The sequence below is a fragment of the Arvicanthis niloticus genome, chromosome 4, assembly GCF_011762505.2.
Source record: "Arvicanthis niloticus isolate mArvNil1 chromosome 4, mArvNil1.pat.X, whole genome shotgun sequence".
In the NCBI taxonomy this organism is placed as follows: domain Eukaryota; kingdom Metazoa; phylum Chordata; class Mammalia; order Rodentia; family Muridae; genus Arvicanthis; species Arvicanthis niloticus.
The window spans coordinates 36476665-36620843 of NC_047661.1; the positions used below are offsets into that span (position 1 = coordinate 36476665).

General features: G+C 41.8%; 2 protein-coding genes and 1 non-coding gene across 3 annotated transcripts in view; 1 reads left to right on the plus strand and 2 right to left on the minus strand.

The window, feature by feature from the left end:
• Positions 1-9812: 9812 nt before the first annotated feature.
• On the minus strand, positions 9813-9955 carry LOC117707982 (small nucleolar RNA SNORA48). Its single transcript, XR_004606719.1, has one exon. It is a non-coding gene; the product is annotated as a small nucleolar RNA SNORA48 (small nucleolar RNA).
• Positions 9956-30366: 20411 nt separating this feature from the next.
• Positions 30367-68057, minus strand: Cog6 (component of oligomeric golgi complex 6). The gene is made up of 19 exons (XM_034500658.2): positions 67857-68057; positions 66222-66365; positions 64468-64539; positions 63562-63620; positions 61235-61346; positions 60064-60146; positions 59622-59692; positions 57810-57903; positions 53718-53846; positions 53551-53642; positions 51629-51693; positions 48738-48829; positions 46393-46510; positions 42789-42920; positions 42306-42473; positions 39329-39436; positions 38492-38545; positions 35842-35921; positions 30367-31481 (listed from the first exon to the last, which is right to left on the minus strand). The coding sequence occupies exons 1-19, from the start codon at positions 68007-68009 to the stop codon at positions 31334-31336; spliced, it is 1974 nt and encodes a 657-aa protein (XP_034356549.1). The 5' UTR covers positions 68010-68057; the 3' UTR covers positions 30367-31333.
• A 26668-nt stretch (positions 68058-94725) lies between these two features.
• The window catches only part of Lhfpl6 (LHFPL tetraspan subfamily member 6), a 163266-nt gene continuing 113812 nt past the window's right edge, over positions 94726-144179 (plus strand). Inside the window, exons 1-2 of the mRNA XM_076932120.1 lie at positions 94726-94828; positions 95775-96101. Of these exons, the coding sequence (XP_076788235.1) occupies positions 94726-94828; positions 95775-96101 (430 nt within the window). The remainder of the gene's footprint in view (positions 94829-95774; positions 96102-144179) is intronic.

Sequence of the window (144179 nt, forward strand, 5' to 3'; positions counted from 1 at the left end):
TAAGCCAGATCACAAAGAAGGTTTCAGAGGACTCTGCTGACTTAGTGACAAGATGCCTGTACTGTCTGTCTAACACAGCAGCGAAGGGCCTGCTTTAGAAGACAGAGGGTTTCAGATGATGGGAGGGGCCGACTGACAAAGGCTCTCTCTGCCTTTCCCCAGCTCGATTTTTGTAGAGCTTTCTATTAAACAGAAGGACATAGCTCCTACTGGAGAAAAACAAACAAAGCCAGAAACTCTGCAAACCCTGCTATGGCTCTGGAGCACCGCAGCAAAGATAGCTTACTGCACGATAAATAAAAAGTCTCACATAAAAATAGTCTTGCAACTAACACTGAATTTAATATTCCAAAGTCCCCTTTATGTGTACATTAATACCCATAAAATACTTACTTGCAAACCTAGATCCAAATGACTGAAACTGAATTTTCACTCCAAGGCAAAATGAGCATCTTAAGGTTTATGACATGTGGTTTAGATCACGTGTACAAGAAAGAGAAAGAAGACACAAAGGTGTGCAAAGCCAGGTGAAATGAAAGTGTATATTCAGTAGGGTAGATAGCTATAAAGGAACACAGTGGGCCATCAGGAAAAGCTACAAGTGGATTCGTGTGTTCGAGGCTCGGGGCACCAGATTTTCCCACAGCACAGCTATGTGTAGTGGGATAAGGGAGGAGGCCACTTTGGCATTCTAGGGTTAGAAGCTCTACATTGACAACAGGAGAGATGGTTGTTACTGGATCATAACAAGCCTCTAAATTTAAACCTAACATGCCTGAAGCTCAGGAAACAGAGCTTAGATGGTTACAAGATTACAAAGTCAAAAAAAAAAAAAAAAAAGTATGGGAAAAAAAGCAAGTCACAAAAAAGCATTCAGAGGACCCTGCTAGTCAAGCAACAGACGACTGTGCTGTATGACAAAGCACTGACAGGATCTGTTTTAGAAGACAGAGGGTTTCGTCCATGTGGTAGGATGATGCCTGAGTGCATATTCTAGAGAGATCGCCATCAGATGGTGATCACCATCAGATCTCTGACCCATATCCATCTGGAGCCAACCCTCCTCAGATGGCTTCCTACTTGCATAACATAAACTAAAAAGGCCTGTTTCTATTCCAGAAGGAATCACATCTCTTTCCATCTTCATGTTTCCCCGTACCTTTAGGCCTTTAGAGAGCACTCAAAACCCAGCTCTGCAGTTTCTCACAATCTATGTGTGCACCTGAGGCTCAGTGCAGGCAGATTCACCTATGGACCGGCTTATAGGACTCTCCCGAGTCACGTGAGCAGATGCACTCAGCTGACCGCGATGGCGGTGACAGCTCTGCCAGCACTGAAGTCTCTTCCACTTGCCTTCCTGCTCACGCTTTTTTTTGAGCCCAAAGTTTGTAAGTACAGGTTTTTTTTTGATTGTTTTGTTTTTCTTTCAAAATGGCTTCACCCAAAGTAATAGAAAACCCTCTCAGTAAACCCAGATGTCAAGCGTGTTGGTCAAACTTGTTTTACAGCTGTATATAGCCACTCCCAGGTTACAAATGAAGCGGGCCAACAGACAAGTAATATTCAGATGTCATGGGATTAAAATGCATCAGATTCTACACTCTTGGCTGGGGCAGAGTCACCTGTCTCGGTTGGAGACTGTTTCACAAGGAGGAATGTCTGGCCATGTAAGCTTAGCGTGAACTGGCCTATAGTCTAGGTTTTGCCCTGTTCAGAGTCACACACATGAAAACTGGCAACTTTAGCTTCTTTTAAAAACAGTAGTCACAGGTTGTCAGTCTAAGAATTTAACAGAGAGCAAAGAAGAAAGTGAAAGAATTTTAAAATACTGTTTTCACTTATTACATTTCTAAGTAACGTCATTAAACTGACCTTGTGGTAACCAGGATTTTGTCAAAGACAATATTTACTTCCATTTGAGAAGTAGACATTTCTTAACAAAGGGCCTAGGATTGAATGATACAGCTTTGTCTCCACCTGCAGGAATGAAAAGAATTATTTCTTGGTTGAAAAATACATAAAGCTCCAAAGACTGTCATTAAAAACAAGGTATAATCAGTAATTCCTATGATTTACTTATTCAGTTTCCTATAATAAATCATTGATCAAAAGTGGGTCAGTTAAAAAAATACATATAACTGGTGTCAATCATTGTATTTCTTTTATAACTTAAAAAAGATTTATTTTAAAACATTATTTTATGTGTATGAGTGTTTTCCTGCATGTTATATCTGTGCCCAAATGTGCGTAGTACCTGCAGAGCCCAGAAGAGGGCGCTGGATCTTCTGGAACTGAGTTGTAGATGGCTGTTAACATCTTTGTGGGAGCTGGGAACTGAACCCGGGTCCCTGGCAAAAGTAACAGATACTCTTAGCTGCTGAGCCTTTTCACCAACTCCATATTTTTAACTTAATAATTGAACTATATTATACATATAGAAATGATCAGCTGTCAGTGCACAGCCTGATGAATGACCACGATGGCCACAAACTCTTGGTTCTTTACCAAATAATTATATCAGTAACCAGATGGTTATCAGTCATATTGCAGGAGAAAGTACGGTGAGTGGTAGATCAGAAACACATTGTTTTGTCCTTGCAACACCATGATCCAGGAACTGCCCCTGAAGGATATCACCTGTTTCAGCTTCCGTAGAGGTAAAGTGTCAGACCTTTACCATCTATGGCTCCTTACTCTATGGTTTACTTCCATAGCTTCAGACACTCTCAGCTTGGACTCTTGTTTCAGTCTAGGTTTAGCTTTGTCTTCATTTACACGAGATTATTCTGTAAGACTCATCCACATGGAAACTAAACAGACCGATGTTTTCCTCCGTAGACACATTTCTTAAGAATTTCTCATGGCATCATGGTTCACAGTATTTATGGAGGAGCCTTGTCTGACCAAGATGAGAATGAAGGTTCCCAACTTCTTCTGGATGGGAACCAACATTCTGCACCCACATCAAGTCAGTGGTTGGAGTCCTTTGCATGTGGCCGAGACTAACTTCTAACCAAAATAGTTCGGCATCCATTTTAGGTTACCTGGAGCTTCTGTTGCCCAGGAGCTTGTGACTGTTTTTTTCAGTGACTTTATTAAGGTTTGTTTTCTTTCAGGCAAAATACTGTAGTTAGGCCCTTTTCTATCTAGAAGGAGAAATTGACAGAGTTCTCTAAAGAAGGACAGAGTTTCTAGTCACACAAAGCACTGGCTAGTCCTTACACTTTTCTGTATTGATTGCTGATTTCCCCGCTTTACCTGACATAGGCGGTTGCTAGACCACAAAGTCTATAATCAATTAAAGATCCCACCTGCACTGGTCCATCAGCACAGGACAACTTCACCTGCTGATGCTAGAAACCCAGCAAATCGCCAGAGGCTCTGTTTTGTTTCTATTTGAAAATGTCTTATTAAAAATCACTTGTTAGACATCTCTAATGCCAGACTGTTCTTGTTAAAGTTATCAGAAAAACAAAAACAAAAACAAAAAAAAAACAAGTGGATGCTTTTCAGTCAGAGTTAAGCCCATCTCCATGGGGCACTGGGGAGGCTGCCAGGTGCTTTTGGTAACAGGGACATAATAACTCTAATGCATACATATTGTGGGCACACCCTAGCTATTCAAAACCAGATGGAGGGAACCAAGGAGTGGGGTAGGAGAGGGGCAGGGCTTTGAGAATGAATAAAAGACAAAATGGTCCCCAATTCTTTGCTCTGGCTCTTCGTGGGCTGAAAGCTCACATTGTGTGAAGCAACAATCAAAACAAGGTAATTTAGCTTCGCAGACTGTATCAGAGGTACCAAACTGTCCTCCCTAGCCAGCCAGGTTCTCATCCTACCAAAAAAGCCGGCTTCCTTAACTACTGTGGTTTATAGTCTTACAGCCCACAGTCACTTCATATTTTCAGGAAAACATAATTTTTAAAAAAATTTTTCCTCTAACTTGTCAGCTAATTTTGCACAGTCCAGTGAATAGAGATGGATTCTCAGACCTAATGTGATTTAAAAAAAAATAAAAAAGTCCTCCAGCCAGCCTGCTCTTAAGTATCCATGTATTGTGTGGGAGGGCGCCCCTCTCCCTTCCTCCCCGCTTTAAAGCAGCTCCCCTCTGAGTCCCTGTATTTCCTACCCCCAGCCCTTCACTTCTGTCAATTTTCCTTGGGTTGGAGCCTCACAATGAATAGGCAACATTTTTAAAAAGGAGCAGGATGGGGTGGGGGTGGAGCATTGAGGAAGAGAATTGAAGGCCACATGGGGTCCTCGGAGGAAAAGGAATTCCAGGACTGATGTAACTCAATGGCACTCAAGGCTGCAGTGAGTGTGGACTTTTTACTTAGCTAGCAGCAGTTCACCTTGTGTCCTGGACTCCTTTGAGACCACTTTCCAAGAAGAAAAGAAAGCAATGTGGTTACCAGCATCGTCTCGGCACCGTGAGGACAATCGCCTGCCTGCCTGCTTTTCCTGCCAGACTTTTGTGCTGCAAACATACAAGCTCTTTGCTTTGTCTCCCCGCCTGCTACCTTGGGTGGCATTCTTTTGGACCAACAAATGAGGGGAAGTTGGATGCGTTGCCACCCATTTGGAAAAGGTAAATTTTACCTGAAAAAAAAAAATATGTGCACCATAAGTTCCCAGATTTCCTCAAGTAACAGTGTGTGTATGAAACGCCCAAACGTTTAGCCCAAAGTAAGCTTGAAATTGTGATGTCATACATCTCCTCTTGTCGTCTGTGTTAATACAGATGCCTGACCAGTAATAGTAATTTCCATGTGCTATGTTACTGTCTACGAATGAGTTCATTTCAGACAAAAGGCATATTTCCTTCAGGAAGAGTCAGTTTCAGGACACACGTGCAAGCCGGTGACATTTACGCTCCCTCGTGGTCCTGGTCCTTAGGTTATCTGTCCCAAAGCAAAGTTCTTTTACATTTATTTGGTTAGATAACTGGAGTGGGATGCCTGAAACCCTTGAATGTCTTGTGTTTGGAGGAACGCTTCCTGATGCCAGGTTTCTATCTGGGAGAAACAAGTTCTAATTTGGATTTCTGGTGAGAACTTAATGCATCCTTAAGTCCAAAGTCAGAAGCTCTGATCATTCAACTTTCTGAGATATTCTTGGTATATCATGTGCACTTATACTATAGGAGATTAATCAATATCTCAGAGACCCAATACAGTTATAAACTTGTTTATCAGCTGTCTGAAAGTTTATTACAAATCAAGAAACATTGAGACTTTTCATGGGCCCCGCTGAGTAAATGGTTAATTTGATTTAATGTAGGATGAGCTCTTTATAGACTATTTATTTACTAAATTCTAGAACATTCTTACAGTATTCATTCATGATAGTTCAATAATTAGGGGTGAAATCAAGATGGGGCTTCCTTTTCATGACATCAGATACCCATTTATGAGGTGGGTTCAGGTCAGACTCCCAAAGGAGCTCTGCTTTGATGGAGTCTCAGAAGGAATCTGAACGAGTCTATTCAAAGGCTCCTGGCTGTCTCATGGAGGCATCAGCTGAGATTTATCCCTCTGATTTCCGCTGGACCCCTGGGCTTCATGTGTCTTTTCACCTCCTGGAGGCACCTTGCCAGTCTACTTCCTCCAGTGGGCAAAAATAACAGGATTTACTAAAGAAGAATGTACACTGTCTGAATCCCCAGGCCAGGCAGGAACAGTGCTCTGGTTCATGGGAGTCCAGAAGGACCACATGGAGGTTAGCTTGCTTATATACTGGGAACTATCAATCTACGCCTCCCGTCAAAGATGACAACTAATATTGTTCTGCAGAGTCAGGATGCTTCCTGTACCTCCATCAGAGGTCAAACGGTCCAGCGAAGGATTAATAACCAGCAAAACTGATATTTATTAATCACTTAGCTGTATGTCCTGCATCATGTTAAGTTCCTTACAGTGATTCTTTTTATTCTCACTTTATAAGGCAGATGTTAATGTTACCAGTGGAGAAACAATACCACGGGGATTTGAAATGAATTGCAGTGGTCAAATGCCGTGATGGTTCCTGCGTGTGCAGGTGCTTTGGAACTCCTTCCAAACTTGAATAATCATCCTACTGTCTTGGTTTGAGCTAGTTGTAGAGACCAAATTCTAAAGAACACAGTGTTGTCTCAGTGATGTTGAATGCTTCCTAGGCTGGAGTTCAAGACATTTATTTCTCACATTTTAATTGGGTCTCATATTTCTCCCTCTCAGGGATGCATATAGCTTTGATTTGCTACAGTCAAGTCATCAGTGCACAGGTTGGCTTTTTGTTGTTGTTGTTGTTTGATTTTTTTTTTGTTTTTTTCATTTGTTTGTTTTACTTCTTACCGATCGTAGTGAGTTTCACATCGTGCACCCTAGTCCCCCTCATATCTTCTCCCTTGCAACCTCCCCTGCAAAATAAAACACACACACAAACAACAACAAAAACAAAGCATAGAAAGCATCTCATCATGGAAGCTGCAGTGTGTCCACAGTATGTCCCTCTGGCCACACATCTTCACAAGCAAATGTTCATTGCAATGAGTCATTGGTCTGGTTCCAGATCTTTGACTTCTGTGACACCATCAATATTGGATCCTTGTTGTGCCCCCTCCTGGTTGTCTCATTGCTGCCCTGTGTCATGGAGATCCTGCAGCTCTGCAACAGCAGAACAACCCTTTCATGAGTCTCTGTGTCTCAAATATTCACAGACAGATTTTTGGAGTAAGCCAATTCAGAGTCCTGAATCTGGGCCTGGGTGGTAGCTGAGCTGCTCAGCCTGTTGGCTGGCTCTCTCCTATCTGCCTACCAGGGCAAGTCTCTAGCACTGCTCTAGCTAGGCCACCCAATGCTACCATAGGTGGGTAGCAGGGTCACCTGCACCTACTCCTCTAGAGCCAGGTCTACTGTGCTTCCCAGGCAAGGTACAAGGCCCACTCTCCCAAATGCTACAGCCTCCAAGAGACTGAGGCAGCTCTCCTGCTCTCACAACCTCAGGGCTGGCTCACCCATGCCTTCACCATCATCAATGCCATCTCTACTGTGCTCCTCAAGCAAGGCCCAGTGTTGCAGCCCGAGCTGCCCCACGTTTGGGGCCAGAAATGTTGAGAGCCGCTTTACCCCACATTGGGGGCCAAAATGTTATGGACCACTTTGTCAATGTTGAAACCCACACTGCCAAAAGCCTTGGGGGCTAAACTGTTAGAGCCTGTACTGCCCCAAGCTGCTCAGGTCCACGGGTCGGGGTTCAGCAAGAGAAAGAGTGAGGACGGACGAAGAATGGAGACCAGACAGAGTGTGATTCAATCCTGTTTATTCTTTAGTCTCTCTTCCTAGTCTAAGTCCCAAGTCTTGAGTTCCTAGTCTCTAGTTCCTAGTCTCTAGTTCCTAGTCCCTAGTGCCTCCAAGTTCCAAGTGCCTAATACCTAATAATCTCCTTCCGAGTTCTCTAGTCCAAGTGTCTTCTTCCTCAATGCCTAATTCCTACTCCAAGTTGTACTGAACTCTTCTGTCTGCCTCTCACCTTTTATATGTCTCACTTCTAAGCCACGCCCTTAAGTCACACCCTTAAGTCACACCCTTAGGTCTTGTCTCTAAATCTGATCTCTAAGTCACGCCCTTAAGTCTGGCTCTAAATCACAGCTTTAAGTCTCACACACCCAAGGGAAGATCCTGGGTATCTAAAACAAGATGTTATCAGAGTGTGCTCAGCTGTTGCAGGCTATTGTAATCAAATCTCTTGTCAGGGTATATGGCTCAAGATGGTTGCAAGGATGACAGTCGCCTTCTGTCGGCTCCTCACAGCCCAAGACCCTCTCTTCTGAGTGCTACAGCCAGTGAGAGGGAAGGGCTAGCTCTCCTACTCTCATGACTCCAGCTCTCCCAGCTACTGCAAGGTGAGGAGGTGGAGGTCATCACTCTGGTAGCCACACCACCTCATGTCTAATGAGTGGGAAGGCTGGCTTTCCCATGCTTTCACCAGTGGCTGGCTCACCCCACATCCCTTCAACCAGGGCCAGGACGACTGTGCTGCCAAGGTGCAGTGCAGAGCCCACTTTCCCAAGTGCTGCAGCCAGTGAGGGGCAGAGAAAGCTTGCCCACTCTCATGACCTTTAAGTTAGCTCTCCTGATTGCCTTGGGTGGCAAGGAATGAGGTGGTGGTGTAGAGTAAAAAATTATAAAGGCCATTTTATGAAATATGTGTAGATTTCTTTGGCCTTAGACCTGAGCAGAAAAATGCAGGTCCCAGAACTCAGAACTGAAAATAAGATCTCAGGCCTTCACTACCCCCAGGACACTTGCTGGATAAATTACATTCCTCAAGCCTCAGGCAGTAGGCCCACCTATGGGTGAGAGAGGCCCAAGGCAAGAAGACACATTCCTGACCACTAGCCGAAAGAAGTGAAGATAGTTAATCTGAAATAGTTGGTAAATGACAGGGTGGGACACAGTGACATGGCAAACCATTCAGGGTGGGTTTCTCTGGAATGTTTCACTATTCTTATGTTATATATCCTTGGCAACCCCTCACCCCCTCCTCACTCCCCTGGTTTGTGGGTTTTCCTCTTTAAAAGACCCCTTAGCCCACCACTCGAGGCCAAACCTTGTTCTTGAGAGAGAGCTTGTGGTTTGACTGCTGGCCAACTTCCCTAATAAAGCCTCTGCTTATTGCATCCAGGTATGGTTTCTTGTGATCTTTGGGTGGTCGTGATTTCCTGAGACTTGAGGAAGGGTCTCTCGAGAATGGTGGTCTTCATTGGAGGTCATCTACCACCCCCTCACCTAGGTCACCCCATGGCAGAGGCAGGGCCAGTTCTTCCTGGATTATGCTCACCTGAGCCCCACCCCCAGGCCCAGCTCCATGGTTCAGGCCAGATGGAGAACCTGCTTTCCAGACTGCTGCAGGTAGTGAGGGGCAAAGGAGGGGGAAGGCATTATCCCTGCCGGCAGGGCCATATCTCCTGTGCTTTCACCCTTGGACGTGGCTAACCTGCACAGCTTACCACCAGGTACAGCTCTGCTGTGCTGTTCAGACAAAGTACAGGGCAGGGTCCACTCTCCTGAGTGCTGCAGCTGGTGTGGGGGCAGGACTAGCTCTCCCAAGCTCATGACCCTGTGGGTGGTTTTCCCAGCTGCTGGATGTGTCAAGGGGGGCTGGAGGGGGGGTGGAGTTGGGAGCATCATCACCCCTGCACGCAGGCCACCTAATGGCAGATGAGTGGTGAGGTCAGCTCTCCCACACTCACAGTCTTTGGGCCTGCTCATCCACACCCCTGCCATAGGGCCACCTCCATTGTGCTGCCTGAGCAAAGGCCTGCTCTCCAGTGAGGGGCAGGGCCACTTCTGCACAGCCCCTGTCTCATGTGGACATCCTGATCAGGGACATCTTCATGTTCTCTAGTGGTAATATGAGCCATGGACATTGATACCGACCCCTGTGGTTGTTCAGACATAGCCCTCTGCAGCATCTCAGGCTGAGACCTCATCATGGCCCCAGTGGCAGGGCTAGCCACTCACAACAGGCTATTCCTCTTCACCTTCCAGTGTCCAGTTCCATCTCTTCATAATGCTCAAGCTGTTCACTTCTATTTCTCTCCTGTCTGACCACTCCATACTTCCACATCGTGGTGTCTCCTGCTGCAGGCTGGCCATGCAGCTGGCCTCTGGATGACATTCTCCATCTGTGCTGAGTGGCAGGGCAGCAAGTGGGGGTCTATGGTCTACCTATGCCTTGTGCCGGAGGGCTGGTCTGTAGGTGGCATGGTGGTCTGCAGGTCTCTGTCTGTCTTCCTCCTCCCATGCTGAATTTCCTGGATTTGATTTGATTTTTGAGTCCTAGGCATAAGACAGCTTTGGCCATCAAGCCAGGCATCAAGCTAGGATGAACAAAGAACTGCCATCTGCTCTGCCCTTGACTGATAAAAGAACAACAGTACTAGCAAAAGTCTCTCTGCCCACTGCCAGGGGCAGTGCACGGGTTTTGAAGGCAGGTTATTATAGTCTACCATTTTGCCTTCCCCAATGACAAAGGAGATTATTTGAGAAGCTGCAACTCTGACAACCAATGCACACTTGGATATTTCATCCGAGCTGAAGAAAAATTTGACCTGTTTCCAGAACCTCAGCAGATCAGTGATGGCAATATCTGTATCAGCGAGCTAGGATCACTCTTTCCCTTGGCTATGCTGAATTAATGCTTTTTTTTTTTTTTTTTTTTTTTTTTTTTTTTTTTTTTTTCCAACCCTTCCTTTTTAAAGCTCCAAATAAAGTTACCTGTACCTATCAGCACATTTCTTCAAGCAGGGCTGTAAAATCACTAATCAGATCACAGTTTCTCTTTCAAGTAATTTCTGTTCAGAGAATACAACACAGTTACCTTAGCCAAACTGGATATAATGTTAATCTATAGATCTCAAATATTAACTATCTTTTATCATCTATTACTTTTTGGCTAGAACTAAAATATAAACAATTCGCCTCTTTGACCTCTTTTTAGGAAGTGGTTGTTTTCCTTGAGAATTGTTGGGACTCAGCTTTTTACAATGTTGACTCTGTTTCTATGTTTTCATGACAACACTGGGCTGCATCAATGATAGCTCTTGCCTCTCTCCTACCCATGCAGTTAGGAGTATGTTAGTCTTTCTTAGGAACTGTTGAACAATTTTCAACAAGTAACTATTATTTGACACAATCTCAGGAACTATAGACAATATACTTTCCCCATTCCCTATGTTTTAGTAACAATATAACTAATACATATTCTATTCAGGTGTTCAGAAAGTCCATGGGGAAATACTTCCTAATTACTTAGATCTGAGGGAGAATGGTAGTTTGTTGATATTTTTATCACAGGAATAAATACCTGAGAAAAGAGCTTTAAAGCTGAGGGATTATGTAGTTCATGATTTCAGGGCCGTAGACCATAGTTGGGTGGTTGTGTTGTTTCTGGGTGGTAAAGTAGAACATTATGGCTGAAATGTATTGAGAAATGAAGCTGCCTACTCTGTGGTAGCTAGGAAACAGAGAGCCAGGCTCAGGCCAGGGCAAGGACAGCCCCAAGGACATTCGCAGCTAGGACTGGCACCCTACAGTTTTCAGCACCTCCCCAAACAGTGTCACCAACTGGAAACCTAGCCTTTGTAAAACTCTGGCAAGCCTTAGCTTACCGGGGACCCCCTGAGTGAACCAGTTGGAGCCAGGAATCGATGCAAAAAAGCAAGAAGAATTTATTGTTCCAACATATTGGGGTCGTCTTGTACCCGAAGGAGAGGCGGCAACCCCAAGCAGCCCGTTTGGCCAGTTCTTATACAGTTTTTAGGGCAGTAGCCATTAGGCAAAATGTGATTGACAGAACAGTGTGACTTTTTAAACTGATTGGTCTTTAGGGAATAAGGTGGCAAGGACCTCCCTTGTCTGTAGGTGGCAAGGGTTGGTCAGTCCTGCAGAATGTGTCTATGTGCTCTGGGCCTTCCCTACCAGCAGGTGGGTTCCCTCCCCTGTGGTCTGAGGAATGTTAATCAATCTCTCCCTTGCAGGGGAGCAAGTGTCCCCTGACCAAGGAATGTTAATTACCCTCTCCCATCTGGAGAGACAAGTGTCTCATGACATTTCCAAAGTTCTTGAGCTGACCCCTTTACCTTTAACACTTAATTAAGCCGGTGGGAAATTCCATATCTAAACTGGGACAAATGACCTTAATGGTGTGCAAAGAAGAGTGAAAAAGTGTTAACCTGATGCTGACATATCAACATGTTTCATCTTCTGGACAGACATCAATTCTTTTCTTGCCACCTCTCCATCATAGCCATGTGGATCCTCTGCCTATGTCTTAGGCAGAGTCAGCATCCCCTAAGTAATTTAATGCTTTTCATCCCTGACCCTGGCCTTGATTATCTCTCAGTAACTTCCATGTTTTTCACTCTAATAACATCTGAGAAACATTCATTGTGGAGGATTGTAGGGCTGTAGCTCATGCATGGGTGTGGGTCCTGTTGGGTTGAGTTGTGGATCCCACGTGTCTGCCACCCCAGGCAGCTAGAGCCATTGCTCAGCAGGTCTGAAGCACAGGAATTTGACTGATTTCACTCCATGTGGGACCGGGCAGAGGCCGGGCTATGGAAGCCACAGAGCTCTACTCTGGGTGTGGGGAGATCTCAGTCTGAGGTCCCTTGAGGGCCTTTGGTGGCTTGCAGGGTAGATGAGACTCTTGGTCAAGGCAACTCGCTTGGCTGGGTCACGGCTGCTCTGCTAGCTTGCTTGAGTTGGCGGCCTCTGTGGCTGGAATGTAGAGAAGTCCTCCAGCGGAAGACTGGGCAGCGGCTCATGGTTGAAGGCCCCCTCTACGGTTCTCCATGGCGGGCCCCAAAGACAAGGGAAAGTCCATGGTTTTAAAAGGTTTATTGTCATGGCAGAAAGTGGATGAAGCTGTACCCTGGTTCTCAGAGAGGGCCTGAGGTTAAGTACCTTTTGTAAGTAGGAGGAGGGTCTGGGAAAGAATGCTTAATTGGCTACACCCTCTGGCCTTTAAGTATCTCATTAATATGGAGGTCTGTCTTGAGGCTCTGTGGCCTGTAGTCATGCCCTCTACTTGTGCTACATGACACAAACCTCTCTTTGGGAGGGGCAGTAGGGGCATTGTCCTACGTGCCTGAAAGGCGCAGATCAATGGAGGTCTTCCACCTCGTGTCAGGAGCCTGGGGTCTGGGAGCATGGCAAAATGCATGCCATCCCTTGCAAAAATACCTGTTGGGTCTCTGGCCATCTCTAGCCAGTGCTCAACCAGAAACCATGCTATCATGCTATCCTTTCATGGTCCACTGCCCCACAGAGGATGTGGAAATCAACCCTGTGAAGGAAAAAGTGGAATGGAGAGCCAGGCACCACAGGCTCCTGTGATTCCTCAAAGAGTCCTGATCTGACACACACACACACACACACACACACACACACACACACACACACACACAACACACACACACACAAAGAACATCACAAAGAACATTAGATCTAAGATGGCTCCCAGCACACTACATGCTGATGAGACAGCAAAAAAGGAACTGAGGTCAGGGTAGTGTCCACTTCGTTGTCTTCATGGAAATCATCATAGGTGGCCATACTTCTTCTGAGTTACCTCATCAGGCAGGGCTTTCATTGAAGCATGGTCATGGTGTGGTGAAATATGATTGGCTGAATATTTAGGGACTTGGGATTGGCTCAAACATGGTAGATAAGTGTATGAGCTGGGCAATAAACTCAGATCTTATCCTGATGCTGGTCTCCAGAGTCAGATTTCCCAGGATTAGTCATGTGACTCCACTGCCTCTCACTCCCCATCCTTGGTCCTGTTGCCACAATTCATTCCAGCTTTAAATTCCCTTCTAATTTAGCCAATTTTACTCTTTAAGGATTCAGCTAAGCAGCCATCTGATCTGGTACCCAACCTGACTCTGCTCTTGGAGCTCATCACTGCTGGAGTGGATGTCCCCACACCACCTGCTAGTGTTATCCTGCAGAAAGCACATGCTCTGTCCAGGTTCTGGCAGTCTTGGTTGAATGCTTCCTTACCCTGTAGGCAATGAACTCAGTTCTCATCAGAGAACTTTCTTTGTGCCATGGATGGCAGTTAGTGCAGAAATTCATAACTGGTCAAAGAGGAAAGGTACTTGGCCTCAAACGGAACAACTGTAGACATCTCCTTCCTTCAAGGCTCAGGATCACTGTGGAAGAGAAATAGAACCCTTATAGCCCAGGGCTGGGGAGATCCAGAATGAAATGGTGTCTTCTAGACATGACAGGATTGCTGTGCAGTGAACATTTTTTTGTTTCTTTAAAAACACAGAAGTGCTACGGGAATGTGTTTTGTTTTAATGTTTGTGTGGTATATGAGGCTGTTTTGGATTGTCCACAGCAGCAGACTATGACTTACCTCATGCTCTGGCAGGGCTGTGATTTTGCCAGCTGCAGATAGTTTCTGCAAGTGTATAACGTTTGGAATTCTGAGGAGTCTTGAGAGGGTATAAAAATGCTAGAGCCCTGAGGGGTATGGCCACTGCTGCTCCTCCTCCTGCTGCTGCTGATATGATGATGATGATGATGATGATGATGATGATGATGATGATGATGGTTACTGGTTACTGGTTACTGGTTGGAGATATCCTGACAATGAAGATCAAACTTGCCCCAAGGAACTTGACACTCCTAACCAGCAGGAAATAGTCTAATGATATCAATGCTCTCTTTACCCTTGAACCTTTATTCTCTCCTATCTAGTGCTGAGGGGTTGGAAGGGATAAAGGTGGTAGGAAAAAGTCTGGATATATTGTTGCACCAGTGAACTCACAGCAAATGACACTGGCTGCACAATACTTGCAGAATCCAGTCAACATTCCAGAATGGATGGGGAGAAGCTCATGAACCTCACCTTGCAGATGAGGATCTGTGGTTAGCTGATGGCTTCTGAGGGAAGAAGGCTATGTTTTCTTTAAAGGTGTGGACCCTGGTAGTTTGTTTCAGCAGATGGCCTTGTGCCCACACTTTATCCAAGAAGTACAGAATGGACTCAGTGGGCTATTTAACAAAGGAGGGGGTATGACATTGGGAAGTAGTGTGGACATGGGGGTGGATCTGGGAGGAGCTAAGGGAGGAGTAACAGTGAATGTGAATATGTGTGCATATGAAACTCTCAAAGAAATAATAAACATATTATATGTATTTTTTAAAAAGACATTTAAAAAAAAAAAAAAAAGATCATGTGTTCAAAGTTCTCCACCTACCCCTTGACGAAGTACTTACTTTCGGCTGTTGTTGTTGTTAGTCTGAAGCTGAATCAATGATTAATCTCACCCATTCAGGGCAACAATTAAAGAGAGGACAATTGAAGGATAAGAAATAGAAAAAAAAAAAAGACGTATAGAAATCAATGGAGACTCTAAAACAGGGGCAGGAAGCCAAGTGAGCTGAATCAAATGAGAATAACAAGAACATTCATTAAACAAGGCAAGGGAAATCCAGCAGCCAGGGAATCCTTGCTAAGAAAGTGGCAGTTTCCCTCAAATCTGTCACTAAAGAACAGACCAGACAGGCCCCTTGACAGATGCAAGACCAGCCACCAGACTACTTCCTGGGTTGGGGGTTTGAGTCTTCAGTTTCTCAGATTCCTTCATAAAGTATTTATAGCAGATCCATAAAATACCCCTTACATCTCTCCCCATTTACTCTGTTCTCCCCCCTCCCGGCCCAGGGCAAAGTGTATGGCATCAATTTCATGTATCTAAAATAACTGAGCCAGAGAACTTTGCAAACCCAGAGTGGCTTATATTCTACAACTCTGGGAAGACAGAGGTAGCCATTATTACTGGAAACAACATGTCTTCATTGTTTTTATTGGGTCTGTACTAGAAATAAGAAAACGGGGCAGAGTGCTTCTGGGTATTTGTTGATTTATTCCTTGAATAAAATTGGTCAGAATAAACTTTCTTAAAATAACGACCACACGCAACATACAAGCTGCACGTTGTTCCTCTTGCCCCCACTGCCCTCTCTCCCCCTCCCTCTGCCTGTGTTCAACCAAGAGTTCCTAGAATTGAAGCTGAACCACTAACACAGCTCATAGCACTGGTCTCCTGCAGCTGATTTTTAAAAGGCTTTTAAAATACAGCCATTTCCCCACAAGTCTTTGTTGATACAAATTTTGCCTAGAAAACATCTTTCAGAAACATCTTTCAAATGATTATTTTAGGCTATTGGTATTTCTTGCTTTAGTTGCTTGCTGGGCAGGAGCTTTATAGTGTCTTAACACTAATACTGTGATACCAAAGGAATGAGTAAGGGCTTAGGGCTTTGCACACTGTATGAACAAGAGCTCTAGATGTGAGAAGAGGAAGACAAAGGCATCCTGAGAAAAGATCCATTTTATTGATGAAGAAACCAAGTCCCGGGTGTGGCCACTCTTCACATGACCTTTCTTGTCATTGCTTAGATCCTCATAGGGACACTAAGCTGCTGTATTTTATTTTCTCTGAGCCAATTCAAACAGCATAACAGTAATGAAAATGCCAACAAGTAGCACCCAGCAAGCCCTTTTTGTGAACTGAATTGTTCAATAATTTTTATGCCTTAATCCATTTGGGTCAGAACATCATTCTCCCCACCTTACCAACAGAGAGCTGTGCTCTCTGCCAGAAAATCTATGTGAAGTGTCAGGTGTCAAGCATAGGACTCCTGAGTTCAGATGCCCACCCATCATAACAGATATCCTCTCTGTAAGTCAGGCTTCTCCCTCGGGTCATGAGAGCCTAGAGATGCCTGTTCCCCATGTCTGAGAGCCAATGTTTCAATGTCATTAGCCACAGCTTTGTATCATCAGAATATTTTATTAATAATGAATTTCCAACCTCTCTCCCTTGGAATTATCTCAAGGTAAAAACATGAGTTTCATAATGATGTATGGATATGAGCATTGCCATGATTTTAACTTTCTACAAACTATCCCAATATATATATATATATATATATATATATATATATATATATATATATAAACTATTAAAAATCTTCCCCCCACTAGATAATTATAAACAGGAGCACCCGCCACATTGTATAAAAATACACAGAAGTGAAAAGAAATTTCGTATTATCCCAACTCACTGATCGTATCTTTGGGGCATTATATAAATTATATCAAATCTAAATATAACTCTCTTTTCTACCCCACAACTTAATGAGTATCTGATATTCTGTTCTAAACAACAGAAACAAATGGCCTGGCAGTTTATAGAAACATCTTTCCACTGGCAGAGAGAAGGCTTCATAAAGCCTTAAAATTACATGCAGTTTTGGAAACAATAGATAACTGGAAGATTTTAAAAGTCATGACTAAGGTTTCTTTTTTGAAGATATAAACATGAAGCTGATTGATGAGAATCCTATCATTGGCATGCTCTCACTTAACCTTGAAATTAATAAAAGAAACAGTGTCCCAGAGCTGTTTCTATAATTCAGCACCCCTGACTTGTGCACTGTGGAGTAGCTGTGAGCCTGGACACTGGCCACACGCCATACACCTATTTATGTGACTGCACACACTTCTGACAGCTTTCATGTTTCCTTGTGTGATAAATGTTTTGGTCTGTGTCATTAATATTGAGACACTATGGCGTATAAAGTAAGAATGCAAACAAAAATATCAAGAAATTTATAATCTTCATTTCTCTAGGGTCATGAGAACGTAAAATGCCTACCCCATGACTGGGGCCTAATGTTTCAATGTCATTGCCTCGGGTTATATCATTAGGATATATCATTAATAATAATTTTCAACCCCCCTTTCTTGAAGTTATTTCAATACAATAACATTGGTTTCATAATGATGTACAGAGATTAGCATTGCCTCAAAATAAGTGATCTATCATGCATATTAGTATAGAATTCTTAAAATCTCACATGGCCTTTATTTGATTTCTTACAAGGTATTTGTGTATGTGTGGAGACTATATGACTCTGTGCACCACAGAGGCCAGATGGGATGTGGGATCCTCAGGAGCTCAAGCACAGGTGGTTGTGACCCTCCCAGCATGGGTGCTGCAAACTGAACCAGAGTCTTCTGCAAGAGCAGCATGTATTCTTAGCTGCTGAGCCATTTCTGTCTGTAACTGATATTGATGTTTATAAAAAGATAAAGAGATATAGAATATGTTCTATAGGGGTGTGTGTGGTGCGGTATGGGGGAAGGGGATGTCTCAGTGGGCCCATGCCGAGGCATCCCTTCCCCCTGAGGGACCAGCCACACGGATGGTATAGTATAGAATAGGTTTTATTCAGGGCGTGGGGAGGGGAGTTAAGAGGGTAGCAGAGGCAGAGAAAGGCAGAGAGGGGGAGAGAGTAGAGAAGTAGAGGCTGGCCATGACCATGTATGTGGGGGGGGAGGGGCAAGAGAAAAGGGAGGGGGCCAAGAGGGCAAGAGATCAAGAAAGAGCAAGAGTGCATGAGAGCAAGAGAGGGAGGAGGGTGCAAGCAGCCCCTTTTATAGTGGGCCAGGCCTACCTGTAACTGTGGGGAGGAGCATACCTGGGTGTTGCCACATAACTGTGGGGATGGAGTTTAGACAGAATGCTAACTGATATTCTTTACAGAGCCAAGCAAACTTTCCATGTTCACACACCGTGTTTCTGTGTTTATCAGGAACGTTGCTCAGGAGGGGGATAAATGTAGAAGAAACTTTGTCAGTGAACTTTGTACATTGATTTGGACTAATGACTGTCGCCAACTGGAGATGCAAATGAATTTCCTTCTCTTTTAAATACGGTAAGATAGCTTACACTACATGACATGGACAGGAGAAAGGAATAAATGAATGCCAAGGAGCAGCTAGGTGTGGAAAAGCAGAGAAATCACTGACCCAGGGATAAAAAAGACCAGGCTTCTCCAGGCTTGGCACCTCAGACAAAGACTCTTCAAAGATGGCCTCCTTATTTGTGAAAGACTAGAAGTAACACAGAACTTTGAGGACTTCAGAGAAGAGGCTAAGGAGAGGCTACACATGGCCACTTCCCACAGTTTCTGAGTGAAGGGTGCTGCCCTCCACACCTCAGCAGGATAGCTCCACTGCCTTCAGAGAGCCTTAGGGTAACATGGGCTGCCTTGTGGGCTCAGGGGGAAACAATGCTACTTGACAGCCCCAAGGGAAAACCCAGCAACAGTGGTTGATGCTAATTAGGTAAATGAGTCCCCTGCCCCTGTAATTACAAAACAGAAAATAGCTTTACCTTATGATATGGATCTCTATTTTTTTAGGACAGTGCTGTGTGACTTTTCATAGGTAAACATGAACAAATGTCTACTGACCCAATATAGGGCACTGAAGACAGCCCAAAGAACTTAATCTGTCCAAGTCTAGCTTGGTGAACCAAGAAAAAGCTCATTAGGGTTACTTACAGGAGCGGGAGTGACTCAAATCCAGCATGGGTTGCCTCTTGGCCACATCCCTGAAACTCATTGCAGGACTTGTAGGCAGCTCAGCTGGTTAGAGAGTTCTTCATCTGAGTAATTGCTGCCCTGAATTCATTGGTCAGTTGCTTATGGTTTTGGCTACTGAGTCTGTTCACAATTTAAATCTGCCTCTTATGTAGCTCTTTCCTCTGAGCTGAAATATTCCTTCTTGGAGGGAAGAGAGAGGCAGACAGACTCAAGAAATAAAGGAAATTTACAAGGCCAAGGAAGTTCCTGAAACAAGATTCACAAGACCTTTTTGCCTGAGGTTATATAAGCAGTAACCCATTTTCAAGACACTGGGTTAAGAGGTAAAATGTTACATTTTTTTTTATTATGTAGAGAGTTCACCAATATTACCAGTAAATAAATGTTAGATTTCTTTTCTTCTTTTTTTAAGTTTATGTATTTTATTGTGTATGAGTGTTTTTCCTGCATGTATATATGTGGATCATGTTCATCTAGTGTGGACAAGAACAGAAGAGGGTACTGGATACCCTGGGGTCAGAAGATGGCTACAGAAGATCCCCACAAACTAGAGTTATTGATGATTATGAGCCATCATGGTGCTGAGAATCAAACCTGGGTCCTTGTAAGAGCAACAAGTGCTCTAAACCACTGAGCCATCTCTACATGACTGTGGGATGCTTTGTGAGTCTGTCTGCCATCCATGTGCAGCAGCCACACCAGCCTCTGTATCTTCCAGTTTTACGTGCTGCCCAGAGGACTATTACAGCCTTTCATTTAATCATCTTTTCAATTAAAATAACACAACACTGTAGGATAGGAATTTATAAAAGGAGCTTACTATTTACAGTTGTCACAGCCAAGAGTTCTCAGACTAAGGTGTCAGCAGATTAAAGGCCAGGGGGCGGGGGCTGTTTCTAGCCTCAAGGTTACTTATGGGGTGAAAGGGGTGAATAGGCTGCCCTTGGCTTCTTTTGTAAGGGTATTATCTCCTTCCAGAGGTGCCTATCTTATTGTGGAATCTCCTGCACAAGGCTCCCGATGTAATGCCATCACCTTCAGGGTTCAGTTTTGCATAAATGGGGGCGGGGATCAAACATGTAACACATCAGCACACTGTACTCAAATAGTCCCTCCACTCACCCCCTGCACGTAGCATATAGTGTCTGGTCCTGTGCTAGACTGTGTGGCTATTCACAGGGTATTTTAATTCTCCCAACCTTACTAATTCTCACACCTTACTACAATCAATTACACACACACACACACACACACACACACACACACACACAAACACCCAGTTCACAAAGAAGGAAAGTGTTATTTTGAAAGACTGACCAACTTTCCTGGGGCCCCATAGCCAACAGGTAGGATGCAAATTCAAACAAATAACACAATCACTCTATCATGTTGGATAGTGAACACCAGGGGCTCTGGAAAATTGCAAACGATACTGCCTGTCTGGAGAGAGTTCAATGTCTCTGACAAACGATCTCTATATTTCCATACTCTGTGGCCTGGGGAATCTACTCCAAAGTAGAGAAAACCCTCATTTACTCACGTATGTATGTATTATGGAAGTTTTGTCCATAAAACAGAACAAACATATGGACAAAATACACCACAATGCATTCGACAGGACAGACAAGCAACTTGTGACTCAATGACATATTACACAGTGGCAAACATGGAACTTCCCATAACAGCCAATGAGTTGAAAGTTACAGTAAGCTAACTCAAGAAAGATGCCACCTCCAAAGAGTCTGTGCAAGCAGATCTAACAGTAAGAGACATTCCTACACGGGAAGGCTTACAAGAATGGAAGTCTAGCAGTTTCCTTTGTGGATAGGGCCACTGGGACAGACACAGGAAGATGTGAGAGTACTGAGGCCATTAAGTTGGGTGGCGAGATGCCTTGGTCACTGCTTTGTCAGGCTTTGTGGTTCACACAGTGTAAGTTAGATATAATATTTTGAGCAAAGCAAATATCACATACTTTAAATTGTCTTCTCAAAAGTTACCATGGAGAGATGGTTAAAAGAACTGGTGACTCAGCTCAAAACCATGTATAACTCTAGATCTTGGGGATCCCAACACTCTCTTCTGGCCTCTGCAGGTACCAGGCATGTATGTAGTGTACTATATACAAACAGGCAAATGCCCATACTTATAAAATAATATACATATGTAACATAATATATATATATATATATATATATATATATATATATACACACACAATATATATATACACACATACACATATGTTACCACTGAGACTTAGCTGCAAAGCTAGATGGGTGTATCAGGAGCTTCCTCCTCCTTCCACCCCCCATACCTCAGGCATGGATACCTATATAAGTACAGAAAAAAAAAAAAAAAAAACCGTCCATCCCAGGTGTTTGGCTATGATTAGCCAGGCCTGTTTTTCCAGCCCCTGCAAACTAGAGGCCTACCTGGGGCACTGGAGTCTAGATAAATAATCTTGCTAGCTCAGAAAGCAGATGAACAAGATGTAGACCACCCACATAGCAATCAGGAGTTCCTCTGGGCGGGCCAGGAAATTACAATTTGTCCCTGCTCTGGTATCAGCACTAAACTCCTAGCAGAGCCACAGCAGGGGTAGCATCAGCATGAGCCTGTGAACAGCCACTGGGCCCAGTGGGTCAGCAAAACCAACTGACAGGTTAACACCCACATGTCCTGACTGGAACAACTCAAGGGCGGGCATAGTTGCACATAATAGAGCTGAAATACAATTACCTCATTAAGATGGGTTACTAAATCTCATTGTCCCTGAGTGTGAAGAAAGCAGGCACACAGAATGTGAAGAAGGCAAGTGCACGTGTGAAAGTGCAAGATGTACACTGAATGACTGTGAGCAGGAGAGTGCCTGTCAGTGTCACCTAGGTGGCAAGAGACCCTGGCTCCTCTCAGTTGGCTGGTGTGTGAAACCCAGATCTCATCTTCATTTGGGGGAACTTTAGCTGTGGTTCAGGGGACCCTTGCTCTACCTCTTTTTTCCACAGTTTGCCCAGCCATGGCTACTGGAGCCAGCTGCGGTGAGCCAACTGTGGTACTAATCGTGACAGAATTCAGAACTAGAACTAGGGAAATCTAAGGATCAGAGAGTGGCTCCTCCAGCAGAGCTACAATTGCACTCTGTAAAGTGACTCATGCAGGCCACTGCCTCCCTTCCTGCACTAGAAGATTGCACAGGATTCAGGCTCTGCTTGGGTGCAGCCCATGGTCCCAGCATGATCCCCCTACACAGACAATTTCATACTCAACCCCAGAAAGTGTCATTGCTCCTACTAGGAGCTCCCCAAAGAGGACAATCTCGGTTGCTTGCCTCTTTTGGAAGGCTTTAAAATAAATCATGATTCCTGACAGTACTCCTATGGTCCTTACTGCCTCAAGATGTGAGTGGCCAGGTCTCAACTTTGTTGTCAGTTCTCCAGCTGGAGAGCAGTCAGACAATTAGCACAATGCAGCCAGGAAGGAAAAAACGCTAGTTTGCGTCTCAGAGCCCTCACCCACTAAAGTGTCAAGACTAATGAGTTATTTTCTTTGTCGCATTAGAAAGCAGATAAATGTTAACAAACTGATGTCATGGAGTGTCACTGACAAGATTCAAAACATGTAGAATGTTTATTGTAGGCATGGCTCAGGCAAGGGGATGGAGAAAGAACAGTCAAAAAGGCGAGAAACGAGGATACATACCCCAGCTCCAACTCTCACACGGCACCCTGACTGTGGTCCATGGCCCCGAAAAGCAGGAAACACCAAGCCCAAGGAGGAGGTTAATTGCTCACCCCAGGCCCTCACTAGCTTTCTTGGCATCTCTACTGGATGTTCCTGACTTTAGCAGTAGCTTTTGCCTTCCGGGCCATTTCTGTTTCTATTCACAAGTCAGTGCTGCTGATTCCTACGATAAGTTCAGGTGTGCAGAAGAGGAAGAGGAGGAGGAGGAAGAGAAAGAGGAGGATAAAGAGGAGGAGGATGAAGAGGATGAAAAGGGAGAGGATGAGGAGGAGGAAGAAGAAGAGAAGCATTTTAATTACAAGCAATTTAGCCTGGCAAATAGAACTCTCAACCTGTCCAAGTCCCAGACTTCTGACCCCCTCCAAGATGGCCATCTGCTTCTGCTGTGGAGGCATGGGGAAGAGATGGCCATGCAAGTTCCCACAGAAAGAGAGAATCTTGGATCAAATACTTGATGCTAACAAAGCCTCAGTTCTGAATAAAAGTCTGTTGAGCTACTTAATGGTTCTGGTTTGGAGCAGGGGAAAATGGAGTGGTGTGGGAGCCGACAGAACCCGATTTCAGCCCATCTTGATGGAATGTGGGAGTTACAAAGACTACTCTTGTTCCCCCAGATTTTCTGGTGCAAGCCAGGGTGGGCTGAATGTTACAGTCCTTTGGAAGGATCTAACTGGGTTCCTGTTCTGGCTTTTCTTGAGTGCCAGAACACCCCAGAAGCCTCTGAATGGAGGTTCTGAAATGTTAGAAAATAAGTTGGCACTCCCTTCCTTCCAGGCTGCCAGGCTGGAGAAGAGGTGGGGGTGTTGTTGCTGGAGGCACAGGAAGGTGAGTCTAATGTCAGTGACTCAGCTGGGAAAGTGACCCCACAGATCAAGCACCAGGCCAGGGGCAAGAAGATGGGCAAGGAGAGCGGAGGTGGTATAGCAGAGTCTATACAGGTTGCAGCTGCTGAGTCTCAGCCCGGCTGCCAACAGCCATCAGGGATCCTAGGCGCCCCCATCTGGTCACTGAGGCAAGAGTTGGCTGCTAAATTCTGGTAGCAGTAACTTGGCATCTGAGTCTAGGTGGCATTGGTACCCAGCTAATTGCTCGGAATATATGCTCAGCAGAAAGTGATTCCTTCATCATACTCAGTAACTATCTGCACATAGCAGTGAGCTGTGAAGTTTGGGTTCTGCTCATTCCTCTGCTAACCACCAAAGTTCTATGAAAGTTTCTCAGGCTACTGGGTATGAATCAAACTCAAGAGTTTGACACTAAGCTTAGGCTCGGGATTAGAGATAGTTTTAAAATAATAATTTAATTAAGCAAGATATCCACCACACAAGAAAAGTGCTTCCCTATTTGTTAATACCACAAAAACAAAAACAAAACCCCTAGAGGGAAAATGGCACATGCAGTTATATCTGGGATTCACATTTTATCTCAAAAAACCTGGAGGCTGGAGAGCAACGTGGCATGTAGCGCCTTCTTAGTACACGAGGAAGTACCATATCTATAAGATGGAAGACTAGCTCATCTCCAGTGTGTAAGATCCAGGATCTTTTATAGATGAAAGTCATGCTAAAATCCAGTCAGAGCCAGCAGATTCCAAGTCACCTGATCACAGACAGAAAGAAGGAGAAAGAAACAATGTAGCTGGAACCTCAGGATGCTGTGAGGATATGGCCTGATTTACCAGTGGACCAGAGTGGCTGGTGCGGCCAGTAGTTCAGAGAGACTGGCTTCATGGCAAGTGTACCATCTAACAGCTGAGGGCTGAGGCAACGAGAGACAAGCTGCAGCAGGGGCAGGACAAAGGAAACTATCCTTGTTACTCATTCTTTGTAAGGAGAACAAGCCATCACCATGCTCCCGTGTTCAAAACACTAACAGCAAAAATGCAAACAACATATTTCCAAGTGGATCACACTTCGGAGACATAAAAATAAGTCAAACTCAAACACGGAGAGATAGATGAAGACACATAAAGCAAACAACAAAGAGACTGAGAACTTAAATTCATAATTTCTGTGAAGGCTTATATAGATAGCTCGCAGATCAAACATCAGCAAGGCTACAGATGATTACCAATGGCATGAATGAAATTATCATCTTAACATGTAGAGTGCTTTACAGTACTACAGGAGAGACTTTGTTTCTTCATTCTAAAGAGGACAATTTACTAGAATTATTGTACGTCAGAACAAGTAAGCATAAAAAAGTCAAAGGACTGAAATACAGGATGCATCTTTGATGCAAAGAAATAAAAAAATGACAGAAATATTTATGTTTGTAATTACACATGTTACTAATCTAGGAAACACGAAAGGTCACTATAGAAATTAGAAAATGCTTGAAGTGAGATCAATCAACAGTAGGGAGCCCAGCCCCAAAGGTACCCATCCGCAGCACAGCTCCCACACCACTGATGCACATCACGGATACATCTGCACCCCAGCTCCCACACCACGAACACATCTGCAGCACAGCTGCCGCACCACAGCTTGCACATCTATGGCCCAGGGAACATCTCAGAGGATGGGTTGTAAAGATTGTGAGAGACAGAATACAAGGAAGCCTCTCCCATAAATGCCTGCATGAGCAAGACCAGAACAACTGCAATCTTAGTGGACATGCTAGTGTTGAAGGTAGGAGGAGTTCCCCACCCTAGACAAAGAACTACAGGAAAGAGCTAGAGTTAGCCTCTCCCCAGGAAGAGCCTCTTACTGATCAGTCGATGCAGTGACCACCCTTGAGCCCAGAGACACACAAACAACAAAATCAGACTCAATGGGCTATGTTTTTATAGGTTTGTGCACACACACACACACACACACACACACACACACACACACACACACCAATGGGAAGCAAAGAGAAGCTACCAGCTTGAGAGTATGGAGGATGTGGGAGGGGTTCGAGGGAGGGTATCTGGGAAGGAAGTGTAGGGAGAAAATGGAGGGGGTGAGTAAAATAATTCTATTTTAATTCAAAATATATTTTTAAAAATTAAAAAGTAAATGGAGCAAAAAGGACAATAAGACATAACATATAAAGATCTATGTATATAAGAAAATGTAGATGGAAGTAAAGATTAACATGTTAAATGTTAATCATATATATATATGTTCATATATATATTCATATGTATATATAATGAAAATATCCCTTCAGGGCCATTTTGACAAGGTGGGAAATAAAAGACCAAGTAAAATGCAAGGTAGAAAGAAGAAAAGAATTAAGACAGAGCAAAAGTGAATAAAATAATTAAAAAGATAAAGAGAAAATAGACATTTAACTTTCTTCTTTGAAGTGGCAAACCAAAAGAGAGGCTGCAAACTGTCACCACGAGGTAAAGGGATGGCGAGTGAGCACCACAGCCCTAAGTTTGGATGAGCAGAGCCACAGCTTGAAATGGAATTTACCGAAAAGGACACAAAAAGAAATAAAGTGTTAGGGGGCTGGAGAGATGGCTCAGCGGTTAAAAGCACTGGGTGCTCTTCCAGAAGTCCCAGCAACCACATGGCTCACAACAATCTGTAATGGGATCCGATGCCCTCTTCTGGTGTGTCTGAAGAGAGCTACAGTGTACTCATATACATAAAATAAACAAATGTTAAAAAGAAAGAAAGCTTTGATAGTTTAAATAAGAAGTAAAGGGCAAATAATACAAGTGCATATACAGAAAACTCAAGCTAGAGGAAACACGGTCAGTTAGAAAGGTGCCTGCATGGATATAATCAACTCACAGATTCCTTCCATCTCATTGCAGAGTGGCACAAACACTGACAATGTACTACAAGCCCATGAGATCCATACTAAAGAACTGCACATAGCATAGAAAGAAAACCACAACATTTTGTTTAACCTGTAAAAGGAGAGTTATTAAAAATTGTTTGGAAGATAGTAACACTGCCTTAATTAGGAAATATTAATACATATATGCTATGATTTTGATTATCAGAAAAATAACTCATAATACATAAATAAGTACATGGTTCATACTGGTATGTAAGTAAATTACTTTCCTGGTGGCAAAGCTATAACCTTTACATAAGATATAAAATCTTTGAAAATTTTAGACTGGCTCAGACTTTACTGTTTTTAGATATAAAAATCCCAAACTCTTTGCCAGAAAATTATATATCCCTTAAAGCAAGCAAATATTTCATATGAATACTTTGGCCCCTATCTGTAATTTCTTCCAGTTCAGCTCATGTTTATAAGCTTAGGATTATGATGTGTTTTTATGTATTTTTAGTGCAAAATGCTTTCATTTCCAATATTCATTGTAATTAATGCTAGCTGGAATTGATAGATTGGCATGCCGTTTGTTATTAATACAACTATTACATTCTCAGCTAACATGTCAATTTTATATTTGAACCTATATTATAGCATCTATTTTCTAAAGTAGTTCAAGGGAAACAGTCTTTTCATAATCATGACTGATAATCATCCTGAAATATAATTATGACCCCAAAATGACCATATGTGTAGCTCTGGATATAATATCATAACAATATATTTAACTTAAAAAAATGGCTTGGGGAGATGGCTTAGTTGTTAAAAGAGTTTGTAAAGCAAGCTTGAGGAATTGAATTTGGGTCCCCCATCATCCAAGTAAAAGCCAGGCCGAGTGGCATGTGCCTGCAATCTTAGTGCTGGAGGAGTCAGCAGGGTCCCTGGACTTGCTGGCCAGCCAGCCTAGCTGTTCTAGTGGGCTCCAAGTTGTGAGAGACTCCTTGAAAACATAAAGTAGTGGGCAAGAGAGGAAGATGCCCAGCATGCACCTCTGGCTTTAGAAGGCTTCTACACACAGGTACTGCTCCCACACACGAGAACAATAACCTACTGCCAGAACTCAGTATCACTGACTGCACACTCTACTCAAGAGTTCATCCTTTATCACAGAGAGAAGATAAAGCTCTAGATAGATAAATATTCCCAACCTGGACAGTACCACTATTGACAGTTATTAGAGAAAAAAATATGTCTTACCTTCTGCTTTCAAAAATAGGTTGCGAGGTGGTGGTGTTTCTACGTTTCAAAATCACGTTCGATGTCAATATTTGAATTTGAGATGTGCAAACTGGCATGTTACGGGTTCACTTTCTGCAACTCCTTTTTATTAAAATGTGTCAAAATTTAAGTTTACCAAATGGTAACTTTGTGATTTGATAGTATATTCAATATTGTGGAGCCATCACCACTAATCCCAGAATATTTCTGTCTTCCCCAAAAGGTATCTATCAGAGGTCAGCTCCCACTGCCCTGTCCCTTAGCCCCTGCAAGCGGCTAATGTATGACATCTCCACAGGGGCCCCTCCTGCACACTTCATATTCGAGAGTCAAGCTGGATGTGTGCCATTTTGTGCTGGCTCCTTTCAGACAAGTCTCGTTTACACTGTAGCATGTGTGAAAAGTTCGCTCCATTTTTTTTTTTTTTTTAAATGGGTGAATGACAGTGTTTGGTGAAGTTTTCGGAGATGATAAAGGCTGCCATAATATTTCTATAGAAATTGTGTGCAGATGTGGTGTTCTAGTTTTCTTGGCATATTGAGTGGCTAAGTCATATGATGATCCTATTTAATTGTTTAAAAAGTCATCAAGTTGTTTTCCACTCTCACGACCATGAATGACATTTCAGTTTCACTTCCATACTAACTTCCATCCCTCTAGACAATGCTAATACTATCATTACCCTGGTGTGTGAGAAGTGGCCTCTCATTGTGGCTTCAACTCACATATTCCTAAGGACTAACAGCTTGTTAGCCATTTCCTTACCTTCTTTTCATGGTCCTGTTAGTGATTTCTCCTCCTCTACCTCTTCTTCCTCCTCCATCCTCTTCCTCCTCTGTCCCACTCCTGTTCCTCCTCCTCCCCCCTCCTCCTTTTGGTATCTTCTTTCTTTAGGGAAATGCTTAAGTGGACTGCACATGTAACTACTCAGCCCTATTGGAGTTGCATATTAGTCTCTGAGGACACAGTGGGCACCACAGGCCTTTGTCAAATGCATGGTCTGCAATGGGTTTTCTCCACTGTCTTCCTTTCCTTTCTTCCTCCCTCTCCTCCCAACACAGTGTTTCTGTGTAGCCTTGGCTATCCTGGAACTTGCTATGAAGACAAGGCTAGCGTCAAACTCAGAGATCCCTTCTGCCTCTGAGTGCAGGCATTAAAGGTGCGTACCACCAGGCCTGGCCTGCTTTTCATTTTCTTATTTAAATTTTGTTTATTCGTTGAGAACTTCATAGAATGTGTTTTGACCACATTTATTCCCCTCTCCCAACTCCTTGTAGATCTACTTCACCGATCCAACTTCGCATTCTCTGTCTCAACCCCCTTGCATTGTGCTGTGCTGGCTAACTAATCTGGGTATGGAATCTGCCCTTGACTGTGGCAAAAATACTAGAAGTCATCCTGCTAAAGAAAACTGACTCTGTCTTCCCCTCAAAGACCAACAGTTATCAGCTGAAGGCTGAGTGCTAGCCTCCTCTTCTACACTGGGTTTTGTCTGGCCTAACTTTCACAAGCCTTGCCCTTAAAACACACTTTAAAAAAAATGTTTGATGAAATCCATCCCCCTCCTATTGGGTGTCATTGAAAAGAAAACTCTTAATAAAAAGTGTGTGTAGGGGGAGCGAGTGGGCTCTTGGCTAGATGCAAGACCACAAAGATTTGTAACAAGTTCTCTCTTTATAGTTTTTGGCTCTTATGTTTCATTTTTCCATTCACTCTGAGTTCATTTTTCAATATGGTTTGAGATGCAGTGGATCTATGGTTGTTTTAACCACTTGTGAAATGATCTACTGAAGAGTCCTGGCAGTGTTATGTGCTTTTTAAAACATTAACTGTGTCTAGATATATGGGTTTACATCTGAACTCTAAACTCTGTTTCAACCACAGTTCCGGTGTGTAGTAGTTAACACTTTTAACTCTCTGCCTTATGATAGTGGGAAAGTTATACCCACTTAGTAAAGCTCGTACTTCCCATTTTGAGGCCGATGTTCTTCCTGGGCTTTTGATATTCTGCACCTGTCAGTGCTGACAGCAGCAGCAAGCCAAGCAGCCCATTATCACCAGCATGTCACCCGATGTCTACGCCCATGCGGTGTGGTGAGCTCTGCAATTCATGGTTAGGCGCTGGAATGCATTTCCACTGAGCACTGGCCTCTAAGTCTGGGCTTACTAGAATATAATAACCCCACAGTGAGCTCAGTAGGGCCTATGGAGGCCCACTCTGGTCTATATTATACTGAGTACTGCTGCTGCACTGTGTTTGGTTTTACAATTGAGATGCTTTGGCCATTCACAGTGCATTTCTGAAAGAAAAAAAAAGGCAGATAGAATTTTCATAGGAATTCCACTGACCTGGGGAGTACTGCCACCTTGAATCTCTAGTTCTGCCCACATGACAAGTACTCATTCTCGTGAACCAAGCCATCTTTAATTAGGGTATATTTATGCAAATCAATACAGTCCAAAATATAAAGCTTGGCACTCAGTAGGCCTGACTGCTCTTCTGATTGTTGGCCTTTATTACCCGTTGTTAGTTGTTACATGTTTCTCAGCTTACTACCGAACCACATCCCACCAGGATCTGTTTCCTCTGTTGCATGTCCTTTTTATCAGTATTTTTTCCAAAACGCATTTGTGAGAAGTATAAAAATACTACAAAGACTGTTGCTCCAGAAATAGTTTAATATATATTAAGAAAACCAGATAACAAGAAAAAATATTTCTTCTCTTAGCAAACAAAGTGCTAAATGCATCAATTTTTTTCACAGTAGAAATAATCATGTACAGTGTAAGTTCCTGCCTTATATTATGCTGTTCTGATAAATATGCCATATAAAGTCATTGAACAGACCGACCGACCTGACAGATTGACACCACAATGGATAGCATAGTTGCTTTTGTTCTGAACAACCCTGCTACTCGGAGCACAGAAGAGTTTGGGGATGGACAGACTGAGTTACACTGTATGGCAAATACCCATCCTGGAACAGGAGGCTTCCCTTATGCAGGCTGAAGCTGTCTGCATAGGAAGCCTACTGAAGGGTATTCCCTCTCTTTTCTGATCTTTCAGACGAGTATATTTAAACACATACAAACCTGCACCAGGCATGAAAGTAACTGGAAAAGGACAACAGCCTCAATTCTGCTTTCCCTATCAACCTATTCAGCACCCATCTGGGGGACAGAGACGTGGGCTAGGTTCAAGAAGCTATTCATTACACTGAAAGCAGAAGAATCTTCCATAAGGGGACACCCATTACCAATATCAGCTGTGTTTTAGGTGTTACATAGTATTAACTTTGAAGTCATCTTACTTAATCCTGAAATATTCCATCTGACTTTTTGCTTCTATTTATAATCCCAAATCCAGGGGACCTTTAAACTGCTATGCAGAGGCAGCTATTGGTCAAGAGAACGTTGTTACCTACAGAGGAGATGCAGCAGTGCAGATTCAAGTCAATATTGATTTACCTCCATGTTAGTTGAGAATGAAAGAAATTGACCTACAATCTCATACAAGGAAAACTATTAATTCTCAATCTTCAAAGTGAAGACTCATAGATTAAAAACCCAAACCACCCTTGGTGTTGTTGCCAGGCAGCAATAATCTGCAAACACCGTCAACATAATCAAGAGAGCAGTGTCTTCACCTGCTCAGGTGACCTGTGAAGGATGCTCTCCGGATCTTTGTATGCGTTGGCTGGATTCATCACAGCTGCGTGCACTTCCCCATAGGCTCTGCAGATGAGCTCTGTCGACTGCTTTATTATCTGCTCCCTATGGATGAGCAAACAAAACCAGAGCATGAGTAAACCGAGTAACTGTAAGAACACATGTCTGAATGATGTCATGCTTCTGCTCCACGCTCACCAGTTCATACTACTGGGCAGTATTTATTGTTTACTAAAGTCTCTGTCATCATACGCAACCTCCTAAGCCAGGGGCTGCATTTCACCCACTGCTTGGCCATCAAGAACCGAACAGTGCCTCACGAATAGACGTGCCTGGACTTATGGTGGGCTTACATCTCACGAAATAAGCTAAAAAAGCATGAGAGAAGAAAAATGCATGTAATCTCCAAAAAGTAGAGCCAAGTAAAGGTTAATCCTTGTACCAGTTTCTCCTGTGGGGCCTTGTGTTAACACCAAAAGACCAGGCTGTTCTCCACGATTTACAAACTCCGACACATCTCGCAGTTAGAGAGTACTTTATAAACGAGTCACGCTGTAGATCACAGAGCAAACAGGAAAACCACTGAGCTAATCCAGCACAAGAAAAGTGAGTGAACTGAGGATCCATCACCTTCACATTTCTACCAACTTTTTATGTCCTTCACAACACTGAACACTAAGAAATTGTTTACCCAGTTACAAATGTCAGAATTTCAAAACTCTTAGTACAGATGACTAAGGAAGTGCACACAGAAATCATTCTTATTAAAACATGTTCATGTAAATTGGTTGTATTTGAAACAGTTATTTAAAGCACTGAGCTACCAAATGAATTGCTTGCTTCTAGAATCAGGGAGCTTGTTATTCAGTACTTAGGATTCTCGTTGCTTAACAACCCTCGGCATTACCACAAACCTACTGTTCCTAAAAATAGTTTCTTTCCACATTCAGGTTCTGAGACCACTGAAAGTGCGCGTTCCTAGGGTGCAATCTAATGCACACTGGGAGAAAGACTTGAACAGTTAAAGGCTGTACAAACAACACATTTTGCACTCAAGGTGTATGCATTACAGACAGCAGGGACATGCACCATACTTTTTCATTCAGTCTCAGGATCCCTGCCTCTCCACTGGAGTGCACTGTCCTCTCCATCACAGTTACCTACCGGGATAGACTTTCGGCTACTGTCTCACTGTTTGCCTTTTCTTGTTCCATCTGTGCTTTTCTCCATCATCCTTTGGTTGCTTCAGCTCAAACAGGGTGGTGCACCCCACAGAGAATCAGTAGCCTATGTCACCACAGCAGCACACTTCTGCTTCTCTCTAAAGGGTCCCTTATATGGTCCCCTAACTAACTTCCATGCTCAGCCTGTCTTCAGGCTAAAGAATTCCCCATAATTCTGAGGTTATTTTCCTCATCTTTTTCCTTCATTCTGAAAATTTTCCTTTATTATCTCCTACAGTGTAGTGTCCTGATGTTTATACAGATGTGCAATATATTATTAGTTTTGCTGCTTGCTTTCAACAGTTCTTTTGGTATAATTTTTGCTTTACTGCAGCTAGGAGTTGAACCCAGGGTTTGCCCAGACCCTAGGTAAGTTCTCTACCTTTGTGCCCCGAGGACCATACAGTTCATGCTGACACTCATTCAGCCTGCTAAAGACAGCACTGTCTTCTGGTTGTACTGTTTCCAACCTAAAGTCATCTCCTATAAGCACTGACTCTTCCCTCTGGCTGCTTCAAAATGCTTCTCTTATGGTAATAAAATATCGTGTGATAATGGTAAAGCTCTTGGTAATCTGAGGGCACTGGAATGTCCTTGTGCAACTTCTCTGTCCAGGCCTATTAGCTGACTGTGCATGCAGATCCACATTTCCCATCACGTCTGGAGAAAGTTCTTCCTGCATTAGTTCCTTTTGCTCATGGGCTTCCCTGCCTGGTCTTTCCTTTAGGAGGGATGAATGTTTCATTTTAGATACTGTACTTTTCAAGTGTAAGTGCAGCAGTCTTTGTAAAAATTCCTTCCTTATTCTCTTGGTGTATTGATGCTTTCCTTTAACACATGGACAAGTTTCCAATGCTGGCTGTAAATATCTGTAATTCTACACACATCGGCTGAGGGGCTGTTTCTATTAATGGATCATTGTTTTTCTTTTGGGTTTCCGTTTTCCTGTTCCTAAGCAGATCTGGGATGTTCCCACAATTCTGGATGGACGCACGTCTTCATGTACAACACTACCAAGTCATCCTTCAAAGCAGTGAGCTCTGCTAGGAAGGCAGTGAGCTGAGTTCAAGACTAGCATGGTAGCTAGCGTGAGGCTCAGGACCGAGGCCTTCCACCAGCCCACCTGTAGCCCGCTCAGGACCGAGGCCTTCCACCAGCCCACCTGTAGCCCACTCAGGACTGAGGCCTCCCACCAGCCCACCTGTAACCCACTCAGGACCGAGGCCTTCCACCAGCCCATCTGTAGCCCACTCAGGACCGAGGCCTTCCACCAGCCCACCTGTAGCCCACTCATGAACACTGTCCAGGCTACAGTTGGTTTTCTGCAGATAAGTTTCTACAAGCTATTCTTTCTCTCATATTTCCTTTCCTTAATTAAAAATTTGTTTAGTTTTGTTTATACAGGTTATTTTTTTATATAGATAATGAATGCAGTTGCTAATTTCAAGAAAAACACATCCTACTTCCTTCAAATCAAAATAAACAAAACAATCCCCACAAAACAAAAAAACAATTATTTCACTAAGTCCATGCTTTTACTTTAATAAATATATATAATAAAAAAATTGAACCTAAAACTAAAATAGCTCTTAAATCATATATATATTCCTACAAGTTCATTTAGAAACACACATGCTTTCTTTAGTTCTTTAGTTCCTTACAGAATGTGTTCTAATACTGGCAGAGTCATAAATGAGGTTTCTACAATGCTCAAGATGAACACTGAAGTCTGGCATCAAAGAGAGAAACAGCTTTCTAGTTTCCTTTTACATTTGAATAAATGTAAAATGTAAAATTCAAATGTAAAAGGAAAATGTCTTTAAAACCATTTATTTTTCTATTTCTCTGCCTATGTTCTAGACTTCCTGGTCCTGTAAATGTTCTTAATAGTTTCCTTCAAGACCAAATGTCCAATCAAACTCCTTGTTGAAAGATAAGCCTTGGGACAATCAAGTTCCAGTGGAGCACTGTGCATGGAGAGGATTCACTGCTGTAGCCCCCCCGTCCTCCTTGCTTCCTCACTCAGTAGCCCCGCCCCCTTGCCCCCCTCACTCAGCAGCCCCGCCCCCTTGCCCCCCTCACTCAGTAGCCCCGCCCCCTTGCCTTCTCACTGCTAGAGTTCCAGCCTCTGGAAAGAGATCATCAGTGTGCTCATTCTGACACAGCATCCTTTCAGGAGTTTGCAGTATTTATTCAAATTCAGTAGCTATTTTCTACATTCTTAATAAATATGCTGCTCTAAGTTTAAGTGACATTTCAGGCTGTTATTTCCACAAAGATAGAAGGATGTGGTTTAACCCTTAATCACTAGTCTGGTGCACTGAAAGTACTTAATTCTTACCTACTAGAGTAGAAAGAAAAATGCAAATTTAGTATTGACTAATCTCTTACTTGTAGAGAATTGTATTAGTATTTTTCTTAAAACCAAGAATGTCAAGTTATAGAATGCCTTGCTACTTGTACTATTATAGTGTTTTAGTGTATTAGATGGATCTAAATGTAGTGTCTTTATCTTGAACACACTGCCAATACACAGGATAGCTCAACATACAGCTTTTCACTTTGTCCTGGTGAGAAAACAGAACACACTCAGTGGAACCCATAAGGCGAGTTTTGAACTTTGAACTTTCCAAGGTTGGCTTCTCTGTACTCTGACCCTGGGCAGCGGCAAGCTGTGCCCTGTTGCCATGCTAGTGTGGACCCATGTGTGCTATGTTCCCAACTATGATGCTCAGGTCCATTAACTGAATTTTAACTTCAGATGAGTTTATCAGGATGTATCCCCACTCTAAATTAAGAAGACGTCTATAATATTTAATAGTTTTAATTTACAGAAAACCAGATACAAAGTAGACCATAAGACACTGCAAAATATGTATGACATGGTCCACATTATCAATGTTGCCTTCACTTGCTTACAATATAAAAAATATTTGGTATTATATCTATTTGACTTCAATTGTAGTCAGAGGAATTTAAAATCATTAGCAAAGTAAGATTATATATTAATGAGAGATGTTGAAGGGCAATAGGGCAAGGAGTAAGTATGGCTAAGGAGTAAGTATGGCTAAGGAGTAAGTATGGCTAAGGTAAATTCTTCGGGTACTAAAGCAGGAAAACCACTGAAGACTATAGTTCTTCTAAGGTAACTATCTCAATCTTAAAAACAACCCATTTTTAAGAAAACTATCTGATATTTTAAAATGTATGCCTTTCCCCGTATCTTAGGAACAGAGACTCACTTCACTGTGGCACTGAGTAGGTTGTTCAGCTGTGGCATCAGCAGGTGGTCTGGGGCTGAGAGGTAGCGGTCAAACTGAGCCTGAGAGAAGAATGAACACAACATTTATGAACGGCTAAGGAGTTACCAAACCCATGCTCCTAGGGAGTGTTAAAACTTCAGAAAATCCCCATCATAACTGTCTAGGGATTTTTGTTCAAATGACCATTTCTTAAAACACTCTAACATCCTAAAACACCTATATTAAACGCACAGGCACCAGGGTTTGAAAAGGCTGGCAGAGTATAGTGAAGAGAGAGTGTAAGAGTTAACGTACAACGCTCATTTTATGTGTGCGTGTTTCTGTGTGTACACATTTGTGGGTGTCTGTTTATATGTGTGTGTGTATATATGTGTATGTATGTATGTGTATATATATGTGTGTGTACATGTTTGTGTGTGCCTGTTTACATGTGTATGTGTATATGTGTGTGTATGTGTGTGTGTATGTATATGTGTGTGTATGTATATGTGTGTGTGTATGTGTGTATATATGTGTGTACATGTTTGTGGGTTCCTGTTTATGTGTGTGTATATATGTGTGTGTATATATGTGTGTGTGTAGAGAGGACAGAGGACAATGTTGGGCACTGCTCTTTGGGTACCATTCATCTTTTTTCCCACCAAGGCAGAGTCCCTAGTAGCCTAGAACTTGCCAAGTGGACTAGGCTGGCCAGTGAGCCCCACTGATCCCTGAGTGCTCTCCTTCCTCCTCCCAGCACTTGGGACTACAAGCATGCACCACTGTACCTGGCTTTTTAAGTGGGTGCTAGTGACTGAGCTCATGCTCTCAGATTTGTGTGGCAAGCGTTTTACTGACTGCACCATCCCTGAACCTTATAAATGTCTTTCTAAGAAAGTTAGGTCTTCTTAAGTGAATCCTAAATCTACTCATTTGTCATTAGAATTTTTAAACATGAATTTTTCTCTGAAATTCCAGTTTCTAGTACAATTTTTACTTTAGTATATATGGTATGATTGTTCTTTCTATGTGGAGTTTTTTACCATGACGTAATGTACCCTACACATTTCACTTAAGGCTCTAAACTGTAGACTCTCCAACAGCAACACTGCCAGTCCTCCTGCCTCTTCTACAGAGTTGTTAGCACAAGCCTTTTAGTTACTTGTAGTCCTGGAATATGGCTGTGATGGTTAATGTCAATTGTCTGCTTAGCAGGACCTGGACTCACCTGGGCAGGAGTCTCAATGATGACTGTCTAAATTAGGCTGGGCTGTGGGCATGCCTGTTAGAAATCTTAACTGGGTTAACTGTGAGAAGACCCATATTGAATTTGGGCAACACCATTTCATGAGTGGGGCCAAATGAACAGCAGAGAGGGGCTAAATATGTATTGCTCTCTTCTGACTATGGACTGCACATGGTTCAACTGTTTTAAATCCCCATCAAAGTAGACAGTACCTTTAACTGTGAGTTAACAAACCTTTTTTCCATTAACTTGATTTTGTCAGAGTATTCTATCATAGCAACAGGAAAAGAAACTAAGACAGTAATATAGCGGGCATCTCTGATGTCAGAACTGTTCATCGGCATCCATCCGTTTTGTTAGAAAATCATCAGAAGAACTCAGGACAGATGGCACCTGCGGCAGGCGAGCCTCCAGGCTCTGGAAGCTGACTTCCTGGGTGAAGGAGCTAAGGAGTTATAGCAACTGTGCTGCTGTGAAACACAGAGTTTCACTACGAGTGACAGGGCTGCGTGACTTACAAGTCATGCACAGAACGCACATCTATGATGTATGGAAGCTTAAGTCAGAAAGCATGCTGCCCACAGTGGTGCTCATCCTAAAGGGAAGAGATAAACTCCCATGTGTGCGCTGGGGACTGTGTATGACGTGTTTGGAAGTGTGCATGAACGTATAGGTGTGTCAATGACTGGATGCTTGAATATGTATTAGTGTATATTGATGTGTATGAGTATTTATTTGTACATACATGAGACTACCAATGTATGTTTAAGTGCATGTGAGTGTATGTATGAGTGTGGATATGTTTATCAGTGTGAATGTGCTCGAGTATGTGTTTACCTATGTGAGTGTATATGAGTGTACGTATTTGTGAACTTGTGTATGGCTATGTTCATACGTGTGACTGTGACTGAGTGTGCATGTGAATGTGTGTGTGCATGCAGGCAAGAATCCTACTACTGCTACAACTGGAGCTGCTCACTTAAAAAACATAAACTGAGGGTTTCATGAGTCTCCTTCTGAGGAGTAACCCTCTATTCTAAAGACAGAAATCCATGGTCAGTTATCATCGCAGGAAAAACCACAGGTGTAGAGCAGGGACCACGGTACAAAATCTGTCGTCCACAGCCTAGCTTCACATCTGCCACCACTCCTGCTTTTCCAACAGATTAGGAACCAAACTCTGAAAATAAAGAAATCCTAAACTGCGCTGGTGACATGATGGAGGCCTGGTGGAAGGTTCCAGCACACGGTGGATCCCGGGAGCGCGCATACAAGAAGCACACACGCAGGAGCTGTTATTGGGCTCCAGCTGAACAGCTGTCACCTAGGACATTATCACCACACAGTAAGCCATGGCCAGTGCTGCCTAAGGAAATCCCACTTGAAATGTTTTGTTACACTTACCATTGCAGCCTTCAGTGCCACAGAATCTAGGTTGGGCATATTGGCTAGAGAACCCTGTAAGAAAGTTATAAAAATGGTTCATTAGAAGATTGCTCAAGTTCAGAAAATCACGTAGTTGCTACGAAAGAAAAGTGGCTTCTCGTAACTGCGGTGAGAGTAGGGCTGTAACTGAGGAGTAAGAGCACAAGGCACCACCAACACAAACACCACAGCCCTAGAGGTTTACTCAGAGAAAGGAAGGACATGACAAGCATGGGGAGGTTGTGGAGGCCCTGGCCCTGTGAGCGAGCAGAGAACAGGGAAGAAGTGGTTGCCCTGCCAATCCACTTCAGCAAAAGGCAAGGACAAAAGCTGCAAATTCTTTGCTTCTTAAGGCAGGATGGCTACTTTGTGTTAGGGTTTCCCATCACCCCAGAACCTATTATCATTGGGGTTCTGTAAGATTATTTCAGTTCAGAACGTTTTTCTTTAATGATCTGCTAAGTTAGATGAAGGATAATATTACTTGTCTAGCAATCTATACATTCATTTGGCAGAAAATAAAATGAGGCTTTAAAAATCCATCAGTATGAACACTGTAAATACTTTGTAATACCAATTTCTCTGTCTTACCATCATGTGACACTAATTCCTAAATACTCTCATTACTTCTCACCAAGAATTATTCTCCTGCTCAGGCGCTCTCCTAACCCTGACAGTCACGGTGCTTAGCCTGTCTCAGTGCAGGACGTGAACACAGAAGACAGCTAATCAGTAGCAGGTCCATGATTAAAATCTAGAGTCCATCTCCAGAAGCCAGCCCTGAGCCGCCCCTTTGCCAGGTCAAGTGGTACTCACCTGATCAGGTCTATGTTGCTGTATAGTATTGTAGATGTAGCTCAAGCCTACTCTAGTTAAAACGTAAGAGGCTTGCTCGTTGATAAGAGTATCCAGATGAGCTTCAATCTAAAATAAAGCACAGCAGAAGAAGTGTTGTAGAGGAGAACTAGCAGGGAGAGCACAGCACACTGGGGCGGGCGGCCATCATGGGCCTGACTTGCTGTGGCCCTGACTGCAGGTCCCTGGGCAGCCTCTGTCAGAGACAGCTGCTGCTTCCCTCAGTTACAATTAACGAAAGTTCTAGGCTGGCCACTAGCTAAGAAATATGGGTTGCTTCTCAGCTGCTTCTTCAGAAGCAGAACTCAGAAGTCATCACAACTGTGTAAAATAAATTACTCAGGGAGAAGCAGGGCTTGAAGGTTACATCCTGAGCCTCCCCTCCCTTCCCTGGACAGCCCAATCGCTGAAGAACCTTTGTGGGAATCGGTGCTGCAGCTGAGAAATGGAGCACCTGCAGGAAAGCACCCCAATAAAAAGAAGCTGCTTGTTCTTTGCACGTGCCAGGTTCCCTCTTCCCTTACAGAACATGAAGCATCCCCGGTTTTACCAACCTGCCAACTACACAGAGCACCACCAACTCCCTTCTTTGCACTGTGTCAAAGGCTGCCTAGTTAGCAACTCCGAGACCAGCACTCCTCCCACCAAGAAGCTGCCCACGGTCTCCTTTTTCATGTAAATACCCAAGGAAGTACAATTAAGAGTCCTTAATTCTTGGATTTACTGAAAACCTAGGAAAAATAATTCATTCAAATGTAAGTGTTTAATGAAAGTGAAAAAGAAGACAGTTAATGCTGACAGCCAAGTCAGTGAGCTGGGGAAAAAAAAAAAAAAAAAGACAGAGAGAGTATCAAAGAAACAGGACAAAGAGACTGAGAGTAAATTGGAGAAGAGATCCATGATATAATATGAAACAAACATAGGATTTCCAGAGCATAAAACAGTAACACACAGAGAAATGGCAGATAGATAGATAGATAGATAGATAGATAGATAGATAGATAGATATGGAGTGAGGGAGTGAAAAGTCTGAATCTTTGAACTGAAATGGCTCTCAAATGTCTACCATGGAAATAATTGGAAAAGAGAAATACCTAATAAATTTTGGAGAGATATCTGAACTCAAAGAAAAATTCTTACAGGCTTCTAGGTGGACAGACCTGGCTAATCCAAACAGAAAGTTCAGACTTCCCTGGTCTTAGCAGCAGCAGTGATGAGGAAAGCTAGGCGGCAGCAGGAGATCAGTGAGGGAACAGGCAGAATCGGGAGCCCTCAGCCCAACAACATAAACTGTAGCTGGAGGACCCCACAAACCATAATATAGCTCCACCCCTGTATGTCTCTAGAAGTATGTGTGCACAGTCCAGCAAACACATCAAATGTGGTGGCAAGAATACAGACTCTGGACACACTAACAAACTCCATCTAACACATACAGAACTTTGTGCCATGCAGAAAACATACAGAACTCATACAGGAAAAACATGTAACTGTTGGTAATGCAAAATAATGAACATTTTAAGAAAATAGATCTGTGACAAGTGGTAGAGATTTGGAGTTGACTTAGTGACAAATACATAAAACATATTATGAAATATGGAAATAAAAAGCACTCAAGATAGGAAATTAATCAGTCTCCCTTCCACAGCTCACTTTTCAGCAGTACTTATCATAGGTCAACACAGCCGCTGTCTAGCTGAGAGTTTAACAGCACTGAAAAGAGGAGAGAATCCTCGGAGGGCAATCTCCTGCCTCAGACTGTAGTGTAGGTTAAGGAGGCTCAGGTGACCATGAGACAGGAGGAAGAGGTTGTGAAGGAAGTGGGACACAGAGAGAGGAAGAGAAGACACAGATAAGCATAAGTGGGCTGAGGGTGAAGCAAGCAGCCAGCAGGAGAGGGCATGGATGGGACAATGGAGGAACAGAGGAGAGGACAGTGAGCACAGGCGTGCAGATGTCATCCTAAACCCATTATCTGTGCGCTAAACTAAAAAGTATTAAAACCTTGAGCCTCTCCAAAACCTTAAGTGGCACACAGCAGAATTTAGAGCTGCCTATACACATTCCAAAAGAAATGAGTGTATAAATAGGTGAATGGGAAACGCTAGTTCACAACTGTGTCTTTGTACAACAAACTCCAACATTAAGACATTTTGATTATTGATCATCCTCAAGTATTCTTAAAAGAATTAGAAATTAGACAATTTACATGTATCCAGAACTCCATCGCAGAAAAACACAAAGCAACAAATCAAACTCAGAGTGTCCACTACCAAAGTGCTCATGCTTTTGGTAACTGAACATTTGAGGTCTTTGCTTCAGCCTTGTTCCTAGAATGCTGCATCTACCAGTCAGTCATCAGAACCAGATCCCGAGTGTTAGGCAACTTATAAACAGCTCTGACTCAGCCATCATTCGGTCTTTGAGAGACACCAGCTGGCTTATGGGAACAGTGATTGTTAAACAAACCACAGCATTTTGCTCAGTACTGCTTCTGTCCTCTCTAACACATGCTGCACATGCTGCATGGCCAGAGAAATACAGCACACACACACACACACACACACACACACACACACACACACACACACACACTATACATATATATAATATGTATATTATATAATATATATGTATACATATATACATTTACATACATAAAGCATGGCATCTGCACAGCACTGAACATTCAAGTGAATCAGAGCTTTCTGATACCATCCGTACTATGATCTGATCAAATTCCTCAACCATCTCACATTCTGGCATCTCTAAAGCTGAAAACCAAAATTGTGTGTGTATGCACACACAAGCATGTGTGTTTACATCCTTTGGATAGGCTACCTTAAGGAATTCATAGAGTTAAGCCATTGACATTTGTCAAAAGCTAGCACATTGAAAAAGCAAAATCACAGAGAACCCACTTTCTAGCAAAACTCACCTGAAACTGAAGCATTTCTAGGCGCCTGTCTGTGAATTCAAACAGAGCCAGCGTTGTCTTCATCATGTACAGTGAATTGACCATGAATGTGGCCATGTCAGCTGTGCCTAAATTGCTGGCTGACACTGTACACATCTGGAGGAGAGGGTCCAGGACACATGACAAAACCTGTAAATGAGAAGGAAATGAATTATTTATTTCCTAATCAGGAGATGGTCCTGGATGTATAGCCTTTCAGAATTAAATGCAGAACTATTGAAGATAGCCACCTAACTTATAAAAAAGTACACGAAGAAAAGATTTAATAACAAAACCAGATAGCTTAAAAATGGGCATTGCTGAATTACCTTTAAAATCAAGAACTGATTTAATATTGAAGAAAAATCAACCATGAAGGGATTGTCAAATCCACTGTCACTCACACCAGTGTTTGACAGAGTGTAAGATGGAGGGGCGTGGGCAATCAAGGAATCTACACACTACCTGCACAAAGTCGGCCTGCCGAGCATCCAAGGGGACGACTGAGGAGTCATGTGATGCCAGGACATCCCGCAGCAGCGTGAGGGTCTGACTCAGGGCAGAGCTGGGTCCCAGGTCAGGTGGTGGGAGCTCGACCTGGACAAAAGAAGCAGTTTACCCACTGCTGGTGTATTCTTCAAGTGTAAAGCATGGAGGCTCATGATGAAAACATAAATGTAACATAACACCATGTCTAATATATTACAGACCCACAAGTTACCCACAGTTGATTTGAAGGATGCCACTCAGGGTGATAAGGTTGTGTCAGTCCACTCAGAGTTACTATTACAACTTTCTATGTCAAAGCTCAAGATCTTCTGATAAAAGCTGGTATTCCCTTGAATCGTAGAATTATACTTGTTACATATTGAAAACTAAACCTAATTTATTTTGGTTTTAGCCCAAGTTCTGAGACTGACTAAATCACATAGAAGCACAGCCCCAACAGCAGTGTCACTGAGGATGACCCCACTCTCAGGGCTCTTGGCTCCACTCTTCACTGAGAGGCACTGGAGAATTCCACAGGCGACTCAGTTGGAAAAGTAGTTCTCAGGAAGTAAGAACCACTAAAATTTGAAAGGTTAGTTTACTCCTTGATCTACCACTTATGGTCTATCACTATGGCCTTGGGAAGGCCGAGGCCGAGGCCGAGGCCGAGGCTGAGGTCTCTGAAGGCCTGGATGGAGTTCCTGCATTCACTGCTGAACAGAGCCCCTAAGTGGAAGCTAGGCCTAACAACACTGCTGCTCACAAGTACCACCAGAGGGCTCCTGTGAACCTACTTTTTAATTTTGTTTCTTTTTAATATAAAAAAAAGTCTTATGCAAGTATGAGATTCTGTCTATGAAACTTTAAAAAGACTATCAGAGTATTTTTAACTTTAACGGATAAGATTGTAAATAAGACAAAATTTGACAATTAGAAGTCTGTTAAGAAACTGTACCCTTGTGTCAGGAAGACAAAGAGAAAATATTTAAATGTTAGGATTAACTTAAGAGCTTCTCATGCATAAAAGCTAATGAATAACTGACATTCAGTAGGATTGGGACAGTGACTTATAAAAACCTTCTTTCTCTTACAAAAGTAATATTAACAAGAAAATGCTGTGAGACACAAGAGCAAACAAGAAAATATGGTTCATGACAGGAGAAAAACCCAACACAAGCCAACAGAAAGTCGAGGCTAAGCAGTGGGGTGATTTAAGACTTTAATACACTCAAAGCCTAAAGAAATCGTGTCTGAAGAACCACCGGAAAGAGTGAGAACAACGGCTGCCACACACAGGCATGGATAAACAAAAATGAACTGCAACGAAAACTTGACTGCAATGTTCAGTAACAAATGAGGCGGGCACTGAACTGGCTACTGAACTGGAGAGGGGCCACTGAGAGAGAGCACACGTTCCCGGGAGCAGAGAGAAACGGAATGAGATGAAGAGGAACAGAGCCCCATGAGACTCCATCACCATCAGCAGACTGCAAGTCCAGAAGAAACAAGGGAGAAGGAGCAGGAAGTATTTGAAGGAACAGATGACTTCCCAAATCTGATGAACACTGATCTGACTGGCCAAGCAGGTGACTGAATCCCAACATAAATCTACACTGGTCTCCATGGAAACAGAGCATAACTCAACAGAGAGGCTGGGGAGATGGCTTGGTGAAGAGCATGGTCTGCTCTTTCCACAGTACCTGGATTTAATTCCTAGCACCCACATGGTGGCTCATAACCATCTATAACTCACTAAGATTAGCAACCAACGTTGTTAGTAGTGCTATAGAATAACCAGAATGCATTGGATCACTCATATTTAATGGCTGGAAGAAGTAAAATGGTAGCCAAGAATTCTATTTCTGGGAAAGGCATTCTTTAAAAATGCAAGAGAAATTCAAACTATCAAGACAAATATATTTTTCAGTATTTTTGTTTATATTTCCTTTTCCTCTTTGTGAATGAAAAGACAACTACATGAAGCTATAATTATAAATTATGTTGGTGGATACATAATTTAGTATTTCTGTCTATAGCAGCATAAGAAAGAACAGAGCTGTATAGAAGGAAGAAAGCAAAGTGCTAAAGTAATGGAGAGAAAGGGGAATGAAAACTTAAGACATACAGAAAACAAAGAGCAATCTAACAAATTTAAGTATCAGGAAGCCATCTAAATGTAAATGTGTTGTGGATAGCCTGGGTCTTCTATTTTGATGCTAATCCCACTTTCCTGGGAGGGGCTGCAGAGGAGGAGTGAGTCAGTATACAGGTGAACCTTCTGCCCACCTAAATTTGTAAAAGGGCAGTAGAAGGGGATGTGGAGCGGAAAAGTTTGGGGGAGAAGGAGAGAGAGGAGGGCAAGAAGGGAAGAGGAGGGGAGGAAAGAGAGGCAAGATGGCTGCAGATATCCATGTGTCTCTAGCAGTCTCAGGTAGTTATTCATATCTAGGTTAGATAATAGGGATAACAATTCTAATTGTGTGGGCATCTTGTGTATTATTTGTTAATATATAACTCCACTGGTTAACTTTAAGGATCTAGAGTTTGGATTTACTTGGTCATTGGGTGGTGGGGTGGCTGACTGAGGGGTGGACAACCATGGTGTGGGGCTAGTGGAGAGCCTGTTGAGATGAGAACACCTGGCTGGGCCAAGGTAGCCGCCGGTAATGCTACAGAACCGTACTGCCGTTAGTGCGGGGAACTTAGAGCGGGAACATGGCGGCCAGGCCAGGACGGTTCCTGTTTTCTAATACCTCCCACAACATAAACAGATTAAACATAGTCATCAAAAGGCAAAGACTAACTTTGAATTTATTGTTTACAAAACCATGATCAAACTGTATGCTATCTTCTAACAAGCCAAAAGTAAAAGGGCAAAAGAGAGATATACTTTGCAAATATTCAAATGAAAGCTAGCACAGTCACATCAATACCAGACAAAACACAGTAGGGCAAAAGTATCACTAGAAATAAAGGCCTTTCATGAGAGTAAAAAGATCACCATGTGAGAGAAGCTACAACAGTTACCTCCAAGGAAGCATCTAGCAGCAGAACCCAGATAGAAAGCTGGCCAAGAATAATTATTCCTGTTACAGAACTCTGCTCATCTTAAAACAGGAGCCCATACCGATCTCTTGGGTCCTGCTGTTTGCTTATATTACATGGTGGTTTTCTGCTCACTTTCATAACATTTATGTATATGATACAGAAGACCAAGCTGTACCATTGCATCATGAAACTGAAACTGTTTGGAAACATCTTGTCAGAGCTCCAGGCTTCACTGTGTCACATCAACTCTAACACAGGCATAGTTCTACATTTGCCTTAGCCACACGTACTTGAAAAATTCTGTATTTAAAAAAAATGTTTAAAAATGAAAATCTTTAGAAACAAAGTAATGAGCTCACCTTGCAATTTTTCTCACATGAGGGTGAAGTCATGCTAATTCTGGAAGATGAACTATGACCTTAGGTATACTAAACTTCCCCAACATGAACTTGAAAAGGAAAAGTATCACTAAGTCCAAACACGTAAGTTTCCATCAGCACAGCCGCAGCCCAGGGAGGCCAAGGGGACCCACCTTGTCCATCAGTTTATTTGCATGGAGACTCAAGCTACTGAAGAATATTTTCTTGCTTAGCAAGTGCATTTCTTCAATTGTTGTCAGTAGAGTAGCTGCACTATTTCCAACGATGCCACTGAAAGCAAACAATATTCTTTCCAGGTTAGAAAAAAAAGCCAACAAAGTTCATCTCATGGAGCACTGCTTTAAACAGATCGAAATCTGGAGGCTGGAGAGATGCACAGTATGTAAGACTGCCTCTTCTCAAGCTTGAAGGCCTGAGTTTGAACCCCTAGCACCCACATAAAAACATATGTGCCTGCAGGTGCCTGTCACCCCAGCACTAGGGGCTGCAGGAGCCCTCTGACCAGCCTAAAAGGCAAGCTGCAGGTTCACAAGGGAATGGGGCAGACAGTGATGGAGGCAGTCATCCGACATTCTCCCCCATCCCTCACGCAGGATGGGCATATGTCACACCCAGGCACACACAGACACCACAGAGACATGGAGGGAAGGAGAGGGAGCGGAGGGGAGGGGAGATACTGATTGACTGACCTGGGCTACAATAATGACTTTCCAACAAAAACAAAAATAGACTTAAATAGGCACATGAGTGTGTGTATGTGTTCTATAAACTAAAACAAATGATTCTAGGTTTATATAAAATGTCAGTTTTCTTTTTATTTTAGTAAGTGGGTTAAAAAGGAAAAGAAGCAAACTAAAGCTTGAGCATCCACGGCATGGGAGTCTGCAGTGTGGAAACCTGTATATCATGTGAGCATCCACGGCATGGGAGTCTGCAGTGTGGAGACCTGTACATCATGTGAGCATCCACGGCATGGGAGTCTGCAGTGTGGAAACCTGTACATCATGTGAGCATCCACGGCATGGGAGTCTGCAGTGTGGAGACCTGTACATCATGTTAGGATTCTGGATCTGGATACCCAGATGAGTGATGTTGGTCTGGCTAAGGATTTTTATAACTGTTCCACACTTCTGGACCCAAGCATTCTGGGTAAGGTTTAGTCAACATGTACTGTGCTCCCAATATTTCATAACATATTTTAGCAAGGCTCTGAGTCAGAACTGACATCTGTGACATACAAACACTTTCTCCTCTAGCACAACAACACATGCATCTTGGTTACACAGCAAACTCTGGTTTTAATTTTAAGAAAGACAATTAATAGCTCTTAGCGACTTGATAATTAGATTGCATAATACTTAGTTCTTTTCATTAAAACTAGCTCATCCTGTCAACAGCATACCTAAAAACTATAGTTACTCAACTCTTTACAGCTGCTTAGAGACCAGTTTATTTAGACTAATTGTGAAAAAATCTGCTATTTTGAAACAATTAATTGCATTAGCATATTTGGTAATTTTCAATTAAAAAGATGATTCTTAGACCCATCCAACGAGATTTCTTATTTTTTGCAAGGAGAAAAGTATGTTTGCATATTTTGCTCACTGGTATTCTGTGAGAAATTTTAATTTTAATATTTTTATAAGTTACATTGTTTCAAATGTTGAGGTATACTGTATGAAATTGTGTCTCTATTCTTCCTCACCTACCTAAGACATTCTTTCATTAGCTTTAATAAAAATGTGACCACCACTCTCCTGGGCAGGAGTGGAAGGTGGGACTTCCTGGGAGGGAGAAAGGAATTCTGAGAATGAGGAGGAAAAAAGACACGGGAGGAGACAGGCATGATTAAAGGCCTGGAATGTATAGCTAGCCATGTGGGTGGATGGGGCTAGGTGCTCAGGTTAACTTAGATAAGCTAGTTGAGAATCGGCCCAGCTAAGGACTAAGGCTTTGAAATATCAAAAGGTCTTTGTGTGGTTATCTGGGGAAGAGCTAGTTAAAGAACCATATTAATTTCTAGCATTAATTAATATAAACAAAAATATAAAAATTTCAATTTACATTCAAATCTTATAAACTTACTTTTCTGGAGAGAAGAAAAAGCTATGTCTATTCTATCACGCATGCAAAACTAACACCAATGACAAACTGAGGACACTGGTGCCCAGATGATGCAGCTCACTCACTATGTCCTGGTCTGTGGATATGCCGGGTCTCTAGCTGACATGGATCTCACTTATTGATGCAGAAAGGCTTACTTTGTGGGTCTATGTTGTTATGTACATTGTGTGTGTGTGTGTGTGTGTGTGTGTGTGTGTGTGTGGGTGGTCATTCATGAAAGAGGAAGGAGAGAAGAAATGATGGCCCCTAAGGCATACTGGCACACCGAGCATGTGTAGTCTCACTCAGTGATACACATAGTAGGAACAATACTGTGTCCTGACTACAGATAAACACCTCAGGGGACACAAGCACATTCACGGCTTATTGTTACCTGATGGTATGGTGGTAAAACTTGAGGAGGTTAGAAATTTTATATAATAAAACTGCCCCAGGTTCAGCAAGTATGACTTGTTCAATTCGAACCTATGAAAACATGAAGAAGAAAACCTTGAACATTTCTTAAAAATATACCTTTTCTCCATTAATGATGGGATATTCACAGTATAAAAATACTCAAGATACAATTTCATTGCTATAGTGATCACAAAATGCTTTCTAAAGAAATTCTGCATATTAAGTCATAAGATAGTTTAATGTAAACTGTTAAAGGTGACTCAGTATCTGCGACATTCGGCTTACACAAGTAATAGCAAAAACTATAGCAAGGCCACTCTGAGGTTCAGCACCACTGTGTACATAGATTTGGTTAAGACTAAACTGCAAAAGCAGCTGCAGAGAGAGAGAGAGAGAGACAGAGAGAGAGAGAGAGAGAGAGAGAGAGAGAGAGAGAGAGAGAGAGAGAGAGAGAATGAGAGAATATTCTGCCTGTATGACACTGGTTGTTCCTGTTAGCAGAGACTAGGAAACCATACATGAACACCAACATATCTGTCCAGCTGTAAAGCTGCTGGGACAAAGCCAGCTCTGGCTGAAACTGAACTTGCTCTTCCCAGGAATCGTCTGACTAACCCTGCCACTCACTGCTCCCTCCCTTAGGCCATTCCCCATGATGCTCATACTAGCTATTCTGTCTGTTCTTACACGGCTACTCACACAATTATCTCCCTGCTATCTAAAACCAGACAGTGTTTCCTGTATCCTTCAATCTGCAGCATCTGGTGCAGCAGGGCACACAGCAGATGTTCAGTAAGCCCTCAGTAAGTTGAGGTTGTTCTGTTCTTTAGTTTCAGGATATAGATATTGTATGTGAACCATTTTACAAAGAACTCTTTAGTTACAGACATTAATTTATCTTCACATTTGCATGCTTATGAAAGTGACTCCTCTTTGGCATTAGGCAACAAGAAAAAAAACCACATTTACCCTTAAAAATCAATTTCTAAATGAACACATTCTTGGTACATGTATGTGCACACATATCCACGCGGGTGTAGATACGCTTGCAGGCCTGTGTAAGGCCAGCAATCTACACAGGGTGTCTTCCTTTATTACTTTCAACTTTGTCTTCTGAAACAAGGCCTCTCACTGAAGCTGGACCTCACTTGCTGACTAGACACCTGGTCAGAAGACCCCAGGGTTAGAATTACATGCATCATTAGTAATGATATGTTTAAACACATAACATGATTAAACCACAGGGACACTAACTGTAGACAGGTTTTCCTGGGCAGATGAATGTCTAACAGCAGCTCAGTTATCCTGCATGTCTTATAGAACTTAGAGACAACAAGAAAACTGGCATTCCTATTCCCTTTAGAAAGAACTGGGAACAGTGGAAGGGCAAAGTGAGAAGGAGCAGAGGGAAGGAGGAGACAGAAGTGACAAAAGCACACTGCCTGCAGCCTAGAGCTCAAGGGGAAGCAACACCTGGAGTCAGCAGAGACAGCTCGAACAGTGGAGTGACAAACAGCACACAAGGAAATGCCCTTTCTCACAGAGGACACAGAAGATACCAGCCATTCAGCAAAACCAAAAGTCTTAGAAAATACATAATTTTTGTTATAAGAAAAAAATAAACTGGAGACTGAGACTGTGCCAGCGGCAGCAATGGCTGAGGTTGGAATAGAGCGGTGGCAGAAGACACACAGGAAGCTCACCGTACAGTTCTGACATCCAAGTATTCAGTGAATCCTGGTCCTTATAAAAGGGACACAGAACCTCAGGCAGATGCTTAAAGGGCACAAGAGCTGCAGACAATCTGACAGTAGCAGAGCATGACAGCATGGGAGAGTGTGTCCTGTTAGTGCCAGAGCAAGGGTGCGGGGAGAGGGAAGAACATGAAGGGAGAGAGGGGAAGAGGGAGAGAGAGGAGAAAAAAGGAAAGCGGGGGGGGGGGGGGGAGAAGAGGAGAAGAGGGAGAAGGGAGGCAGCGATGAAAACAGCGGGGAGGAAGGGGATACTGACAAGCCTCTGTGTTCTAACCTACTGGGGAGCTAGCATCTATCTGGGCAGCATGCAATCTCTATTCCAAGCCATGTGCCACAAAGCTCCACTTCCCAGGCCTCTTTTCTCTGTGTGTACATCTGTTTTCACAGAATGCGTAATTTATGGAAGTCAGGAACACAGGGCACATTAAGGACTGTATTAGAAGAAATGAGACACTTATGAGAAGGAAGGGCTGTAACTCCTGGACTTGAGGCAGGCAGACTAAATTCTGATGCCTCTATAAAGTCTGCTTTATAAGTGATGCTGACAAGACAACACCCTACATACAATGAAATACAATGGGCTTGTGACATCCATGGGCAAGTAGTCCTGAAATGTATAACAGTAGACTGAGCAAGCCAGAGAGCAGCACCCCTCCACGGCCTCTGCATCAACTCCTGCCTCCAGGTTCCTGCTTGGGTTCCTCTCTTGACTTCCCTCAGAGAGACTGTGATGTAAGTGGGACCCATGTGCTACATCTGCCTCACTGAAGCCTCATGGCTTCACCAGGAGCCTTGAGACAGCCACACGTGAGTGGCCTGCAGCACAGCAGAGTTCACAAGGAGCCCTGAGACAGCCACACGTGAGTGGCCTGCAGCACAGCAGACTTGTACTGGGACAAGGCTGAAATGAGGTCTGGACCTGCTGACTCCAAATCCTGCCCTGGCATGGCAAGTACTTTAGCAGCAACAGCAACAGATAAATATGTTCGTATTTAGATTAACTGTTATATATTAGCACGCAAAACAACATCACTCATTGATTTCTCTGAGCTTCTAAGAACAAGCCAATACTTCGGTCAGATCCCTGAAAACACAATGAAGACAGAACCCTTACCTTTAGAGGCCGACACACACCCTCAGTGATATGCCCAACAACTTCTTGGATATTTTCTTTAACACCTAAAATTAAGTACAACATGATTATGATTTTCAAAGTTATACCTGACTCTATAAGTTTTAAGAAATACTCATGAGTAATGGCATGAATGGCATTTAAAATCAACAGCAACACTTTGTTAGGCTAGGTTCTTTGGGACATTATGAGTTGTAATTTTTGATCCACGTCTAATGGTATTTGTAACTAGCATGTGTCTACAAATGCTGACAACTCATGTGACTGATGGTTAACAAAAGGAGCCATTTTTGTGAAGCCCCCAAGCACGACCTGTGAGCTGGAGGAGGTCTCGAAGGTGCAGTCGATAGCTCTGAGAAAGCCCCGCTCTGAGAGAGAGCAGAAGGCTGAGAACAGACTGTAAACCAAGGAAAAGCTGACACTGCTCATACTAACTATTACCAAGCAGGATACACTTAAAAAGGTGAGGCGGACAGGCAAACACTTTCATTTTCAGAGGGAGACTCAGAATTTCACCCAACTCTAACTTATCTTCAAAGCTTCTATACACTGTCTCTCATATGAACTTCCCTAAAGACGCCTTTGGGGAGGCACACCCCTTCTTTCTTTCTTTTTTTCTTTGTGGAGGGGGCTTGGCCTAACTATGTAGCCCTGGCTGGCCTAGAGCTCACTATGTGTAGATCAGACTAGCCTCAAACTCACAGAAATTTACTAGCTTCTGCTTCCTGAGTGCTGGGATTAAAGGCATGTGCCACTGTGCTCAGTCTGGAAATATATTATTTTATATTCTTTAAAAATATATTCTTTTAAAAGAAATATATTCTTTAATAAGGATAGTAACAAACTCCAGCTGGTATGATGGTTCATGCCTATAATCCCAGCACTGAGAAGGATAAGGCAGGAGTGATAGTTTGAAGCCAGTCTGGAATACATAGACCATGTAAGACCATTTGCAAACTTTGTACCAATCTAAGACATATGCTGCATCAAATCTCAGTACTGAAGAGCTGAGTCTGTGACACAGTAATGTATGGCCACACTATGCCACCCAGTCAGATAGTAGCAGGAATAGTATTTCTCTACTTTCTATAAAAATCAGAACACCCTTAACTTAAATACTAACCCCCCAGGCTCTAAAATAAATCTCTTGCAATGGTTGTTCTCATCGACTTGACTGGATTTTAGAATTGCTCAAGACATAGATATTTTGGTGTATCTGTGAGGGCATTTCCAGTGTGGTTTAAGTGAGGCAGAAGACTCAGTCTAAGTGTGAATCGGGCCCAAACTGATTCAAATGGGAAAGAAACAAGGATGCCCAATGCACACCAGCTCATCTCTCTGCTTCTGACTGTGGACCATTATCATGGAGCACTGGCTCATCTCTTTGCTTCTGACTGTGGACCAGTATCATGGAGCACTGGCTCATCTCCCTGCTTCTGACTGTGGACCACTATGATGGAACACTGGCTCATCTCTCTGCTTCTGACTGTGGATGACCATGATGGAGCAACACCATCATCATCGCTCTGCTTCTTAACTGTGGGCCACTATGACCAACCACCTCCCACTCCTGCTCCCATGCCTTCTCTGCCATGAGCAACATTCAGCCTTTCACCGCATCTTTGCCTCTGAGCCTGATGCTCGGGGTCTGAGTCAAAGGTGCCCGGCACTCCAGCTACATCTTAGAAGGCAGCAGGGCACTGGAAAACAGGCAGACCCTAAACCTGAATGGCCAAGCAATAAACAGAAGCATAGAACGCTATTAAGTAAAATGGGGGTGGGGGTCTCTCTAAGGATAGCAGGATGTTCATGTGGTATCTAAGTATGAAGTGTTTATCTCTGTGAAGACAGCAACAGAAACACAGAAGCCATGTGCATTTTCTCTATTAGGAGTTAGCACTCACCCTGTGCAGTTACATGCTTTAAGAGAGCTTCCAGATGTTCCTTCTCAGAGGCAGTAGCTTGATGGAGCCATGCCAGCATGTCTCCCACATACCTATAGAAAACCACCTGTTAGTAAAGACGCCACAGGGAAAAGGGTCAAGTCCTCTACTAGTGTCAATCACGCTACCTCAGCGGGTCATGGGAGTGCATCTCAATGGGTCTGGGTGTACCTCCTGGCCCTCCTCTTGTAAGAGCATCAATAAACCCACGAACAACAGTGCTTCGTCTGGCCGTTCCAAATTCATCTAAGGTATACCTAGAAGAAACACATGATGTGAGAAGTACCTATTTTCCCATAACAGACACTTCAGTCAGTATCTAAGACATGCAAGATAGGGAAGCTTTATTAGGCACACCTTCCTCAAAAAGTTCTATCTTGCAACTGAAAGTTATGAGTCATTTTAACATGTTGAAAATTCAGTTGGAAGGTACAAATTTTGCTCCTTCAAAGAAAAAAAATGCTTTGGACCAAGAGCAACAGCAGCAGTGGTAGCGGCGGTGGCGGCAATAGGAACAGCTGGCTGGGTTCCATAGTGGCTAAACATGATGCTCCAGAGATTACAGAAAGCCACACATACCTAGTTTTCAGAAGCTAGTTAGAATTCTGCAGCCCAAATACCAAGACCTTTCTTCATATTCTCCTTCTGTTACTATCACTTAGCATCCAAAATAGATCCAAAATTGCTGATTTTTAAAAGCCTATTTTGACTCAAATAAGACATATTAGTTGTTCAATACATTTATTAACTGGCTGTGTATGCACAGCAAGTATCTTTTATATTAGAAGTTACTCATCATTGATGAAGATGGGGGAAATTGTTCTGTGGTAAAGGAACTGAACTGACAGAGAAGGAAAGCTATGAACCAGAGTGCAGGATGATCTGGGATAAGTGTGTGGGGATAGGTGGAATCTGTTATTGTATCCTAATATATCTGCCATTCTTTATGCCCTTTTTATATTCCATACACAGCAAAAAGTTTAAAAAATTTTAATAATGTAAAGTCAGCAAATTCCATACCACTAATTTTTAAATCCCTAAACAGTATTCTATCAGCCTAAATATTAAGAATAAATTCAATAACTAGTAAACAAAATTTACCAAACTTTCCTCAAGATGTCCAGAAGAATTACTTTCTTAGGCTGCACTGCTTTCTAAATTATTTATAGCTATAATGAAAACTCCAACAACGTCAGAGCGGTGCTGGATGCTCTTACTGTTCGCATTATTCCTAACTGAGAGGGAAGAGAGTGAAATGACAGACAGTGGGAGTCAGAACACAGACCTCTCCTGAGGACTGCTATTCACTCTGGTGTTGAAATCTCTGCAGGTACATTGTAGCAGAGGGAGGGAAGTGCAGGGGTCAGACAAAGCTTTGCTGTGCTGCACAGTGTCTTACATCTGCTTCTATATTTTAAGACAAATTAGAGCCGACACTTTGTTCTTCCATCACACACTGAAACCACTCAGTGCTCAGAAGGAGCATGTGTATCGGGCCTGGTGAACACTGGGACTTAACTTGTTCAAGAACATGAAGTCTCACTTAACAGTAAGGTCAATCCTCCTGCAGGATAAATATAATTTAGGAAAAAGCAGCATGAAGCACAAAGATCCTTCAACCATCTCTAGACATGGAACATCTTTTTCAGAGACAAATAAAAACTAAATAGGACTTTCTCAACAAAGGCCAAACTTTCAAATATAGCTTTTATAAGACTGACTGTTCAAAATATAAAAATATTCTAAACCTCTGCTCCAAAAACAAATCCAAAGAAAAGAATATTGTATAATCTTCTTTTTGGAATGCAACACAAATCCATAAAACAAAATAAAGCATCTGTTTTGTGCAAGATCTACATCCTAAGGTAACTTATACTCTTCAGTTTACTCAAAGAAAAGGGTTAGCGATTTGTTTTTAAAATGTCCATTTATACTCGGCTTTAAAAGCAGTACGTGTGCAGAGCTGCTCTGGTTCCGTTTCTGTTGCTGTGATAAAAACACCCTGACCCACAGGAACTCTGGGGAGAAAGGACTTGATCTTAGCTCACAGTCTATCACTTCTGGGAAGTCAAGACAGGAGCTGGAAGCAGGTCACACCACACACAGTTGAGCGGGAAGAAGCACCTACTGCTGCCTCATTCGCTGCTTCTGCTCAGCAAGCCTTCTTCCCTCTTACCCAGTTCACACCCAGTCTATTTGGTGCCACCACATCCAGGTGGCCTGCCATCTCAATTAATAGTCAGGACAATGCTACCTCACACTGGTAGACCCACAGCCAGCATGGGGTGGATAATTCCTCTTCGGGGCTCTCTTTACAGGTGGCCCCAGGTTGAGTTGACAATGGAAAAAGTAGCGATTGGCACAGTGGTTAATTAATATAGTACATTAGCATATAGTTACAACTACTAAGAAACACAAGGCAGGTAACTTCCTCAAGGACTTCAATTGACATTTTCCTGTGTGTGATATTTATTCACTTGAGAGGGCTACACGATGCTTAGATGAAGTCCCTACTGGTACCTGCTGCCACCTGCTGGTAACAGGAAACTTTACTTAGATGAAATTCACACATTACTGCTGTAATAGGAAACAACATACAGGGGAAACTGGCACTGAGCAATGATTACTTCAGAAAAGGCAATTTTATTTTTCCTTTCTTAGCACTCACTGTAGCCTAATGAATGGTGTCTGAAACCTACTTTCCTGCTTAACCTCCAAGCATTTCTTACAAGCTTCCAGGTTCCATCACTATTTTGGTGGTCTGTGCTTTGCAGAGTAAGTCTATGCTTCCTTTCTCTTGCTCTACTGTCTTCGCTGGCTTACAGAGCCCCGCTCAGGCTGCAGGTTCTGCCTGCCTCCGCACTGGTTAGAAATGTCTGACATTCGGTGACGTGTTTAGCATTAATTAGGCACCTGCAGAAATGAGCCCTCCACAGCCTTGGAAAACAGGCACCATTACCATCCTCACTGCAAGTAGGAACAAGAGTGCACAGAGGGTTAAGGGCTCCTTCGGGATAGCTGGCTCAAGAATCTGTTCTAAAGCTCAGTACCTGGTGCCTGTGGAGATGGCTCATTGAAAGAGGACCTGCCACACAACCATGAGGATCTAGGTTCCGGTTTCCAGCGCTCATGTAAAAAGCTAGGCATGACAGTTAACTGGAATCATAGTACTTTGGAAGCAGAAACATCATTCCTGCAGCTCACTGGCCAGCTGGTCTTGCTGAATGTGTGAGCTCTAGATTTAAGTCTGGGATCCCATCTCACAGAAACAATTGTTGTTGTTGTTGTTGTTGTTGTTGTACTAAACACCTCTTCAACCCGGGGCTCACTGTACACTGTTTCCCTTAGGAAGTGCACGCTGATGGTTATCCACACCTATCGCAGGACACTGGGCCACCTGGAACATGGCATTCAGACTATCAAGGACTCATCCTATGAAAATAGGCTTGTTTATATGATGTCCGGAAGTTAAAGGAGGCTGAGGGAAGCCTCAGACTGATTTTTATCCCTAGACTCAGAACAGGGCCCATCCTGTAACACGTCATTGTAAGCTGCACTGTGCTGTTGCTGCACAAGGCTGGCCTGGCACAGCATTCCTGTTCTGTGATGTAATCATGTAAACATCGATGAAAGGGGACCTTCAAGGGGTGGCTCTGGATGAACCCCTGGAGGTCCCTCAGAGCATCAACATTTGCTGTCCTTACAGCTGGATTTTAATCTTTTCCAGAGCTTTAGAAATGTACTGACTTGTGTGAGTAAGATACAGAATTTAGAAGTCAACAAGTTAAATGCATAGGGTCCCCACCCAAAGCATTAGTCTGGAGATCTTGGCTGACACAGTTACAAGATCAAAGACCTGAACCTTTAAAAAAAAAATGCCTGACTGGTAGTATTCTTTTTTCTTCTCAGAGTAACTATATTATAACATCTCTACATGCTCGACTTCTTCCAGGCTGTATTGTTGTAGGGATTTTAGTGATGTACAATCCCAAAGGAGTTGATGAGATGGCAAACTGACTAAGCCACCCGGCTGCCACATATCCAAGAAACAATCGTACTACAGGGACACCCTGGTCTTCCCTTTCCTGCATGCAGTGTTCAAATAACCTGGTGTTCCAGTGACACTAAGGGAAGCTCCCCTGAGCACCACAGCTGGACACGCACTTCGCACTACTACAGTAAGTCAAGGTAAGAACGGAAGGAACAGCAGCACGTCTTACTTGTACAAGACAGGCCTGTCCTGCAGGGCTTCCATGGCCTGAGTTAACACCGCAGACACGTCACAGGACTCCTGAGTCAGGGCTCTGCATTCACCTGGAAAACAATCATCAGCACTGTAACTCCGGCAGCCTGTTCACACAGCCGCTCTCTTCCTCTGCAGCAATCACTATTTCACCTTGCCTCAGTTTTCCCTATAAAGGGCTTGCAAAATCCTATGTTCGAAGAGCTGAGGACTTACTGACTGAGAAATGCTGAGGCACCTAGAAATGGCTCTGCCATCCCTGGGAACCAAGGCTGCACAGCCGGCTAACACTAGCTGAAAAGTTAAGAGAGCACAAAGGGGTCTGAGGCAATGTCCCGTCTGTAAGGAAGGATAGTCCAGCCACAAGGATAAGATAAACAGGTGAAAAGTTGTATCACAAAGCAGCAGCATGCTAAATATCCCAGTGGCCGCCTTTCAGTGACAGTCACTGTGTCACAGGGTGTGGACAGCTCCGGGGCACATGGAACCTCTTGGTGTCTTGAAGACTAAGACATACAGACAGAGAAAGAACAGTCCACACGAGAGCAGACTGTATAAACAGGAAGAAAGGTAGAAAAACAAGGAAACACAAACTTAAACCAACAAAAAACTATGCATCCGGTACCCAGGAGCAGCCAGCTAACTGGATTACCTCCAGCGCCTGCACCAGTCAGTTGTGCTTACTCCTAACCTACTATACACCCACACTCTGCTCAATGTAACAGTCCTCCCCAATGTAACAGTCCTCCCCAATTTAGCATGTTCTTTTGCAAATACTAATCTATCTTCCAGAATCACCAGGACTGAATCAACACTGGAAACACCCGTGGGACTCTTGGGTCTAGGCAAACTAAGCTCTGAAGATACCCTAACTCAAGTGCCTGGAACCTGTGAATTACTGCCTTACATGGCAAAAGTAACCTTACAGGGGCCTGAAAGGGAAAGACCTTGATATTAGAGCATTTTCTCAAACTGCCTAAGTAAGTTCCAGGTAATCACCAGCCCTAAAATAGAAGAGGATGCCATTCACAAGTCAGAAATAGAAAACAGGGAAATGAAAAACAGGACTGAACTGGCCAGACATGTGGGCTGTGAAGATGGAAGAAGACAACGAGGAAGACGGATCACATGACTAAGCAAGTAGTAAGAACCCTAGTGACAGCCAGCAAGGGAAACTCAAGACTTCATTCGGAACAGGGCTTTTCCAACACTGTAATGTTAGCACAGTGAGAACCACGCCCAACTTCTGACTAGACTGCCAAGATGACACTCATCACGGCATCTCACAGCCTGTGGTAATTTATCACAGTTCACCATTCATAACATTACTGCCACATAAATAGCAAGAGCTGCCCAGCCAAATGCTGCCCTTGTTTGTTTATTCAGGTCAGAAGCGTCATCTTTGCTGTATTTCCTTTAGAGCAGGGACACCATCTTCATTTATCCCCTCCTGAGCAAGGTTCCTGATAAACACAGAAACACGGCATGTGAACATGGAAAGTTTGCTTGGCTCTGTAAAGAATATCAGTTAGAGACAGAGATGGCTCAGCAGCTAAGAATACACTCTGCTCTTGCAGAGGACTCCGGTTCAGTTTCCAGCACCCATGCTGGGAGGCTCACAACCACCTGTGCTCGAGCTCCTGGGGATCCCACACCCCATCTGGCCTCTGTAGCACACACACATGCATATAGTCTCCACACATATACAAATAACTTGTAAGAAATCAAATAAAGGCCATGTGAGATTTTTAAGAATTCAATACTAATATACATGAAAAAAATTACTTACTTTGAGCCCACCGGTAAAGTCTTTCATAAGCAGTTTCTTGAAGCAAGGCCATCTGTTCCATAATCTCCAAACTTAAATGAAAATTAAAGAATTATCACAATGCAAACTTTAGTCAACAGTTGTACCTAAGAATTTATTCAGGTTTAATTACATAACGATTTGGTCCTTATTAACTGTTTATGGTTTTATGGAATTTATTTCAGGAATTTGTTTACAACTTGGTAAATGTCAATTCTTAATTCCATCAGCTAATTCCCACTGTTTTTTGTTTTTTTGTTTTTTTTTTTTCAGTCAAACACATCAGGCTATATGCTTCCAACTTTTCCAAAGGCTAATGAAGATTACACTCCTATTTCAAAGAATATGGTTTCAGAAGCCAGAGTGACTCTAAAAGTGTATGAATACAAGCAGCACTGCAGCTGGCTTGCCGAGCGCTACTCACCCTGCCGTCTGCTGGTTGGTTCGCAAAAGAACCTTGACGTCATTATGAATCTGTTTCACTCTTCCCAATGCCTTGAAAAAGTCCTTTAAAATTAAAAGTGTCATTAAAAAACCTGTGTTTTCAGGAAAAAGTACACTACTCTGAATTAAAAGATCACTACAAAAGTAAAACAAAATTCTGTTCTATTCTGTTTTGTTCTGTTCTATTCTAACAAAGTCTTACAGATTTCAACTGCATTTATAGAATGCATAATAGGTATTTCTTCACATTTTAAGCCTGACATTAATCTAGTGCCCACCATGTAACAAACGCTATGCTAGTTGCCCGTAATAGGAAATATTTAAAGACTAAGTCCCTGTCCTCGGCAAACACACAGCCAAGTGAGAGGACTGCAACCCTGAACTGCCTTATGTCTCCGCAACATATGCATTCCACATGCATTCCTGCTCCCTCCCCAGGAGGAAAGACTACAAGATGCTCATCAGACAGACAGGACTCTGGGCAGGAAGACTATACCAGAGCCTTAGGGCTCAGGAGACAGAAAGAGTCCTTTCTGGACTTTAAGGAAAAAGAAGAAGAAAATGTTTTTTGAGAGACTTTATAGGTCTGTCATTCAGTCTGCAAAGTGTTGCAAAGCATAAAAGTGAGAGAGAGAGAGAGAGAGAGAGAGAGAGACAGACAGAGAGAGAGAGAGAGAGAAAGAGAGAGAGAGAGAGAGAGAGAGAGAGAGAGAGAGAGAGAAAGTCAAGCAAATTCCAACTTAAGCAAGATAAAGTTACGAAATGAAAAATAAGTAATGTATCATTATTTATCCTAAGGAAAACATGTTTATATGCATTGTTGACAATGAAAGAGGTACTATAACAGGCTAAATCCTTGTCTTCCATGTCAGAATTATCCTAGTAGACCAGGCTGGCCTCAAACCCCAGAGACCTGCCTACCTTTGCCTCTTACATGCTGGAATTAATGGCAAGTGTGTGCCACCATACCAAACTGGACAACTTTGAAAAAAAAAACTCCAAATTAATTAAAATATGTGCCTTCATTTCAAATTTAGAAATTTCTTACATTATCATTTCTTAAATGAGAAAATTCAGCTTTTAAACTTGCATCTTCCTTGTAGCACGTGTAATGGCTACACGCTAAGTGACCCTGGCAGACGCGAACGTACCTCAGTAACAGGGCCTCCTCTTGTACCTCGGAGGAGACTCATTTCATCAGAAGTCAGCTGGAACTTGGATAAGAAGGCATCTGCAACTTGTGCTCTAATTTCTAGTCTTTGGCTATGAGAGAAAGAAAATGAAGTATACTATGCTTTTGCACCACTACAAAGCAAATGCCTTACATGGTATCTTAGAGAACAAAACAAAACTGTGAAAGATTTTCTACAAGAAAGCCTCATTTCCACCTCAGATGCTGCAGCATCAGCAGGCACACAATGAAATCATTCCCAGCTCATCGGGCACACAGGATGCCTAAGTAGCTGCGATTGCTCTGCTCTGCATATGTGCACACAGTAAAAGGGATTGTGCATATGTAAAGGAGAAAATATGTTCACAAATGGCACCCGCACCAACTTACAGTCTCTTAAAGACAGAAACACACTGTTGATTTCAAGCAATTTCTCTTACTCGTTAATACATCCTGACCTCAAAGTTTTCACATGAAACACACAGCAAACGAAAAATTAATTCTGTTCATTTTTATGTCACAAAAAGATAACGAGCTTGTAAATCAAAAAAGCTGTCTCTAATTAAAATATGTGCCTTAATTTCAAATTTAGGCAAAGGCAGTCAGATCTCTGGGGGTTGAGGCCAGCCTGATCTACATAGAATATTTTTAATATGGAAGACAAAGATTTAGTCTGTAATAGCACTTTTGGCCTTCCCCATTTGTGGTGGCTATTCTTGGCTGTCAACTTGTCCACATCTGGAATTAACTAAAACCCAAATGTCTGATTACACTTGTGAGGGATTTTTTTTTCTTAATTAAATCATTTGAAGTGGGGAGACTCATTTCCAATTCAAATCTTTGGGGTAGGAAGACAGACCCTTAATCCAGATCCTTTAAGGTGGGAAGATCCACCTTTAATCTGGACACCTTCTAGTGGCAACCTACATAAAGGACATGGTAGCAGGAAGCTCTCTCTCTTTGCCTGATTGTTGCAGCCTTCACTACCCAAGTCCACGCCTTCACTATCATTAGAAACCACTCATTCAGGATTCCAGGGTATACTGATGACCAGCTGACACAGCCAGCCTTGTGAATGGAACAACTACTAGATTCTTGGATCTTCCATTCATAGACAGCTATTGTTGGACTAGCTGGACTCCAGCCTGTAAGACATGTGAATAAATCTCTTTTCCATAAGGACAGATTCATTTTATAAGTTCTGTTACTCTAGAGATCCCTACTTGACAATAAAAACAATATTGTGAACTATTCAATCTGGATGTAACAGATGGGCTAGCTGGCAATTAGGAAAAGGCAGTCTGCAGTGACCGGGACTGGAAGAGTCTCCATCTAAACGCCAGCACTGCCTGAGCCCCCATGCAGCAACTCAGCACTCTGGCGTCTGTCTGAGCCCCAGGTCTATGTACATAATGGGCATACAGCAGGGCTCAGGGGCACATGCCTGTGATTACAAGACTTGGGAGGCAGGGAAACGGAAGGACTGCAAATTTGAAACTGGGATATATCTGTAGTAGAGCCTTTGCCCAGCACATAAAAGTAGCAATATTCTACACTGAAAACATTCTGTTGAGAATTAACAAAGATAAGCATTATGATTATACTCATGGCAGGATATGTCTGCCTTGTATTACTTATAGCTTTAGGTTGAAAGACTTTAAATTCACCAAGCAAATGTCCCTGTAATGAATAACACAAGATTCTATAAGGAAAACAAAATCCAGGTATTCACTTAAACCAATCATGTAATCTCTAATTAATTCTCCACAGAGCTGAAAGGCTCCTATTATTATCTAATGTCCTAAGTCATCTAATGGATTTTAATTTTCAGATAAAGGGCCAACCATCATCACACAGGATTAAAAGTAATTATAAAACTTAATAAAATTCCTTGAACAGAAATTAACCATTTTTACTAACAGCCTTTTTTTGGAGCTGTCTTTAGACTCATCTTGAGCACCAATTACCAGGCACAAAACAAAGAAGAACCACTCTCCCTGTGGTTTCATTAATTAAAGTGGCATTCCTGCAGGCTTGATTGATCATACATCCTATCACTACCACCGATTCCAAATACCAGATAACCTCTATTCCAAAACAAAGTAATCTCTTACACCAAGAACCAGGCGTAATATTCCTAATGACTGTTTCCATGCTAAACTTGCCTATTCATAGCTTAGGAGCCTGTGTGCTCCGTGAGCCTTGAGTCACATTCTACATTATTTCCATTTTGACTTAGTACTATTTACAACATTCCACTTAATCTGCATTAATGAGGAGGTGACTTACTTTTAAAGAAAAACTTACTTTTCCGCTTGAAGCTTAGTGGTCTTTATTATTAAATCTTGAGTCTGTTCTTTTGCTGCCTAAGATTGTAAATACACCAAACATCAGTATATTCCAACTTCATTATATTTCACAAAGCTAATATCCCCACATCCTGAAGTTCAGACAAATGACAAGTAGCTCAAAAAGGTTCAAGTAACTGGCATAGATATTTCATGGCTCATGAACTACCCTTCTAACAGGTGACCCTCAGAGTTCTCAACACACGCGGTGCTGAAACTCAGAGGACAACAGGACCCGGATGCTCTGTAGTGAAGCAGCAGTGCTGGGAGAGCATGCTGAGGCAAGACCATGGTTCTTGCTGTGCTTTGGTGAGTTGCAGACTATAAAACCAGTAAATGAGGCTGTAAATTATGGCACTGGTACACAGGGGTACAAATCTCAACAGCGCACACGGGTGACAGTAATCAAGTCTCAGAGCCAGATAACGCAGAACCTGAAGAACGGGTGCTGGAGACAGACCTGGTTGCTCCTGCCTAGTTTCATACCAAGAAATGCTCTCCTGCCCCCTTTTTAAGCCATTACCAAAAAAACAGAAGTAAAAATTGGTAAACAGCAACTAGCTATCCAAAGATTAGCCGGCCATCTATGAACAGATTCCAACAAAGCACAAGTGCCCCAACAACAATCTCAAAACCCCAAACTATAGACTACAATAAAATAAGGCACCAGCAGCTGGTGAGCCGGCTCAGTGGAGAAAGGCCAAACCCAGTAGTGAAACACGAGGGCATTCATGTGTCTGTGCTCTTCTAAAGACCTAACATTTGAAATATGAACTCGCTACACAGCATTACATGTCAGTGTTCACAGACTTGTGAAACCTCACTTTTACCAGGGGCTACCTTAAAATCCAGCCACTATGAGTACCTGCAAGCGACTTGTCATGTCCTGACAACAGCTGCTCATTGCTTGCACATCTTCATTGATGCTTTCGAGTTCCTGAAAGGGGAAAAATACATCAACTACTCTACAGAGCAGGAAGAACATTTTCATTTTTGGGGCCAAATCCCACAGTTTTTGTTGTTTGTTGTATTAAGATAATACAACATTTATTTTAGAGAATATATGAAAATAAAACAAAAAAACTTAAACAGATGAATATCTGTTTACATATCTTAAGAATGTAAAAATAACTATATAGTTAATACGTATAATAGTAGCTAGATCTAACCATTCCAAATTTATATGTACTTCAAATTTATATGTAAAATTGTGTGTGTATGTGTGTGTGCTTCTCTGTTCATTTCTAAAAAAGGAAAGATCATAGAACAAAATAGTAAATGTGCAACAAGGTATGCAGTTCAGTTGAGAGGTCTCCAAACAAACTACAAACTGATACACAGTTTAGCTAACCATGGAAAGGGGGTTAGGGTTAGGTTAGCAACCACCATGAGCCAGTGCTTTGCTTTTCTTTCTTTCTTTCTTTCTTTTTTTTTTTTTGTCTTGGTTTTTCGAGACAGGGTTTCTCTGTGTAAGCCTGGCTGTCCTGGAACTCACTCTGTAAAACAGGCTGGCCTCGAACTCAGAAATCCGCCTGCCTCTGCCTCCCAAGTGCTGGGGCTAAAGGCACGCACCACCACTGCCCAGCGTTGAGCCAGTGCTTTTCAAAGACATCTACATGAAGTTAAAAGTCATAAACTAAAATGCTCAGTGCCTCACCATTTCTTTTGAAAATTACTTTTATTTTCAGAATATAGGAAAGCAATTCAATTCCACAGGACGATTTTACGTTTGAGTGACGCTAGGCAGGTGGTGCACCAACTGAGCTAAGCACATAGCCCTAGTTATAAAGTCTTCATTTTGACTTTTACTGACTTACCAAATGTGCTCATTAAACAAACCTACTAGCTACAGAACATCACAGGCAACTATAGGTAACTATGTATCACAGACGTCAATACTGTGAAACTCCATCCTGTTTCCTCTCTCCTTATAAACTGAGTTATTCTCAGGCAATTCCAAATGTATCCACGTACTTATCCTTATGTCACTCAGAAAACCACGCTTTCCTTTTCACCTCTGAGATTATTAGCCTTCAATCAATGAAACCACAGTAAACACTTTAGAACTGTTTTATCAAGTCCTTGCTAAAACCATGTTTATCCTTTCCATCTGATTTCTACATTAATATGTCAGGATATAGCAATACTAACAATGTAATATTAATAGTCATGAATATTACACAATAAAGAAATCACAATATAATAACATGTCTTCAATCTATGGTTGAATAAACAACAGTCAAACATGTTGAACTGTTATTCATGTTGAAATAATCACCTTGACCTGGAAATTATATACTTTTATATACTGATTTCCAATGAAGAAGTGATTATCTAAGATAGTGCATTAAATGAGGTAATATCTCCTCTGGAAAACCATTGAGATAAATGTGATTTTTTTATTAAGAAATTATAATTCTTAACATAATTTCTCAAAATATTGTAAGTTTTTAATAGAGGTAAAGAATTTAGAAATCACAATAATTCAAATAAAAACAGTTAAGTTGGTTTCTAGTTGACCATTGTACATTATCAGATAACACTACAATTTAATTTTAAAAAATCTTATCAAAACACCAAACATATAACTCTCCATAAACACTAAAAGAAGTTACATACCTCCTTCACATCTTTGAAAATGCTTACAAATTCTTCATTGATGGCTAAGCTTCTACGTTCAATATCACCACGTAAATTTCTTCGAGTCCGCAAACTATTTTCAACAAAGAAGGCTGAAAGGGCCTTGAGAGCTTCCAACATCTCCTACCCAAGTAACAAAAGAGGGACATCATTGGGGCTGACTTTTCGGTGGTTTCCTGATACCCAGCCAGAACTCAATGAAATTATTTCCAATTGACTTATTTCTATTAAATAACTCAAAAAGTAATATCTGACTTAATTAAGAAGCAGTAAATTTACTTCCAGGACATAGCTAACAGTATACTTACATAAAATTATGTATGTAAAGGTAACACAAGCAGAATTGCTTTGAATTTTAATATGTTTGTTAATTTTTAAAAGAAGTTAATTCCTATTTTTCATTAATCTTAACTTTATTTTACATCCTGATCAGTTCCCCCGGCTACTGTCCTCCCAGCCCCTCTCCTCTCCCTTAGCCATTCCTCCTCCATGTCTAAGAAGGCAATTCTTTATGTATGTAGTATATGCTCTGAGAGCCTGAAAGTGAATTGAAAAAAAAGTATAAAAAAGTATAGAAAGTTATAGCACCAACTATCATGAGATTAAAAATATGTACATTCATATTAGGTTGGTGCAAAAGAAACTGATTTTAGGATGTCAATTTTAAATCATTTTAAATCATTTAAATCAAACACCTTTATTAATTAATACAGGAACCATTACAACTGACACATTTTTGCCAGTGAGTTCTGGGTTCCATGAACTCTTAGAGAGCATCCTGATGTTTGTGAAAGTTTTCCCTTCACAACGTTATCAAGATGCTTGAGGAAGTGAAAGCCAGCTAGCAAGAAGTCAGATAAATACGGTGAGTGTGGCAAAACTTTATAGCTCAGTTCACTCAAATTGTGAAGAGCGGCTTGTGTGCCTGGCAGTTGGGAATTCTGGAGAAATGGGTCTATTATGTTCTGCAGCAGGGTTTGCAGTAGACTTCTCAAGTGTAAGGTGGTTCACTGGGATTGTATTGATCAGACCCGCAGCAAACCTCTCAAATCAGCGACCATGATGTTTTTTGTTCTGCTTCTTTTCGTTATGACTTGTGGACCAAAGATCGGCTTTGTGAAGTGTTTTGAAGCTTCTTCTTGATGCAAACACGGAGCTTGTCATCCCAAGCTGTCCTATTCAATATACTTTTTGTAGCATGTTTCAACCCTATCTAGTCCAGGGCTTTATTTCAACGTGTTAATGTTATGTTTTGGGCACAGAAGAGTCAAATTCTTGTTGACAGTTTATTTTTTTACTTACCTATATTTTTACCTATGTCTTTACAGCTCTCAGTTTACTGTATTCTTTTGTGCCACGTTGGCATGGCCCGTATACCTGGCTACTCAAAGCTGCAGGGGAGACAGCCAGCTCTGACAAGAGCCACGAAGTAGTGCTCTAGACAGCTGAGGGGAGGGAGGCGGAACGGTGCTCAAATAAAAGAACTCAGCAAGAGCGCACGGTCAGGGCACAGGCAACAGTGAACCCAGGTAAAAGCTTTCCTGCCCCTAGGACAGCCGCTCCAGCGCCGGGCAGCTCCCTGCCCGAGATCTGGGGTCCGCCCCCGCCGGTTACCTTGTCATTTTCTAGCCGCGTCTCCAGGATCTTGTGCAGCTTGCGCGACAGCGGGTTGTTGGGCTGCGCAGGGGTCGCGCTCGCCCCATTGCTGAGGCCATTGGCGGCCCCGGAGGCGGGGACCGCAGCCACCTCCCCGCTGCCGTCAGCCATCGCCGACCGACCCGCCGTAACGGAAGCACTGCGCTTGTGCACCCACTCGCGCATGCGCACACCTGGCCGCGCATGCGCACTGCGACCCGATTGCCTCTACTCGCCGGGTTTACTTTAAAATTCTGGGAGGTCAGGACGCGCTCAGTGGCGAAGAAATTGGAAGTAGTAAAAGAGACTTCAGGAATCTGAATCTAAAAAGAGCAGAAATAATAATGTAGCATATGTAAAATACGCCGAAATCAGTAGCTGGCGTGCATGGTCAACAGAACTGATTGTAATTGATTACCTTTATTCGAATTCATCTTTCTGAAAAGATTCAATCGAAGATACAGTATTTGCCAGAGCCACTGGTGTGCACTGGAAAATTTACTTTGTGCACTGACACAAAGGAAATAAGAAACGTTATTGGGCCAAGACAGTAAACAGAAGGCAATGAAGAGAGAGGAAAGAAATGCAGGCCAAAGTGGTTACTCAAGAAGGCTTGGAAGGACCTGGCCTTTAATCTGAGATTTAAAATAGATTCAGAACTGTGAGAAATCTTCAAATTAGGAGAAAGCCTACATGTAAAGGCCCAGAAACAAGGAACTTTCTTGTCCACTGCTTTCTCACAAGCTGACCAACCAGTGTAGCTGGAAAGCAGTGGGCAAGAAAGTGTTTCTCCTGTATGAATGTATGTATTATGTATGTATGTATATATGTATGTATGTATGTATGTACTCACACATGTATGTGCACTGTATATATGCAGTAGCAGTGGAAACCAGAAAGAGCATCATGTCCCCCTGGAGCTGGAGTTATGATGGTTCCAAGCCACCTCATGGGTGCTAAGAACTGAACCCAGGTACTATGCAAGAGCAGCTGTACGCTTAACCACAGATCCATCTCTCCAGCCTCCACTATCACTTTGATTTACAAATCATGATGGCAATTATTAATAATGACCTTATTGTGATACTGATAATGGATCTTCTCAATTAGACCTGCAAGTTCAGATTCACCTTTTCGAGCTGTTCTTATTTATTGACAGTTGCCCCATGGCAGCAACGCTCTCACCATAACATGTTACTGGGCACAGGCATCCCAAATTCAAATCTCCATATACTAATTCCTACAACCTACTTTAATCTTTTTCGGCTACTATAGCAAAATACCATATATTTGGTAGCTTATAAATGATAGAAATGTATTTCTCAACCAGGATCAAGGATTCTTCTGGGGGTCCCTTTCTGTGTTCATGGATGGACCTGTTGATGCTGCTAACCTCATCTGATGGAAAGGAGGGATGAGCTGGCTCTCTGAGAGTTGTCTTATACAATCACAAATACTTGCCCTCTTGATCTAGTCATAGCTCAAGGTTCAGCCTCCCTCCAAATGGCAGAGATAAGAGACTCAGTGACTGAATGTTAGGGAAACACAAGCATTCAGACCACAGCAGCACTCTTGCAAGGATGTCAGACCTTGGAACTTCTATATGTCTTTTATAGTCTCTTCGAATAATAACTCTCTTCCCACCACTTCTTCAAAGAATTGATTAATTCCCCATGCAAAGTACCTGATGATTTGCAAAAAAAAAAAAAAAAAAAAAAAAAAAAAAAAGTTTTTTATGTTGTTGTTCCGTGTCTGCATGAGGGTGACCCTTACTCCAATCTGGGTTTGTACGCCACTCAAGTCGAGCTTTTGCTGTGCGCCAGCTTCTGTCACCGTTACCATCTAGCCTCAACAGCAGTGAAGTAACCATCAATTACTAATCCTATCGAAGCTGCTCCTCAGGAAGGAAAGCAGAATAAAAGAAAGTAAATGCTACAGTTCTCATTCTCACAACTGTCACTATGCTGTTGCCGGAATGCAAGATTTCTGTCATTTGCAGACTGCTAGCTGACCAAGCTTTGATATCTGGGGAGATGACTCACACAGTCACACAAAAAGAATCAGTCTTTGGGTGGTTCTGACTATATGACGTTTCTGTAGTTTGCCTTTCATTTTGCCCCAGAGCATGGCAATTTTAGGAAACAGTCTGGTGATCCTCTAGGTCCCACACTCCACAGCTGACTCCAGTTCCTCCTTAGGGTCTCTCATACAGCCACCAGAGTCTCTCTTGGTTTGGTCACTCAGCATCATCATCAGGCTAAGGAGTTCTCAGCCTCTCGTTCAGTGAGTCCCCGCTGACGCTCTACTTTAATGTCCTAGTATCTTTCTAAGCAAGATCTTGTTTCTGTCAATTGCAAACACTGAGATGTCACAGCTGGTTTAAGGTCCAGTATTGGCGTTAAGACAATGATACATTTTTGCAGACAAAGAACAATATGATGGGAAAGTCCCATTCTACACACACACACACACACACACACACACACAGACACACACAGACACACACACACAGACACACACACACAGACACACACACACACACACACACACACACACACACCTGCACAAGCTTGCTTTGTATTCTCACTATGGAAGGTAATGAATAAAAATGAACTCTAGCTAAGAACAGCATAGGCCCTAAACTAATGAGGCGCCATCTCCTGGCTGTTGTTAGCAGGTTGTTAATAGCTTCTACATTATAAGGCAGTTCCCTCTTCAAACTGAAATGTATACTAAGACTAATGAATTCCACAGGCTTAATAATTTTTTCATGGTAAAGAATTTTTTAAAGATTTATTTATTTAGTATACAGTATTCTACATGCATCTATGTCTACACACCAGAAGAAGGAAGGCACAAGATTTCATTATAGATGGTTGTGAGCCACCATGTGGTTGCTGGGAATTGAACTCAGGACCTCTGGAAGAGCAGCCAGTGCTCTTAACCTCTAAGCCATCTCCCAGCCACAAGAATTTTTTTCTCAAAACACTTTATCAGTATTTGTATATACATATATACTTATACATGTATACATATATACATATATATATATATGAACAATAATTAAATAATAAGATGTATTTGAAAATTATGGGGGGTTGGGAAGAGTGGGAGGAAGGAGAGAAAGGGAAAATTATGTAAATACATTACTCATATATGAAATTCTCAAAAAGGAATCCAGTTTTTTTAAATGTTCAACAGATTAACTAGCATTTTACAATATGAAAATAAATATGATCTATAATTATGTTGAAGGACATTTTAACTCACTACAAAGTTTGAAGTTTAAAATGAAATCAATAAAAATTATTTTACCCAGCATACTAACAAAAACCACAATAATGTTTTATAGTTCAAAGTATTTCTGAAAACAAGAAAATGGATTGTTAGAAGCTAAGTCAACAGAGCCAGGGGGACACTGTGTTATTTCTTTTTTTCTTCTCCTTCTTTTTTTATTATCAAATTATAATTCTTACTTTTTAACATGGGGGTTATAAACATGAAAATGCAGAATGTGGAGAAGGGGATGACACAAGAGCATAGGTGTTCAGGGGAGTACAGATATCTTTCAGAACAGGGTATCAGTTGGGTGAAGGTTCAGGGGTCAGGTCACTATGACTCTGCCTATGATTCACTTGTCCTTATCTAATTTGGTACTATCTGCCAAAGGCTGCCTATTTATAAGGTCTATGACTACTCAGGCTGGTAGATTTCCACAAAAGCTGCCTGTTTACAATAGTTTATAGACATCTGTTTCAATGTTTTTCCATAGAGACCCAAGACTTTGTGTTAGCAGGCATGTATGTCAGGCCTATTGCTAATTTTAGGCTTATGGCTGACTTTAGGCCTTCAGTGTATGATCAGGGCTGCCCCTGCCTGACATCTCCTTCCTTCTCCAAGTATAGAAGGGCTGTGGCGATTCTATTCTTGCCAAGGTGGGGATAGAGGCCTGACCTCCAGTAATTAAAGGGGACCTTGTAATGGCTCTGGTCTTCCTGTCGTTGTTCAGTGGGGCATGAGGGCCATACTGGTCCTGATGTCCAAGAATTATTATTTTTTAAGTGTAAGAAGAAAGTTGTATATGAAACTATGGTGAGGTAGAAAGTATTCAGTGGTTGGTGAGTAGCAGAAAACCAGCACATTCAAGGATGACTTTCACTGAAAAGAACAGAATATTTCTCCCTCCCAATGGGAAAAAGACTAATTATTCTACGTAGAATACTCAGAGGCTCTGCTTTGGCTGCCCTTGGTAAATTGGGTACTCAATGGTGAATGACAGGTGTAACAACTTACCTGTTGAATCTGTAGTCTTAAAACATGATTTTATTTTGTTCATGGGCCCCAGTGGGTAACTAGGAAGGAGGAGGATGGATACTTAAAGTTGGTGATATGTTAATGTTTGTATTGTAGTGGGGCCTCTTAGAGGACTCAAAAATGATTGTGTGTGTGTGTGTATGTGTGTGTGTGTGTGTGTGTGTGTGTGTGTGTGTGTGTGTGTGAGAGAGAGAGAGAGAGAGAGAGAGAGAGAGAGAGAGAGAGAGAGAGAGAGAGAGAAAGAGAGAGAGAAAGAATGCTGATCCTCAGGCTGATTTATTGGTGAGATGAGAAGGCAGGTCATAGAAATGCAGGAATGATGAAGACCTGGATGGAAATTAACCAGCAGTATAGGGTCTTGGGGGAGGAGCCACTAGACAGATTTTAGGACTACTGGCCATTTTTCTGCTTTTGTACAACATTCAAAGTCTAGACACAAGCTCACTTTGGACACTTGCCCATCTATTGATCAAGACTTCATGATATACAGACCCAACCTGACAGCATACAACTCAGGAGAGTTATTTCTAGTCAATGTAATAACTATAAATTTGTGGTTTGTGAGACAGGTAAGAAAGTAATCCATATAAGAAAGGTGCAAAATCCAACTAGGTAGTAAAGATATTAGTCACAGTGCTAGCACCGGGAAGTAGAAGGGTAAGAACCAATTAACTTTAGCAGTCAGTGGAGATTGATTGCAACTGGGAGGGAGGCAAGTTAGCAATAAGATGTCAAGGACCCAAATTAGGCAGTTAGATTTATGAAAGGGGTTAGAGCAAGACTTGTGTAGAAAGTTGTAGTAAAAAATCAAATAGCTAGATGAAGCCATTTGCAAGAAAATGACTTGAAAAGCCTCTTTTCTACATTAATGGGCTCAATGTATGACATGAAACTTAAGTCAAACTTTCTGGAAAAGCAAGGCTCCAGGTCTTTGTTCAGAATCACTAAGAACTGTATCAAATGTTTTGAACAGATGGAAGATAAATAACTTTGCAATGTTGGGCTGGTGTGAAGATAATCATAGATGAAGACAATGCTTGAATCAAATCCAGGATTCTAAATCGTCTTGTACCAAATTTAGAATGGAAAAGGCAAAACCAGGTCACGCAACACAGAAAATGCATGAAAAGGGGAAGAAGCAGTCTTCACTGTGTAGCTGTGCATCTCAATAATGTGAGCAGTTTTTGTTCTTAAGTTTGGCACACTGAACTTGCTGTGTCAGTTCTTTTTTCTTTTTTAAAAATATTATTTATTCACTTTAAATTCCAATCACTGCCCCCCTTCCAGTACCCTCCTCACACAGTCCCTCTCCCCATCCCCCATCCCATTCTCCTCTGAGAGGGTGGAGACCTCACCTGACTATCCACCCACCCTGGTGTTAGCATTTCCTCTAGGCCATACCCAATAGTTACCTAGCAATGGCCAGGCATGTAAGGACTATTTTTGCTTCTCTCTCCCTCTCCCTCCCTCCCTCCCTCTGTCCCTCTTCCCTCTCCCTTCCCTTTTCTCTCCCTCCTCCTCCCCCCTCTCCCTCTTTCCCTTCTTCTCTCTCTCCCTCTCCCCTCTCCCTCCCTTTTTCTTTCTCCTCTCTCTCTCCCTCCCTCTCCATCTTTTTCCACCCCCCCCCCCCCCCGCTCCTCACAGGTTCCCCCGCTGACCTCTTTCCTTCTTTTTTTCTCCTCTCTTTCTGTCCTTCTATGTCCCCTTTCTTTCTCTGCCTCTCCTTCCTTCTCCAGATCCCCTTCCCAGGTCCCAAATCAACTTCCTTCTATACTAGACCTGTTATAAGGCTGACACCTCAAGGACACCTCAAGGGAATGCCTCAAGCATGGGCCTGCTAAGGCACCCCTTCCTGAGGCATCATACCTCATTTGATAAAACATATCACTTGGTACATCACATCTCTGCAGGGCTAGACACATTCTCTCCCACTCAGGCCAGACAAGGCACCCCAGTTAGAGGAGCATATTCCAGACAGGCAACAGCTTTAGATAGCCCCCACTCTAGTTGTTGAGGGACCCACATGAAGACTGAGCTACACATCTGCTATATATGTGTGGGGGTGATTTCAGCTCTTAACTTAAAGTTTTAATTTTTAAATGTACAGAATTTAATAGGAATATTTTGACAGTATGATAGCCCCCACTTTATCTGTAAGAGGTAACTTCTAAAATCCCTAGTAGATATACAAAGTTGTGGATATTTCCAAACACTACATATACATTTTTCTCTATATTTACAGATTTCATTCTTTCACAGACACACAAGAAACACGTGATGGCTAATCTTGGTTGTCAACTTGATCACACCTATAGTGGATTAAAACCCAAGCTGCAGGGAACTCCAGTGAAGAATTTTCTTATCAGATTATCTGAAGCAGGGAACACCACCCTAAATCTGGCGCAGGCCTTCTGGTGGTAACCCACATTAAAGGAGACTGAAGAGGAAGCCTTTGCTTTTTGCTTCTTTGTCTTCACTCTCTCGGGCAAGTTCATTTATCCTGTTGCCAGGATTGTGACATAGTTACTGCTTTGTGTTACATGTTTCTGCGGTGTTACAAACATGATATGCTATGCTATGCAGATTAGTATCTTAAACATACTTCAAATTGTTGACTGTAATCAAGGGGGAAAACCCACGCTTTCACATTTAGCATCCTACTAATCTGGGCTCAGTTAACTTCATTATTCTGTCCTAAGAAAAATCAAATCCTTAGGTCAATCTCAAATATATTCCTAAAATATATTCAATGAACTACAGGTGATAAGGATGCTATTGATATCAAGTGCATTAATATGTAATATATTTTAAAGAATTTAATAGAGAATTTTATGACACTTACCAATCTAAAAAAATTTAGGTTGATAAGAAAACTGGCAAATATTTGCAAACAATGAAGCTACTAAAAATGTACAAGTTGTTACTAAAATATTATGAATTTTAAAAATGCTAAGTAGGGCCACAAAAATCAAACACAGATTGCTAAAAGCAATTTGTTTCATGAGCACAGATTTATGGCCTAGTTAATCAATATTTAAATTATATATGTGTAGTCCGGTTGTTAAGCCGTTTCTCCACAACTGCAAATTAATATTAACGAGCAATTCAATGACATTCAACAGCAGCATTCTGTCACTGTGCTAGAGCAAGCATTGATTTTAATTGAAAATATTAATGTGGTACAATTCTGTCAGCTTAAGGAAATAATTGTCCGGAAACAGCAAGACCTAAGTCTGCTGTGACTCTCATAGATTTGAGAGCACAGCATCAACAGTGACTGGTTAGCAGCTGTCAATCACTTTAGATGACACTGAAGGATTTACACATGCACATTGTAAATAGCTGATTCTGGGCTGATTTGGTGGTAGTCTGAGGCTAGTCTGCTTAAAGAACTGCCTGGTGTCTAAGATGGTCTGCTCTATTAAGGCCAAGCAATTCAATCATTGCGCCATGGGCAATGTCACTCAATCCAGCTGATAGAGAGGAGCCTGGGAGAAGAGTAGCAATAGACTGGTAGCCTCTGTGATCCCAGGAGATTCAGTGAGAGGCCTGATTAAAGATGGGCTTTTGCAGAGGACAGAGTGAACCTGGGTTATCAAACACTGGAGTAGAGGAGACTTGCCAGCATCAGGAATACAAATGACAACCTATGCTGGTGTGGGTGTATCAAAACAGAGCTCATATACACTAGTGGTGGGAATGTAAACAAATGCAGACACTGGAGAAATCAGTCTCTTGAAATCTAGAACTAGAAATGCCATATGACACAGCTACTAGCAGCTACTATGTAACACCTGGGCTGTATGATGGCTGACCTTGATTTTCAAATTGACTATACTTTTAATCACGTGAAGCTCAAGCCCCTGGGCGCTCCGAGAGGGAATGTCTTAATCGTATCGCATAAGACAGGCATGCCCACCCTAAATACAGGCTACATTTCCTGATGGCAGCCCACATAGAAGAACATAAAAAAAAGAAACTCTGATGTTTTGCCTGCTTGCTAGCAAGCCCATCTGTCCTGGTGCTGTGGCATTTCTCCACCGATAATTTTCACTGCTTCTTCATGAATTTAGAATGAAAGATTTAGACGGAAATCAGCAGCTCTCTAGGAAATCTCTAAGAGTCTAACATCAGACTGGGACTGCAAAGATGCCAACCTAATAGACAGGACAATTACTGTATTATCTGCCTCTCTATTGTGAGACAACTATTGTTGGACTACCCTGACCACTTCCTGTAAGCCAGTCTAATAAATTATATCACACACACACACTCTCTTTCTTCATATGTACACATACACACACATATATACATACATATGCATACACATATACTATAGGCAATATAATATATAACATATAACATATAATATATAATGTAACATATAACATATTTTTATGATTAAAATTTTATTTTTATATTTATATATGTTATATGTTATATACTTATATATTTATACATTTATATAATTTATATAATTTATATATTATATTTTTATATTTTGTATAATTATATATGTCAGATATATAATTATAACATTATAATATATGAGTTCTGTTTAGAGAACTCTAATACAGCATGTGCCTACTGACCTTTATCTTTTCCTATAGAGACACTTACTATGGACACTTTACTATAGAAACAAATCCATGTTCACTATTGTCTACTCACTACTATTAGGAAATGGGATCAACCTAGATGTCTATCAATAAATGACTGGATAACAACAATGTGATACATATATACAACAACAATGTGATACATATATACAACAACAATGTGATACATATATACAACAACAATGTGATACATACATACAACAACAATGTGATACATATGTACAACAACAATGTGACACATATGTACAACAATGTGATACATATGTACAACAACAATGTGATACATATGTACAACAACAATGTGATACATATATACAACAACAATGTGATACATATATACAACAACAATGTGATACATATATACAACAACAATGTGATACATATATACAACAAATGTTATTCAGCTATGATGGGAAATGAAATTACCAAATTTGCAGGTAAATGATATACCCGGGGGAAATATATTGATTAAAAAAACTCAAACTCAGAATGACAGAGCTCTCTCCTAAGTGGATCCTTCCTTCGATTTTCTGTTCTGCTTTGTTTTGTCTATTGAAGTTGGAGCCCAAGTGAAATCCAGTAGACCAGAAAGAGGCTTGGTTGTTATGTGAAGGGAAGCAATGCATAAGAGGTAAAACAAATGTATTTAGGTAGAATTCTGAGGGTGAAGTTCATAACCAGGAAGGGGAATGGGAGTGTGGAAGAGATGACGAGAACTGTATGGAGCCTACTGTCTCACAGCCCAACTTTAAAATAGTGGAAGGATAGTGGATCACATGTGAATTGAAAGATGAGGTGTCGATACTGAGGGTAAGTCGGGGAGAGGGACTAGGAGACAGAGGAGGAGATAGTGAGGGGGTTAACCAAACTAAAGATCTATAAACAAACAAACAAGCAAACAAAACAACCATATGGAAACTGATGCCTGTTCTAGGTTGTCAACGTAACTACATCTGAAATTAAATAAAAACCCCAATCGCTGGGCACACCTGTGAGGGATTTTGGTAAGAAGACTTACCCTAAATCTAGTCCATACCCTCTAGTGACGGCCTATAAAAAGGACAAGGAAGAAAACAGCGTTTGCTCTTTGCTGGCTTGCCCTCACACTTAATTTACTAATGCTAGAAACTACTGCTCTGGGATTCTGGCATATTCTGAGATCCAGCATCATGGACCGAACAACGACTGGACTCTCAGACTTTTCACCAGGAGGCAGCCATTGCTGAACTAGCTGGACCACAGCCTTTAAGCCACTTTATAAATCCTCTTTTATTTATAGATTAATTCGATCAGTTCTATATCTCTAGAGAACCCAGACTAACACAGAAAACCACGGGTTAGCAAATAAATTTCAAAGTACAACTTTTAAAGGGGACTGGGAGAGATGGCTCGACAGTTAAGGGCATTGACTGCTTTTCTGGAAGACCCAGGTTTGATTCCCCACACTCACGTGGCAGCTCTCAAGTCTCTGTGAACACAGATTTGTTTGATAAAGATGTAAAATCAGTGACCTTAAAAGCTCTCACCCTTGTTACACCTCTAGCTAAGGAGTTATAGGCAGTTAATAGCTGCTGGGAGAGGGCCAGGACACAAGTGTGTGGCACCTGGTAGGTCCACCACACTCCACTGGAAGGCCACACATGGGTTATAAAAGCACAATGGTTAAAGTAAGAAATACATTAGTCAGGGCTGGAGAGGTACCCAGAAGAGAACCTCCTGTTTCAACTTGTAGAATGCTGACCTTGTGTGGTACCACACACAGTTCTCCGTGATTTGATCAACTTCACCCTTTGTACTAAAGTATTTAGGTAATTTGAAACTATACAATATCCTGCATTTAGATACTCTCTAAATTATTTTATGATTTGTGGGTCCCTGTTTTATTGACACCTCACGGTCTGCTCCTGTGTGCTCTTTAAATGCTCACATTGTCCTAGATGTCGTAGGGTCAGCCCATCCACACTGACCTGTATGTCCATTTGCTCTAAGGATGTGCTGCCATGGTGATATCCCAGGAAATTCACCTATGCTCCCGATCACCAACACACACCACTGAGCACACTGCCCCCACATAGAGGACAAACATCAGTGGCCATTGTCACCTGTCCTTGTCTTTACTCATAGAAGAAAAAAAAAAAAAGACCAGTTTTTAAAGATCTGAAAATTTCACAGTTCTGAACAAGGATGATAAAGAAGACATCTAGACTTTCTCTGTGTTTGGGACTCCTTTATTTACCCCATAGCTGGTCTGGGAAACTATTATAATTTGAGATTCTAAGTAATTTAATATACTTATCTGCATTGAGTTGTTTTTGCTAAAATACGTTTGAAGATTAGATTTAAGTTTGAGCAGAAAAAGAAATTGTCAAGGGAAGGGATTTTATATGTAATTAAGCATGAATTGTTTACATTCAGTCTTTACTTTCCTTCTGCCATGACTCAGAATTACTGTGAATATGCAGGGATAGAGAAAGGAAAAGTCAACAAAGACATTTCAGTTGAACATAGAGGACGGTGGAGGCTTTTTCCTTGCCATGGAGAACTTGATGATGTCAGAGTGAGGTCTGAGAATAAATGCTCGAATTTGACTTGTTTTTTCATTTCATTTTTTCCCTCTCAACATTCATTCTGTCTTCAGCACTTGAATCCTCACATGAAGAAGTGAAGTAACATAGATGTGTGCAGGTCCTTGGCAGTACCAGTCACCCCCGGTACAATCACTTCTGCTAGAACTCATATGACATGTGGCATGTGACATGTGACCTGTGGCTGGAACAGAACTCGTGATGACATGTAAGAATCCCATGGCTTGGGCCTCGGCTTCTTACTCCTGGCATGATGTCAACCGGGTAGAATAAAACCCATGTCTGTTTCCATTTTGGTGGATGAAAAGAATCCTTCCACTCACCAGACACTACTATTGCAACTTAAATGAGAGACAGTGCCTGCCTGTTGGAAAACACACTGACTTGCAACCTGTTTCTCAAAGGTAAGGTTTAATTAATCCTTAGGACTCATGAAATAGAGACGGACACAGAGAAAATAATAGTCCTGACATAAAATTTATTTTGGAATATTTACAAATTATGAGAGTTGCAAAGATAACATGGTGTTTCCCCATATTCCCCTTGATCCATGTTGGTGTCTTCACATGTCAACTAAATTAAATTTGAGTAGAAAGAGAAATTGTCAATCTTATATTCCTGTGGTAAATTTGTTCACACCAAGCAACTGACACTGGTAATTTAGCTAATGCTAAACTTTCACCAAGCTGACTTCCCTAGTTTTTCTTTTACTGCCCTTTCCAGCACAAAGATCCATGCTGAATTTGATCCTTATATTCTTTGGGCACATATCTTAAAGTTTCTGTTGTTGTAATGAAACACCACGACCAAAAGCCACTTGAAGAGAAAAGGGTTGATTTTGTTCACAGCTCCTTCTAACAGTTCATCATCAAAAGCAGTGAGTCAGGCACTCAGTGCAAGGTGGAACCTGGAGGGCATAAAGGGATGCTATTTACTGGCTTGCTCCCATGGCTTGCCCAGCCTGCTTTCTTATAGAAGCTAGGACCACCAGCCCAGGGATGGCACCACCCATAATGGACTGGACCCTCCCTTATCAATCACTGATTAAGAAAAATACCCTACTGGCTTGCCAACAGTCTGATCTTATGGAGGTGTTTTCTTTTCTTTTTTATGTTTAAGACTTATTTATTTATTTTATACATTTATACATATTTATAAATATTTATACGTATTTATTTATTTTATATAAATGGTTGTGAGCCACCACGTGGTTGCTGGAAATTGATCTCTGGACCTCTGGAAGAGCCGTCAGTGCTCTTAACTGCAGAGCCATCTCTCCAGCCTGGAGGTATTTTCTTAATTGAGGTTCTTTTTTCTACAATGATTCTAGCTTGTGTCTTGTTGACATAAAACCAGTCAGCACAGCAAATGTCTCTGAATTTCCTTTTACTTTTCCTGAATTTTGCCGGTATTTAGTACACTGGCCCCAGTGTTCACCGATCCGCTGTGGTTAGCATGGGTTTGGAGTAACAATATGGCAGCAAGGATGCCTGGTATCCACAGCGCATGAGTGGGGATGTTCACTTTCTCACCCAGGTGACATCGTATCTGTAGACTTCTCCATTGCAGTTACATTGGTGCCCTTTTCACACCAGTGTGAGTATGGGTCACTCAGACAAGCCCACCTTCAAGAACCAGAGGATAAAGTGATACCCGTGGGGAAGAGTAGAGAGCAGATAGTAGTAGTGTTTGTGTTGGGGTGGAGGGATATTCCTACGTATATTCATTGAGATTTTTCCATTAAGGAAACTAGTATTTTTTTAAGCCATCAAATAATGAAAACAAAGTTAATGAGCTTGAAGTTCCATCTTTGTACTTTGTTATGTTTTTCCTTATATTTTGGTAAGAATGAGAAATGTAACCTTTAAATCTGTAAGTGAGACCCTTCGCGTAGCCATATGGGTCAGTGTAACTCCTTGAGGTGCCAAAGTATACCCCGGAGGTCCCAGCAGGTGTCGCTGTTGAGAGAGATTGAGTCTCTTTGCCTGAATACTGAACTCTTTGATAGACCTGCAAAATACCATATCCATTATTCTTCCTCCAGGAAGGATTTCTCTTTTAAGTAAATAAGAAAAAAATTACATTCACTTTCTCAAACCTAATCAACATGAAATGGTATATGTGAGCTTCTATGTCAGTTTCAAGGTTAGTACTGTTTTAGCAGACTTCCTTCTGCTTAGAACTCAGATCTCTCTTTACTCCAGGGAGTAAACAGGGACAAGAGAAGGGTAAGTGCATAAAATAGATTCGATACTGAAATTACAAAGTATCATGTGAAGATTTACAGTTTCTGATCTGAATGGCTTCTCTAAATATGGAGAAGTTCATTGAGCTTATGGTCTGAATACTGGGGTCTGATTGATTTCAGTGTGTGGGCTTTTTGGTAATTTTTTTATAGTAAAATTTAAAATGGAAAAAAACCCAAAAGAATTGAAGATCATTGATATTTTTGCAAACTAATTTTTTTAATCTGACCCAGTAATCATTTTTAAGATGCGGTATTGTGGTTTTGGCCTAACACCTTTTAGTAAAGACTCTGGGGATTATATGAATGTTTTCTTTGTAGACCCAGAGGGCTTTTACCTTTCTAAGCTGCTTCAGTGACCACCTGGTCCTCAAATTACAGAGGAGGATGCTTTAGGTGGCTGCCAAACTGGATTGACAAGATGGGTTCAGAGATAGATGGTTCAGGAGGAACAAAAGCCTCCTCTTTAGCGGGACAAGCTTTCTGAAGCCTTCACACTCAGATTTCACCAAGGCAGGGCAAACATTTATTCATATATATATCAGATTATCAAAGACCAATTAAGAGGAATTTTTTTCTGATCATCATTTTAATATTGCAAACTCAAGAATACACTAAAATTAGGACGCATTCTGATTATTTATGTGGTTGGAATTTATTTATTATTTAGAGAAAGACCTCACATAGCACAGACTTCCCTTGAACTTCTGCTTGCACTGTCCAACTGTCTTTATCTCTTTTGGTCTGGGGTTACAGATGTGCACAATTATACCTGGTACTGGCAACCAGATACAGGACACTTCATGAACTTTATAGAGTGAATCCCCTGTCTAAATGTGTCTCTCTTAAATCATGGCAGGTCAGTGAGATGACTCAGCTGGGAAAAGCACTGGCTTCCAACTTGACCGCCTGAGTTTGGTCCTCGGGATCCACAGGATAGAAGGAGAGATCTGACTCCTGTGAATTCTCTGATCTCCACATATGAATGGCATGTCATACTTCACATGCGTACACATATATGCACACATAAAATCAATAAATACTATAATTTAAATAAGTAAATTATGGAAAACAGTAGATTACTGGACCATCACCTAATTCTATTATAGCAACGTATCTTGCAAGGATGGATTAGATAGGTTTGGATGTGTTATGTTATCTGCTACCAGATGATTCTAAGGTAGTAGAAGTCTTATTAAATATTACCTATCAATTATTGAGTAATCACCATGTGCTGAAATTTTTACATACATTATCTTCTTTGGTTTTCAAAGCAACACAATGGGTAAATGTTATTAAACAGCTTGCCTAAAAAATCAGAAAGCTAGTGAGTGAATGCTGCATATCTTGCTAGATCAAATCCAGGCCAATCTCGTTGTGGGGCAGAAATTCACCATACTGCCCTGGCTATTCTACCACTGACCCAGGTTACACTGTAACATGGGAAAATGTTTGGACAAAAATATTTTTAGTTAAAAAAAAAGTTGTATTTAAGTTTGTGGCACCAGATGGTGTTTCAGGACTTGATCTCAGTCAGCACCTGGCAAATAAATCTGACATGAAATTTCTCAGAATGGTACACAGAGCCTACAAAAAAAATAACTCTTTTAGTTTTATTTATTTTATTTTAGGTGTGAGTGTTCTGCCTGCATGTATGCGCATGCACCATGAGTGTGTGTGGTACCCAGGGAGGTCAGAAGAGGGGACTGGATACCCTGGAACTGGAGTTACAGATGTTTGTGAACCACCCCACGAGTTCTGGGTTCTTCAAAATAGCACCAAGTGCTCTTAACCACTAAGCCTCAATACATAGTTTTAAATGTAGATTGGAATGCACAAACTCTAATATGCCATAAGAATTCTGCAGAAGCTATCGCGCAGAAAAAAAAATTAGAACAGATGATCTGAAATAAGGACTTGAAAAAGACTTTGAGAAAAGACAGTTTTATTTCCCAAGTTATGAGTGGTTAGTATTATTACCACAGTGTCATTATTATTATGGCCTTGAAAATAAACATGATGTTATTTCTGTCTCAGTAATGGAGGAATAAGGTAAGGAGGAAAAGTTAGTCTGTGACAAAATGGCATGCCACCTTGTCTTAGAGCAGATTCCCTCAAGCTGAAACACTCCCTGGGGTGAGGTGGAGTGAGGTAGGGGTGGGGAGACTGGTGTCAACGGAGTGTCAGTTGTCTGGGAAGGTAAAGCCTGCAAGATACACAAGGCCCCTCCCTCTCCAGCTATAGAAGGAGTAAAGGACTTCAGGGGAAGAGATGCTGATCACCTAACTGTGGTGACTCCTTGGCTCTGTAGAGCTGTCTGAGTCCAGCAGAGAGCTGCATGGTGGTGGCTTACAGCCTTCACGGTTCGTTAACTGTGGTGGGGTCAGCTCTTCAGCGATGAATCTGTTTCTGAGTCGACGTGCTCCTGCGGTCCCTTGCTCATACTTCTAATATTAAAACCCACTGCTTTGCCAAGCTGGACTTTGGTGCAATAGTTACTTTGGTCCATTTTGGTTCCCCTTCTGGGGTTCATAGATGTGTGTCACAGCTCCCTAGGTTCATGGATGTGTGCCATAGCTCATCTGGGTCTCTCCTAGAACTTTCAAGGTTCTCTCATATGGTTTTACTGGCACACTATGACAAGAAATCTGCTACCAGCCTGATTGGCCATCAGCCTTGTCTGGCTCATTACACAGTCTAATTGTCCTGGACCACTGGCATTTGGGAGCGGGTCATTTAGGAGATGAACAAATATGTGGGAAATACTTTTATAAACAGGGCTTTTTAAAAAGAAAAATAGAAAGGTTAGAGAGCTCCCTTGCCTTCTCTGCCTTGTGCAGACACACACACACACACACACACACACACACACACACACACACACGGGGGAGGAGAGAAAGGGAGAGAGAGAAAGAGAGAGGGAGGAGGGAAGGAGGGAGGAGGGGGAAGAAGAGGAGAGGAGGATTATGATGTAGCAGCAGCAGCTGCAGCAGCAAGGAACATCCGCCCCTCTGCCAGATAAGGCGAATTGGAGAAAAGTAAGATGACAGCTGTCTGTGAGCCTGGAAGCTAGCCTCAGCAGATATGGAGTCTTCTGAAGAACTTCACACCCACCAAAACTATGAGGAAGACATCTGTGTTGTTAAACCATCCCAGGATCTTTGGATTTTGTTTCTGCAGTCCAGTGGATCTCAGATTGCTGTCCCACTGTGTCTGGGGTGGGAAACAGGATAACCGGATACCTCACTTTACAGTGTTACTTGTCCAAGGTCAGACAGCCATTTGGCAGCTAAATCAAGCCCAGAACTGGGTGTTCCAGCCTTCTAACTATGCTTAAATCTTACAAGTATCTTTTTTATGACTCCCTTTCTTCCTTTACACTTAAAAATGCAAATGAGAGGGCATCACACAAGCAGCGGATGGGAGGATCATGTCTCTTCAGTTTCACCAGATTCAAACTCTTTTGAATTTAGGCAATCAGGTCCCCTCCCTCACTGGGTGTATATTCTTTTCTGAGATGCACACATGCTCAAAAAAGACCCCTGATGGTCTCTGCTCAACACAGAAGCTGGTATAAAAGAATGTAACAATTTATCAGTGGGCATAATATGTGTAATTTCTGGTTGAGAATCATGACTTCAAAAGACAAGCCCATTGAGGTTGAAAACAAAAACAAAACAAAAAGATGAGAACAAAAATAGTAAGAGTTCATTCATAAGCCTGGTGTGGCTCACACATTTAATCCCAGCATTCTAGAGGCAGAGGCACATGGATCCCCAGGTTCAAGACCAGCTTGGTCTACATAGAGAGATCTGGGACAGCCAGGACTACATAGAGAAACTCCTTCTGAACAAGAATGCATAATAGCAGAGAAGGCATTTGAGAACCCTGATTTATTGGTATTTATTGGTACAACACTTCTGTACTAAACATGCTCTCAGGTTAAAGTGTTCTGAGTAGAGAGGCGTTGGGAAGCTAGTCAATTATTACCAGAAGAGTCAGTTTAGCTGCAGTCTAAGTACCTTCCTCCCTACAGGAAATAATTATGGAAGATGACTCCCCCTTTGCTGCACTTTGGACACTAGGGGGCTTCTAGTATCAAGAAACAAGCACATGACATTGCAGAAAACTCACTGAAATCCCAGTGCCCATATTTATTCAAACCCTCACCCCTAACTGAAACAAACTAAGATCTTGGCCATCTCTCCTTAGGCAAGCGATGGGACATGTTAGTTTTATTAGGTAAAGGCGCTGACCAGAATATAAAGAAATAAATAACAAATAAATTACAGCTAGCTTCTGAGTCATTATCCGTTTGTGATCCTGCAATTTGACTCCTCATAGTATTCGCCAACACTGTACATTTTGATTACAATAGCCACAAGTTACTTATGACTCTTTAGGAGAAGATAGATTTATATGTTCTGTCTTAGTGTCATTATGTGGGCTTCTTATTTTTAATATTTTAGCCTGAGATATCTAAAATGAGATAAGATACATGCTAAGTAGATTAAAAGCTACTGATTTTAAAGATATATCCTTTGGAATATAGTCATGAGTCTTATTTTGTGTGTTTGTGTGTGCTCACACGTGTGCATGCATGCCAGAGGTCAATGCTAAGTGTTTTTTTCTACATCTCTAACTTTTCCAGACAGGGTCTCCCACTTAGCCTGGAGCTCATTATCTGGGGCTGGATTATAGCCAGCAAGCTCTAGCAAGCTCTAACAAGCTCCAGTGAGCTCCAGCAAGCTCCAGCAAGCTCCAGCAAGCTCCAGCAAGCTCCAGCAAGCTCCAGCAAGCTCCAGCAAGCTCCAGCAAGCTCCAGCAAGCTCTAGCAAGCTCCAGCAAGCTCCAGCAAGCGCCAGCAAGCTCCCTGTCTCCATGCAGCACCAAGCCCTGGTTCCTTGTGCTTTTTAAGTGGGCACTAGGGATCTGAACTCAGGTCTTCATGCTTCCACAGTGAGCACTTTACCTACTAAGCTATTGGTATTTTTTTCTAGCAAAGACTAGAGTCTAGTGATGTATTTTAACAAGTTTACTTTATACTGAAATTAACTAATGTATATATATGGGGTTTTTTACTTGCATATACATCTATACATCACAGGCATCAGATCTCCTGGGACTGGAGTTACAGGTGGCTGAGCCATCACATGGGTTCTGGAAAGGAACACATACACTCTGGAAGAGCAGCCACTGCTCTTAACCACTGGGCCATCCCTCCAGTCTCTATTTTATATTATTTTAAAAAGAAACCTGGTGTGCAGTCAGTTAATGCTTGAGAAAGGCACATTTAAATCATATCTCATCATGAGAAATGTTTCTTTATTTGAGATGTGTCAGGGAAAGTGTTTAGGGTCCCTTTGTTTATAACCTTCTCCCTCCAAGGATGAGAGCAAACAACATTGAGAAAAATGGAGAAAACTGAAAATGTCCACAGACTAGAACCAAGACTCAGCTTCCAAGGGCAACCTGGGCAAGAGGCACAGACACAGGGTCCATCTGGGGAGATGAACCAACCTGGCTGTTCACAAAGGCAGCAGATAGAGCTCGTTAACTAGGTGACAATATGGGGCATTCTGCAGGAAGGGGCTATAGGCTCCAGAGGCACATGCTTCCTTTTGAGGGGGTTGTAATAAAGTTATGAAGCATGGACTTCTCCTTTGCCAATTTTTTAAATGATCAGCTCCTGTGGACCCATGAGCAGAAACTCTTTTTCTGTTTTGGAGTCAACGTGACTACAGGAGGGTGAGACAAATCTGAGACCCACAGCCCAGTGAGAGCTTCCTCCAAGAAACAAATAGCAATGCGAGTACCTCCATCAATAAAGGTGGAAGTAGAGGAGGCCGAGGTCAGCCTCCTGAAGTTCAGAGAAACTTTCTTATAGTTAGGCCTTTGGGTGCTTTGAGTCCAAAATATATTCAGGTAGAAAAAGAAATTATGGATCCCTCTCAGCCCCTTCTGGGCTTTTCTCTCTCATTTTCTGTTATCTCTCTCTCTCTCTCTCTCTCTCTCTCTCTCTCTCTCTCCCCCTCCCCCTCCCCCTCCCCCTCCCCCTCCCCCTCCCCCTCCCCCTCCCCCTCCCCCTCCCCCTCCCCCTCCCCCCCTCCCCCCCCCTCTCTCTGTGCTTGAGTGTGTGCATGTTCAAGTGTGTGGGTGTGTGCATGCATGCACATGTGCGTGTGTGCTTACTCTTGCTGTCCCGGTGTCTGGCTGAGGACACATTCGACCATTCAATGCTGTATCCTGCTTCTAACTCTATTTTTATCCCTCTATCTCTTGTCACGTTGCCTGCACTCTCTAGCTTTTACCATGCAGAGATATTGATCTTCGGAGACCTAACTAGCCAAAATGCCATTCTTCCATTCACTCATTCAGTCTAGTTGGCAAGCCAACCAAGTAGAGCATTTAGGATACAATCTTTGGCATTTCAGCTCAGTGTCAACTTGGAAAATTAGTTTCCTTGTTTTCTCTGTGTCTTACTTGGCCCTGCTCTGGAGCTCCCAGCAAACTCTCAGCAAAACAATAATGGCTGAATGAATGTGATCACTCCCATTTGGTCTCTGAAGGAGGGCAGCAAATAGTAATCTTCTTCATCTGAAATCTGAACAAATTGAAGGGATAAAGTGACAGGTAGAGCCCAGAGTATCGTCTATCTCACTGCTGGTAGCTAATCGAAGCCTGTCACCTCGTGAGGGGCAAACATGTCTCTGGTCTGAACACTGAGCACAGCATGCATGGCCACTCTTCTCAGTCTCTGTAGTGTGATCAGAGTAGGACTCCTGGGTTCAGAGTCTCCTGCTGGTGTGGGAGAGTCACTAGGTGCCCTGCCTCTCCTGACCCTTCAGTTTGTCTAGGCGACAGGCATGAGTGCAGAGACCAGAGTTTGTAGGAAACCAGAGAGCTGGTGAGAAGTCTTCCACTTCACTACAGCTAAAATAGGAAAGCACTTCCTCTGGGGAATTATAATATCGAGTTTCAACTGTAACTTTCTTTAGTTAGTTCAGTCTATTAACATATTGGTCCACAAATGTCCTTTATTGTGTGATGGGGAGAATTAAGATTTCAAAATTCTCAGAAGTCACAACTGATCACTAGTCTCTATTATTGTGCATAAAAATTAACTCTTTCAGGGAATGATGGTATATGCCTGTTACCTCAGTACCTGGTAGGCTGAGGCAGGAGAATTGCTGTGAGTTGAAAGCCTTGATGAGGATGTTTAGCAATATACTGCCTTAACACCTCATGAAATATGACAACAATTCTTATCTACTGTCAACTGTCCTCATAAAATGGATCTCTTTACATACGGTGAAAAGACAAAAACCAAATAGAAACCATTGACAACTCCTGAGATGATGGTGAAAGAAAAGAATAATACTTTTATAGTAGCACAAAAACCATGATTCATTAGAAACCTAACTATGCACAATGCATACTGGCCATCTAGTTAAAATATGTATTGTGGTCATTTCCCATTTTGACAGCTCAATGTGAAACCCTTAGTATATTAAATGTGATTTAATACCTCACATTTTCCAACTTATGAATAAATTATTGATTTAAAATTTGTCTGCTACTTTAATGTGTAAAGGGATAATATATAGAAATTACATGACATTTTACATTTCCAAGGTAATTTGTAGACAGCACCGCTGGGAGCAGGTCAGAGGCAGCATACACATTATTTCCACGAGTGTTCTAGGGAATGTAGTCATACAGATCGCTATGTTTAGAAATTGTACATAAGTAGACTGTGGGGTAAGGTGACTCGAGTCTACAAAAAGCATTAAAGGACATTCACAGAAAATGGGATGGGCAACCCCATTTGGTATAGGTATGCTAAGAGTACGTATGGCATGTTAGTATTGCTCACATGACTTCAAATAGGGGTCAGGAACCTTGTTCTCTGTGTCTAAGATTGATAAAATATAGTAAGATACCTTTGCAGTAGCCTTTCAAATCAGTCTCAAGATGGGATGTAGGAAGCAGAGGGATTGGTTCACAATGAAGGAAAGAAAATAGTTCATTGCTTCCGTACTGGCTTTATTTGTGCAGGGCAGAGCATCTGAGGGGCAATCCACAGTGTCCTTCAGGAGTAGGCGTGTGTTTTCTCATCAGTGAAGAGCTGATGAACGTTACAGGAGTGAGTAGCCAGGTGTACTTCTCTTCCCTGGTCCCATCAGCACCTCTCCTGTCTACAGTTTTCTTAGGTACCTACAATCTTCCTGCTTGCGCTTCGAGGGAAACCTTTTTGTATCAGATAAACTTACAACACTGAGAACTTTCCTCTCTGCAGCGTTCGCAGGTCTGACTTTTATAAACTGTTTTTAAGACTATTCCTGGGCTGGAGAAATGGCTCAGCGGTTAAATTCCCAGCAACCACATGGTGGCTCACAGCCATCTGTAATAGGATCTGATGCCCTCTTCTGGTGTGTCTGAAGACAACTACAGTGTACTTGTATAAGTAATAATAAATAAATGATATTTTCAAAAAAGACTATTCCTGTTTCTATTGCTATGCACTGAGAAAAGCTTGTGTTTCAAATACAGTAACTATCTTCCATGCCCCAGATGTCATCCAGTAGTCAACTGAAGGCATCAACAATCCTGATTCTTTCTGTATCCAGTATCCTCATTCCCGCAGAGTCGAATTTTATCATCATACCTGTCATCCCACAACTGGAACACGGGTGCTTTGTGGTTAGATGGCCATCATATCTGATTCTGGCCTGAAAAAGACTGCATGCAAAGGCCCCATCATCACTCCTCAGAACTGTGATATCACCACTTGACCCCACATGCAGACTGCAAATGGAGATTTTAGCTTTCGCTGCTTCCTTAAGAGAGAAAGACAGGGAGAGAGAACAGGATGTTAAGGTGAACCATCTAGACTATGGTGATTTCAACAGATATGAACTAAAGAAATCTCTTGTTCCTCTTCCCAGGGGTCAGAAGTGCTTGGTTCTGTTCCCTGTGTTTCACTGCTACATCAGTGGCTTCACATAGCATACCTTATTTATTTAAAGGAAATTCCACTTGCATCACAGCAAGTATGATAATCACATGATGTTGACCTGTTCGTTAATTCTTCTGTTCATGCGCAGTTAGTGAGGCTTTGCTGTACCCACCATGCTAAGCACCACCAAGTGCCAAGTTCACTCACGCCTATGTCATTGAGCATATGTGTGTGTGTATAAAAATACTGCTTAATGAGAGATAGTTATTAGAAGAACACACACACACATAGTACTTAATGAGAGATTGTTATTAGAAGAAAACACTCAACTTACCATGATTTAAACCATGCAAACACTTTTATTGTTTACTCAAAAATATTCACAGGTGTCTGGGCATGGTGGTATATACCTATGATTCCAGCAGAAAGAAAATTCCAAAGGAAGTAAGGAGCTGACAATGTGAGGGTGTTGGGTCATATCTCTATAGCTTTCCCATCCTCATGGATGCAAGATGGTTGTTGTAATGTCAAACATTTAATGCTTTAAGAAAATGAGCAAAGACAGTCAGGAAGTTGGGAGAAACGTTCTCAAGCTTCCCTGCTTGATCACAGAATATTTTCCCTAAGGCCTCCTTAGTAGATTCATTGGCTACAAGGGCATCGAGTAATCACCACTGAGATGAAGGAAAGTAAGAAAAGCATCTGTTGAACAAAGCGGGTGGGATTGGAAGTTAATAGTGGATAGCCAACTGAAAGTGTTGTCATGAATGCCTACAGTCTCCCATATGCTCACAGTCTCCTATACCTGCATGATACCATCTGACTACTCAATAGCCCTACTTAAGCCAAACGTTCTGCTCCTGAGCCTGGAATAGGAGGCATACCAGCATCTGCTGTGTGGGAACTTCTGGCTGCGAAGAAACTTAAAGATCCTTTGAAGATGTAAATCGAATGCAAAGGTTTTCAAAGATATTATAATAATGCATGTGCTTATAAAGTATGCATGCCAGAGTCTGGAATTCAGAAGATTTTATAGTTTGGGGAAGTAATTATATGGTGGAATGAAAAAGGAATGAGTTGGGATTCTAGAGCCTGCTTTGAGTGATATATTGGAGTCTGTCACCTCATCTGTGTAGTCATGCACTTGAAGAAGATTCGGCGACCCCTACCTCCCTTCTCCAAGGCAGGAGCGCCCATATTGCCATCACACTGACAGTTCAGAAACATTCAATGTAATTGGTTTCAAGCTCTGTTTTGCAAATGAGGCAATAGACTCATCTGAGTTGGAATGTCTGAGTCCCAGGAAATGCAGCACACAGGGACTCTACACATAGTCACTATTTCATTCTGACAGGATTCTAAGCTTTTGACTTCTTCATTTCTTCCTTTTTCATATTAGCCATACCCCTCTGATAATATTTACATTACCTAATAGAATGCAAATAATAAGATTTTTTTTTAGAAGTCAGTGTTTTAATCATATGCATACAGGTTAATCAGTTGTTTCTCTGTAAAATGATAACTACCTTCATGGCTTTTTTTTCTCTCCCTTTTTTGGAGAAATTGATGAAGTTATCTATTCATAAACCTAGTGTACTAACATGCAGTAATGAAAGAATCTGCAGTTGGCATGATCCTAACTAACACCTCTTTGACAATCCATGTCACTCTGTAAAGCTCCTTTAAGCTTGAGAAAGTGTCCTAGACTGGCTCCCCAGTGGGTAGTGAGTGAGTGTCTGTGTGTGGGTGAGTCTGGCTGCCACTGTATAATTTTGTCTATGCTGGTATCTGCTACCTCCACATTACATAGATATGAGATATGTGATAGCCAGACGGTGGTACTTAGCTAGAAGTCAGACCTGTCATTATATGGCTACCACGCTCAATAACTGGTGGCTTGCACAAGCAGAATTAAAACATAAGTTAACAAAGGAAAACTTCAAATCCAGACCTCTAAACCTGAGATTCATGGGTGAACTAAACCATGTGACATCTTGAAACATGACTTCCCAGCTAGATTATTCTGGGTGTGCACTGTGTAGTTGGAGAGCAGACCCCTGGCCTTTATGGACTAGCTGCCAGTAGGGCCTTCCCGGTCTATGGGTCATGCTTGCCCCAAACATCTCCAGACTCTGCCAAATGTCTCCTGGGAACGATTCTCTCCTCTTCTAGAATTCTAGAATTCTAGAATTCTAAAAATATTGTGATAAGCTTAATGTGTATTACATTGTTTTCCTGGGAGGCTTATTACCTATATCATATTCCTACAGGAAAGCAAAGACTTGGAATCAATCATTTAAAACCTTTCAAACAATCTTGGAACAACCTGTCTCCAGTTGATGCTGCCTAATTAAACGGTGCACACGAAATTTTATTATGAAATATATTCCTACCCATTTATTACTTCCAGCTGCTTTGAAAAGGCACATCACAAAAACTGTATCTGGGAAAGTACTTCAAAAGTTGCTGGTCCCAGATGGCAGCTTCCTAAAATAACTGTCCTCTGTAGAGGACTCCAGAGGTCAGTCAGTCAATCACCCACAGAACACGGCTCTGGCTTCCGAAGGGTTAAATGCTGAGGCAAGTCAGAACTGGGCAGGTCCTGAGAATAATTCAAAAGGAGCTGAGTTTTAGAAAGGAAATCCAAAGGTTGTTCAGATAGATGTTAAGGTTGATCATGGGTTGGGGAGTGGAGTGGGTAAGAGGAAGGGAAGGGGACGTGGGGGGGGGGGTTTGTTGGGGAGAGAAGGGTAGTGGGAAGAGAAGAGAGGGTGAGAGGAGGAGGAGGAGGAGGAGGAGGAGGAGGAGGAGGAGGAGGAGGAGGAGGAGGAGGTAAGGGAGTGGGGGGAAACACAGGGAAGAGGAAGAGGAAAAAAGAAAATGAGAAATGTCTTGAAAGAAGTTCCCAAAGGTTTGCAGCTGTTGGGAGAGGCTGCCTGGAGGGGTAGCCTGCTTTCCTTCACTCTGGCTTGCCCCCACGGAATCCAGCAGCCTCGCGTGGCGTGCCCAGCCTTCTCATTCCTACGCCCACACCCGTCATGGTCTCTGTCCTCCAAAGTGACCATTTCTCAAGAGCTCCTTAATGCTCGCAGACATCACTCTACCCATCTCTGAGGCTACTTCCCATCCTCGTCCTCATAAAGCTCATAAACGCGCTGCTCGACCACTGCAGCCCCAGGCCCCCGTGCTTGACCCAGAAAAGCAAACAGGGGTCGGGTGTGGCCTCCGGGCCCCCGGGAAGCTGCGGAGAAGGCGAGCAACTTTCTCCCTGGATTCTTAGTCTGTCTGCCGCCCCCACTCTCGCGCGTCCAGGACTGCTCGGCGGGGCCGAGGGGAGGGGACAGCGGCAAGAGGAGGGCGGGGAGGAGGCGGCGCGTGCCTCGCTTGCCAAAGCTGGAGCCGGCATCCACGGTGCTCCCGGGCCGCGCGGCCACAGCCGGCGGGCTCTCCGGGCGGGTCCTCCTGACCCTCCATCCCGGCTCTCCAGACTCGCCTCGATCTCCGTCGGGATAGTGGCGAAGGCAAGAAAGATAATCTTCGGTGCCGCGCTGTCCCCGCCAGGGAAAGACAGCAAGTTGTGCTGCGCCCGGGACCCGCGAGAGACCGCGGCCGCCGCCCGGCCGGGTAAGGAGCGCGCCCGGGAGCCCCATGCCCTGCACCCGGGTCCCTCCTGTCTTTCTGAGCAGCGTGGTTCAGCTGCGGTCCTGTCGGCCTCCGGGGGGTGCTACCTTCCTTCCCATCCTTATCCGTCCCTTTCTGAGAGCCGGCTGCAAGAACTTCCCCATACCGCTTAGCATCCAGAGATCATTGTGTGTGTCCCTGTGTGCCCCAGGGTGCGGTGGGTGCGTCTAGCAGTTTGGGGGGAAGGGTGGTGACTTTAAGTTCATCTGGACTAGGGCAAGTCACTCCAGCTGAGGAAAAGCTCTCCACCTTTACTGGTAACCCCCAGTCCAAGTAAACTTCAGCCTCTGCTCACAGCTGACAAGATTTTAAAAACCGTAGCCAGAGGGAGCTCCCTTTGGGTAGAATCCAGAACTGAGGGCGAGCGAAGTGTAGGAGACAAGAGTTTGCTGTAGGTTCTGAAGCTGGAGTTTGGGAGCGGTTTGCAGATGGAAGCTGAGGGTGGATGGTCTTCCGTGTTCTTTGTGGAGAGTGTGGTCAGGTGTGCAAGTCAGCCCACCTCATCGAACCCCTTGAAGAGCTGACTTTTGACATTGAGTATTGGAAAAGTGTGAGTGCCCGGTCTGAAGTGACCAGCAGGTGAAATCACTGAAGCCAAAGAGTCAAACTAGGAGGCGTGAACATCAGAGACTTGCATTTGCCCGGGAAGATTAAGAAAGAAGGCGTTCTCAGCATTATCGTGTACTGGGAGTGTGTAACTATGGGTCTATCCAATGCGTACATCCGGATGGTGAATACTGTTAGTTAAATACTGTTAGTTACAGTACTCTGTAACTGGAAGAAGTTCCCACCATCATGTTGCTTGGTTGGCACACCTAATCTCGTGATGCCGAGGGGTTGCTAGAAACTAAGTGTGAACTTGCAATCCAAATAAACAAACTAACTGCATGGTTCATTTTATTTTAATATCCGGAATTATGTCTACTGCTAGTAAAATGCTACGTTGCTTTTAATGTGAGTATGTGAAATGAATTCACTGGCTTGGCAAATGGAAGCCATTCGTTTCTTTAAGTAAATAGCTGTCAGAGTTAATTTGGGAGCATTTTTCAGAAGATAAAGACACGGAAGAGCTTTGAGCTAGCTTGACAAAACTATATTGTATAGAGATGTGTAGGGAGAGAATGAGTTCTTCCCATTTTTGAAGGATTGAGGGAAGTTTGAAGTTTCTTAACTGAAAATCACGGAGCTTCTTGAGACATGTAAACAAGCTAGACATACTTAGCCCTCACTGTTTGCTATTCTGTTTTACCAGGGGCAGCCATCATTACTACATAGGATGAGAAGCCAATTGCGCTAAGACTGAAGATCTGTTACAGCAAGTAGCTACATACACCTTGAAGAACTGTGGATTACCTGGAAGTTTCTAGTGACCACAAGCCTTCCTTCACACCTTCGGGACAGTCACGTTGGGTCCTCATTGCAGTGCCTGTTGGAAGATGGCATCCAGCCTGACTTGTACTGGAGTGATCTGGGCTTTGCTTTCCTTCCTTTCAGCTGCCACCTCCTGTGTGGGGTTCTTCATGCCTTACTGGCTCTGGGGATCTCAGCTAGGCAAGCCTGTGTCCTTTGGCACTTTCCGGAGGTGCTCCTATCCCATACATGATGAGAGTCGGCAGATGATGGTGATGGTGGAGGAGTGTGGGCGCTATGCCTCCTTCCAGGGCATCCCCAGCACCGAGTGGAGGATCTGTACCATAGTGACAGGCCTGGGCTGCGGCCTGCTCCTCCTGGTGGCTCTCACTGCCCTTATGGGTTGCTGCGTGTCGGAGCTCATCTCCAGGACAGTCGGAAGAGTGGCTGGGGGGATCCAGTTCCTGGGGGGTAAGTGACTTTGACAAACTTGAGTTGTTTCGATAGACTCTCAAAGCAGTACCGAAAACTATGTTTCATTTGTCTATTGATGCAGTTGTAATTGGCATTTGGAATGCAAGAAGAAATAGATCCGAAGAGGCCATGGGTCTCTTGACCCAGCAAAGTTCAAGATTTTTACCAGAATACTTTTACAGTGTCAGGGTTCTTCATGCCTGTTCATCCTTAGATATGTGCATCCTTGGCCTGCTGGGTACAACCTATGTGACAGAAGCATGTCTGGGCTGTTTGTAACATATGTACTAGGGAGATAGTTGGTATTTCAAAGCATCTCCGTCTTTTTGTCCAACAGTAGAGCCATGGATTGTCTGTACCTTGCTAGACACTTGAGGTCTTTAGAGGCAAAGACTTTGTAGAAAAATGCAAAAGGTGTTTGATTCAATATTGTGATCATGAAAACCCCGTAAGTGGATATAACACTGACCCTTGTTTAGTTTTATGCTACAAAGTTTCAGATGCACAGTTTCATCTTGGCAAGTATATTTTTCACTATGTTACAAATACAGTTCTAGGCTGACTACAGTGTGAGATCTTAACTTCTCTGGTAACTTTTTTCTGTGGGGGGGAAAGAAAAGAATACAGTGTTTAAAGAATGGTGTGTGCTGTCCCAAATGTGCTGGACAGGCTCAGTAACACCAGACAAGGTCTGACTTTCACTTGGCGCTCTTCCAACAAGTATTGCTTCAATATCTCTGGTCATATGGTTCTAATTGCACTTTATATATTTTCCGCTGGGCCTTTTCACCTCCATCCTTCAACCTGACTGGCTGAACTTGTCTGATTTACAATATGGCCCGGTGAAATATGACAGCCTACATAAATGGTACAGACAGAAGGGAAACAGGAAGCTTGGAAAACCTGGGAAAATGTGTGCATAACTTCATAACAAAGGAAAAGTGTATTATTCTTCCACTTGATATTTTTCTTATAGTCTTTGGTGAAGAATCCAGAAGAAGAAAAGGCCCTTAAAATGACCATTTTGAGTCATCTGACATAGATTAGAGAACCTTAGTGCCTTGTTTCAGATTATTTATTATAAAACTTTGTAAGTAAGTATGCTGAGAATGGGTATAGCAAAGTGGCTTTGTGTTTCCCAGCAAGACTTAGATTTATGTGCACTTCTTTGTTTTCCTATCCGGAATTAGCTTCACTGGGGTTTCACATCTTAGACTGTGCTGGGGGTGGGGGTGTTTTGAGGGCTGTCAGTCTCTCCTGCCTGTTTCCCTATTCCTTTATTGACTTTAATACATATGTTTATACAGAAATGTAGTAAAACTCTTAGGAAACAGGGAGGTTGCCACTGAAAGTGGAACTATAAATTCAGTGTTTGAAAACTTGTCACAGACTTTTAGAGCAGAGCTAAGGCTAGGGCGACTGAGAAGAATTTTTTTTTTTTAGAATAAACGGAGTTTGCTGGTGTTTTACTTGGCTCAGGAAAAATGCTCAGGCAGTTCCATTTTCTCCTCTTATGGTAAATATTACTTTCCATTTTTTTTCATTTTAGAGCAGAGACTGCTATTATTTCTGGCAGAATAGGAAAATGCTTACAAAGAGAAATCAGCTTTTATTGATTACCTTTAAACATGTAATGAAGGAAGGCCACAAGAAGTGAATCTGAGACCCAGGAGACTTCTCCTTCCCTCTCGAAGCCGGGTATAGATTTTTTTGAATTATGTGGAGCCAACTCTTCATTGTATAGAATACCCAAGGGAACAGACACTTGAGAAAGTTATATATATATTTTAAACAACCATGCTTTGCTTTGTATATATGTTTCATAATATCATGTATAGATTTTTTTTTTTTTTGAATTATATGGAGCTAACTCTTTATGCTATAGAATACCCAAGGGGACAGACACTTGAGAAAGTTATCTCTATTTTTGGATAATGATGCTTTGCTTTGTATATATGTTTCATGATCCCCTGCTTGGTAAGAGTTACTGACTTTAAGTTAGAGATAAATATCATTGATTGGCTCTTTCTTCCTCCTTCCTTCCCTTTCTCCTTCCCTCCCTCCCTCTCTCTTTCCTCAGTTTTTTTCTGGTGTGTGCTTGTGTTTCTGTGTGGTTTATGTAAATACGTAGGTGCCTGCAGGGGCCAGAGATGGACATCAGGTGTCCTTCTCCTTTACCCTCTGCCTTATTCCCTTGAGACAGAGTCTCTCACAGAATCTGGAATTAGACTAGCAGCCTGAAAGTCTAACAATGCTGGGGTTTGGGTACATGTACAGGAAAGCCTGACTTTTCACATATGCTGGGACTTGAACCCAGGTCTTTACACTCATGTAGTGGGTGTTTTTACTCATCTCACCAGTCTCCAGTAGTTGGCATTGCCTTACTTCTTATACATGTTTCTTAGGTCAGGCAAAAATCTGGTAGTAAAAACCTAAGAGGGTTATTTTAAAAAAAATCTACCTCTTAAATAGATGTGCCTGTTACCACAAAAAAAAATTGTGAATTTAGAGTTAAAAAGTAATGTAGAGCCTAGAGAGAGAGTTTGAAAATCGGTCGCTAACCACCAACGGCCAATAGAAGAGATGACAAGACAAAATGCCTTCAGAAGATTTTTCTCCAGTTGTTCATTACATAATTGTTTTTTACTTTTAAATTCACAAAACTTACGTGGTTAGTAGTTTTATTTGATTCTTCATAAAGTGGGTGAGTATTTTTGAAGTCCAGGAGATGGCAAATCAGTGAGTTCTGAAGAGTGAGAGTCTCAAGATTAGTGTCAGCATGTAAGAGCATTTAGGAGACTCTGCCGGGAAAGAGACAGACTCTCTTACTAAAAATGAATCTCCAAGAAGGGTTATGTTTAGCTAAAGTGAGGGTTGTTCCAAAAACAACAGGAAGCAGCAGAATGGCAAGATACAGAGGCATCCTGCTTCCTGTTGCCTGCTGGGTCTGGAGTCTGCCCATATGGTGTGACATTGGGCAGTATAATCCCTGCAGTGTTTTGGAACAAGGTAAAGGACAGAGTGTCAACCTTGAATTTGAGTATTTCTTTGATGGCTGATCAGAAGCTAAAATGTCTCCTTTTAGCCAGTAGACCAACATAAAATGGGGACTTCTGTATAAAGACTTGTATAAAGACTGTATAAAGACTTGTATAAAGACTGTATAAAGACTTGGGAATATTTCAGAAGATGAATAAATGCCACATTCCCTAAGACAACTTGTAGGTGAAGTTTACTGCTGCTATCTTTATTAGAAGGCATGCTTGTGTCATAATTTAAAAATAGTGAGTATTAAACTTTACTCTGTCTTTAGTTTTTAAAAGGCCTGCAGAAAGGCTTTAGAAAATATAATGTGTAATAAAAATATTAGCTTGTATGGGATATACTTAGGGAGCTCTGAAAAAAATAGGTGTCTGACTTCTGTCTCTCTCTGCCCAGTATAAAATTGTGTAGCCATTAAAGACACACACACACACACACACACACACACACACACACACATTTTAGAATGGTAAATTGTTGACTTCGAGGTCTTAAAGTGAGTTGTGCCATGAACTCATATAAGCGCCAGTAATCCAGCTAGAGAGGGTTTCCGCCTTTGCAGTCTGGTTTTCGTTGGGTACATCTGGGTGGTCTCGTTCTTGTTACTTTTTTCTGGAATTGGCTTTAAATATATAATATGCATTTTACAATATGTTTATGTGTGGAGAGCTTTTGGGGCTGCTTGGCAGGAGTCTGACATTAGCCAAGGACAAGGAAATGGGCTTTAGGCAGGAATGGGCTATGACAAGGAAGTAAGTTCAGTCAGGAATCTAAATCTTAGGCTAGAACAAAGAAGTAGGCCTCAGGCATGAAAATGACTTTGGGCTAGGACTGAAAAGTAGGCTCAGATATTTTTGTCATCCTGATAAGCCCTTAGAAATGGTGATCACGGGAGTGATCTAGGACTTTGTTTATTGCCTTGTTTGTTCTTTGACTATTTGCATTTATTGTGTTGCTAGTTCCTCAATCTAAACTGACCTAAATACTTGCATGTAATTAAAATGGTTTAAAAGCAAATTGGGAAAAAATAAACCCTCCTTCAGCCTCAGAATTGGCTTGGGTCTTGCTGCAATATTGTCTAATTGTCTTTTTTCTTTTTAATCCTCATTCCTGAGCTGGAGAACCTATTGACTGACTGAGCTGGCTTGGTCATTTATGATATCTATGTTATATAAAACTTCTCTTCATTTATTTTTCTTCTATACCAGAAACAAGATTTTATAGAAGGAAAGCTAAAAACATGACCATAGTTTAGTCTCTGTAGTTGGCACATAGTGGGTCTGGGTCTCCAGTAAGGAATTGTTCACTGAGATGGCCCAGGCAGCTTCTGGTCAACTCCATACCGCCGTGGACACCTTGTAATGATTAGGTCAGGAGGGTACCTGAGGAGCCACATTTGATTGGTGAAGAGTTTCCTGGTTTTCAACAGATATATGGAAGAAGACAATCTACTTTTGCTCAGTGGTAGGATATTCTGGTCACCCAGTCCCACCTTTCATCACACCTATCATGTGTACTGATAACACACAAGAAATAAGATTGAGCTGGAGATATAGAGAGTACATGGTCTGAGCAAGAAGACACACTATGTGGTATGACACTAACAGTGCCTGCCAGAGTCTGCCTGCTTCAAGTTCTAGGTTTCTTATATGCAGGAATCATTGGCACATTAGCTACTCATTCATAAAATCTGCAACACCAAAGTGTGTATAGTCATACTTTGTAATGTTTGTGAATGGCAAGTTTCGTGTAGCCATTGATGACAGCCTTAGTTTTCACTTGAAGAGCTTTTCTGAGCATTGATCTAAGACTTTTTCCATTGTTTGGATACTTTGCTATGGAGATTCCAAGTTTCTCATGCAAGGATTCAATGTATCATTCTTTTAGTCCTATGAGAGGCCTAGAGATATCACCAATGAGCCTATTCTCCATGAAGAGTCCAGAGCTCTGTCCCAGAGAGTGTTTGTTCAGTAGGGCTAGGCTGAGCCCAGTCGGAACAGGTTACGACATGCCACATTGGTGCACAGAACCCTTGACAAGCCAATGCTACTTGCTGAAACCCTCATACTTTACCATGTATAAGTCATATTGCATAGGTCATAGCATAGAGTATATAGGTGTCAATCTTACAGCCATCAAGTTTGCTATTTGGGAATAAGATTTGAGGTGAAGAACATTAGAATTGGTGCTATGGAAACAGACCTGTTAATTCAGAGATTGCCTGCTTTATATTATCCTGTTCTCCTTAGGTGATAGTTACCCTAATACATGCAATCATAAAGTGAAATGGAACCAACTGTATTTTTCCATGCCATACTTTGGGAAAGATTATATTTCAAGAGCTGTGCTTGAGTCTTTTACCTTGAGATCTTGTGTTGCAACCTCATAATCTATCAGTTTATGAATCTTAGGATCTTGGTTACTTTTGGGGGAAATTGTACTCAGCCCCACCCCATCCCCAGTTTGAATTATTATTTTTCTTTTCTTTTTCTTTTTTTTATGGACTGAAGCTCTCATTGTGACTTTATTAAAATTCTTTTATTTTTCTAATATTGCATCTCTGAAATAAACAATAATAATGACAATAATTTTTTAAAATGACAGAATATGGGGTTATCGATGGCACAGGGCTGGCCATATGAGCAGCTCCACAACAATTGTCCCTTTAATTGTTGAGATTTCTGACCTGCTTCAGTTCCTCTGTATTTTTTTCAGAGTGGAGAGTCATGTGATTTTACCGCTTACCCGCCTTGTTGCCACCAGCTAATCCATCCGTAGCTAGAGACTACAGAGGCTAGAGTCACTAATGGATTAGTTAGCCTCACTAGTGCATCAGCTACAAACTGGTTTGTCACAGAGTGAACCGACGGAGGGGTGTGAATTAATAACCATTTGCTAAAAAGAGCTCAAGAAAGACAACTGAGATTCTTACCTTTTTTTTCTATATGGCCTCACAAGACCCACAAAATTTGCACACTACACTGAGGTACCATTGCCTGCCATCAGGACTTGAACCTTCCAACTTAGCCAGGGTGGCTTTGCAGGTATGTGTTAAAATCAGAAAAATAATTATACCAGACCAACAATATTCATCCTTGATGCCTTTAGAATTGATCTTGTTGCTCTCTAAGGATAATCCTCAAGATGATCTGAGAAACATTAATATCTGTGTGTACCAAGATGTGTTAACAGGAATAATCTAATTAGCAGGAACAAGAAGAGTTTAAAGTGGTTACTTATGAAAACTATCAGATTATATTACAACAGATCTTTATAGATCCTTTGGTGTGTTGGAGCATATACACAGTCTTTGTGGAGAATGGACTGGACATATAGTATTTAACTTGGGTTCAATCTGGTGAGGAAATTTGTGGTACATTTTTCATTTTGCCTAAACTAGGCAAGTAGCTCACTCTTTTTATAGATGAGAACACCAGATTTTAGAGTAAGACCATAAAGATCCCCCCTTTTAAAAATCAATTAAGCTACAAATACTATTGTTCTCTTATTAAAGTGTTAATTAAATGCTGCCTTATGGAGGTGGAGAGCTGGCTCCAGTTGATGCTCTTGTAGAAGGCCCGAGTTTAGTTCCCAGCTCACTGGGAGGGCTACAGCCACCTGTAACTCCAGCTCCTGGAGATCCAGTTCTCCCTCCAGCACCCCCAAACATGTGCTCATGCACACAGCTGCACAGAAACAAAAGTAAATCTTTTTGTAAGCTATTTTATGTTATATTTTGAACTCAGAGTTTCTGAGCATGATCAGTACTGAATCTTTTAACACAGGTGAACAATTTGAAAGTTTGTTTTATTTTATATGTGTGGATGATTTGTTAGCATGTTTGTCTGTGTACCCTGTGTGTGCAGTGATTTCAGAGGCTGGGAAAGGCATTAATGTGGCTGTCTAACTCATCCATCTATCTATCTATCTATCTATCTATCTATCTATCTATCTATCTATCTGATTAAGGGAATATAACTGTTTCCATTTTGTACGCTATCCTCAAATTTACAATCAGAGAAAAAAGACATTATACCTCTAATTGCAAAAATTAAATTGCAAATGTCATTCTCACCCAAAATCCTAGGAAGGGAAAGGACAAAGTCAAAATGTTAAAATAAGCTCTTATTTCTGGAGTCCAGCAAAGTGCCTGAGAGAGCTGTGATAACAATTTGCTATCTGCTACAAACTCAATATAATATGGGCTCTTTGAAAGGTTTTTTTTTTTTTTATTTTCAGAACAGCAGATGCTCGCCTTGTGTTGAATATTGATGTTAGCATCTGCCGTCAAGATGTCCCAACTCTGGTATCAGAAACTGTGCAAACAAATGTGCTGACAGGGCTAAGAAGCCTTCAGTATCCACCCAAGATTGTTTGTGTACACCCTTTGTGTACGTATGACAAAAGATCGGCCCATGGTGTACTTATCCAAACTCAGCTTCAGCTCCCAAGTCCTTTGCTATGAGAGAGAGAGGTAGGGGCAGATGGGCAGTCAAGGATGCACCTTTGGAGCTCTGCGATGCTTTACTGATGGTCAGATTCCCACTTTGGAAAGTATTCTACAGAATCATCCTGGCCATTGAGTTTCTACCCTCTCTTCATGCTTTGGGGAGAAGGGTCATCTCTGTCGTCACTTTCCTTCTCTCAAACCCTCCAATCAGAATTCTTACTGGATTATGGAACCCTTCGATGGCGATTCCTCTGAGCTGGATTCTGCAAAATGTATAAGGCAAAGAGGAAGGTGGGTGAGGAGATGGGGGACGGTGGAGCGTTGGCAACTGGTTGTCACTGACAAGATAAAGTAGCAATGGTCTTTCTGGTTTCAAGTCCAAGTGACACCTTGAAGGATGCTGTCATTCATGAGGAGGAAGATATCTACACATTTGGACAGCAAGGAGGTCAGCTTAGCTTGGGACATTTTGTCATTCAAATTCTGGTGGGGGTTTAAGCTTCCCAAGGTCCATGGGGGGAAGTTGGGAACATTGAGCATGGAGCTTCTAAGAATGATCAGATTAGAACACACAGAATTACAAGAACTGTGGGTTTGAAGCTTCCTGTAAGAAGACATTTCTTCTTTTATTCTCAAGTAGGAAGAGCTTTCCCATCCCACACTTTCTTTTACCATTGGCTGTGCTGGCTGAAAGGAGAGCTCCTAGCAGCATCTGACTTAATGGTGGATGTTAAGCTTCCCCTGGAGAGTGCCAGCTGCTTGGCAGTTATTATGTGATGGTTCAAGATCACAGGGGACTTTTCACTCAATGGGAATAGTTTTCGCTGTTTGGAGTAAAATGCAATGGAAATCAAGGTGGGATAAAGTCCTTTTGCATAATGTTCATTAACAAAACCTTAGGGAAGATAGAGTCTAGAAATGTCCAAGTACTGGACAAAAGGCAGAAAGGTGAAGGCTGTTTGTAGGCTTTTTTTTTTTTTTTTTTTTTTGTCTCATGCATAAAGATGATGTCCTATTTTGATCCCCTGGTGGAAGAAAAGTCAGTTCGTTCATCTCATCTCCACTGGTGGCTATCCTGATTATAGCCTCTTGTAGGAGGCATTTAAAATTCAATTTGGCTGCCCAAGCCCTCCGTGCTCAGTGGGTTTATTAAATGACACAGCAGTGACTTCTCCTTCCCGTGTGGCCCCTTTTGATACACATTTGACTTTGCTGTAATTTCAGACCACTGTGCTCCGTGTGTGGTGGCCTCACTGTAATAGTGTTCCAGTCCAGTTAAGGCAGAGCCAGAGATCTGAGTCTGAGGGAGTTTGAAGATGGTAGAAATGGCATAAAAGGAATGTTTGCTTTTTTTTCTGAACTCTTGCTGCTGAGCTTGTTAGGCTTGTAGTGTTTGGCAGCATTTTATTTTATTATTTTATTATTTTATTATTTTATTTTTTTTGGTGTTACTATTAGGGTTGTAGTGTTGATGGCACTTATTTTATATTATTGTTTTGACATTACTGTTAGGGTTGTAATATTTAGTGGGCTGTTTTTGCAGCATTACCCACGACCCAAGTACAGACTAATATGTACCCCATGCAAGGTATGTTAGAATTACATGGAGTTAGATTCTAAAACAAAGTCTTCATGAGCTAGCAAGTAAAATGAAATATGAGTGTGATTTTCTCCTGTTAGCAGTTCTTCAGGTACTGCTCACTGCCCGTGGGTTCCTGTGAAAGCTGAGTAAGCAGGACACATGTGTCAGCCTGGTGTCTCTGACCCCCCACCTCTATTTGTTCAGGTAATACTTAAGAAATACTGACTCACTGAGGCTTTACGTATATCTATCTATATACACCAAGCATGATAAAATAGATTCCCGATAAACAATGTCTATTACTGATGGGCCGCCGAATAGATTCTTACCAATTCCTGCTGTGTGCTGCTGCATTCCAATTAGAGGGGAAGCCACAACTGAGGCTGAGTAAGAACACCCACCAGGGAAGAACCTGGACCCACAGCACTGAGGAAAAGGCAGGCAAGGAGGAAGAGAGAACACCCCACCAGGGAAGAACCTGGACCCACAGCACTGAGGAAAAGGCAGGCAGGGAGGAAGAGAGGATGAAGGAAAGAGAGGAGGGGAATGGGCTGTATTTTCACCTGTTGCTGTTTACTGTAGCTTTCCTGTTGGTCTGTGAAGTATTAGTATTGTGAAATATTCTCATTTACATTTATTATTAGTTATTAGATCATTTATTATATATTAACTATTTATTATATCATTATTTATTATGTATTGCATATCATTATTGTTTATTTTATTACTATTATTTATTATTATATTTATTATTTATTTATTTTATTAAATACCTAAAAAGCTCCTCTTTTTATGTGCATGTGTATACGTTTGTATCTTTTTGATCACTCTCTACCATATGTATTGAGGTAGGTCTTTCCATGAACTAGGGCTTGTCTGTTTGCCTGGTTTTGCCAGCCAGCTTGTGCTGGTGAGTCTCTGCCTCCCGTGTACTGGGATTTCATGGGGCCACCATAACCATCCAGCTTTGCGTGAGTCCACAGGCTTGTGTGTCAAGCACTTTCCTGCAAAGCCATCTTCCCAAGCCTGAAACTCCGTCTATTTTATTCAGTGGTTTCCCTCCACAGACCACAGTTTGGGATGCCCCGTGGGTATCTGCAGTGCTCTCAGGGTCCACAACTGTGTTTGGCACTGTTTTGCTTCTGCACAGTGTTGTTGATGTTCAGTTTTACTTTTCAGTCTTATCTGTGTCTTCTGAGAGACACTGCCTGTGTCTACACTGGGTGTAGAACTCAGGGCTTTGTACCTGCTGAACAAATGCTTTACCTCTGAGCCATACTGGTACCAAGACACATTTTTTTTTTTAAACTCCCATCTCTCTTGCAGTACATGTATTTTTAGCCTGATAACAACTTGTTTGCATTCTTGAAGAATTCAAAATCACGGTCGCACACTTTGAACCTAGCAAGAATATCATGTACTGAACTATTGCTTTCCCACTTAATCTTGAGATGGCACAACAGCTTTGTGCTATCAACTGTGTTAGGTGGAAGAAAAGGATCCAGCGTATAATCCCAGGAGTTTGTAAACTCACTGCTCTGGCTGCTAGACTCCTTCCTTCAGCCACACTCCACTGTTATTCACAAACAGAAGACTTCAGCACTGTTACCGAGTCGGATCGTCACTCTGTCTTCCCGGAGTGATGCTTTGTATTTGCAGGTGTTTATGGCAGTGATGTGAGGGTCAGAGCTCAGCTCAGGTCTTTTGAGAGCTTGCATTTCTGATCTTCAGGGGTACTGAAAAAAATAAAAGAGAAAACAATATATCTTTAAAAACTGTCACATGTTCAGTGTAAGAGAAAGATACTTTAACACTGATATGAGAGATGGGTCATTGGGAATTCACTGTAAAGATGTGTCATTTTGAGACCAGAGACTGAGTCCTGGAAACGAAAAGAAATTTTGCCTTGGATGTACTTGGTGATAGTTACTTGGTGTGCTATGCAAATTGCATCTAACTAAACTATGCTGCTATTGCAGCAGCTCTGGTGCACAAATTCACTCCGTGGCATTCAATATTGTCCCCGGTGTCCTGCTACACTTAACACTGTGGCACGGCACAGAGTCAGCCTTCTGCCTGGGCTCCCTCTCAGTTTGTTTTATTCCACCTATCTATCTCCATGTCTCTAGGAGAATAATCTTGGCCCTTCATTTCTCAATTGCTCCTGTAAGACAAGGGCTTCCTGTGATGCCACTCGGGCTCCACTGTTGATGGCAGGAGGCTCGGATTTCTTGTTCTTGCCATATCAGCAAAACTGAATGAATCCTTTAGGGTTTTCGGCACCAAGGTCTATCTCCACGCTTTTGAGAGCTCCGTCTTTCACCTTTAACTCCGCCCCTCTGCGGAGGCAGCTCTCCTTGTTTCCAGACCCCCTGTGAGAACAGACTTCCCATGGCATCACCCTGCACATCTGGTGAGGAGCCCCCGCTGCCACAGCTCCCATGGAGTCTATCAGCATCTTTTTTTTTTTTTTTTTTTTTTTTTTAATTGCTGGAAGTGGCAAGAGCACTGTGCCCCGTGGTGTGTGTGTGTGTGTGTGTGTGTGTGTGTGTGACTGTCATGTGCCCCTGCTGCAGTCTCAGCAAACTTTGCCGGTCTCATTTCCCTACACACTGGATTGCTGACTCTCGTAAAATCATTCAGGAAAATTTTACATCCAAGTGTTCGTTGAAGCAAGATACAAATTTGGGGCTGATGGCTCACCGGGCCCGTGTTCTCGGGATTGTACTTTTCTCTGGGCGAGTCGTTTCTGTGTCTCACACCTGTGTACCTCATTGCACAAGGCAGGGTCGGGCATGTTCTTTTGCCCTCTATTGGCGCTATGCTGAAAATAAAGCCATGTTTAGGTGTAAATATTTCCGATCTACACTCGGTATCCAAGGGTGGTCTCTTTTTCTGTTCTCATTTTACATGCATTCCTATCAACAGTCAGTGATGATGTGGTCAATGCCGTCGTGTTCCTTTGGAACAGTCCAGCGCTATTGCTTCCTGATGATCCTGTCAGGGGTATCTAATAGGTCAGGGTGCTTTTGTCTTATTCCAACGCATTCTCAGCCATTTACTTCAGACAAGAGCCAAGTCCTTTTCTGAAAGGGTAAAATGAAGGTTGCCACTGTGTGTGTTAAAGGCAGTGGGTATCTTCTGTGGGTCTTTGTGGACATATATTTTTGTCAGGTATTTGCTAAGGTATTCAGTGCTACCCAACATTTCTATTTGAAAGGATTAGCCAATCCAAGAGTTAGTGTTGAGCTCTAGAAGGATCCTGTAAGCTAGCCATTGATCCTGATCTGTGCAACTGCCTACCTATTCCCTGTCCCATGTCCATATAGAGTGATACAGTTGAGTTCCTCCAAGTAAAACTCAAGCTGTAAATTCTTGAAATTCTACTTCTAGTAAATACCTCAATTGTTGTTATTTTTCTTCAGGATCACCTTTGGAAGGTGACCAAAAGACATACATTGATTGATTGATTGATTGATTGAGGTCAGGGTCTCACTATGGAGTATTGACTTAATATATAGATCAGACTGGTCTCAAACTCACAGAGATCCACCTGCCTCTGCCTCTAGAATGCCAAGAATCAAGGCATGTAGCCCTCCATGCCTGGCTGACCAAAGGTGGTTCATGGAATACCTCGTAGCTCATGCTTGGAAGCTGATGCTTGGAAGCATCGTACCTGATGCTTGGAAGCTGCTGCTTTTGCGACAAGTGGGACTCCTGAGTGTGTGTGCCTTGAGTGTTGCATACTCTTTCACTTGCTCTGTGGGGCACTCCACTTCCTCTCTAAAATAGGAGCTTTTCCAAGTTTAGAAAGAAGTTTCCTGAGCCCTTCAAGTGTTTACTACTTTTGCTTTGCTTGGGTTAACTTGTTGTATCACTGCATGTGGAGAAGAGGGAGGGAACAGTAGGCTCTCGCTGTAGCATTGCAGACATGGCGGGAGTGAGGGGGCAGGGAACAAGAGGGCACTTGGGTAGATCAGCTAAATTGCGTATTTTTCATCTTCTCCAACTGTTCTGCGTACCCTGTGTTTAAGTGTTACAGGTCACCTTAGCACTTAAATATCATCATTCCCTCCTTTTCTTCTCTTTTTTTCTTTTGACTCAGGATAATGAGTATGTCCCGTCAAAGTGAATTTTCTCATACCTATAGCACATTTAACGTACTGAGATTTTATTATTGGTTGATTGATTGACACATTGATGGACAAACAGGCAATTTTCAAAGTGGGCATGGTGGCATGTGCCTGTGATCTCAGCACTCTGGGTGATGTGGTAGGAGAATCAGGAATCTGAGGCCAACCTTACCACATGGCAAGTGTCTTAGTCAGGGTCTCTAAGTGCAACAAAAACACCATGACCAAAAAGCAAGTTGGTGAAGAAAGGGTTTATTCCAGCTTACACTTTCAGATCACAATCCATCACTGCGGGAAAACAGGACAGAAACTCAAGCAGGGTTGGGACCTGGAGGCAGAAGCTGATGCAGAGACCAAGCAGGGGCGCTGCTTACTGGCTTGCTTCCCGTGGCTTACTCAGCTTGCTCTTATAGAACCTAGGATCAGCAGCCTAACTATAGCACTGCCCATGATGGGCTGGGCCTCCCCCATTGATCACTAGTTGAGAAAATGACTTACAGCTGGATCTCATGGAGAGGCATTCTCTCAACCGAGACTCCTTCCTCTGATGACTCCAGCTTGTGTCAAGTTAACAGACAAAACCAGCCAGGACAGCAAGTTTGCAGCCAGCCTGTGCTATGAATAACAAGGCAAGAAACAACTACTTTAACTCTATTAGTTAAAACAAAAGAGCAATTGAATAGTGACATTTGTATCTCTACCATAGAACGGGTGACATAAGTTGAAGAACAGTCAAAATGGACACACGAGCCTCTAAGGTAAAAAAATTACCAAGAATTTTGAAAAGGCAATAGAAGAACATTAAAAACTGAGTGATATCTTATCCAGGATGGACATCATTCTACTCTTCTTAACATAGAAAGGAGATGGAGATTTGAATTTGTGTGTGTGTGTGTGTGTGTGTGTGTGTGTGTTTTAAACGTATATGTATACATATGCCCGGAAGTGTATGTAAGGTCACAGGAAGATGTGAAGATGTTGGTTATCTTACTCTATCGAGCTCCACTTTATTCATTCAACCTGGAGCTAATTTGGCAACCAGCAAAGCCTTGGAGATCCGTTTCTTATGTCTGCTCCCTATGGTGTTGGGATTGCAGGCAGCAGCAGAGTCCTAGCTTTTCTTGTGGTTGCTGGAGATCTGGACTCAGATCCTCACTTTGGGAAGCAAGTGCTTCCCCTGATCTGTCCCACCAGCCCCCCTGTCCTGTGAAATGAATGGACTAATTTCTAGGCAGTGGTAAAAAAGCTTCCTGCTTAGACTTCTGGTCTAAGGAGAATGAATGTTTATGCTCCTACCTGTCCTGCCACAAATTGGCACTAATGCTTAATTTACCGTCTTTGACATGTGCCTTGTATCAGTAAGGACGCATTTAAAGCCTTACACCTTTCCAATCTAAGCAGCCTGTTCTCATGCACAGCCCCGGGAGTTTTACAGGCTTTTTGCTGTATTGCACAGGTAAGTCAGCAGTTTGGCTTTCGTCTTCACAAACTCTGGTAAAGCTATTATTAAAGCAGTGGGAAGTGAACTAAGTTCTACCCTAGTTTTAAAAACAACACAAGGATAAAATGAGATAGTCAGAGTTTCTGGTTCCATGATTAGGAAAGAAAGCTTCCTGTTTAGGAAATCCCCCTGGGGAGGTTTAGATTACACAAGAAATTGAACTGTAATAAGGCAGGAGGAAGAGATGTCTCCTTTAGGATGCTTTGCACAGTACATACACTTGAATAGACAACAACTATTAGCCATTCTGTGATCTCCACAGACTTTGAGGTAAAGAGGTCTTCACTTCCTATATCAGATTATTTTAGTAATGAATCCCAAAGAATAAAAAATTTCCCAGAAATACTATGATGAGGAAAGAGCAAACAACAATACAAGCAACCCTGAGGACAGCCAGAGACCCTGGATTTCCAGAAGGTCCCGTACAATTTTGATTTTGATAAGCAAACAGATCGCTTTGCAAGACAGAGCAAGACTGAGAGGTCAGTGATAGGCAGGGCCACACTTGACCAGGGACACTTATTTACATACACCTCCTGCACTTTATTTAATGTGGACTACCCAAGAAAATTGACTTAGGGTGAGGCACTGAATCCCCACATTCCAGACCTTATTCTCATAGTGGCCACATTGATCAATTATTTTTTCCCTTTATTTTACTGTGGCTTGTGGTCACAGATGTAGTTAGTATAAGCCTGGAAGCATCTATGATTGATGAAAGAAATAGAGGAGGAACATCTCAAACTTCACTTTTTATATTTTATATGTATTGCTATAAAGTTGCAAAATGACTAACTCTTAGACTGTGAGATTATTTCTGATATTTCTTTTGTGTGGTAAAATACAACAAAGGTCTATTGCCATTCTATTTAAACTACAAATACTTTGTGAGTATAAAACAAGAGCTTAAGAAGTTTTTTAATTTTCAAGCTCAGAAATCTTACCGTTGCAACTCTGTTTGCTTTTATATGGTGTGCTGGCTAGTTTTATCTGTCAATTTGACAAATCCAGAGTCAATCAGAACAGAGATTTTCTTGATTGTTAATTAGTATAGGAGGACCCAGCCCACTGTGGATGGCACCATTCCCTAAGCCAGAGCCTGAACTACATAGAGAGAAGCAAGCTCATTGAAGTGATGTGATTATCTGCTTCACTGATTTCCCTCAAATGATGGACTATAATGAAGAATCGTAAGCTAACAAACTCCTTTCTCCTCCAAATTGTTTTTGGTTTGTTTGGTTGGTTGGTTTTGGTCAGGATATTCTATCACATCAACAGAATTGGAACTAGAGCAGATGGAGATACTCACTCATAAATATTACTCTATTTTGATGATTATTGACTTCTTAAAATGATTCTATGTGTGCCACATTTTAATTAAGACTCTCCAAGTATATTCTAGCTCTAGAAAAAAAAACTCCATGTAAACCATGTTGGGGGATAGGGGCCATTGAGACAACGTCTCTCTGTTTTGCCCTGGCTGTCCTGGAACTCACTGTTTAAAACAGGCTAACCACAAACTCAAGAGATCTACCTGCCCCTCTTCCTAAGTACTGAGATTAAAGGCATATGTTACCATGCCCATTCCCAAGATCATTATTTTAATAATCTATATTAAAAATGCCAACTTATAAAAAGTTAGGATTTTTTGAAATAAATAATTATATTTAAATTGTAAAATAATTTATTTCCCCAATTTTGTTCCCTTAGTATTTAAACAAGAATGAATCTCTGTTTCCTATTTTTATCTGTGCTAATGAGGAGGAATCCTAGTCAACTTTTTGGAAATCAAAATACAGAATTGTATTCAGAATCGTTTGCCATATACTTTTAGAGAATGTCAAGTAACAGTATTATATATAGCTTTCACTAAATTTAAAAGACAGATACAATGCATTTAGTTTTAAACCTGGCTTTTAAAAGTAAGTGTAGACATTTGTGGTCATTGAACCAGTACAGTGTGTCTCACCTTTAACATTCTTCATTACTTTCCTGAATTCTGATCTTCTCACCCAGAGTCTCTTGACTTTAGTGCTTAAAGATTAAGTGCCTGGCATGGGAAGGAGGAGCAGGCGCTAATAGCCACTGTCTGAGTCTCCAGAAATCCTCTTGTGCTAGAGAAAGATGTTTTTTTCACCAAATGTTGATGGCTCAGGCATCAGGTTCAGGCAAGCTGTAGCTATCTGTGTGAGGGCCAAGGCCAGTACACTGGATGATCTTGGCAAAGAGAATAAGACAGGAAGTGGGAGGAGTGGAGGAGACAACCCCCCAGCACACTTTAGATGTGACCATAGGAAAGTAAGTGGCCAATCGTACTTGGTGTAGAAAAGTTGACAGTGGTGTGCTTTGCCATAGCAGAGGTAATACTCTGAAAAGATAGAAGAGGCACATACTTCCCTTATATTGTTTACTGAGTTCATAAAACCTGAAATTCAGATTAGGACTTCCTATTTCAAACATTAGTAGAAGAGCTCTAGCTGGGCTTTGCATTGCTCCATATGTACAAGTTTCCTTGGACTATAAGGTCTTAGACACTCAGCTTCCTAAGTGGATTCCATTGTATGTTCCTGTGCATTTGGATGTGTGCATGCACACACGCACAAATACACGATTAAGAACTGTATAGTACTGCTGCTCAAAGCCCTTCACGAGTAGCTGTAGTTCTTTTGTATCTTGCATGCTCTTTTTATATTTGGTTGTTTGGTATTTAATTTTAGGTACCTTTCAGGTACTTTTGTGGGGCTTCCTGTCTTGCTATCTTGTTGCTTCTTATGTAGGTCACAGGCAGAGCTCCAGGACTTTGCTTGCCCATGCTGTGTTACTTCATCCATCCCATGTCTTCCCTCCTTGGTTTAATGTTTGCATTTATAACCTTATGCACATGATGAGCTGTAAGAGTTACTTAAAGCTGCCAGGGTCCTTGTCATTGGTTCATTGCTAATAGATCTCTCCCATGTTAACATCCAATACTGCATTCAACTATTGTCTAAACAGGTTTACAAATGCATTTGTGCGTTACCACTTTGTAGAATAGAAAAATAAACCATAATTCTATTGTTTGGCAATTTTGCCCACCTATCTGGAGATGCAAAGCCTCTGCTACATGCCAGGAAGTTAGCTGATGGCTAAATAGCTTTAGATGATCAAGCTAGGGTGCATGGATTCTGCTCTTATATGGTTTCCCTTTTAACTTCTATGTATGTATGTATGTATGTATGTATGTATGTACATACATATCTGTGTATGTATGTGTGTATGTATGTATGTATGTATTTAAATTACCAGGAGAAATCAGGATAGAAAATGGTTTTAGGCTCCAATGAAAATTATTAAGTGTTCATGTTTCAGGAAGGATGGATGAGGAATGTGGCACCTTCATAGAAAGCCTTCTGTGTTTGTCGAGTCTTCTAACATCCCTGACTTTAAGATGGAGGTCACTTTGTAGTCCTGGGCCCTTCGCTTGGAGGTAGTACTTGCCCCCCTCTAAGATGGACACAACCTGGAGCTTCTGAGATGGATGACAGGAAGAAATTTTGAGTTGTAATGCAGAAGGAATGTGAAACACAAACAGGATAGAAACAATCCTGTAGTACTTTCCAAATTTAATTTCTAGGGTGAAACACAGAGTTGAGAGAAAGATGACCAGCTGAGAAATCTAACTTCTGGAAATGATTTGACTTCGGTTCAGTTTTTGTCGGAGTATAGCAGGCACTTGGAAACTGCTTTTGATAAAAACCACTGACTCCTCCCTGAGCCCCACAAAGTCACTCCAGGCCTGGGATCTTTGCCTTCACGTAAGGATTTTGGACAGACTCTTGCTTGACTTTGCATACACATGGTAGTCCTTGAGGAGTGTCTGTCTACCTGAACTATATCAACCCCTTCTGAGGCTGGAGACACAGAAGTCAAAAGTTCTAAGTGTGTGTGTGTGTGTGTGTGTGTGTGTGTGCATGAGTGAGTGTTCATGAGTGTATATGTATGTGAGCATGTGTATATGTATGTGAGAGTGTGTGTATGTGACTGTGTATATGTATGTATGTATGTGTATTTGTGAGTGTGTGTATGTATATGCATGTATAAACGAGTGTGTGTATTTGTGTGTGTGTGAGTAGAAGTGTGTGAGTGTCTATATGTGTATGCTATTGAGGTTGCTTGATCAGGACATCTTGCTCTAAAACTCTGGCTAGTTATATTAATACTCCATGTTTCTGTCTCTGTCTCTCTGTCTTTCTGTCTCTCACACATACATGAGAGAGAGCCACACACGGCAATTTGCTCTATTTACTAGTTTTATATCTTTTTATAGATCTGAATTGAAATTGGTCCATAGAAGAAGCATTTTAGATCCGAGCATCTCTTCTGGGAGAAGCGGATGATTGTGCCCACTAAGCTCCACTCAGGCTCACCACAAGCTCCCGTTCCTCTGAAGGATGTTTCCCTGCCCCAAGTTTACACTGTGCATCCTCCTTTGGAGTTGTAATGGGCTATTTCAGCTTTTCATAAAACATTGCATTAAAAAACAGTTGTTCCCATTCTAGGTTGTTACAAACTATGAAAATGTATGCCAAGACACTCATTTTCAGGAACAAATTATCCTCCTCACACTAGTTTCATATATAAAATTCATCATGATTTGACTTTTATGATATATAATATTGGCAAAAAGAAAAAAATTCCCCTCAGTCAAGTAACTGAGACCATTTCCTCGAATTCTCTCTGGAGTTGAGAGATAGGGAGAAAGTGGTAAGAATGAAGTGTGATCTTTGTTGCTCTAGAGTAGAAAATATTTCTCTAAGAGTCTGTCAGTAAATAGTATTTGGGGCTTCATGGGCCATATTGTCTTCATGAAAGGAGTTCTCCTCTATGGGAAAGAGTCTGGAGATAGTTTGTGGATAAGTGAAAGTTGTGTCTAATAATTAAGCTTTATTTAAAAAACAGGCTGCAGGTTAAATTTGCTCTGTTTTTGTATAATTTGTTGGCTCCTGTCAGCAAATCCAGCCTGGAAGCCTGCTTTTTTTTTTTTTTTTTTGTCTTTCTGAGTTTTTTTAATGTTTTTAATTTTGTCCGAGGAGAGAAGAGTGGAAGGAAGAAGTGGGAAAAGGATGACAGAAGAGCAGGGAGGAGAGGAGGGGAGGGAAGAGGAGGGGAAGAAAGAGGAGGGGAGGAAGGGAGGGGAGGGGAAAGGAGGGAAGAGGGAAGGAGAGGAGAAGAGAGAAAGGAGGGGAGGGGAGAGGATGAAGAAAGAAATAGACCTTATGTGGTCTGCAGGGCTTAAAATATTTATTTTGAATTTTTTGGAAAAATTTATTGTGACTCTAAAAGATTGCTTACTTTCTTAATGATCTCAAGTTATGTTTGGATTTGAGGGTCTTTGTCTATTCTGTTCTCCTTCAACTTCAATAATAGGGACTAAAGAGAATTTATTATAGAAAGTGTGGTCTTTAACGCTTGTAAAATTTCGTATTTCGGAGTATAAACTGATAGTTTTTTTTGGTTACTTCTTTCCTTTATAATTTAATATTTTATAGAGATTTAAAGATTTAGTTTTGCTTTATGTGTATGGATGTTTCATATGCATGTATGTATTCAACAATGTGTAGAGTTATCTGTGGCGATCAGAAGAGGGTGTCTGATTTCTGGAACTAGAGCCACCATGTAGGTGCTGGGATCTGAATGCCAGTCTTCTGGAAGAGAAGCCAGTGCTTTGAACCACCAAGCCATCTCTCCAGACCCTTTATAGGTATAGGTATAGGTATATACATACACACACACACACACACACACACACACACACACACACACACACACACACATTTGAAAAACCTGTTTCTAAGTGATATCATTTACAAGCATTCCTTTTCTGTTTAAGATTGGAGTCTCCTAGCCTGTATTTGGGACACCAAGGCTGTCTCAATAGCTGTAATGTTCTTGATGTGATGCATAAAACAACACTAGTTAACATGTGGTCATTCCGTGGCTACCATGTGAAAGGCACCAGGCTGTTTAGCTAGTATCTCCTTAGTGTAGTAAATGAAGTTGTAGATATAAACCCTCGTTTTAGGGGAAAGCAAGTAACAAGTCTAAAGCAACAGCCAGAAGCGGTTCTGTCCATTTTTTCCTTCAGCTCTGTTTCCAGCAGCTCTTGTTTGTTGTCATCCCAACCTCCTGAAAGTGACCCAGAACACAGGACACACACTCCACCACTGTGCCTGTTTCTGCTATATAGAGATACTAATGTTTCCAAATGCTGCTTGAAGTTTTAGCAAGTAGAAAACCCCTGGTTACCAAAAACAAACAAACAAACAAACAAACTAGAAAACTTAGCAGTGTTAGGCTCCTTTGTACAGCTAGATACCATTTCCACCCAAGAGAGCCCCATCTGAAGACACAATTCTTTTCCCATCATAACAAAAACCATGTGTATGGTGCTTCACACTAGAGAGGAACAACTTGCCATTAAAACAACAACAACGAAAAGTCTCTCAAGTTCTCAGAAGTCATTTCTGCATTTGTTTGCATTTGTCTTTCAGGTGTACCTCTGGGCATTGCTGGTTACAAATTGAGTTAAAAATCTAAACAAAATGGCCTGGGTGCTTTTCTGCCTTTTATTTGGCAGCCATTTTTCTTGTAGAGTTGTTATTTTCCATGTGACTCCCCCCCCCCCCCAAGCTGGTTAGCCCAGCAGAGGGACAGAGGGTGGAACCTATTCTCTCCCCAGCTCAGGGTGGTGGCCCAGGCTGTGAGTCAATGCACTGGAATCTGTGAGCTCCAGAGGGATGATCTTCATGCAAACAGTTCTTCAAATCTCAGAAGAACAGCTTCCAGCTTCACACCCTGGAAGCTACTCTGCCAGGAATTTGCCAGGACTGAATTGTATACGGGATGTATTTTTCTAATAAGCAAATGTTCCTTCAGAAAATACCCAGCACTGAGGGCTAACGCTCCCAGCCTCCCACACGGTTCCTGGAAACTGTTAGTCTCTTTTCTGCTGTGTTTCTGTGACCATTTCCTCCCCGTTCACTGGTTTGCTTTCTGTCCTGTGGCAGTTTGCCAGCGTTCCATCTTAACAGCCACCTAAATATAAAAACCACTGCACCAAAATTGTAACTGAGGCTTCGTTTTGCAGTAACAATTGTATTATCATATGTAGCCTGTGGTGAGCTTGAACCCAGTTTGATTCTAGCCTTTCTTTTTGTCTGTAGTGCTTAGAATTGACATTTTCTCTGATATGCACTGGGTTCTAGTTTTCAAGAAAGAAGTTTTTACCACTCCTTGATATTGTAATGCAACTTTAACCTCTTTTCTCACTCCTCCGAATTTATCCTCCTTTTTTTTATTTTATTTTATTTTTATTTTTATTTTTATTTTTTTATTCTATAGGAGATGAACTGGGTAGCAAGCTTATCAGGAGACAGTCTGACTTGGTTCTAAGCAAATGGTGCATTTTATTCTATGTTCCACACACCCCTTTGCTAAAGATGCAACCCAGGGCCTGTGCGTGTTCCGTTAGTTCTCTCCCACTGAGCTATACCTCCCATCCCTGAGTTCCATCTTTTACAACCAGTACTGACTATTTTGTGAATACTCTTGGATTGTAGTGATGTAGGGGAGGTATATAGTCTTTAGAAATGCCACTCATTTGACATGGTTACTCTGTAGGAAGCAAAGGTTCATTTTGCTTATCACGGATGGGTGTTTGCCTCACAATATCAAGATATAATAAGGAACATAGACAGTTCTTACAGACCCTTGTCTCACGAGACTTTTAAATTGTTTTCATATTGGTACACTGCCTGAACTTCCAGATGAGAATTAGATGGTCCCTGGAGACAACACAAGCATTCTTGACGGTTTATAAACAAGAAGGATCTCAGTTTAAGTATGCACATTTAATCTCCCACCAGGGTTTCTTTAACCTCATGTCAAAACTCAACTTGTATACACTTGGCTTGATGCTTCCAGCTTGTATAACCTAAAACTGTATAGTTTTACTGCACAGTTTATGGAGATTTGGTGATAGGGGTTATTTTTAGTGTATAGTTGACCTGGAGTAAGATGCTACATGTCATGTCTTATAAACAGATTAAAAGGCCATTATTTCTTGCTTATGGGTCTTGGATTGCATGAGCCTTGTGTGGAAGTTCCCAGGTACACAGGTGTTTGCTGCTCTTGATGGCTTTGATATAAATAGGTGGGTGTCAGTCATTCATATTTTCCTTGACCACTTCCATTGGGAAGGAATTCAAAAGGTCACCATGTACAGTCATGGCATTGTGTATCATGTCTCATCAAATACTGGTCACTAAACACCCAATGTTTATCAAGGTACTAGATGTTATATGCAGAGTATACTAACTAGAATTAGAACCTGGCCAGAGCAATTTGCGTGCTAATCTGGCCAAATCTGAGTTGTGTCTCTTTTTATTAAAACACAAAACCAATCTCTCCAGAGAAAACCAGCTCACAAACTCCCAGATTTGTAGCAATCCTTCGGGTACGATGATAGTAGTTCCTATGTGTCTCGTGTTCTACCATGGACCCGACATGATATTAGTGTAACTTGAATTTTAGGGCAAAAGCCAGGATTCCAAAAGCCCAAGTGATAAAGCAGTGAGTGTGTTTAGCAACAGTCTCTATGTGCCTTTTGTACTATGGGTCTTATATGCACATTGCAGGATTTTTATTGCCTTTGGGGAATACACAACAAGTCTCTGCTCTTTCATATGACAGACAGCCCTGGGAATGCTATCTGTTAGCCTCACCTAACCGGAAAAGCAGAGGTTCTGGGAAGAAAAGGATCACACCAGACTCATTCTTCATTTTGTTCTCAGTTCCCTGAGTTAGCCTCTATATTTTATGACCTCAAATTATTAATATAATCTGTTACCTGGCAGGAACAATAAAATACAGAGACATGACAGTAGATTAATAAAGATCTGATGAGGAGCAAAAATCTCCTGATCACTCTTTGAAATGCTGTTCCCAGGGTAGCAGAAATTATGGTCCGAGTCCCATGCCTGTGCTTGCTTGTCTGTTTTACTCTTATTAGCCGGGAAGACATTAAGATATGTCACAGTGCTGTTCTGCAGAATGCCTCTGTGGTGCTGACTTGCAAACTGTGTCCTCTTATCTCATTCCCTAACATCTATTTTGACCTGTGTAAGTCACTTATCAACCCCCCAGACTCATTCATTAGAGTCAACTAAGAATGTGTCGCTTTGTTGAATAATTTTCATCTAAATTCTCATCTATATTCTCTCTCTCTCTCTCTCTCTCTCTCTCTCTCTCTCTCTCTCTCTCTCTCTCTCTCTTTCTCTCTCTTATTGACCTATGTCTTTTATGACTCTCAATGAGGAATTTTTAAAAAAATTACTACTACCCCCACTGTGATCATTACTAGTCATCATTTATTCTTATGCATAAAATACCTTTTTCCCCTTTGCATATCCTCTACTTCCCCTCTGTGTGGAATTTATTCCCCCCTTGGTGTGTGGGGACAAATTAAGTTCATAACAGTCATTAATGATAATGGGAAGAGTATATAAATCTTTGATGCGTTGAAAACTGAATGGTGCCCTGATGGGTCTTTTTCTCTATCTTTCCTTACCAGAATTTGTTTGACAGCACATACAATAGGTTGTGTTAAGTACATTCATTCATATTTTCTCCTTATTGTGGGTACATAAAACATACACACACACACACACACACACACACACACTCACTCACTCACTCACTGGCACTGTACTTCTCTCTTTGTGTGAAGATTGCCTCTTACTGCTTGGTATCCCCATGAGAATGAGAAACTGATTTGGCTCATTCTGTTCGCCATGTTTAATACTGAACACAACATTATGCTAATAGTGGGAGCCCGATAAGGTTTTATGAGCACAGGAATGAAAGAGTCCATAAACATTAAAGCAAGTGACTACTCACCCTGTCTGGACATGATCCTAATGCTAAGATAAATACTGTAAGAACAAATGCATAGATGTGTGTTACATTGTATGGGAACCCTGTAGGGAAATGACTAGAATTCAAGATTTAAAATTAGCTAAGTTTGGCGCTCATCCTGGTAATCACTGACTGAGTTCTGGGGAATTTCCCTCAAGTCTTTAGCCTCAGTTTTCCCATCTTTGACAGTGAGATGATAGTACCTGGCTCTTAAGGGCTGGCATGAGAAGCCCTGGAAATGTTTCCTTTTTGACTCATAGAACATCCCCCATAGTCCAGTCCTCCTAGGCTAAGTTTGAAGATAAGCAAGATCCAACTGTTTTCACCCTGATTTCACAGACTGCAAAGTGGGGAGAGGTCTTGTCAAGGTCTATAGTCTACACATAACCCATGAGACTTTGTGAATATGGGATCTCCTGTTTTAGGTTTTGGAAGGGCCTGAGATTCCCGAGAGACTGATATTGCCAGTCCATGGAACACAAGTTGAATATAAAGGCTGTAGGGAGTGGTTAGCTAGCAGTAGTGCAGAGCGGGATGTGCTGTAGTGGTCTCCAAAGGAAGAATGGGGGCTGGAGTGATGCTCAGTCAGCATGTGATTAGCACCGATAGAGCTGGCTCCAGTTTTCAGCACTGTAAAGCACAGCATTTGAACATAAAAGCAGACTGAGAAGGAAAGCTGGAGCTATTCCTGATGGGGAGGAGGGACAAGCTTGGCCACACTGACTAGAAATGGGCAATCTGGGTCCTGAAGAGTTGTGGTAATTTTTCAGGCAGAAACTTAGAAGGGTTTTGATTATCATGATGTAGACTGTAGCTAACTGCAACGAGGGAGTAAGGAAAGCTAAAGAAGAAGACTGCGGTAAGAGAAGAGCCTAGAAAGCTAACTTAGAGCCAGATGAGCAACCATTGGCTCTGTTTGCAAGGCTAATCCTGGCAATCAGTGTAGAAATTAACTAGTTAAGTAGGAGGCAGAAGGCTCAGTAGAAATATTGCACAGTATATAGAAAACTGTTGGGAAATTTTTATCACAAGGTAGATAGTGCTTGGGTACTCAGTACTTGCAGGGAGTAAGTGCCCTTTGAAAGAAAGAGTAAGACTAAGATGAGGGGCAATTGTTTAGCTTTCCATAGGCTTTGGAGACTCATGGAACAGGGATTGAGTCCTCCCATGGTTTGTCTTGGTAAATCTTGGTTCTTAGCTCAGTTAAATGAGACATGCCTAGGAGATCAGGAAAGTGCACCTTGTGTGTGTCTGTGAGGGTGTGTATCCCCTGAGAGAATTAATTTTGGGGAAAGCTCTGGCCTGAATGTGAACAGCAGCACAACCTCTTAGGCTCAGGGCCCACAGAAAATGGAAAGGAAGAAAGAAAAAGTCTGCGTAGGGTGAACTATTCTCCCTCCCTCCTTTCTGGCCTCCACAATGTGGGCTCTTTTATTCTGTGAAGATAGATGGAAATCTCAGAAATCATGAGCCAAAATGAATCTTTCCTCTCTGGATTTCAGTTGACTTTCTGGGCATTTTGCACAGTGTCAAGAAAGGCTAACAGCTATATGATCTTGATATAAGTTATTAGTTTTCTGACCTTATTCTTATCATTACAGTGAAGGTAATAAATACTGTCACCCTCTTCTGGGCTCTATGGGTACTGCACACATGTGGGACACAGATAAACATGTATGCAAACTCTCATACACATGAAATAAAATAAATCTTAGAAAAAAAGTCTTTTGGAGCTGGAGAGTTGGCCTAATGGTCAGGAACATTTATTCCTCTTGCAGAGCACTTGAATTTGAGTCCCAGCATTCAGCAGTTCAGAGCCACATTGGGGCTCACATCTATATGTAACTCTAGTTACAGGAGATATGGTGCCCTTGTCTGGTGTTCATGAGCACTGCATGCATGTGGTGATCATACATATACACAGGCAACATTCATATGCATAAAATAAACCTTAGGAATTACCGACACATATAGGTGCCCACTGTTATCATGACAAGAATATTATACTTAGCACGATACCTAAATTAATATCATAAAAATTTGCATTTCTTTACGTTCATTGGTGTGAGCACCAGTTTCAAGAAACTGATGTTTAAAAAATTCACTGGAGCTTATTGTTATGTTCATCTCTGCCAATCTTCATAGATTAAGGAAACGGTGACTATGGTGATTCTGAGCCTTTTCTGAAGGTCACTGGGCTGCTTTCTCAAGGAACACCAACCAGGAGTTTATAGAACTCCCTGCTGAATACAGTTGTTTGTATCTGAACATATCTATTTCATGAGTCCTCGTACTAATGTGTCATTTTCTCTCTTCTCTTCAGAGCAAAATGCAAAACTTTTTTTACATGAAAAAAAATAGAGTTCTGTCTTGTAAAGTTTTACTGTATGCATAAACATCTCTTACGTATATAATTCTGCCAAATGCGACAGACAGTCAAAGAGTTAGACTAGAAAGATGCTTCTGGAATGTCTTGATTCTAATTGAAATTAGCATAGCTGTTGACAGTCTTTGGATCAGGAGTGGAGCATCTGCTGCTGCATTGTGACACTAAAGTGAGAATTTTGAAGGAGCCAAAAGTTGCTTCATTTTGTGCTGAACTTCCTGTTTTGATCTTGGTCATAGGTATTCATTTGCCCTAGATCTTGCTATGCTTCTTGGTCAGACAATTACACTTTTTTTTTCTGATCACATCCTCTCTCCTCTTGGAAACTAAGATCATTAATTTATTAAATTAACCTTATATTTAGTAATATAATAATAAATTAATATCAAATTTAGCATTTTTAATAAATGTGCTATATTGTGATGTATGAAGGGCACAAAGATTCAAGAGCTGTGTGGCCAATGGATTTACAACCTTCTAACATCCTGACTAAATAGAGAGCAAGCTGCAATGAAGATCTCATCAGGATGGAGATGTGGTTACAGCATTGAGGGAAAGGTCAAATCTACCCAGGATGCAAAGAAGGGCGCGGGAATGGCAGGGTGCAAGCCTACACAGGATAGTTCTTACTTGAATCAGTTCATTGAAGGTCATTAACAGAGGAAGAAAGAGGATGACACCATTTCAGAGCACTGATATATGAAAGCGCATGGATTCCTTTGGTGGTAACTCCAGTTTTAACAGGACTGAGGAAGTCCAGAGGGCTGCAGTAGCAAACAGCAAGAAGAGAAAGTTGGCATCAGATGATGGAGAATCTTGGCATTCATGCTAAGCTCTTCAGAACATCCTGTGGGATCCTGAGAGCTTTTAAGGTCCGTGACTTGAACTTATGGGATGATATGTCCTAACAGGTATTTTAGTAAAATAATGATTCTGAGTTAGCAGGAAATTGCTGCCATGATTAAAGAATGAACTAGAAAGGAGCAAGGAATGAGGAAGGGAGATCTTCTAGAGATCAGCTGGTGAGGCGCTATGCTGGACACAAAGGATGGAGAGACACGACCCAAATGACCCATAATGAGGAGAATGGGAGGGGGAGAAGCTGGAGTATACTGACTAATTCCAAGTCATAGTGCATAGTGATACTGAAGACAACAAGTGCACGAAGAAGAAAACATCACAAAACAATTCTGAGTTTCAAGGAGCAACTTGGGACTGATAGTGATTGTAACTTTATCATGTGTGATAAGCTGTCCCCACATTTAATGTCTTCTAACAACAATCATATGACAGCTGTGTCCATGAGGTGATGAGATGGCAATGTGGTTCTTCTAAAGTGGCCTGGCTTAGGTTAGAATCACCTTTCATTCATGGGTCTATCCTGTGCAAAGAAAGAGTCTGGTCATTGGTTGTCTAGCCTGGGCTGACCTCAGCTAACATCTTTCCTCTAGTCTGGATCTTATCACATAGCAGGCATGTTCAGGTTTGTTTTCATGATTGCAGAGCAAGATCCCAATGTGAAAACGGCCTTTGGTGAGTGAGTCTCTGTATTAAAACGGCACACATACCATGACACTCCCCTAGCCAAAGCAAGCGAGCAGGCTGTTCAGTTTCATAGGACGAACTACAAGTTTACATTTTATGTCCAGGTAAGGTTGCTGCTATAATCAGTCTACCAGGATGATTCATAATTATTAGGTGCTTATCAAAATATTTTAAAAATTATATGCCTTTAATTCCATTCATCTACTTCCCACAGCAAAATTATAAATATAATAAATGGTGTTCTAATGTGGGTATAAAATTGTTGAAACATTTACTTAATTTTCACTTATTTTTTTTTGTTAGGCACACCGAAATACTATTCTGCTTTCTCTTTCCTGGTTTCTTTAGACTTTATATATCTGCATTTAGCTTCACTAAAGCCTCTTTTATGTGGAAGAATATACTGACTAGTGATCCTGCCAGTGCAGTATCTCAAAGCATTATTGACATTCTTGGCTACCATTTCTAAAAAGGCATTCATTGAATAAAAGTGTTTGAATGTGTCAGTAAAGCTGCCTGCATAGTCCTTGGGTGGAGGCCTTCAGTGCACAGGCTTCATGAACTGCACAGGCTGACTTGCTATGTTGCTGGTGCCTTATAAACTCTGGTAGTACAGGCAAGGTGTGCTCTGTCTCAGTGACTTGACTTGAGTTTTATTAATCATCTTTAGCTGCCCCATGCAGAGCCTGTGAATAGCTTTTCCAGGAAAGACCACCTGCAGTGAAAATATTAAGCCTATCTGGTGGACTTGAATATGCTCCTTATGAAGCTGAATCTTTATGTAGAATAGACACTTGGGAAGCAATTATTATTAATTACAGACCCTTTCATCACATCTTTTGATCCTGTGTATGCCCCAATCCTCTCTGTATTTCGTTCATAACAAGGATGGCTCAACAACAGCTTCTGTGCCATGAAGAACAAAGAGACTTTTTGAAAAATATCCAATTTACCAATTATCGTCACAATCATGGTCTTTCAATGTGGTCCTGTGTGTTTCTCTCAGATAATACATTCTCCTCACATTAGTGCCGGCCTTTTGCCTCTATTACAGGCTTCAAGGGATGTGTTTAAAATGCCTTGCAGATGTCAAGATTGCCCTGACCATGTGTCTAATTAATTTTGATAAAAATATCTTATGAGTGAGATGAATTATGTAGTTACTGACCCATGAAGGCACAAGTACCTGACATAGGTATTCAAATTTTGTGTTCTCATGAATTGTTTTCTGATGTTGAAATGATTATGTTGGCTAATAAAAAATCAGAAGCCTAGAAAGATGGTTCAGTTTGGAAAGTGCTTGCCATGCAAGCACAAAGACCCAAGTTCAGTGTCTAGTATTTGGGCATGTCCAGGGCAGCGTACACCCATAATTTCAGTGCTAGAGAGGCAGAAAAAGGAGGATGCCTGGGGCTTGCTGGCCAGCCAGTAGAACCAAATAATTAAGCTCCTGGCTCAGTGAGAGAACAAAAACAAAAGAATACAACTGAGGTTAACCTCTGGCCCTCAGCACATCATAGTCAACTCTCCACAAAGTTTATTCACATATAAGTAAGGAATTTAGTCAAGACTCACGATTTTTATTTAGTTGAAACTTGTAGGTACAGAGAACTATTGTATCAGTAAATACAAACTTAATAATGACTGTATATTCTTTAGTGATCACAAATCTGACTTTGGGGAGTGGGATACTTTTGTCAGAAATAGACTATAACCCCCAAAAGTCTTCCCCAAGTAACCCACCTCCATCAACTATGTCTTAACTTTTAAAAGTTCTACAATATCTCAAAACAATGCCAGGTTGGGGACCAAGTATTCAAATACATGATCCTATGGGGGGGGGGGACTATTTACATTTAAACAATAACAATGATGCATCATTTTAAAAATTCTATTATTATTCTTGTAAATTCTTCACACATTTGCCTTTTTCCTGATAAAACTTTTTTTTTTGATATTTTATTTACATTTCAGATGCCATCCCCTTTCCCCATTTCCCCTCCCTAGAAAACCCCTATCCCATACCCCCTTCTCTTTTTTGCTTTTATACAATTATTTAAATGTTAACCAATGGCTTTATAAATTTGGTAATGCTCAATATCAATCAGAAGTGTAACCTAATACCCAGCCTAGATATATCAACTATCTTGGACTGGCGGAAACATGTGAACATCTGCCTCCATGTCTGGCCCCCCTCTCTCTTTCTCTCTCATCACCTAACTCCTCCTCTCCTTACTCCTCCTCTCCTTACTCCTCCCACCTTAGCTCCTCCTACATATCACCCTTCCTGTTAAAATAAAACTTTTCTCTCAAAATACAGTTAGAACATAACTATACCAATTTATGTCAGTAAGGTGGCAAGATAGACCTAATACCCAGTCCATCATTTTGTTGACTAAACAGAACCTCTGTCATCTCTCCTGAATAAAAGATTTAGTTCTGAACCTGGCTTTTTTTTTTTCTTGGCTTTAGAATGAATGTCAGCTGAAAACCATCCTCTCAAATCTTTTCTTTCAAAGTAAATAGCAAGGATTGGCTATGGGACTATAAATTTTCAACCCCATCAGAAATCCAGAATGACTGAGTTAACTGAAATTATGGGAAGCACAAAGCATAGCTTCTGAAACATAGCCAATTTATAGAGACCGCTGAACACCTGGACAGTTCCTATACTACAGAATGTTGGAGCATCCGATCTTCAGCCTTCTGGCCCAGGATCATCTGACAGACCTAGTGATGCAGAATTATTAAGGGCTGATTACTCTGTCTTGGCAGATATAATCAGTTGACTATTCTGCAAGTATGTCCTTTTCTGGACAGTAATTTGTCTGTAGATGGAAAGAAGCAATTCTTGCCTAGTGGCTGACTCACCACAATTGGAATAACTCCAAAGATGCTCAGTTTCTTCTTAGAATCCAATACAGGAAGCTGTCAGGAGCAGACAGGTCTCTAATCAAAATGAACATCAATACAGAAATGTTTGTAATGTCAATTCTGTGGATTTCTGATGTTTTGAAAACCAACTATTTATGTAAGGCAATCTGGACTGTTGTCTGTTAACTCCTCTCAGCTATTTCTAAAGAAAATATGGAAAACACCCTAACAATAAACTCAAAGCCATGAATTTTCTATAGGCCCTTAACTCACAGGCTGACCATCTCAAATAAGTTAAAAAAGTTAAAGAAGGACTGGGTGTAAGCCTTGTATTCCTAAATGTGTTATACAGGCACAATGCCTACGATAGTAACAATATTCATCTCACTTTTATATTAATAAGAAGCTCGTACCAATGAAAACCTTAAATTTGAAATCAAAGTAAATTTTGTACCATTTAAGAAATTATAACTTCATCTTAATAACAATTATACATATTTCTACCAGTAGGTTATGGCTATGTAATAAATCCTAGCTAATCCTCCCTGTTCCACCAAAACCACTACTTTTCCCTAGAAAGACAGCCCAATATTAACCACCTCAGTCCCCAAGCCCAGGGAATAGGGGCACCGGCTCTTCATTAACTTCTTCAAGCTGAGTATGGGTGTTGAGATATTAGAAGAGGAGTTGGGGGAAGAGTAAATTGATAAGCCTCTGACACTGTGTCTTCACTCGTCCAGCTGGAATTCCAGGACATCAGAGGTTCAAGCAGGTCTGCTCAGCTTGCCTGATGAGTAGATACACCAAGGCTATGTGTTCTGCAGTATACAATTCTCAAAACAAATTTTAATATCAAGATAATTGTTTGTTTGAATTCTGGAATCTAGTCTTCTGGCGGCCTGCCTCTGTCATGTCTAATCCATATAAATCTGGGAGTTTCTATAAGGGTGCGCTCCCACCATCCTCCCATTTTTGCCTTCCTGCTCTCAAATTTCCCAATATAGGGAATCCAAACTTTTGGGCACCTATGCCCTCCACTTCCACTGATGCCTAACCCCTTACCCCATTCCCCCACTCCAATTACTATGAGGGTGTGCTCCCACCATCCTCTCATTCCCGCCTCCCTGCTCTTACAATTCCCCAACACTAGAAAATCCAAACTTTCAGGTACCAAGGCTGTCCACTTCCACTGATGCCTGGCAAGGCCACCCTCAACTGCCTATACAGGTGGAGCTATGAGTCTCCCCCTTTGTATTCTGGGGCTGGAGATTTTAGAATGGCTACTCCAGCTTGTTTCTTAGGACCATTTGCTTGAAAAATTGTTTTCCAGCCTTTTACTCTAAGGTAGAGTCTGTCTTTGCACTGAGGTGGGTTTCCTGTATGCAGCAAAATGCTGGGTCCCATTTATGTATCCAGTCCATTAGCCTATGTCTTTTAATTGGGAAACTGAGTCCATTGATGTTAAGAGATATTAAGGAACAGTCATTGTTGTCTCCTGTTATTTTTGTTATTCGAGGTGAAGTTATTTTTGTGTGGCTATCTTCTTTTGGATTTGTTGGAAGAGGGTTACTTTCTTGCTCTTTCTAGGGTATAATTTCCCTCCTTGTATTGGAGCTTTCCTGCTATTATCTTTGTAATGCTGGGTTAGTGGAAAGATATTGTGTAAATTTGGTTTTGATATGGAATATCTTGATTTCTCCATCTATGGTAATTGAGAGTTTTGCTGGGTATAGTATCTGGGCTGGCATTTGTATTCTCTTAGGGTCTGTATGACATCTGTCCAGCATCTTCTAGCTTTTATAGTATCTGGTGAGAAGTCTGGTGTAATTCTGATAAGTCTGCCTTTATATGTTACGTGGTCTTTCTTCCTTACTGCATTTAATATTCTTTCTTTGTTTTGTGCACTTGGTGTTTTGATTATTATGTGACGGGAGGTATTTATTTTCTGGTCTAGTCTATTTGGCATTCTATAGGCTTCTTGTATGTTTATGGGCATCTCTTTCTTTAGATTAGGGAAGTTTTCTTCTATAATTTTTTTGAAGATATTTATTGGCCCTTTAAGTTGGAAATCTTCACTCTCATCTATACCTATTATCCTTAGGTTTGGTCTCTTCATTGTGTCCTGGATTTCCTGAATATTTTGTGTTAAGAACTTTTTGCATTTTGCATTTTCTTTGACAGTTGTGTTGATATTTTCTATGTTATCTTCTGCACCTGAGATTCTTTCTTCTATCTCTTGTATTCTGTTGGTGATACTTGTGTCTATGACTCCTGATTTCTTTCCTAGGTTTTCTATCTCCAGAATAGTCTCCCTTTGTGATTTCTTGATTGTTTCTACTTCCATTTTTAAGTCCTGGATGGTTTTGTTCAATTCCTTCACCTGTTTGGGTGTGTTCTCTTGTAATTCTTTAAGGGATTTTCGTGTTTCCTCTTTAAGGGCTTCTACCTGTTTACCTGTGTTCTCCTCACATTCTTTGAGAGTGTTATTTATGTCCTTCTTAAAGTCCTCTATCATCATCATTAGAAATGAATTTAAATCTGAATCTTGTTTTCCTGGTTATATGGGGAATTCAGGACTTTCTAGTGTGGGAGAACTAGGTTCTAATGATGCCAAGTATCCTGGGTTACTGATGCTTATGTTCTTGCGCTTGCCTTTTGCCATCTGTATCTCCTTAGTGCTACCTGCCCTGTCCCTGACTGAAACCTGTCTTTCCTATTATCTTGGTTGTATCAGAACTGTGTGGGGTGGGTGTAACTACTGGGGTAAGCGCTGGGCCCCAAAATCTGCTCAGTGCTCAAGCTCAGACAGGATACTGCCTAAGTTAGAGCACCTGGGCTACCTGCTTCCTCTGGGTTCTTAGAGATTGGGGGCAGAGCTGCCACCCAAGATCTGCTCAGTGCTCTGGCCCAGACCGGAAGGACCTGATAAAACTATTTTCTTAGAAAAGCTTCACATACTTGGTATCAAAACCTGAAATAATTCTCTTTATAGCATTTCCCTTAGTCTCTATTTGCTTCTCAAGAATACAAAGCTCACTGCTAATGTATTAAGCATATGTAAACTGGATTTATTTTATTCATAAACAGTAATCGACAGAGGCAGGTCTAGTTAATAGCTTTATAATTGTTACTGGAAATGCGTGTTACTACATTACCTCATAGTTATGGAAAAACTTAAACAGGAGACTGAAACCACTTTAGTTATCAAAATCTAAAGACAAATTAAGTATGAAGAAGTCCTCTATAATGACTGAGATTGGTCCGCCGACCATTAAGCTCTCTGGGGTAGATCCTCCAGTTCACAAGCTAATATATAAATTTAAAATCATAGTACTAAAGATTATTTCTTTTCTGGTTGATGATAAAATTGTTTTTAAATGCCATCTTTATCAAGATGTTGCTTGAGGGGGCCTGGACACGTGGCTCAGTGGATAGGAGCACTTGCTATTCTTGCAAAAGACCTGGGTTTGGTTTCCAGCATCTAAGGAATGATTTATAAGTACCTGTAAGTTCAGCTGGGGTGGACCCCATGACCTCTTCTTTTCTTCAAGGGAACGATCTGGGGTCTGGGATCAAATTTTCGTCTTCAGGCTTGGAAACAGATGTCTTTGCCTGTGGAACTGTCTTGTGGGGTCCTAGCCTTCTATGTTTTGATTCATACTCTGTACATCACTAGTTATTTCCTGCAAATAGTCAATCAGCATTGGATGGTCATTGAAGATGTCTATGATTTAACATTTTGTTCTTACACACATAGAAGGTTGTAAAACAACAGAAGATGCCATAGTAACAGAGCACATGTGTTAAAGTTGACAGCAAGACAATTCTGTCTTGGGGAAGCAGCCAAATCAGTTTTCGACCAAGTTTTATTTGTTATCAATCCCCCATCTCTTTTAGTAACAGGTTTACATTGTGCTTCAAGATTTCAGTGAAAATAATGATTATTCTTTTTTTTTTCCTTCCACTGTCAATGATGATAGCTAGTGTATTCTGGCTGGAATGGATAGCTCAGTTGCACACAGAAAATGGAACTCTGGATAGTTTTCCAAAGTATTTGAACTATAAAAGAAGTGGCAGAGTGTAGTGGCTAAAGAAGCAAACTCTTTTCGTAGAGCATGAGAACGAGAGAGCTTTGAAATCTTAGATATCCTCCTGATACGTGTGAAATTTTTCATCGTGATACTGGTATGTCTTCATGCTAAGCAGCACCAGGAAGTGCAGAACTGCACAGGTCCCATTCAGAATCTTTATGTAGGTTATTATATAGTCATAGATTCCTGAGCCCCAAGGGACTGGTGGTGTCATGCAAGGCTGGAACTAAAGATTTTAGCAGTCCCATGCTCCCAGTCCACACTGCTTGTGCTTGTATAGCAGCGTGCTGTAGCTTTGGATCTTACATTTGTAAACTCAACTAAATGCAGATTAAGAATATTCCATTTGGGAAGAACGAATTGTGTCTATCCTGGTTGTACAGACTTCTTTCCTTGTCACAAGCAAAACAGCATAGCAACCATCTGCATAATATTTATTTCGAGGTAGTGTTCTATTAATCTAGGGATGACCTAAAGTACACAGGAGGATGTGTATATGTTATATGCAAATGTTACCACATTTTTTTATATATAGAGAGAATTGGGACATAGGAAGATTGGTTAGCTGAATAGAGTCCTGAAACCTTTGGTATCCAGGGAAGTCTGCATGGGTACCAAGGAAATCATTTTGTTTAACTGCCATCAGAAATAATTCTAAAACAATCTGTGTGTCTTCAGAACCAGCTTCCACTGCACAGATAGATGCAGGGGGAAATAAGTGCAGACCCCAAATCATAGACTAAGAGAAAGAAAGAAATTGTAGAAAAGGGCTCTTTAGAAGAGCCCTCCAAATTGTGCATCCATCACCAAGCAACTGCTGGGTTTTTATTATATTTACGTGACAACATGATGCTGGGCAGTGGGTGAGCTGGATAGGTCAAGGAGACAAGTCTTCCTGCAAAACGCAACACAGCTAACTAAAAGCCAGACAGACAACTTGTGATATGGTGTGTGCGTGCATGCATGTGTGGATGCATGCGTGTGTATGTATGTGTGCATGTATGAGAGAGAGCATGTGTATGTCCGTGTGTATTTATTTTTCTATTGAATACTCTTACTAAATGTTCAAGAAAGACGTTGTACCATTCAAAACATCAAAACACACTACAGTTGGGTCTTACAAAAAGCACCCAGCATTACTTTGTGTACTTTCTGCTGGTCGTTCTTTGATCTCTTCTATATTTTCTACAGTGTAACACATTTCTACTCTATAACTATTATTCTGTTGAAGGTATAGAATATTGCTAACATGAAGAGTCTCCTAATTCTTTTTTTTTTTTCACTTTTATCCTGCCTGGACTACCTACCAACATGGTAACCTGTGATACCTGTGATTTAGAATGAGCATCAACTACTCTCCAGATGGTGTGAGGCACAAAGATAAGTAAGGTGACCCCTGCTCCCAAACAAGTCACATCTCAGAAATAGAAGTAAACATGGGAGAAACAGTTTGACAGCTCCACCAACAGGTACTGTAGGAAGCTCTGAAAGAGTGAAGGGGAGCACTTCACATGAGCTGAGGTCGTTAGGTGGGGCTCTGCTTAGAAGTGAAGGTCTTGAGGGCTATTAGTAGGGCTTAGAGAAGCAGAGCATGAGACCAAGTATCTCAAGTGAGGCATGAAACCCAGAAGCAGCCACAGCATGTGGTTAAAGAGTCAGACAATGCAACATCACAGGATATGGAGGGATGCTTTCCAGGGTGGCTGTCTCTATGATGTATCTCCTCGATGGGACCATGGAGGTAGAGGATGCTTTTAAAAGCAGGATTGAGTCACCCTGAGTGGTGTTTGTTCCCAAGTGCATGACACAATGGCTGGCATCGAAACAACCTGCCAAGTGACAGGGGACATAAACCTTTGCCAAGCTTGCCTGGTTTCTGCACCCCCTACAGAATATATCTGGAGGATTGCTTCCCTATAGCAGAGTACTTGTCTTGGCTTTCAACCTCTACTCGAAACAGAAATCAGAGGTTTGACAATTAAAAATAGGTTGAGGAGAATGTAATTTTATTGTTTTCCAATTAACACAGTGGTTTAAATTCTTAGACAAGTATTGTCCAGTATAAACTTGTTTTGTGGTAGGGTAAAACTATTTAGTACTTGTGGCACTAATCAGTAACCCCAAAGACTCCCTCAATGGGTTGAAATTATTACTAAGCAGACTATAGATATCTTTAATGACCTTATCCTCCCCACAAAGCTATTTTTTTTCCAGTAAGAATTGAACCCAGCTTCTTATTCATAATAAGCAAGTACCCCATCGCTGAGTGGTCCCCTTATTAAATTTTGTGATGAAAATCTCACTGAGTTCCCCAGGGTGGCCTTGAACTTACAACCCTCCTACTACAGCCTCTGGTATAGCTGGCAGCATAGGCACCATTCCCTGCCCCCCCCCAAAAGCCTTTTAATAGCTTAGGGTGGAGATAATCTCCCCTCTTCTTGACAACACTGACATATGTTTCAAGCTACCAATTAGTGCAAAACTATGGTAATATTTCTAATAATGTCTGTGTTGTGTCCTGGGGGAGGGGGGGGAGATCCTTGGAAGTGGGTTTTTAAGAAATAATTAAGTTGATTATAAACAGCCTTTAAACAACACTTAAAGATATTTTTCTTTTATCTGTCAATTTAAATGACCCCTCAAGCAATATACGGAGTGAATTAGAAATCTATAATGTAGCATTGTTTTTTCAAAAGGCTCCTACTTACTATCCAATTTGATCTACAAAGAATATCAACATGAAAAATGTGATCCGTACTGTATGGATTTATGTTCTATTTCATCTACTTTATGACCTTGAAGCTTAGCAGGCGTTCTACCCCCAACCCTCATATTCTATTTCCAGAGAATTTATTGGCCATCTTAACTCTGTGGGTTTATATAAAAAACAGTTAAATCATGATTTGACTTTCTTTGTATTAATAGTGATTCTATATAACATGGCTCTTCTCTCAGTTTAAAAAATATATATTTCTTTTTATTTTATATGGTATTTGCCTGCATGTATGTCTCCACGCCATGGGCATGCAGTGCCTAAGGAGGCCAGATGAGGGTGTTGTATTGCATTGCAGATTGTTCTGAGTAACCCTGTAGGTGCTGGGAACTGAGCCCAGATCCTCTGAGAGAACAGCCTGTGCTTTTAACCACTGAGCCATTTTCCAGCTCCCACATCTCAGTTTTTACTCATCATCTGATTGAAATTCCTTCAGAAACGAAGTCTATTTAACTTTCATGATATGTCATAGCCTATAAAAGTTTATTACTTTTGGTTTTAATAGCAGACTGGAGCTTCTGATGTTAGGTGAACCCTTAATGGGGAGTCTGAACCGATAGTGTGACTTGATTAACTGTCTAAATATTTAATGCTGAATTTTATGTTTCTAATGTCATCTTGAAGAGCAGCCTGAGTTTGTGAGGGTCATTCTTGAAGATAATTCATTTATAGGAACCCAGAGACTCAGACAAGTATATTCTAATCATATATGTATGGCTTGGTATGATGTCCTGGCTCTTCTATACAGTATCCAGAGTGAGGATGGTCTACTCAAAAGCAATGAGACCTGAATCTATTCTCCCAGGCCAGGGCCTTTCTGAGTAGTCACTGTCTGACAGACCTGTAAGAGTGTGTTGGTTCCAGATGTGAGGGACCTGTTGACGTTTCCACTTGCCTTTTTAAGTTCTCTAGTTGCCATAACTCAGCCCTGAAAATTTCCCAACGGGCCCATGAACTGGTCTCCAGCTTTGTTATCATCAGGAAGTGGTGGCCAAACTGGAGCTAAGTGGGATGAAGCTAGGTGACTGGAGACAAGTTCTCAGAGGGGATTGTGGGATCCCAGTCTCTTCCTGTTCTTTTATTTCCTAGGGGTGAGAGGACCTCCTTCCATGTACCTAACATAGTACAAAGCACCACCAAAACAGTAGAGTAAATTGATGAAACCTCCAGACTTCCTTTTAGGAAGATTTGTTTCAGATTTTCATTATAGGACCAGAACAGTAACTTACACAGTGGTCAAGCCCTGACAGGCTCAGGCCATAGAGCCCTGGTACTTGTGACCCCTGAGCTAGGAGAACCTTCTCAAGAGCTGAATATTTGTTTCAGTAACTACATTTAACTAAAGATTGTTTTAAAAGGTCACAGAGATACCTGCTAGAAACAGGACTGGCTGTGTAGAGAAATACTTTGCAGCTTAATATGGGAGGACCCCAGTGTTGCTTTGGAAATAGGACTGCACGTAGCCCAGGTTAGCCAAGAGCTCTTCACCTTCCTGTGCTAAGCGTTTAGGAATATGTCACTGTGGTTGGCTAGGACTTCATTTTTTAAATGAAGAAATGTCTTAGAAATGCAACCGAGTGATTAAAGATTATAAATTTCAAAGAGATGGAATAAAAATATGATTATTGAGATTTATATAGAGAAAAGCTGTAAGTTAATGATTATACCTGGGTAATTATAACAAGTAAGAACTGTGAATGTATTGTCAAATCTCTGAAATTTCCTAGCACCTAGGTTTAGAGGACCCCAATCTTCCTTGGCATAAAATATACCAGGCATAGAAGAATAACAGACACTCAATTCTGTGACCTTTTAAAAAACAGATTTTTGGTGTTTTTAATCTATGATTTTATTTTGATTTATACACCTATCTCTTTTTTTTTTTTTTGGTTACAAACTTGTGTTTTATGGCCAAGTCTAGTTTTGTTCACATGTTATCTAGAACCACATGGGTGTGTTTGATAGTCCAATGTATTTAGGACCTTGAAATCAGAGTTTCCAGTGACCTAACCTGCCCTATCATTTTAAAGCAGGAATTCATTTTAAGCAAGAAGAGAACGGGACTGAGAAGGGAGGAAGACACTGTAGACAGTGAATGAATTTTAAAAGGCCCAAAGAGCCCCATGAGTAGGAAGACAGTTAATTGAAATAGCAGCTGCTATTTCATGGGGCATGACCTATGATTGGCCTATGAGATTGTAGATAAGCAGGGGAAATCCAGAGTTGGATCCATTACCATTTTACTACGCAAGGTAGAATTTTAACCCTGAGCCATGCACATGATTTGGATGAGTGATAGGAAATGCTGGTGAATGATAAGAAGGGAGGGGGAGGAAAAGGGGAGCGATTTGCAAACTCAGGCTGGCTTCTGACCTCCCTGAAGTGACTGAAGGACAGGCAGGAAGAGCTCAGAGCTCATTACAGTTCTGGTCTCAGCCAGGCAGAGTAGGACTCTCTGAACAAGCATTGCCTGTTAGAAGAACCTTGAGTTGGATAGGTGAGATTGATTCTCATACAACCTGTGATGCTCAATCACTGGCTGAGTGCCTGGGAAGAGGAGGGCTGAAGATGTTACAACTTATCTGTGGACCGCTCTGCTCTGCATCCTTCATGAAGGAGATCTGAGTGATTCAACTCCACAGCTACCACAGATCGTCCACAAAAATAACCAGAATCATGTCTCCTTCTCTTTTGTCATGGTCTCCATAGCTTCATAGTCATCACATGGTTGCATAATTGTATTGAACACAAGACCTTAAGAGTGTCAAAGAGAGACACAACAATGGATACTTCTTTAACTCTTTAGAACTTGCTCCAGGGAAAACATCTTTCACAGTAGTAGAAGTTTGCTACCGGCTTATGATGAACACAGGGTTATTACCTGACAGGCAAGTAAATCTTCTGCCAAAAAGATGAAAAGACACACAACATACAAAGACAGAGGGATGGGATTATCCCGCCTTCTTCCTCCTTCTGACAAAGCATCAAGCACAGAACTGAAGTCATTAATCAAGTGTTCTTCATGGATAGTTAAATATGCTTATTCTGTTCATTTATTCCTTGAGTTTTTTATTTGGATTGTTAATGGTGTCTGAAAGACTCCATGCCCCCTTTGTCTTGTGCCCAGAGCTTGATTGCTTATTCACTTTAATAACCAAGAACAGGTGATCGTGACCCTCAGAAAAGAATAAAATCAGCACACGAGGATGGTATCTTGCATTTAATAAATCTTCAGGTTAATTTCTATTTTGTTTACCTTAGCTATAAAAATTAAAATAGTACATATGTATTTAGAGCATCTTCAACCAGATAAAAACTGACATCCAGTAAAGCAGAGGATGTATACTAGGTCTTAATGCATAAAGCAGCCTCATCAAGCGCCTGCAATTGTCGCTCAGTGCTTTCTACAAATGGCCTGATCTCCGATAAAAGTGGATATAAATGAATTTTTACCAAAATTTTTTCAATAAGAAATTAATTTTTGAACTGGAGAGATGGTTCAGTAGTTAAGAGTACTGACTGCTCTTCCAGAGGTCCTGAGTTCAATTCCCAGAAACCACATGGTGGCTCGCAATCATCTGTGATGGGGTGGGATGGGATGGGACTGGATATGTCTGAAGACAGTGACAGTGCACTCACATACATAAAATAAATAAAATCTTAAAAAGATAATTTTACTATTTATGATGCTAGCCAAGGGCAGATAGGCAGCCATTAGAGTCGCCCAGTCCCCTTGCTGTATTGTGTTTAAACAAAAATGAAGGGGGCAGAGAAAGGAGATGCATGGGCCCTGACCTGCAGTGGTGAGGTTATGGCACTGCCATTAATTGAACTGTTTCCCAAAAAGGTATTGAAGTCTAGCTCCAGGTATCTGTGAGTATGACCTTGCTTAGAAATAATCCCTTATGAATACAGTCAAACTAGGATGGAATCATTAGGGTGGGCCCAAGTTTAATATGACTGGAGTCCCTGGAACAATGGGGAACTTTGGACAGAGACATACAGAAAAAACTCTACACCAAAGGAGGGAGGGGGTCCTTCCCCAGAGCCAAGACTTTCAGCATAGTCCTCCTGAACCTTGGGCTTCTCTAGCCTTTAGAACCCTGACAGAACAAATTCTTCTTCTTTTATGATGCCAGTTATGATAGCCACAGGACAATAGCATGGGTAACACTTCAAGTGGAAATAATTTAGTAACAATATGAAAACATGTAATTATCACCACTGATGTATTTGAACTGGTAATGCATGGGTGTGTTGCACGTTTACAGTGTTATTAACGATATAGAGTAAAAGTATCACTATCTGCTCAGGTCTCCCCAGTGGAGTCTGCTCTTACCATTCACTTATGCAGGACATTCATAAGCATGACAGGAGATATACATACATACATACATATATATGTGTATACACACACACACACACACACACACACACACACACACACATATCTCCTTTTCTTTCCAATCCCTCTCCACAAATGATAATCTACTATTTGCATACTTGAAACTTTGATGGTTTAACTTATAAGATATTTTGAGGGTTGGTGAGAAGGCTCAGTGATTAAGAACACTTGCTGCTCTTGCAGAGGGACTGAGTTCTGTTTCCAGCACTTGTATACCATAGTTTATAGCTGACTATAACTTCAGAGATCTGATGGTCTGTTTTGGCCTCATCAGGTACCAGATATATATTTAGTGCATAGACAGACAGGCACTAACAAAAACACATAAAACAAAATTAACAAGTCTTTAAAAAGATATTTTGAATTTTTTTGTATATTAAAATTTGTAGAGCTGTGCAAGAAGAAATTGGTTTTTTCCTTTTGGTTTTTTGAGATAGGGTTTCTCTGTGTATCCCTGGCTGTCCTAGTACTTGCTCTGTAGGCCAAGCTGACCTAAAACTCAGAGATGTGCCTGCCTATGCCTCCTGAGTGCCAGGATTAAAGACACCACCACCATCCAGCTGCAAGAAGGAATTTAAATTTTTCCCCCCAGCTCATCCTAGGAGTCTCCTTCACCTGCTTTTGGTCACTGTCTGTCAGCCACACACAGTCACATATGAATGCTAAATACCATCATGCTTTGCAAAGTCTGTGTTGGTTACTCCTCTTCTTCTTATGATGTCAAAGCAAATGAAAGACGAAACGTAAGGGAGGAAGGCTTCATTTGGGCTCATAGCTCGGTCAGTCCCAGCAAGAATTCAAGGCAGTGGAAGAAAGCAGCTGCAACTCCTCACATCCTAACAGACCAGGATGTGGAGAGGGTTCCAGCAGGACAGCTGGTCAATAGCCCTGAAAGCCTGCTCCTATTGTCCTATGTCTGCTAGCTAGACCCCATGTCCAAAAGACTCTACAGCAAAAGGCTTCACCAGCAGAGGTCCAAGCAATCAGATGCATGTGCCTCTGTGTGTGTGTGTGTGTGTGTGTGTGTGTGTGTGTGTGTGTGTGTGTATCAGGTGGGGTGCACTCCACATTCATACTTAACAGCCACCCATGAGCCAGGAGCTTGCTGTATAAAGCAGTCTAACTTGTTCGGTGGAGGTTGGAGAGTAACAAGAAAACACCAATTTCCTGACCCTAAAGAACATAAAAGATAGATTTTTCTATTGGAACAGGATCAACTTCTATTTTTGCTGTAGACTCCTGAAAAGAATGAAGACTGGCAATTTTATAAGTAGTTGTGATTATTGCCAAATTGCCTCAAGGTGAGCCTCATGCTAAAATACTCATCTCTTGTTTTTTATTTGTCATTACTGAAAAACATATTTCTTTGCTGTCATAAATCTAATTTTCCTGTGTGAGAGGTTATTCTCAGTGAGGAAAAACCCAATTTTGTTATTTTGATATTTTGAATGTGCTAACTAAGCCCAAGACAACAAGGGCACATGTGTGTTTTGTATTGAGGTTGTGAGCCCACGATAGCCACAGCTCAGTGTGCTGACCCCAGATTATCATGACTATCACAGCCAGCCCTGTTTGAACTGGAGGTTTGACAGCTGGCAACAGGAGGGATATGTCAGGATTTAGATAAGAAGTGTTCCTAAGCCCCACTATACAAGGCTTACATATTAAATAGTTGACCTCTAGCTGGCAGCACAATTTGGAGAGGTTCAAGAAACTTTAGGAGATGGGACATAGCAAAAGAAAATAGGTCAGTGGGTCATGTTCTTCTGCACTGAATCCTGTTTTCATCCCTCACACTGCTTCCTGGTCACTACCTGGTGACCACCTCTGCCGTCTTTACCATGAGCATGACCATGGACTGAAACCTCTGAAGACAAGAGTACAAGTAAACCTGCACCCCTTTCACATTCTTCTGTCAGTGAGGAGCTCACTGACACAGAAAGCACTGTCTATGGCAGTGAAGAAAGGGGGGGTGGGGGGCGCTGGGTCCTTCCATCACTCTTACCCTGAGGCACATATAGACGTAAAGAAAGCAGTGCGATTTCAGAACCGCTGCAGATCCAGGGAGGGTTAGGTCCCTGCAGAGCACACCAGAGACCTCTGATCTACAGTAGCCTCTCGTGGTGGGGAGGCTTCGAGCTTTACTCAACCGTCTCTGTGGATATACCATAGGTATCATGGCTAGGGAGAGTGTTTCTGCCTCCTTCCTGTGGTAGGTAACCTAGATCAGACTAATGAAATGTAGGTGGAAGACATGCCGGCACATCTGTGTTGTAAGGGAAAGCATATTTTTGTTGGTGCCAGAATTACTGTGGGGATACACATGTAATGGCAGATACAGGAGCTACTGCCTGGAGCTCAATGGGAAAACCACATGTTGATGAGGTCATCTCACCAATCTGGGATGCTACCCCTCTCATTAAAGTGCCTATATTTGAGGGTGGGGGCCATTCTTTGCTTCACCAATAAAGACTGTGCCCTAATTAATTCACCCCAAGCCCAGATGTTGATAGGAACCTAAGCCACCTACATCTATATCTCTTCTGGAATCAAATATTGAACATAATGTGTTTTTTTTTTGGGGGGGGGGGAAGCATCCTACAGTCCAAGATTGTAATGTATTTTTCTCCTTCTATTTATTCACTTTTGTGTGTCAGAAATATCTGTGGCTTAAGGTAAGCCTGGCTGTTGTCGTGTTAGTCATAGCATATTTTACAAACTGCTTTTCAGAAACCCTGTATTCATGAATGCTTCTGCAAAAGCAGTGAGGGGGTGGGGCTGATGATAGTAAGTTTGAAGATAGTAAGTCTGAAGAAGTCATGGGTCAAATGACTCCAGCCAATTTTTTTCAACCTACTCAATAAGGATCATCCATGCTTCATTTTTCAGAGGGAAGAATGATGTATGATGTATTCCAGTGTCATTTACCTGTGAACTCTCTCTTTGGAGCATCTAACAAATGTTCTTATGAATTGCTAAGGGTAACAGCCTTTGGGGATTACCATCACACCATACTTACAGGTTCCTTATTAAAGAGAGCCACGCATCCTACACATTTTGTTTTAAAACATAGAGAACAACTTTATTTTCTTTCACGTTTGATCCTAGGGAATACACACATGCGAAGAGTAAAAGGCACAGGGCTTTATAAAAAAAAAAAAAAAAAAAACTGATGCAGGTTTTAATTCTGACATAACATTGTAATGATGATATATTTTTATTTGTTTTATGTGATTTTGGGTTATGTTTCAGATTTTTCTCGGAAAGATTTTACCATAACAAAAATAAGTCAATAAACCACTGCTGGTATTTGTTGAGCAGTGGCAGTTGCTATATTGGAAAACATCAACTGGGGCTGAGCTGTGGCAGGCGGTGAATTTCGATGTGTGGTAGTGCCCCCTTGGAAGCCACTGGGGGGTTGAGCAGGGCAGCTGTAAAGTCAGCATCATTTTTTCCTTCTGCTCTTTTATCAGAACAAAAAGTGGTTTGAGCCGGACTGGAAGGAGGAAGGGTTATTGATCAGGAAGTTTCTAGCCACACAGGGGATGAACACACAGGGAAGATGGTTCCGATAACTTCCAGACTTCCCATCATCCATACTGTCGCCATTGGCAGTATATTTTCAGTAGCTATGGCTTGTGACTTTTTAGAACCACAAACTGAGAATAGAAGATCAAAAAAGTTGAAGTGTACAAAGGGCACCGGAAACTCTCCAAGCCCAGCCTGACTTCAGTGTGGCTCTTGGCAGCTGCGTGTAAAGGACACTGACAAAGGCCGCTCGGTGAGTTTTGGTGAGTTTTGGTGAGTTTTGGTGAGTTTTGGTTATGCCATCGGCCCTGTGTCACTGGATTCTCCTTTCTTCTTGTGTGTATGGGGGAGGGGTAAAGGTCAAGCCAAGGTGTCACTTTCTGTCCATCATCTTTTTTTTCTTCTCCTTTCTAAGTTGGGGTTCTGGGAGTCAAACTTGGGTCGAACTTGGGTTGTTTGCTTGTGGTGCACACTACAACAACTGCGTGACTTCCCAGCTCAGACTCTCTGCCTTCTTGGGTGTTTTTGTGGCTGAAGGTTGAATGGGGAAATTATTTTTTATTTTAGCATCAACAATTTGTTCTGTAGTTGAATATCCTGTGCTCCTTACATGATAGTTGAAGTTTGGAGGGGGAAGATTTGCAAAGCTTTGGGGCCACAAACCCTGTTTCTCAGGTGTGTTTAGGTATGGAAGTTCTCAAAGGAAACCTGGTTGAGGTATAAGGGGCCTTTGCCCCGATGTTCAGCTGTTTTACACTCTTGACTTAAATATACCGTTTCATGGACACTTATTTGTCTAAGTACATATGCTTCAATCTCGGAAAAATGTTTTGGCTTGAGTCGCCTGGCATCTCAACAGGGCATCAAGGAACATTTTGTTAATTTAAAATAATCTCTCCCATTTTCCTGAGTGTGCCCTAAAGACTTCACTGCTTTAAAAAAATGTTTTATATATATGCTCAGATGGGAAGAAAACATAAGAACAGCTATCTATACAGAAGCAAGGGCTACATTAAAGCCTCATCTGTGTTCTCCTAAGACCCAACCTGTTTCCACCAGTTTTGCCCATTTTTCTGTTAAAAGTAGCTTACAATATATCCAGAAAGATGTTGTCTGCTCAGAGCATGTTCCTGGGGCAGGGTCCGTGTCCAGATTGTTTTGTGCCTGTTCTGTCAACCTATTTTCCTTACCAAGGCCATTGATCAAAGCTGTGGCTTGTTTCATTAATTGTGGTAATGATCCTGGCCTGGCTTGGCAATAGTTCTTCTGTGAAGACTAGAAGTGGTTCAGTGTGTCCTGCCTGTGTTGTTGAAGTTACCCAAGCATACCATTCTTATTGCCATGCTTAATTAGCTGGTATTCCTCTGTCTATAGCAAGTGGGGGCTGCTTGCTTCCAGTGGGGTTTCTATTTCATTCTCTAACTAGCTCTGTATTGTGACACTAAGCAGCCGGGTGGAGCTTTGTCTCTGGGTGTCTGTGTTGGGATTTTTAATATCACCAAGAATCCTTTCTTCTTTCCCTATGGCATATTTCAGATTCAGCCACGCACATATAGCATTTCATCTTGCTTTTCAAGACTTACAGCTGGCTGCATTCCAGGGGACGATCTTTACTGGAGATACAACGTGGATGGTGCCTTTTGATGACCCTGGTCTTGATGGCACACACTGGGAACTGTTCAAGAACAGAATGTCTCCTCATCCCAGGTGGGAATAAGCTCACCCCCATATGTACAGTCTGTGATGCTCAGCTTGCCTGAACCCTCACCTCCAGGCACACTTCTGCCTATATCCCTTCTACTCACTGTAGC

Bases quoted from the DNA above. Each gene is read 5' to 3' on its own strand.
- Cog6 (XM_034500658.2), bottom strand. From the start codon at position 68,009: ATGGCTGACGGCAGCGGGGAGGTGGCTGCGGTCCCCGCCTCCGGGGCC. The intron at 53,643-53,717 runs GTAGCGTGATTG...GGTTTTCTATAG, and splicing joins CACTCCCATGACCCGCTGAG to GTATGTGGGAGACATGCTGG. The intron at 48,830-51,628 runs GTAAGGGTTCTG...ATGTTTTCATAG, and splicing joins GTGTGTGTCGGCCTCTAAAG to GTTCGAATTGAACAAGTCAT.